Source organism: Eleutherodactylus coqui, chromosome 13, assembly GCF_035609145.1.
Source record: "Eleutherodactylus coqui strain aEleCoq1 chromosome 13, aEleCoq1.hap1, whole genome shotgun sequence".
In the NCBI taxonomy this organism is placed as follows: domain Eukaryota; kingdom Metazoa; phylum Chordata; class Amphibia; order Anura; family Eleutherodactylidae; genus Eleutherodactylus; species Eleutherodactylus coqui.
The window spans coordinates 52,424,585-52,568,763 of record NC_089849.1 but is presented as its reverse complement, the minus strand read 5'-3'; the positions used below and the strand labels follow the sequence as shown (position 1 = coordinate 52,568,763).

The 144,179-nt window shown below is 44.6% G+C and overlaps 2 protein-coding genes across 3 annotated transcripts; one reads left to right on the top strand and one right to left on the bottom strand.

The window, feature by feature from the left end:
• Positions 1-32,827: 32,827 nt before the first annotated feature.
• Positions 32,828-49,362, bottom strand: ACTR5 (actin related protein 5). The gene is made up of 9 exons (XM_066586506.1): positions 48,991-49,362; positions 46,283-46,512; positions 43,818-43,987; positions 41,961-42,178; positions 39,284-39,445; positions 39,101-39,208; positions 38,873-39,012; positions 33,952-34,084; positions 32,828-33,365 (listed from the first exon to the last, which is right to left on the bottom strand). Exons 1-9 carry the CDS (start codon positions 49,342-49,344, stop codon positions 33,111-33,113), a joined length of 1,770 nt encoding a protein of 589 aa, XP_066442603.1. The 5' UTR covers positions 49,345-49,362; the 3' UTR covers positions 32,828-33,110.
• Positions 49,363-59,266: 9,904 nt separating this feature from the next.
• On the top strand, positions 59,267-107,845 carry ARHGAP40 (Rho GTPase activating protein 40). Of its 2 annotated transcripts, none has more exons than XM_066587342.1 (15): positions 59,267-59,310; positions 83,588-83,757; positions 90,827-91,047; positions 91,309-91,390; positions 91,584-91,711; positions 93,836-94,001; positions 94,171-94,262; positions 95,069-95,146; positions 96,327-96,486; positions 98,260-98,342; positions 100,732-100,938; positions 101,908-102,042; positions 103,161-103,321; positions 105,585-105,640; positions 107,239-107,845. In XM_066587342.1, the coding sequence occupies exons 1-15, from the start codon at positions 59,282-59,284 to the stop codon at positions 107,343-107,345; spliced, it is 1,875 nt and encodes a 624-aa protein (XP_066443439.1). In that variant the 5' UTR covers positions 59,267-59,281; the 3' UTR covers positions 107,346-107,845. The 2 variants fall into 2 exon arrangements, with proteins under 2 accessions (XP_066443439.1, XP_066443438.1); XM_066587341.1 differs by lacking the exon at positions 59,267-59,310 and adding an exon at positions 73,762-74,333.
• The last annotated feature ends 36,334 nt before the right edge of the window (positions 107,846-144,179 follow it).

The following is a 144,179-nucleotide window of genomic DNA, read 5'->3' as shown; positions in this document are numbered from 1 at the left end:
GGGGAAGCACTGTGCTATATTGCTCATGTGCAGTTCAGAGTGCTAGAAGTTCCCGTCTGTCTGCCTCAGCAGCTTTCTCTGGCCCTCCAAGTGAGAGAGGTTGGTGCTAGTAAGTTGCAGGAACTGTGAATGGAGCTATAACACTGGCCGGGAGACAAGCTCTATGCATGCTGGGAGTTCTAGGTAAAAGTCTGCTGTTGTGTTTACTGTGGAATTGATGCATATACAGGGCGGTAGGTCGGCGGTTGTGCTGGATGAAAAAAAAGAGTCCAGAGAGGCGGATAAAAGGTACAGGTTGCTGCTAATTGGGCGGACCTCCTAGATTTCAGCATTTGCAGAATTTCCATTCTGTGCCAGTAAGACCCCATTAAGGGTATATTCAAATGTAGCGGAATTGGTACTGAAACTCAGCACCAAAATCCATGTCAAAATCCACATCATTAGTGCAGATTTTGACATGGATCTTCATCAGACTTCACCCTTCTCTACTGCGAATCCACGGCAAAATCCACACGAACTGCTACAGATTTTGACACAGATTCACATCAAAATCCATTGCGTGTGAACGCACACAAAAGGGGTTTTCCAAAAATAATGATGACAGGAAGCAGATAGAGGTGTAAAATAAAGGAAAAAGCCATACTCATCTGTCTAATGGCCTGCCCTGTCCATTGCCACCATTCTGGTCCCCACCACTCCGACCCTGGGAGTGACTACAGCGGTTGCGTGCCGTTCTTCACTGCCACGCCTCAGCAGGTATCTGTGAATGGTACATGACCGCTAAGACCAGTGATTGGTGAGTGGTAACTTAAAGGGGTTGTCTCGTGGCAGCAAGTGGGGTTAAGCACTTCTGTATGTCCATATTAAGGCACTTTGTAATATACATCGTGCATTAAATATGAGCCATACAGAAGTTATTCACTTACCTTCCCTGCGCTGGCGTCCCCGTCTCCATGGCTCCGTCTAACTTCAGCGTCTAATCGCCCGATTAGACGCGCTTGCGCAGAAGGGTCTTCTGCCTTCGGGTCTGTCCGGCAGCAGCGTAGTTCTGGCTGCGCCCCCTTCTACGCGTCATCGCGTAGCTCCGCCCCGTCACGTGTGCCGATTCCAGCCAATCAGGAGGCTGGAATCGGCACACATGACGGGGCGGAGCCACGCGATGACGCGTAGAAGGGGGCGGAGCCAGAACGCTGCTGCTGCCGGACAGACCCGAAGGCAGAAGACCCTTCTGCGCAAGCACGTCTAATCGGGCGATTAGACGCTGAAGTTAGACGGAGCCATGGAGACGGGGACGCCAGCAACGGAACAGGTAAGTGAATAACTTCTGTATGGCTCATATTTAATGCACGATGTATATTACAAAGTGCATTAATATGGCCATACAGAAGTGCTTAACCCCACTTGCTGCCGCGAGACAACCCCTTTAAGCAATAAATGACACGACCGCTATCACTTCTGAGACTGAGTAGACCATCGGCTTTCATTAACAGTAGTACCTTCAGGACCTCGGCGAGGTCTATATTACGGTGCAAGCAGGATCCTGCTGGATTTTATTGTAATTAATAGTTGCAGCAAGTATTAAATTATGGCTTCTAGTAAGTGCTCAGACCAGAAAGAACGCTATGATTAATGATGTATGTAGTCCAAAGCTGGTACATGGTGCTGGGGCTTTTATTGTGAAATTTCATACACACGGCTGTATTCCTACAGATTCCTAATATAGAGACCAGAGAATTGTTTCAAATATCAGTGTATTAGTACATTTTGTATCACTGTCTATAAACTAAAGCAAGACAATTGCAGTTTTACCTATTTGTTTTACCTATAAGGCTTAATGCACATAGACAGATTTTTGCTCCGAGATGCGGAGCTCGGATCCTGCAGCAAATACTGCTAATTGACATGTAATGTGAAATCGCTTTTCCCTGCCCATAAGCGGAAATCAATTGCGATTTTCCGCTCATGGGAGGAAAATTGTAGCATGTTTTATTTTGGTGCAAGCCATGCACGGACGGCTTCTATTGATGTCAATGGAAGCCCCCTGTCCTGCGACCCATCCACAGTGAGCAATGCACAGGGACTGAAGGATCCGCGTCATCACCTAGCGACATTGCGTCACACTCTGTACTGTGCATGTGCACCTGCACGATGGCCGGCATACCCGCAGTACAGAGGCCATCTGCACACAGACAGCAGAGAGGAATTCAATTCTCAAGGTCAAGATGAATTACATCTTAGGATGCTAAAGGAAGCAGCGGAGGTAATTGCTGAGCCACTCGCCATAATCTTTAAAAATTACTGGAGAACAGGAGAAATCCCAGAAGAATGTAAAAGGGCAAATGTTGTCCCTATCTTCACAAAAGGGAAGAAGGTGGATCCAGGAAACTACAGGCCTGTGAGCCTGACTTCTATACCAGGAAAGCTCTTTGAATAAATTATTAAACAGCATGTATGCAAGTACTTGGATAAAAATGGAGTAATTAACCAGATCCAGCATGAGTTTGTAACAAACAAGTCATGAGAGACAAATCTAATTTCCTTCTATGACAGAATCACCGACTGGGTTGATCAGGGAAATGTGGTGGATATGGTATATCTTGACCTTAGTAAAGCATTTGACAAAGTATCTTATACCACCCTTATTGAAAAAATGACCAAATATGGAATTGACAAGGCAACTGTTAGGTGGATTCACAACTGGCTGAGTGATCGTACTCAAAGAGTGGTAATAAGTCCTACATCTGGGCAAGAAAAATGAAAAAAGCACATGTAGAAATGGGAGGAATTGGGCTAAGCAGCACATGTAAAAAAGACTTGGGTATACTAATAGATCATAGACTGAACAAGAGTCAACAATGTGATGCAGAGGCCAAAAAGGCAAAGACAATTCTGGGGTGTATTAAGAGAAGCAAAGAGTCTAGGTCATGTGAGGTAATTATCCCTTAGTTAGCCCTCGTCTGGAATGGTGTGTCCAGTTCTGGGCACCCCACTTTAAAAAAAGACATGGACAAACTGGAGCAAGTTTAGAGAAGAGTTACCAAGATGGTGAGTGGTCTGCAAATCATGTCCTATAGAGAACAGTTAAAGGATCTGGGAATGTTTAGCTTGCAAAAAGAAGGCTAAGAGAAGACTTAATAGCTGTCTACAAATATCTAAAGGGTTGTTACAGTACAGAGGGATCAGACCTATTCTTATTTGCACAAGGAAAGACTGGAAGTAATGGGATGAAACTGAAAGGGAGAACACACAGATTAGATATTGGGAAAAACTTTCTGAGAGTGAGGGTGATCAATGAGTGGAACAGGTTACCATGGGAGGTGGTGAGTTCTCCTTCAATGGAAGTCTTCAAACAAAGGCTGGACAAATATCTGTCTGGGATGATTTAGTAAATCCTGCACTGAGCAGGGGGTTGGACCCGATGACCCTGGAGGTACCTTCCAACTATACTGTTCTATGACCCGTTCGTGTGCATTTGGCCTTAAACTATAAGTGCATACAGACACATATTGTCAAACAAAATCCCCCTAGAAGGGGCTTTCAGAATCAAATTAAACTTTCTCTGTGCGATTGTAACATTGATGTAAGTAAGTGATTACAATATCAGAGGAAAAGGATAATTTATTGCGGAAAAAACTGACCCCTTGAAGGTAGGCTCTAGTACCCTGTTGTACCACCTCTAGCTTGGATACAAGATGTGATATGGGCGGGCATGAAAGCTGTGGTACCTTGTTGTACTGCCTCTAGCTTGGATACAAGATGTGACACGGACAGTCATGGAGGCTTACAGGTTCCGTATGGTGATACATGTTGTATGATGATAAATCTGACGACTGGACAGGCCATGGAAGTGTGGCAATGTTGTGGAGACATTCCTGTGGCACACTTGTTGTGTGCACCTGAGCATTATCCTACTAGAAAATGCCTCTTGGACGCCCTGCAATGTGAGGAACACATGTGGCTGCAGGATGCCTTGAAAATATTGCTACTGGGGTTGATCAACCATCACACCAGCAGTGGGGGCACTGTACAGTTCCACAGAAAAAGCCAGATTGAGGAGCTCACCCCTAGGTCTCCCGACACAAACACGGTCATTGTCAGTGCCCAAACTAAACCTGGATTCATCACTGAAGACATCTCGGTTCCATTCCGCAGCAGTCCAGTTTCGACTTTGAAAACACCACTGCAAACGGAGGCAACGGTAGTTCACTGTCAAAAGCAGTACATGTAATGGGCACCATGAGATCAAATGTCCTTCATCCAAGCACTTCCGAATGATACAGGGACTGTAACAATCATGCCACCTGTCTATGGTTGGCAGACAATTAAACAGTTGGAGTCGTTCATGCTTGTCGGACAATCAGACGATCCTCTCTACTGGTGGTCTGTCAAGGGCGTCCTGAGCCCAGTTGCCTTGAGTGCATGACCTCACGCATCCAGTGGTCCCAACACATCCTAACAGTCTGGTCAGAGAAGTCAAGGTGGTGGACAATCTATCGATACGAACATCCTGCTTCTTGCATTCCAATAATGCGCCCCATCTTAAGCTCTGTTACCTGGGAGAAATGTCTTCTATTGCATTGTAGAGGCATCTAGTGGTCAACAAGCTCTACAAAAACAGAAAAAGAGGTCACTACACACAAGGAGCCTCTAAGAGCCTTTTTATAGGCCAATGGAACCACTTTTAGGGCTTCAGGTGAAAAGATCGTTCATCTAATCACCCCACAACTCTAATCATTTGAGATGTAATGGCATGCTGAGTTTTGCAGCAGAACAACTTCTTCTTGTTCTTGATTTTTTTTGACAGTGTACATGAAAGTAATAATGCAAGTACACTGTTGTGGGTAAAGACCTTGAGACATATATAATCATCTGTTCCTGTTCTCAGGAGGACACCGAGTTTGCAGGCATGAGTTATTGGTTACGATTACCCAGCAGCAGCTACATTTTCCACAATTTACATGGCCACTACTCAGCATTATCATCATGTCTGTATAGCAGCATTTTCTGGAGTTTTCCATAGCCGAAGAATTATTTTGCTAGCATGCATTGACATTTCTCTATGAAAAACCTAGCGATGGTGGTTGAGCACAGACAGGAAGGTCTGCTCAGTGGTTTCCCATCATACAACTTAATTTAAAGCAGTACTGTATTAAAAAGAGCCAGCAGTTTAGGCCACCCCTGTCACATGCCTTCCAACTATCCTGGATCCAGCGGGAGAATCCCTTATTTCTGGTGCTGACCCGCAATCCCAGAAGGGATACCACATGTCCTAATTTCAATTTTATTTGTGTCTTCAGGATGCAATTACAGCTACATACAATGGTGGAGCAAGGAGGTGTCAACTCCCAGCTCCACCATTCAACTTGTCAGCCCATGATGACATCAGTTGTGTTAGAGAGCCATCATAGCAGTGAGAAAAGGCAACCTGTGTTTCCTCGAAAATAAGACCCTGTCTTATATTAATTTTTGTCCCAAAAGAGACGCTATGTCATGCAGCATCACTTCCTTGTTACAGGATTCATAAATCCCGCCTACATGAAGTACTGGATGTAATTGGTTTTTTGACCGCTGCTCAGCCAATCAAAGCAGTGCTGGAAGAATCAATGCAATGGCTGTGATTGGTTTATCCAGCGCTGCATTGATTGGCTCAGCAGCGGTGGAAGAACAAATCAATAGCCATTGCATTGTAGTGGTGGGATTTATGAATTGGCCGAGCTGCAGCCAATCACAGCCATCACATTAGTTCATCCAGCGCTGCATTGATTGGCTGAGCAGTGATCAAAGAACCAATTACAGCCATTGCTTCCTGGAGGTGGGATTTATGAATTCTGTAACCAGGAAGTGATGTTGTACGAGTTGCTGAGGACTGCGGGAAGCACGCCAAACCTCTAGAGAGCAGCGGGACTGACCTGGACCATGCCTCTTAGGTAATGTATTCTTTTTTTATTGTATTATAACCAGGGCCTATTTTTGGGGTATGGCTTATATTTCAAACCTCCTTGAAAATTAGGCTAGGACTTATTTTCGGGGTAGGTCTAATTTTTGGGGAAACAGCCTGACTGCTTAGAGTATGAAGCAAATAGAGCAGCCAGTTCATAACAGGCAAGAAGTGGATATGAGTAGCAAAACCATGCTCAGCTGTGTCCTCTGCATGGTCATCTGGACCAAGAAGGTCAAGGGTCCAAGTGAGCCAGCTGATGGTGTTCACATCGGCTCCTCTGCCGGAAGGAGAACACCCTAAGTTGTCTTCTGAAGCCCTATCAGAACAAGACAGAGCAGTAATGAAGTAGTGTGCAAGTGCCCTTAAAGTAATTTAAACCAATGTATAATTAGGGACAAGGAAATCTAGACCACTGAAAGGTAAGAAGGTGAAGCTCTTGTATTATTTCATGCAACTGGACAGAAAAAACTAGCTCTTGGCATAGTATTAAATAACTGTTCAGCACACAATGTTCAGAGATGTAGACACAACAAAGTCAAGCAGCACATGTAATGATTGCAGTGATAATGATACCTCTAATGACTCACTGTAAACATGTGGAAGTACAGACTCTTGTCTCTTATTCACAGTACACAAATTGAATCAGAAGTTGAAAGAGGCAGAACACATTTACCGGGACGCTGAAAGGGCTTTTATGTAAAGAAAGACTAGGAATTGTACAATGAAAAGTTATGCAATAGAGATGAGCGAACGTACTCGTCCGAGCTTGATGCTCGTTTGAGTATTAGCGTGTTCGAGATGCTCGTTACTGGAGACGAGTACCACGCGATGTTCGAGTTACATTCACTTTCATCTCTGAGACGTTAGCGCGCTTTTCTGGCCAATAGAAAGACAGGGAAGGCATTACAACTTCCCCCTGCGACGTTCAAGACCTATACCACCCCCCTGCAGTGAGTGGCTGGCGAGATCAGGTGTCACCCGAGTATATAAATCGGCCCCTCCCGCGGCTCGCCACAGATGCATTCTGACAGAGATCAGGGACAGTGCTGCTGGTGCCGGAGCTGCTATAGGGAGAGAGTTAGGAGTATTTTAGGCTTCAAGAACCCCAACGGTCCTTCTTAGGGCCACATCTAACCGTGTGCAGTAGTGTGGAGGCTGCTTTTTGCAGTGTTGCACTTTTTTTTTTTTTGTATATCGGCCGTGCAGAGCATTGCGTCCTGCAGTAATTTTACATTGTCCAGGGCCAGTAGTGGTGAGGCAGGGACAGAAGACATATTTAGTGTATATGGGCAGTGGGCCTTTCCAAAAACATTTGGGAAAAAAAATCTATTTGGGCTGCCTGTGACCGTCCTGAGTGTACTGCGTCTCTGCTGGGGGTAGTAGTCCTAATTAATACGCAGCCAGCTAAGTGTTACAGCAGGCTTGTGCAAAATTCTTTCCTGGCTCTGCGTTGGCCGTTACATCTCCGCTGTCATCCTGTCCAGAGGGAAACAGTCTGCAGTAATTTTACATAGTCCAGGGCCAGTAGTTGTGAGGCAGGGACAGTGAAAGAGATATACTGTCTATATAGGCAGTGGGCTTTTCCAAAAAAATTTGGGAAAAAACATTCTATTTGGGCTGCCTGTGACCGTCCTGAGTGTACTGCGTCTCTGCTGGTGGTAGTAGTCCTAATTAATACGCAGCCAGCTAAGTGTTACAGCAGGCTTGTGCAGAATTCTTTCCTGGTTCTGCATTGGCCGTTACATCACCGCTGTCATCCTGTCCAGAGGGAAACAGTCTGCAGTAATTTTACATAGTATAGGGCCAGTAGTGCTGAGGCAGGGACAGTGAAAAAGGTGAAAGACGTATACTGTCTATATAGGCAGTGGGCTTTTCCAAAAAAAAATTGGGACAGAAAAATATATTTGGGCTGCCTGTGACCGTCCTGACTGTACTACGTCTCTGCTGGGGGTGGTAGTCCTAATTAATACGCAGCCAGCTAAGTGTTACAGCAGGCTTGTGCAAAATTCTTTCCTGGCTCTGCGTTGGCGTTCCGTAAGCGAAGTCAGCCTCCAATCACAGGCCAATAAGCGGCACATTTAATTACAGAGTTCTGTTTCTGCACTACTGGTAATACACCATGCTGAGGGGTAAGGGTAGGCCTAGAGGACGTGGACGCGGGCGAGGACGCGGAGGCCCAAGTCAGGGTGTGGGCACAGGCCGAGCTCCTGATCCAGGTGTATCGCAGCCGACTGCTGCGGGATTAGGAGAGAGGCACGTTTCTGGCGTCCCCAGATTAATCTCACAATTAATGGGTCCACGCGGTAGACCTTTATTAGAAAATGAGCAGTGTGAGCAGGTCCTGTCGTGGATGGCAGAAAGTGCATCCAGCAATCTATCGACCACCCAGAGTTCTGCGCTGTCCACTGCTGCAACTCTAAATCCTCTGGCTGCTGCTCCTTCCTCCCAGCCTCCTCACTCCATTACAATGACACATTCTGAGGAGCAGGCAGACTCCCAGGAACTGTTCTCGGGCCCCTGCCCAGAATGGGCAGCAATGGTTCCGAATCCTCTCCCACTGGAGGAGTTTGTCGTGACCGATGCCCAACCTTTGGAAAGTTCCCGGGGTCCGGGGGATGAGGCTGGGGACTTCCGGCAACTGTCTCAAGAGCTTTCAGTGGGTGAGGAGGACGATGACGATGAGACACAGTTGTCTATCACTCAGGTAGTAGTAATTGGAGTAAGTCCGAGGGAGGAGCGCACAGAGGATTCGGAGGAAGAGCAGCAGGACGATGAGGTGACTGACCCCACCTGGTTTGCTAAGCCTACTGAGGACAGGTCTTCAGAGGGGGAGGCAAGTGCAGCAGCAGGGCAGGTTGGAAGAGCCAGTGCGGTGGCCAGGGGTAGAGGCAGGGCCAGACCGAATAATCCACCAACTGTTTCCCAAAGCGCCCCCTCGCGCCATGCCACCCTGCAGAGGCCGAGGTGCTCAAAGGTCTGGCAGTTTTTCACTGAGAGTGCAGACGACTGACGAACAGTGGTGTGCAACCTTTGTCGCGCCAAGATCAGCCGGGGAGCCACCACCACCAGCCTCACCACCACCAGCATGCGCAGACATATGATGGCCAAGCACCCCACAAGGTGGGACGAAGGCCGTTCACCGCCTCCGGTTTGCACCGCTACCTCTCCCCCTGTGCCCCAACCTGCCACTGAGATCCAACCCCCCTCTCAGGACACAGGCACTACCGTCTCCTGGCCTGCATCCACACCCTGACCTCCGCTGTCCTCGGCCCCATCCACCAATGTCTCTCAGCGCAGCGTCCAGCCGTCGCTAGCGCAAGTGTTTGAGCGCAAGCGCAAGTACGCCGCCAGGCACCCGCACGCTCAAGCGTTAAACGTGCACATAGCCAAATTGATCAGCCTGGAGATGCTGCCGTATAGGCTTGTGGAAACGGAGGCTTTCAAAAGCATGATGGCGGTGGCGGCCCCGCGCTACTCGGTTCTCAGTCGCCACTACTTTTCCCAATGTGCCGTCCCAGCCCTGCACGACCACGTCTCCCGCAACAATGTACGTGCCCTCACCAACGCAGTTACTGCCAAGGTCCACTTAACAACGGACACGTGGACAAGCACAGGCGGGCAGGGCCACTATATCTCCCTGACGGCACATTGGGTGAATTTAGTGGAGGCTGGGACAGAGTCAGAGCCTGGGACCGCTCACGTCCTACCCACCCCCAGAATTGCGGGCCCCAGCTCGGTGGTGGTATCTGCGGCGGTGTATGCTTCCTCCACTAAACCACCCTCCTCCTACGCAACCTCTGTCTCGCAATCAAGATGTGTCAGCAGCAGCACGTCGCCAGCAGTCGGTGTCACGCGGCGTGGCAGCACAGCAGTGGGCAAGCGTCAGCAGGCCGTGCTGAAACTACTCAGCTTAGGAGAGAAGAGGCACACGGCCCACGAACTGCTGCAGGGTCTGACAGAGCAGACCGACCGCTGGCTTGCGCCGCTGAGCCTCCAACCGGGCATGGTCGTGTGTGACAACGGCCGTAACCTGGTGGCGGCTCTGCAGCTCGGCAGTCTCACGCACGTGCCATGCCTGGCCCACGTCTTTAATTTGGTGGTTCAGCGCTTTCTGAAAAGCTACCCACGCTTGTCAGACCTGCTCGTAAAGGTGCGCCGGCTCTGCGCACATTTCCGCAAGTCCCACACGGACGCTGCCACCCTGCACACCCTGCAACATCGGTTTAATCTGCCAGTGCACCGACTGCTGTGCGACGTGCCCACACGGTGGAACTCTACGCTCCACATGTTGGCCAGGCTCTATGAGCAGCGTAGAGCTATAGTGGAATACCAACTCCAACATGGGCGGCGCAGTGGGAGTCAGCCTCCTCAATTCTTTACAGAAGAGTGGGCCTGGTTGGCAGACATCTGCCAGGTCCTTGGAAACTTTGAGGAGTCTACCCAGATGGTGAGCGGCGATGCTGCAATCATTAGCGTCACCATTCCTCTGCTATGCCTCTTGAGAAGTTCTCTGCAAAGCATAAAGGCAGACGCTTTGCGCTCGGAAACGGAGGCGGGGGAAGACAGTATGTCGCTGGATAGTCAGAGCACCCTCCTGTCTATATCTCAGCGCGTTGAGGAGGTGGAGGAGCATGAGGAGGAGGGGGAAGAGACAGCTTGGCCCACTGCTGAGGGTACCCATGCTGCTTGCCTGTCATCCTTTCAGCGTGTATGGCCTGAGGAGGAGGAGGAGGAGGAGGACGAGGATTCTGAAAGTGATCTTCCTAGTGAGGACAGCCATGTGTTGCGTACAGGTACCCTGGCACACATGGCTGACTTCATGTTAGGATGCCTTTCTCGTGACCCTCGCGTTACATGCATTCTGGCCACTACGGATTACTGGGTGTACACACTGCTCGACCCACGGTATAAGGAGAACCTTTCCACTCTCATACCCGAAGAGGAAAGGGGTTCGAGAGCTATACCACAGGACCCTGGCGGACAAGCTGATGGTAAAATTCCCATCCGACAGCGCTAGTGGCAGAAGGCGCAGTTCCGAGGGCCAGGTAGCAGGGGAGGCGCGGAGATCAGGCAGCATGTACAGCACAGGCAGGGGAACACTCTCTAAGGCCTTTGACAGCTTTCTGACTCCCCAGCAAGACTGTGTCACCGCTCCCCAGTCAAGGCTGAGTCGGCGGGAGCACTGTAAAAGGATGGTGAGGGAGTACGCAGCCGATCGCACGACCGTCCTCCGTGACACCTCTGCCACCTACAACTACTGGGTGTCGAAGCTGGACACGTGGCCTGAACTCGCGCTCTATGTCCTGGAGGTGCTTGCTTGTCCTGCGGCTAGCGTCTTGTCAGAGAGGGTGTTTAGTGCGGCTGGGGGAATCATCACGCATAAGCGTACCCGCCTGTCAACCGACAGTGCCGACAGGCTTACACTCATCAAGATGAACAAAGCCTGGATTTCCCCAGACTTTTCTTCTCCACCAGCGGACAGCAGCGATACCTAAACAATACGTAGGCTGCACCCGCGGATGGAAGCATCGTTCTCTATCACCATCAAAAGCGGGGACCTTTTAGCGTCATCAATCTGTGTATTATATTCCTCCTCCTCCTCCTGCTCCTCCTCCTGAAACCTCACGTAATCACGCCGAACGGGCAATTTTTCTTAGGCCCACAAGGCTCAGTCATATAATTTTTGTAAACAATTTTTATACGTTTCAATGCTCATTAAAGCGTTGAAACTTGCGCCTGAACCAATTTTTATTTTAACTGGGCTGCCTCTAGGCCTAGTTACAAATTAAGGCACATTAACCAATGCGATTAATGGGTTTCACCTGCCCTCTTGGTTGGGCATGGGCAATTTTTCTGAGGTACATTAGTACTGTTGGTACACCAATTTTTTTGGGCCCTCGCCTACAGTGTAATCCAATTAATTTTTTGCCCACCTGCATTAAAGCTGACGTTACATCAGCTGTGCTGGGCACTGCAATGGGATAAATTTATGTACCGCCGGTGGGTTCCAGGGAGCCACCCATGCTGTCGGTCCACACGGAGTTGTAACTGCATGTGTCCACTTCTAAAGAACCCCAGTCTGACTGGGGCATGCAGTGTGGGCCGAAGCCCACCTGCATTTAACATGACATTACCTCAGCTGTGATGGGCAATGCAATGGGATATATTTATGTACCGCCGGTAGGTTCCAGGGAGCCACCCATGCTGTCGGTCCACACGGAGTTGTAACTGCATGTGTCCACTTCTAAAGAACCCCAGTCTGACTGGGGCATGCAGTGTGGGCCGAAGCCCACCTGCATTAAACATGACATTACCTCAGCTGTGCTGAGCACTGCAATGGGATATATTTATGTACCGCCGGTGGCTTCCTGGCACCCACCCATGCTGTCGGTCCACACGGAGTTGTAACTGCATGTGTCTACTTATAAAGAACCCCAGTCTGACTGGGGCATGCAGTGTGGGCCGAAGCCCACCTGCATTTAGTCTGACGTTAGCTCTGCTGTCCAGGGCACTGCAATGGGATACATTTATGTACAGCCGGTGGGTTCCAGGGAGCCACCCATGCTGTGGGTGCACACGGAATTCCCATTGCGGAGTTGTACCTGCCTGTGACTATTTATAAAAAACCGCGGTCTGACTGGGGCATGCAGACACCTTGACAGAATGAATAGTGTGTGGCACATAGGTTCCCCATTGCTATGCCCACGTGTGCAGCTCCAGATGGAGGTGGCACAGGATTGGATTTCTCATTGCTTCTGTACAGCATTGTGGGCTATCACCCCGCCCCTTTTAAAGAGGGTCGCTGCCTAGCCGTGCCAACCCTCTGCAGTGTGTGCCTGCAGTTCCTCCTCATGGCAGACGCACTTATAAATAGACATGAGGGTGGTGTGGCATGAGGGCAGCTGAAGGCTGCGCAGGGACAATTTTGTGTGCGCTGTAGACACTGGGTCGTGCAGGAAGGGGGGGGGGTGTTGGGCAGCATGTAACCCAGGAGAAGTGGCAGCGGAGTGTCATGCAGGCAGTGATTGTGCTTTGTTGGAGGTAGTGTGGTGCTTAGCTAAGGTATGCATTGCTAATGAGGGCTTTTCAGAAGTAAAAGTTGTTGGGAGGGGGGGGGGGGCACTCTTGCCGCTATTGTGGCTTAATAGTGGGACCTGGGAACTTGAGATGCAGCCCAACATGTAGCCCCTCCCCTGCCCTATCTGTTTCTGTGTCGTTCCCATCACTTTCTTGAATTGCCCAGATTTTCACAAATGGAAACCTTAGCGAGCATCGGCGATATACAAAAATGCTCGGGTCGCCCATTGACTTCAATAGGGTTCGTTACTCGAGCATTGCGAAAATTTCGTCCCGAGTAACGAGCACCCGAGCATTTTGGTGCTCGCTCATCTCTATTATGCAACTTTCGAATATACATATATCTAATATGACAATGTACGTGCTGTTTAACCCCTAAGTGACGACCATATTTTTTGGTTTAAGGACCAAGTGATAGTTATCGTAACATAGTTTGTTAGGCTGAATAAAGACAATGTCCATCCAGTTCAGACTGTTTCAACCCCTAGTTGATCCAGAGAAAGGCAAACCCCCCAAGAGGCAGAAGCCAAATAGCCTATTTGGGGGAAAATTCCTTCCCAACTGCGTAATGGCAGTCAGAATAATCCCTGGATCAACTGTTCCTACCTAAATATAAGACCCGGAACTACAGACCCGCTGGTCACCTAATGTCTATATCCTGTAATATCCTTCTGCTTGAGAAAGACATCTAGTCCCCTCTTAAACTTCTCAATAAATTTTGCCATCACCACGTCCTCAGGCAGAAAGTTCCACGGTCTCACTGCTCTTACAGTAAAGAACCCCCTTCTGTGTTGGTGATAAAAACCTGCTTTCTTCTAAAAGTAGTGGATGCCCTCTTGTTACCCCCACACCCCTTGGTATAAACAGATCATGGGAGAGATCCTTGTATCGTCCCCTCATGTATTTCTACATAGTTATTTGATCACCCTTTAGTAGTCTTTTTTCCAGGGTGAATAATCCCAATTTTGATGCCTCTCTGGGTATTTCAGTCCTCTCATCTCATTTATCAATTTAGTCGCCTTCTTTGAACCCCCTCAAGCACTGCAACATCATTCCTGAGTACCGGTGTCCAGAACTGTACACAGTAGTCCATGTGAGGCCTGACAAGTGCCTTATATAGTGGAAGAATAATGGTCTCTTGCCCCTATACCTCTTTTAATGCACCCCAGGACTCTATTAGCTTTTGCAGCAGCTGACTGACATTAGTTGCTCCAGTTAAGTCTACAGTCCACTAGTACCTCCAGGTCTTTTTCCATATCACTTTTCCCTAGCAGTACCCCATTTAGTGTATATTGGTGAAATCCATTTCTCCTGCCCATGTGCATAACCTTACATTTATCAACATTGACCATCATTTGCCATTTTTTTCTACCCAAGCCCTTAGCTTATCTAGGTCCATTTGCAGCTGTATATTGTCCTTATTTGTATTAATTATCTTGTATAATTTTGTATTGTCTGCAAATATTGATATTTTACTGTGCAGTCCGTCTATCAGGTCATTGATAAATATATTGAACAGAATGGGGCCTATTACTGAGCCCTGTGGAACCCGACTAGCGATGGTGGCCCAATTAGAGTACTAACCATTTATTACCACCCTCTGCTTTCTATCTCTGATCCAGTTCTTTACCCAGATACACACATTTTCACCCAGACCAAGCTGTCTCATTTTATATATTAGCCTATTATGCGGCACGGTGTCAAATGCTTTAGAAAAATCCAGATATACAAGATCAATAGACTCTCCCAGGTCCAGCCTAGAGCTTACTTCATCGTAGAAGCTGATCAGATTGGTCTGACATGATCAACCCCTCATGAACCCATGCTGGTGAGGAGTTATTCCGTTGTTTTTCTTGAGGTATTCTAGGATGCTTTCTCTCAGAAACCCCTTGAATATTTTTTCAATTATTAAAGTGAGACTTACCGGTCTGTAGTTATCAGACTCTCTTCTAGACCCCTTTTAGTATATTGGAACCACATTGGCAATGCACCAATCCAGTGGTACAACACCAGTCTTAATAGTGTCCCTAAACATAAGAAATAGTGGTCTATCTATCACGCCACTTAGTTCCCTTAGAACCTTTGGGTATATTCCATCTGGCCCCGGTGATTTGTTGATTTTAATCCTTTTTAAATGACTCTGCACTACCTCCTGCATTAGGCAAGTAATATTTAGCGGGGGGTATGTTTTATCCCCCGTATCTCGTGTGACATTTCTTTTTCATTCGTGAATACACTTGAGAAAAAAACTATTTAATAGATTTGCCTCCCCCCCCCACACCCCCATCATCTTCTATGGTTTTTCCTGCATTATTTGTTAACATCAAGAATGTCTCCTCTTCTTTTGTTTGAAATCATAAATCAGAAAACTATTGTAATTTAGTCAGTGACCTTGTGAAATCATACCAAGGTATGGGATGCAGCATGTCCTTAGAACTTTATTTTTTGGACTCCCACCTGGACTTCTTCCCAGAAAATCTTGGGGCTGTTAGTGACCATCAACAGATCTCTATGATGGACCGCATGTACCAAGGCTAGTGGAGTCCCAGTATGCCAGCTGACTATTGCTGGACCATGAAGAGAGACATTTCAAAAGCAAAATCTTCCCATCAATCATCATAAAAAACTTTCTAGGTAAACTGTATTTCACATAATGTTGACTTACATAAGTAATAATTTTATAAACCTTGAAATATGTGTCACATAAAACCCTGCCTGATGGAAAAATTCTAACATCATAATTGTATTCAGGATGTGAAATACTACTAGAATCACCAATATATATTCTTGTAGTACAGTATAATTAGTGTTGCTCCTCTTGATCAGCCAGTGAAAATCGAAGGAAAATTGAATTTCTCAAAGACCCCTGCAGAGGTCATCATTCAGCCAATCAGCAGCCAGAATGGGTCTCAGAGATATTGACATGTTGTTGTCACAGGAGGAGGAAGGGATACCAATCTCCCAATATATTGAACAGAATGGGGCCTAGTACTGAGCCCTGTGGCACCCCACTAGCAACGGTGGCCCAATCAGAGTACTAACCATTTACTACCACCCTCTGCTTTCTATCTCTAAACCAGTTCCTTACCCAGATACACACATTTTCGCCCAGTCCGAGTTGCCCCTTTTTTATATTAACCTATTATGCGGCACGGTGTCAAATGCTTTAGAGAAATCCAGATATACAAGATCAATAGACTCTCCCAGGTCTAGCTTAGAACTTAATTCATCAAAGAAGCTGATCAGATTGGTCTGACATGATCGACCCCTCATGAACCCATGCTGATGAGGAGTTATTCCATTGTTCTCCTTGAGGTATTCTAAAATGGCATCTCTCAGAAACCGCTCGAATATTTTTCCAGTTATTGAGAGACTTACCGGCCTGTAGTTACCAGGCTCTCTTTTGGACCCCTTTTTGTAAATTGGAACCACATTGGCAATGCGCTAATCCAATGGTACAACCCCGGTCTTGATAGTGTCCATAAATATATGAAATTGTGGTCTATTACATCACTTAGTTCCCTTAGAACACTTGGGTGTATTCCATCTGGACTCGGCGATTTATCGATTATAATCCTCTTTAACCAGCTCTGCACTTCCTCCTGTGTTAGGTATGCAATATGTAGTTGTTGTTTTTTTTATTTTCCTGCATCTCATGTGACATTTCCTTTTCGTTTGTGAATACACTTGAAAAGAACCTATTTAATAGATTTGCCTTTCCCCCATTCTTCCTGCATTATTTGTTAAAGGGCCAGTGCTCTCAGTGCAAATCTGTTTGCTGTTAATATAGTTGAAGAATAGTTTAGGGTTATTTTTGCTCTCTTTGGCGATCAATCTTTCTGCCTCCTCCTTAGCAATTTTAATCTTTTCTTTCAATATTTTGTTTTTTTCCTGTATGATTTTAGTGCTTCTTCGCTGCCTTCTTGTTTTAATAGTTTAAACGCTTTTTTTTTTGTTTATTGCCCCCCTTATAGTCTTGTCAAGCCACGTTGGTTTCCTTCTACTTGTGGTCCTTTTTTTAAAGGGTATGAGCTGCTCACATGAGGTCATTAGGATGTTTTTGAACTTTTCCCATTTGTTGTCTGTACTGATATTTTTCAGACTGTTGTCCCAATTAATGTTACCGATAGTAGTTCTGAACTGATGAAATTTTGCTTTACTAAAATTTAGTTTTTTCGTCATTCCCTGGTAAGGTTTCTTATTGAATGACAGCTGGAAATTAATTATATTGTGGTCAATATTTCCCAAGTCCCCTTCATCCTGCACCCCCATTATTCGGTCCGGTTTGTTAGTTAGTACTAAGTTCAGAGTGACCCTCCCTCTAGTTGGCTCCCGCACATGTTGTGTAAGGTAGTTATTTTTAATTGTTCTCAAGAACATATCACCCTTGTGAGGTTTGCAGGTCTCATTTTCCCATTTTATATCCAGATAATTAAAGTCCCCCATAATAATTACTTCATTGCGGTTTGACACCTCTTCTATCTGCCTTAATAATAAGATTTCAGTTTCTTCTGTTGCTTTTGGTGGTCTATAGAAAACCCCTATCAGTATTTTGTTATTTTTTTCTCCCTGTATTTATACCCATGGAGATTCCACGTGTTCATCTCCTGCCCCTATATCCTCCTGTAGCTTTGGCATTAAGTAGGATTTAACGTACAAACATACCCCTCCCCCTTTCTGTTCACAACGGTCTCTTCTGAAGAGATTGTAACCCTGTAAATTCACCGCCCAATCGCACTTATCATTAAGCTATGTTTCCGTTATTTCAACTATATGTAGTTTTCAGCAGTCATTCTCGCTTCAAGCTCGCCCACTTTGCCGATCATTTCCTGCATTCGTAGCCATACAGTTTATATGGTTGTTTTTGTTCTTTAAATTCATTTTGCTATTAATGGTAGTATTGGCTGTTCTGTCAATTCTAACTGTACTAAACCCACTCCCTGCTCGACCTCCATTCCCATTACTTGGACCCAGGTTGCTATCTACACTGTCTACCCCCCTGTTTATCTGTTTGCCCTCCCCACAGTCCCTAGTTTGAATACTCCTCCAGCCTTCTAGCCATCTTCTCCCCTAGCACAGCTGCACCCTCCCCATTGAGGTGCAGCCTGTCCCTACGGTAGAGCTTGTAGCCAACAGCAAAGTTAGCCCAGTTCTCCAGGAACCCAAACCCCTCCTTCTTACACCAACTCTGGAGCCACTTGTTTACCTCCCTAAGATCCTGCTGCCTTTCTAGTGTGGCTTTTGGTGCAAGTAGTATTTCCAAGAAAACTACCCTGGAGGTCCTCGACCTAAGCTTGGATCCTAGGTCCCTGAAATCGTTTTTGAGGGCCTTCCATTGACCTCTAATTTGTTCTTTGGTGCCAATGACCGCTGATTCCTCACCAGCCTCTCCCAGTAATCTGTCAATCCGATCCGTGATGTGTTGAACTCGAGTGCCAGGAAGAAAACACACCGTTCAACGTTCCCGGTCTTTATGACAGATTGCCATATCTGTCCCCCTTATAATTAAGTCCCCCACCACTAGGACCTGTCTAGTCTTCCCTGTGCTCCCCGTCCCCATCTCACTGGAGCAGTTATTCCCCTGGCATTCAAAGGGCATGTCGGGCTGCAGCGGTGCTGTCTCTGTAATGGCATCCCCCTCATTTGCCAACTTTGCCAACTTGTTGGGTTGTGCCAGTTCAAGACTATCCTCCCTGATTCTCTTCCCTCTACCCCTTCTTCTATCTGTCACCCAGTGGCTACCTGCTCCCCCTGCTCTTCCATAGTACCATTCTCCCCCGCCTCTACCTCAGCGAGTGCCTGCTCATTGAGCAGCAAACTACTTTCCAGGTTGTCAATGGATCTCGGTGTTGCTAGTCACTCATTTAGATTGTGGCATTGCAGGAGTCATAACTCATTGACATAGCCGTATGAGGGCTTTTTTTTTTGTTTGTGTGTTTTTTTGAGGGGGGGGGGGTGAATAAAAGAAAAATAGGAATTCTGGTTTTAGTTTTTTAAAAAAAATTTACGGCAAAAATATTTTCACTGTCTTGGTAATAGTAACATCTTTGGTATTTTTGGTAATTGCCTTTGGTATTTTATCCAATTGAAACAGGTTTTTGTGGGAAAAAATGAGCATTTTTTTAAAAACTGGATTATGTTTTCTTTAAATTGTTTAAATGTTTAGGCAAAGGGAACAGAAATAAAGAAAAAAATGTTGGAGGTTCCAACAGGGAATCCCTGTTACCCAGGATGGATCCTTCTTCATCACGATGCTGCCATCCTCTTCAGAGGGCTTGTCCGCTTTAGACCTGAAGCTGTAAGGCATAAAAAGGACATCTGTCTACTCAACCAGATCAACCAAAGTCATTGTAGTCATACGGATGTAGCAGCACCAAATACAATACTTGGCGCAATACATTTGTAGCACAGACTGCCGGCCACCTTTTGGGCACTGTAGTCTAATTGCATAGCACAGCTGCTTCCATTCATAGTGAATTAGATTAATAGACTCATTGACAGACTAGCTCGCTGGATTTGTAAATGGGATGACAAATATTTCAGCAGGATCTATCTATATGGTCTGAAGAAGCCTGATATAACCTATATGACAATTTTTTGTATAATGGCCTTTACTGCAAATATGGTAAAATCTACATATTCTGTATGATATCGGTATTAACCTTCTTAGTCGAGAGGAAGGGCAGTCCTCCAGCCGTGGTTGCCCTGAGGTTTCCTCCTTCTAAGTCGAGAGGAAGGGCAGTCCTCCAGCTATGGCTGCCCTGAGGTTTCCTCCTTCTAAGTCGAGAGGAAGGGCAGTCCTCCAGCCATGGTTGCCCTGAGGTTTCCTCCACAGGGAGTTTTTTCTCTCCTGAGTGCTGAAGGATGACTCTTCCTCAGGATTGTTTTATAGCCAAATGGGCCCACTGCATGGGTATTAAAACAGACCCCCTCCTCTACTGTTGCCCCATCCCCTCCACTGTAAGCCTGCCCTTTTCCCTGTTGCCCAACTCCCCTCACCAAAACTTTTGTTGTGGCAAAAAAAAACAAAACACTCATACTCACTGAACCCAGGTCCAGCAGGCTTCCGCTTTTGTCTCAGTCTCGGATCACCTCTGGGTCCAGTAGTCACATGCTCATCTAAGCATGTGACCACTGCAGACAATCACTGGCCTTAATGGGCACTGAGACCGGTGATTGGTCATAGCGGTCACATGCTGTAACAGGCACATGAGTTCTGGACCCAGAAGTGAGTGGAGACCGCAGCAGCAGAGACATGAAATAGGCGAGTGTAACTTTTTATTATTTTGTAACCTCCTCAATGTTTTTAAACTGTAGCCACATATTGAGAAAATGGATACAGTTGAAATTGGTGCTGCTGCCAGGAGGTTGGTGTAGATGCACCATTTGCTCTATGGTTAAAGCAGCTCTGCTCTTCATGAGTCAGGGGTCTGCCTTTTTCCGTGTGATTATAACCTGGCATACATTTCTGAGAATATGCATAGGGGTTCTGGCATGTGCTCAATACATGGAGAGGCATGAGCCACTTCATGTATTTAGTGCACCGTGCATCAGGGGAAATTGTACTGAGTTAAGTGTTGTAAATGCCCTGAAGAGTTTTAGTCCATTGAGACAGAGAGATGGTTCCAGCCAGAGGGGCTATATCAAGTGAACAAGACAGCCAAGAAGTTCCAGAGTAGTAAGCTGCAGAATAAGCTTAGCATTAATGCCCAAGGGTACTAAGTTGCTAAAAGTGCCAACACTACAGCTATCACTTATAACTTGCCAGACTGGAAATTGAGAGCCTACATTTTCAGATGATTTTTCATAATAGAATGCCATATTTGTACATGAGAAATAACACTCTTTCTGGACATTATATGTATCCTGCATTTCCCCATTTTCCCCTCTGCGGGGTGTACATCTGATTCTCCATTTTCTTATGACTGGTGGGAGAAGACTGTGCTGTGTTATGTGTACTGTGTTCTACAACCTGTACACAGAGAACTGCAGAGCTGCTGCTTTCTGTCTGTCTGTTACACATACACAAAAGCAAATGGCAACAATTTTTTAGGGATGAAAAGAGAGTTCGGCTCGTGGACGACCAACCAAAGGGGGGAGTTCTGCTCGTGGACGACCTCCCAAAGGGGGAGTTCTGCTCGTGGACGACCTCCCAAAGGGGGGAGTTCTGCTTGTGGACGACCTCCCAAAGGGGGGAGTTCTGCTCGGGGACGACCTCCCAAAGGGTTCAATCAACAATGCAACATATTACTGTTCGTTATTGACAAAGCTGAGGCAAAATATTAAGGAAAACATGGAGGAAAGCTCTCTAAAGGTGTCATCCTGTTGCATGTCGATGCCCCGTCACACACTGCAGGTGCCAGTATTGCAAAAATGACCACCTTATGCTTTCGCCCAACCTGGCTCTGACTACCATCTGTTCCCCAATCTCAAAAAACACCTAACGCAACAATGGTTTGGGAGTGTTTTGGAAGCAACCAATGTGGCAAATGAGTGGCTTGACCAGCAGTCGGAAGAATTCTATTTGCGGGGACTTCAAAAGCTGCAGGAGAGATGTGGCAAGTGCACTGACATCCTGGGGGAATATGTAGACTAGTGCGACAGCTTCAGCTTCATAGCTCAATTTTTTCTGGGTAAGGTTCAATACTTATCAGCACCCCCTTGTAGCAATTTTGCTAGTTATCCCACTACTTATCATAGAAGCAAAAGTTCTTTAAAAAGTTAGTGTCCATTTAAAGGGCACCTGTTACGTTCCCACAGCATCCTGAACTAAGTTATGGTGCTGTTAGGGGACATAGCAGGGAGCCGGGTGATGGATTTTTTATACTCAGCTGTGATTTACTAGTGTTCCCCTCTGAAGTCCACATGCAACACGAAAATCTGATTCTTTTTCGAGTCCCGTGCGCAGTCTCCTGTACAAGTCTATGGTAGAGCGCACACACGGGACTCGGAAAAGAGTCCGAGTTTCGTGCTGCGTGACGACTTTAGAGGAGGACACTGCTGGATCGTGGGAGAGGGTGAGTATAAGAAATACATAATCCGGCTCCTTGTCTTGTCCCCTAACAGCACCATAACTTCGTTCAGGATACTGTGAGGTCGTGACAGGTCCCCTTTAGGTTTTAGCATGGTTGTCAGCAATAAAGGATCATGGAGTCTAAAAGGGGTCATATTTCCCGTACATGACTAGCAGTTCTGCAGATCACATAGTAGATTCTTTGCAGTAATTTCTGCTACTGTATTACGTATTCCTTGCATGTGAATGGCGATGATCCTGCATTATGTGCATACATATCAGTTAAGCTCCCTTCAAATCAATCAGACCCGTATAGCACCGGAGTCCTCATATGAGAATGAGGGAAACTTATGGACTTTCGAATAAGGCAAAATGGTTTCTAGTGGTGCGTGGGTCCGTACATAGGGCAACGATGGAGCATGCCAAGTTATGCTTGGCTTTGTTCGAAAACTGGCGGCAGAGTAAGACCCTATGTACCTCTATAGGTGCCCTATCATGGCCATGTACATTGTTCCTGACTTAAAATATATTGCATGCTTTTTTTAATTTATTTTTCACCTTGACTTCAAACCTATCCATGCTGTGTGCTATCTATGGAATTTATATCAGACCAAGCCCAGCAGATTAACCTTTAAATCCGTCATGAAAGTTCAGAAAAGCACAACTTTATCTCATCAGTATCCACATCCTGTTGGGCTCTCCCAGATAATGTGCACAAATTAATTATTCACCGTTTTCTCGGAGCTGAAAAGAAAGTTGAAGAGTTTAATGAGATTACAAAGAAGTCTTATTTTCCGAGTTACAGCACCACTCTTGTCCACAGGCCATGTGTGGTATTGCAGCATTGTAGCAGTCAAGTGAATTCAGCCTATGGGCAAGATGGTTTAAAAAAAAAAAAAAATACTAAAGCTGCCCGGGCTGCGAGTAACAGGTTATAGTGTTAGCCACACAGTTTTCAGTGGTCTATCACTTTTACTGATCACTTTAGTGGTTCTGCAAATCTTACTTTTAAAACTTTTCAGGGCTGGACTGGAGATGAAGCTCATGTATATTTATATATGCACACTCCGTCGCCCTCCTCCTCCTTCCAGATGCTAACTGACAGGTCCTTCTGTGTTACTATGTAATCAGCATCTGGGGGGAGGAGGAAAGCGGGGGAATGTGCATATATGAATATGCATGAGCTTCATTGGACTCATTTCCAGCCCTGGAAAGTTTTAAAAGTAAGATCTGCAATACCACTAAACTGAACTGTATAAGTGACAGACGGCTGAAATCAGCATGTCTGTCACTGTACCCGGCTGCTTGCATGCCAGTCAGCGGGAAGGGGGGGGGGGGGGGGGGGGGAACTGTCAGGTTCCTTTAAAAAAAACAAAATCTAGGAAACCTCTGCATTTAAACTTGGTTGCACTTGGAAACTGGCACAATGAGAGGCTTTTTTTTTTCTTTCACTTTCTATAGACTTAGATTGGTTTCACACAGGTGAGAAAATAGCATGATTTTCGCACAATGCTAGAGTGAGTGAAAACGCAGAATTATGAAACCAATGATTTTCAATGATTTCATTCTCATTTGCAATGTTTTCACTCATGTGATATCGCCCATTGCTGACTGCAGCAGTACTGACCCCATTGAAATCAGTGGGAGAACTCTGCGATCATCTGCCGCAGCTGTGACAACTGCAGCAAGGAAAACCCTTCATTGTCAGTGGGGAAATCCCTTGAGCCACAGCTGGGGAAATTCCTTGAGCCGGCCCTGGGGGAGTCCCTTCATCCCCCTGGGGATGGAGGGATTCCCCATAGTGATGTGAGGCTGTTTTCACATGAAAACACCTGACATCCACGGGGCTTTCACATGGTGGGAAGACTGATATTGGGCCGTGAATCACAGCCTGATATCGCCCTCGGTCATGTGAAACTAGCCTATTGCCAAAAACATGTACTACCACTAACAAGTCAAATATGGTCAGCAGCACTCACCAAACCCGATGTAATCGGGAATACCAGAAATAGCGTTGGTGCACGCCTTAAGGAACCAGATCCCCGGGTCCCAAATATAGTTCCACAGATTTGTATGTAGAGTCAGCACTCCAAACAGCGGGATAGTATAATCAATAGATCTTTATTTCAGCTCATGGCAAGAGGCCAGCCGCGACGTTTCGACCCTGATGGTCTTTGTCAAGTCAATGGGGTCCGTTGCACGTTGTTCAGTTCTATCCTAAAACGCAGTCAATTTGGCAATGGGGATTACTCTTCCTTGCTCCCCAAATAGAAAGCGGAACCCTGAGTGCTGATATGAAACCACCCTTAAAAGTCTCCTTACCCATTCCAAGTGGTCTCAATGAGAAGATCCTATACCCTTCACACCCCACATCATAAGCCTCTCAAGCGCCTGGGATCACTTAGTGTATCCTGCACTGAGGTTGGACCCGATGACCCTGGAGGTCACTTCCAACTCTACCATTCTAGGATTCTGATTCTTACCCAACAACCTACTGCACTCTGATGAGGGGTAAAAACCCTGAAACAGTCTGTCTGTGCATGGTCATCTTTTCCTTCTGGAGAAGACTCTGGCTTTGACGTATATTCTCAGTCATTGTTACAAGTCTGGTTAAAAGGTTAGATAAGTAAAGACGGAATGATTGTAAGAAACTACGGCTAACATACATCTTTGTGCAATATACAACGTATCATTGGAAGTGTTGGAGCCGACAGAACTATCCATCTCCTGACACACGGCTCGGAGCACGGAAAATTCCACTGTGGAAACTTTTGATGCTTATTTAGGAAAAAAATGTGACAATATAATAGAAGATAAATAACCTGCTATCAATATTGTGTGAGCAGCGTCAGTAAGGAAATCCTGCATGTGAGTTAGCTCATTATTTATTTACAGCTCATTTCCACATTATTTAGCAATTAGAGGCTGAGTATTATTACATCCTGTTCCTCCGACTTATGGGCATGGCGTCATTGTGACAGAAACACACAGAAGTCATAGAACTGAGATTCAGTTTCTGGAGACGTAAAATGGCCATATACAGAAGATGATCGCCAAACACTAGTTCGGTGGATGACCATCTTCTCCGACCATCTCAACAAACATCTTCAGCTTAGATAGGGCGAGGGAGACAAGCAGAGTAGAACAAAACATCTGCCATTGAGGGACAGGAAGAAGGCCTCCATAGCCAGACACATTAAAGGGGACTTTTACTATTGATTGGCAGGGTCTCCTGTTTGGGATCCCCATCAATCAGTTGGTTTTTGGGCCACAGTCAGTACAGATCATGCTGGAATCAGATAGCACAGTCCGTATTGCAGCAGACCAGGTTGGTACTACAGGCACAGCTGCCATTGAATTTAATGGTAGCTGAACCTCCAGTACCAACCCAGGTAGCTGCAACACTGGCGGAACTATCTGCTTCAGCACTGTCTGAATTGGCAGGGGCCCAACAACCAGCTGATCAACAGGGATTCTGCTGATCAACTATTCGTGACCTAATCTGTGGATAGGTCATTACTAGTAAAAGTCCCAGACAACTCCTTTAACCGAATGTGTATGGGCACCTTAAAGGGATTTTCTGGGACTTTTTGGATTTTTTTTCTCCTCAGGATAGGTCATCAATAGGCTCGGTGAATAATACAGCTGTTTTGCATAGGCAAACAGCTGCATTGTTCTCCATGCTTACAGCTCACGTCCCGCTGTTAACTACCAGCAGGACACAAGCTGAAAGAATCTTACCACTGCTGCCGACTGTGATAACAGCCTGCACCCCTGATAAGAGTTCATCAGAGGAAGGAATTGTACACAAAAACTGCACAATGTCCGTGCATTTAGACGCAACGGTTATAGCTCAAAAGATGGTTTTAAGCGAATTTTGAGCGAGAATCGTTGCGTCTAAATGGGCCTTTAAATTATGCGTTTTTCAAGTCCCAAATACTCCAACAAAAAGACTGTGGGAAGGAGGCCTAAGTTCGCCCTCACACAGTGGATTTTGTGTCGAAGGGAAAAAAATAACGCCCTTTCCTAGAGTGGATTGCACACTGAAAATCCTACTCAAAGCAATGGAAGGCTGAAAATTGTGTTAACCCTTTGCAATCCAATTTTGAATTCAGGGTTTCCTAGGGGGTTTTCTCTTTCTGCCATTATACTATGGCGCCACCTGCTGGCTAGGGCCAGTACTGCGGTATGGGACATGCTGGAGAGGCCCCCAACAACAGAGCGGCCAATAATATACAGTAAGAATACCCTGCCGGACGTCTTCCGACATCAGAAGCTGTACAGCCTTCAATCAGAATGTCTTCAGACGTCGGACAGTGGATTGGAAAGGGTTGAATCTGTGTCAAAATCAATATCAAAGCCTCAGTTGACACCCACCTGCAAAGGCCATGGTCAGAGCTAGCTGTGAACAAACCCCTGTGCATGCTGCATGCAAATAACGGTAGGGAAAGTCATCTGTAATTTTGCATAAGGCAAGGGAAGTATTTAGGAGTCCCAAATGGGCAGCTGATGGGCATTATTAATGGGGTCTGTCATTATGACAAACCTCCTCTCCAACTAATAAGGCATAATAATTGCTTTATGGTAGTCTAGTCTGCAGCAATAAAACACTATAGAACCCTTCTGTAGAAAGGGTGTGATTCAATAGAATGTATATTAGGGGACTGCCATTCTTATGCAATCCCAAATATATTATTGTATGTTCAAAGTGCACTTTGGGGAGAAATACTAAATAAATTCTCAGCAATAAAATAAGCTAAAGCTGCAAATAACCCACATTATTTGCATAACCCGTACATTTACAGCTGTTTTCAGCCAAAATTCTGTTTCCCTTCCCCACTTCCTGTCTACCTTGGTAAGACTTCTACATCATTATGTATGCCTGATGAGACGTAGTTACAGTTTCTCATTGAAATTCATGGTCACCTCTTTTTTAGTGGGTCCCCTATTCTACTGGGTGCAGCACTGTATGGCGACGTCTGACATCGAAATGTAGCATTCGCATAGTGAGCAACCCAGCAACTCAACACCACCTCTGCTGCCATGGTAAGCCCCCTTGACTTTGGGCCACGCCACCACAGACACCCCACCACACTACATGGAAAGCCCACCTTTCCATGTGACAACAGGGGTGTTGAAAACAATGGGAAACACTTGCCAATCCTTGCTGAAAGCCATGTCGGGGGATCACGACTTTACCTTAAAAAATGCCTGGCATCCGTGGGTAAATCGCATGTTGACGACCGCTATATCAGGCCGGGTTTCTCCTCTTGTGGAGGAGAAAAAGAAGAAAGTGAAAGAAAGTACCGTAGTAGGGGAAGACGAAATATAAGAAGGAGGTGAAGAAGGAAAAGGAGAAAAGGAAGAAAAAGATGAAGGAGGAAAAGAGGAGGAGGAGGAGGAGGAGGAGGAAAAGAGGAGGAGGAGGAGGAGGAGGAAAAGAGGAGGAGGAAAAGAGGAGGAGGAGGAGGAGGAAAAGAGGAGGAGGAGGAAAAGAGGAGGAGGAGGAGGAGGAAAAGAGGAGGAGGAGGAGGAGGAAAAGAGGAGGAGGAGGAGGAAAAGAGGAGGAAAAGAGGAGGAGGAGGAGGAGGAGGAGGAGGAAAAGAGGAGGAGGAGGAGGAGGAGGAGGAGGAGGAAAAGAGGAGGAGGAAAAGAGGAGGAGGAGGAGGAAAAGAGGAGGAGGAGGAGGAGGAAAAGAGGAGGAGGAGGAGGAAAAGAGGAGGAAAAGAGGAGGAGGAGGAGGAGGAGGAAATAAGCTTGGTGGCTCAGTGGTTAGCACTATTGCCTTGTAGTGCTGGGGTTCTAGGTTCACGGCTGATTATGGACAACATCTGCATGGAGTTTGTATGTTCATATTTGTTTTTATTCTTCTCCTTGGGAGTAGAGATAAGCATTGTGGTAGCTCAGTAATTTGCATTGCTGGAGTTCTCAAGTCTGACTAAGGGCAACATCTGGATGAGTATTTTGACATTCTCCTTGTGTTTATTCTTGTTGTGGTTCTCATCCATAGTGGAATGGATAAATGTGGTGGCTCACTTGTTAGCAGTGCTAGAGTTGTAGGTGCAAATCTGACCATGGGCAACATGTGGATAAGTTTGTCAAAGTCCACGTCAATGTTATCCTTGATGGGATTTGAACTCAGGATCCGAGCAGTAAAAGACAAGAGTGCTAGCAACAGAAGCCAACTTTAACTCCCACTGATTTCAATCCCAATTCATGATACTTTTTAGAAAACTGAGTTGGGTATTCCTAACCCGAATATTTCATTAATCACTCAACACTACCCACAATCTGTCCAGCAGTTCACTGATACCCTGATCCTGGTCTGGGAGGAGATCCTACAAGACTCCATCCTCCATTTAATCAGGAGCATGCCCAGACATAGTCAGGAGTGCCTACAGACAGATGGGGACATACACACTACCGAGACATTATTTGTTCCCGTGATGGAATTCACACAAATTGGGTTATTTGAAATCCAGCCGTCAGTTGAATGAGGAGTTTGGTTTCCAATGACCATTGATAAGTCATTGTGTTCTCAACGAATTACCAAACTGGTAAATATAGTGAATATTTTCAACTTCAGTCTTTGAGATGGAGATTAGATGTGTGATTTCGGTGTTCCCTTCTTTTTAGCAAAATGTATATGTAAATTGTAAAATGCTATTTACAGATGGACATATGCTTTACAAACGTCAGAATCCTGGTTCACTCTGTAGTGATTGAGCAGGAGCGCTCCCAACAGATGAGTTGTTGTCTTAGGTCTCGTTCACACTAGAGCTTTGGGTTCCATTCCCCTGTTGCATTTTGGCAGCAGGAAAACAAAACCCACTGACCAAACGGAACGCATTGCCTATAATTGGTCCATTTGGTTTTAGGTCTGCTGACAATGCAATGTCATTTTGACAGAAACCAGCGTTGGAAGCTTTGAACAGAATTCCCAACACTGATTTGAACCTACCAGCTCCTCCGCTTATCTCCCTCCATCTCCTAGCTAGGAGAGAGCGGTATTCTGGATGACCACTGATTGGCCACCAATAATTTTCTGCTGGGAGGTGGAAAAGGCTGCATTTAAGGCTCCCATAAAACTGCCCTTTAACCACCACTGTTGGAAATCCTCTTCTGCAATTGTGTTTTTGAGGTTTCTTCTGTCTTTTACAAGTGCTTTAGAGTTGATAAATACTTTTGTGTAAAAAAAAAAGACTAAAAGTGTTACCTTTATTGGTTAACCAGAAAACTTCAAATTGCAAGCTTAGAATAATATCTTTTTAGTAATTAAAATTTGCTTTTTTTTTTAATTACTAATTTTAAAAAATTGTGACTGTTCCCAGTAAGAGAAACAGAGTAATCTTAGCCATTAAAAGGACCCCCCAACAAAAGGACGTGATGCTACAGCAAGCTTTCTTAACGCCACCGTAAGTTTGACAGGAGGAACGCCCCTGTCACACCCCAGCTCCCGATAGGGGCAAGGGACGAAGGTCCTAGCAGCACCGTGGATTTGTGGCAGCGGTGCTGCCTTAGTCTGAGGCTTACTATTGTTCTTAGGAGAACATAAAATGGTGACGTTACTGGTGTAACATGTTAGCATTTAGGTTTGATAATGTCAGCCTAAGCACAATAGTAACCCCCAGCTTAAGCAAACACCGCTGCCAGAAATCGATGCAGATGCTGCTTCGTTCTGCACACCATTAAAGGCATGCCTCCTAGCTGGCGGACGGCTCACCCCTCTGTCCCAGCCACCGCCACACTGATCCGTCCCGCCCGATGCCTGTCAGCTGTGTTCGGCCGGCGGAAGCAGTGGTCCTTCACGACCCCTCGGGGTAAAGCAGAGTTTCTTAGCTTTGCCCTCCTGACATACTGCTGCGCTTGTACACTGCAAGGATGAAGGCCGTCGCTGTCTCCTCCCTGCAGCCGAGCGGCATGCTCCAGCCACATGTGGGATGCGGGGAGCGGCTTCAGAGGTTTCTCATGCAAAGCCGCTTCACGCCACTGTACGCTCCGTCATGGTGACCCTGCTGTTCGCTTCTACACACAGCGGGGTTCCGCCTTCTGCGACGCCAAAGGGAAAGGTGCTTTCAGCAGCGAGGGCGCAGAGGGTACGGAGGTCCAGCCCGCCCTAGATTGCAGCTAAAACAGCCTCCTTACTGGCCTGCCAGGACCTGCAGACAACCCAGTTCTCCAGCCAATCACCCCCGTCAAACTTGACTCCACCACGACTTTCTGGTGCCGTCAAGATACACTAATATCTGCAGCTCCTTACAGGAAATAAGTTCCTTTTTGTGTGTCGGAGGCCAATGCAATCCTAATTTCTCTGTGTTACAGGCAACCTCCAAATTTGAGGTACTTTATAATCAGGAGTGCATTGCCCTCTGACACACAAGAAGGAACTTATCCCTGTAATGTAAGGAGCTGCAAGATCATGTATTTTTGTTAGCCATTAAAAGGTATCATAGCTACAAGATTACTTGGTTTCTGTTGCTGAGAACAATCACATTTCAGATTTCTTTAGAACGCAGTACAGAAATTTTGGGAAATACATGAGCAGAATTGTGTCACATGCGCCCTCTGCTGGTATGTTCTGTTATAGCAACACTAACATCTTCTGGCTTCGAACACTATATGAATAGCCATTCTCCACCCTAGTGAAAACAATAAAAGGAACACAAAGTGCCATGTAATCTGTATTCCAGCCCCGGGGGTTCAAGCAGACCTCAACCCACTGCAGTCACCCCCAGGTTACATCTTTTGTAACTAAGGAACAATCGGAACTGCAAACACTATCCCTATGATTGATTTCATACGATAGTTATGCGAGTGCAGTGCTGGCTCTGCCTTTTATGTGGAGACCAGCATAGCACCATAGGGGAGACTATGTCAGACAGAGACCTCTTTAGCCTCCATCTGATATTTTTTTTTCTCTATCTTTCTGTCTTTTTCACTGGATGTAAAAGCTTACGGCCCAAAATGGCATTCGCCCCTGTGAAATTAGCCTAAGGGTGCTTTCACGTGATGCTTATTTGCCTTAGATTTCAGTGCAGGTCTGCAGCAGATTCCATCCCTTCAATTGTATTCAAATTGAAAGGGGTTGAAATCTGCTTCAGATCTGCACAAAAATCCACAGCAAATCAGCTACTGTCTTTCCCTGAAAATAACACCTAACCTGATAATAAGCCCTACCTTGATTTCCAGGGAAGGCTTGAAATATAAGCCCTCCTCCTAAAATAAGCCATAGCTAAACGATTTGAAAAAAAAAAAACTCACCTAGCCGCTAGCATCCCCCAAAATAGTAGTAATGGCACCTTTAAATCATCCTGCAAAAAACAAGATCTCATAAAGCTTAATTGGTGCAAAAATAAAACATGCTATATGCCTTGGAATGTGGTGATGCAAATACAATTTTTTAAATGTGTTTTTATTTGGAAAAGTAGTAAGACTTATAAATAAATAAATTTGGTATTGCTGTAATCATAATGGCCTGAAGGATAAAGGTAACCATGTACATTAAAAATGGATTACATTTGGCACAGATTATATGTTTCCATCAGCTACCCACCCGCAAATTAACAAAGGTTAGATAATATATCCAAAGTGATACCATTAAAAAAAAAAATTTACTTATCTCACAAAAAACAAAGTCCTTGTACAGCTATGTTGGCAAAAGACAAAAGTGTTACTACGATTCTTGAAATGCAACGATAAAAGGAAAATAAAAAACTGACAGGTCATTAAGGGGCAAAATAGGTCGATCACTGAGGAGTTGTACAGCACGCCCGCTGTCTTGGGGTCATATTCGAGTCCAATCTCTCCCTTACCCCCTATATCTAATCTCTGGCCCGAACATGTCAGCTGCACCTCAAGAACATCGCAAGAATCTGCCCCTTTCTCACTGTGGACACGCTAAAAACGCTCACTGTTGCCCTCATCCACATTATTGCAACTCGTTGCTGATCGGCCTCCCCTGCACCAGACTCTCCCCTCTCCAATCCATCCTGAATGCGGCAGCCAGGCTCATCTTCCTGTCCAGCCGCTACTCGGATGCCTCTGCCCTGTGCCGGTCACTGCACTGGCTGCCCGTTAAATACAGAATTCAATTTAAACTCGCTACCTTCATCCACAAAGCCCTCCACAGCGCAGCGCCACCCTATATTACCTCACTTATCCCAATCCCCCACCCAGGCCGCACCCTCCGCTCACGAAATCAGATTAAGTGCCCTTTTAATTTGAACCTCATTCCTGCCTGCAAGACTTCTCCAGAGCAGCACCGATCCTCTGAAACTGATACCAGGGCAATCTAGGACTCACAAAACTTTAGGCGTGATCTAAAAACGCACCTCTTCAGGGAGGCATACCGCATTCCCTAAAGAGAACCCCCTGTGTACTCTGCCTGATAACATGCTCCCTGACCTACTGACTGCAATCCCTGCTAGCCATCATAAACCGCTCCTGCAGTCATACTGTTTCTGCCGTCACACGGCTAAATGTCTGACCATTGTCTATGTGTATAGCATCGCTCACTCTCCACCTCGCCATACCGTGCACATCTCCAGCCCTTTACCTTCTGTATCCCCCCATTACTTGTAGTATGTAAGCTCGTTGGAGCAGGACCCTCACCCCTATTGTTTCCTTCAACTGATTACTATGTAACCGTGGTTCTGTAACTTTTGTACTTTTGTCTCTCTGTATTCCCCCTGTCTATGTAAGCGCTGCGGAATATGTTGGCACTATACAAATGAAGATTATTATTCTATTTAATCCTTCTATGGACTGATTGGTTAACAGTCTTTCAATGGAATGTGTTTTGCGATAGAGAAGTCAGTCAGGAGACTGATGTGAAGGAGACGACCTCAGTACAGAAATAATAAGGTTTCTGGATGGTTTCAAGTTTTATTACAAAAATATATATAAATAGAAGATCGGACAAACGACCAATATCTACCGGCCTTTCTGTACATTACTTAATGAGCTGTAAGATTAGGACTTGGATTCTGCAATCCAGCCTCTCTGGACAGAAGAGCACATACTAATCTGGTTCCAGCATCTCGCTAGTGCATAGTTCATTCCGCATGGAGTACGGTTCCCCTATGAAGGGGCAGCGCTACTCTGTGGAACACTCTCCGTCTCCTGGCTGTTGGCTGCTGCCGCGCTACGGGAAGCAGGTTTGGGCAGTCGGATGGCTGTGTAGCGGTTGGATGCCACATGCTCTGTTAGGTACTCTCCTCCCATCTCTTCATACTCTTTACGACTTATCCAGCCCTCATCGGTTTCCAGGTTCTGGAGGGCCCATTCAGAGGCACCGTGCCAGGCATCCAGGGCAGGATGAGCGGCCAAAGACACCTGTGGAATTAAATACAATTAAGGTCAAAGTACAATTCATATAATCCAACGTACAATTAAATTAGTACAGAAGAACACCGAAGGCCTCAAGAGACTAAGGGCCCATTTACACTGAATCACTCAAACCACCGTTTGAGTGACAGCTTTGAGTGATCATCTTTGCATAACTCTTAAGTAGCTAATTAGCTACTTAAGAATTATGCAGGCGGAGCAGGATACCACCGCGATTGCTATGAGAACAATGCAGCTGTTTTGCATATGTAAACAGCTGCATTGTTCTCCGCACTTTCAACTGGTGTCTTGCTGAGAACTGCCAGCCGGGTACCGCTGAGAGAATTTTATCAGCGCTGCCACCTGAGATATCAGCCTGCGCCACTGATAAGAGTCATCGCTCATTTCCAGAAAACTAGAAAAGGGCGCTAATGAACAGTGCACAAAAAGTGCATGATGGCCTTGCATTTAGACGCAACGGTTATCGCTCAAAACACGGCTTTTGAGCAAATTTTGAGTGAAAATCGTTGCGTCTAAATGTGCCTTCAAATATGTAAAAGAAAGAAATCACTAAAGAAGAGAACTCGGGACACACATGGAAAGTGGAACCAAAAGGTCTCATCTGCAGCAGGTCCTTCTCCATCCGCGCCTTTATTCCTGGATACATTACGTTGCCGCCTGTCAGGAAGACGTTCTGCACGAGCTCCTGCTGCACCTCTTGTGGGTATCTGAGGAAGACGGAAACGTATTACTAGAGATACAATATATACGCTGCCCCAGAACCTGCCATTATACAGATTAAATACAAGACACTTCAAATCAGAACCAGAACTACAAGACATTCCCATCTAAATATATAAAAAGGAGCGGCAGTCTTCTTGTGTAAGTGGCTCTGAACCCTTTAAAAAAAATGCAAATTTTGGTCTTTTTATTCGTTATCCACAACTTTCTAAAGGCCGCCTGCACACGAGCGGGTCGGATCCGGCAGCGAGAATTCTCGCCGCGGGACCCGACCCCAGAGCCTGCAGGGACGAGCGCGTACTCACCCGCGCCTGGCGGCCCCGGCTCTTTCATGTGCCGACTGCCGCGCAGCCGGCGCATGCGCAGACCGGGGCCGGCGGCCGGATAAGTGCGAGCCCCGCACAAAAATAGGACATGCCGCGGTTTGTTTGCCGCGCGAGATTTCGCGCGGCCAAACTGCGGCCCTCTGCATAGGAGTGCGTATTGTAATGCACTCCTATGCAAACTTTCAGTGGTGGAAATCCCGCGGGAAATACCGCCGCGGGATTTCCGCCCGTGTGCAGGCGGCCATAAAGCTTCGGTGCGGATATTGTGGAGTTTAATTTATTATTTTTTTCTATTAAATACAAATGGCGAAATGCATAAAGAAGTCATTTTCAAATCATTTTCTCCATATTTTTATTTTCTGGTCTTCATTTTATACAGCAGATGCCAATATAATCTTTCATGCTCCGTCAGGGTCGCTACACTCATTGTTAAAGTAACTCCCTCCCCTAGAAGTTGTTATTGGATTCAAATTAAACTTTCTCTGTGTGATTGTAACGCTGATATACGTAAGAGATCACAATAGTAGCCTGTTGTACCCCCTCTGGTTTGGATATAATATGTGATAAGGGTGGACATGGAGGCTCTAATTCCCTGTTGTACCGGCTCTATCTTGGATGCAATATGAAATATGGGTGGACATGGAGGCGTAGCGGTTCCATATGTTATCCAGCAGCATATCATTCCACTTTTGCTGTTTCTGATCTTCTATATCGTGCAAACTCACTGAAGGATGAAGTTGGGGTCCCAGATGGTCTTATACAAGTACTTTGATTGCTATATCTATTGCCAAGACAGGCCATGAAAGGGTGGTAATGTTGTGGGGACATCCCTGTGACCCCCTTGTGTGTGCGGCCGAGCATTATCCTGCTGCCCCTTGGAAGCCACCATGAGAGGAACACATGTGGCTGCAGGATGTCCTGAACATATCGCTGAGCAGTCATTGTGCCTCGTACCACTGCTAGGGGTGACCGACTGTCATATGTGATGATCCCCCCCCCCCCCCCAGACCATCACACCAGCAGGGGGCAGTGTGATGCTCCAGTGCCTAAACTAAATCTGGAGTTGTTGCTGAAGACAACCCAATTCCACGCTGTAGCATCCAGTTTTGCTTTTCACAAATCCACTGCACACAGAGGCAATGGTGGGTGTGAAAGCCAGAAGATGTATTTGGCGCTGTGAGACCAAACGGCCTTCAGCGAAGCGCCAGTAAATGGTTCTGTTAAACACAGTGGCCTGTAATGATGGAACCATCAGTCTCTATATGGTTGACAACAAAATAGTCAACAGACTGTTGGACGATTAGACGATCCTCTCTGCTGGTGGTCTGTCGAGCGCATCTTGAGCCCGGTCGCTTTGTATGCATGTCCTGATGCATCCACTGGCCCAAACACCCCCTCGCTGTCTGGTCAGAACAGCCCAGGTGGCGGGCAATTTGTTGATATGACCATCCAGCTTCTCACAGACCAATAATGCGCCCCTCTCAAACTTTTGTTAACTTGTCAAAATCTTTGTGTCGTAGAGGCGTCTAGTGGTCAACAAGCTCTACACAAACAGAAGAAGAGGTCACTACACACAAGGGGCCTCCGAGAGCTTTTTTTAGAGGCCAAAGGGGGAACCACTTTTAGGGCCTCCGGTGACAAGACCGTTCATCTAATCACCACAGCTGTAATCATTTGCATATCTGCCTGAGATGTAACTGCAAGCCAAGTTTTGCAGCAAAATGACAACTCCTTCTAGGTGCTGGATTGTTTGTTTTGACAGAGTATATAAAAGAATTAGACTGGGTTCACACAGGGTGGATTTGCCGCGGAATTCGGCCGCGGGCGCTAATCTCGGGATTAGCCAGCCATGTGGATGAGATTTCTCAAAAATCTCGTCCACATGGGACAGCCAATCCGCTGTGGTAAGTCCGGCTGGAACTGTGGCGGCCGCAGCAGCGGTTTCAGAATATGCAGCATGTCCATTCTTTTTTTCATTCCGCTGCGGTCGCGCTCTCCTCTATGGGAGCGCCGGTCGCAGCGGAAGAGCGAGCAGCCGGGCCGCTTCAAAGCCGCCGCGGCTTTTTCCGCGGCGGTTCTCCCTGCGGAAATCTCGCGGTTTTGGCTGCGGCCAAACCGCGAGATTTCCGACGAGAATACGCCTTGTGTGAACCCAGGCTTAGACTATTTCAACATTGTATAGAACCAAAACATTAAACAGCTTGACACAAAATAGCCGTAGTAGTATAGCGTTAGGCCTCATGTCCACGGCAAAAGTCATTTTAAAAATCTGCACAGGTCTCCTGCGCCCATAGGGACTCATTGGGCACCCACAGGTAATTAAATACCTGTGGATGTCATTTTTCCTTGCCGTGCGGGTCACACGTGTAGGAAAACACCCACAACATGCTCCATTTTCTGTGGTCCTCCTGCAGGGACGGTTTCCGCTAAGGTCAATGAAAGCCGTCCGATCCGCAAGAAAGCAGGAGATCTTTTTTTTTTTTCTTAAGAAGTGCCGCACGCCGCCGACGCACCTGGACACATCCACCATCCAGAAGAAAAAAAGATCCAACCGCGACGGAGGAGACCTGTGTTGCGTCCGAACAGGTGCGTAGATGTCTTTTTTGGCCTCATGGCTGTGGGCACGACTGGAAACGGCTTTGGGATTCTGCACTGGGAATGATGCATGCCTGCGGGCATGAGGCCTTAAGATAAAAGTTTTTAGGATTGCAGCTTGTGATGTTAGCCTCATGTGAGCACCTGTGGAGCGAGAAGTTTCAGAACACTGTTTTTTCAGCAAACAGAAAAAGTTTTGAGAGACCTCTGCGGTAGAGGAACAAGTGGGTCGTGTTTGTGAAAAGGCTCATGCCAACATTTGTAACTTAGGCACGCAAGAAATACTAAAAAAAAAACGTGTATTTTGGTCATATCAAAAATATCTTGGTTTCTATAAAATGTTAAAGTGTTTATCTCTTTTCCAGTAACCTTGTATAAATACATTGCAATGGTTTATGGCAGTACATTATTGCAAGTGCATGAAAAGTACAACTATGACAACTTTGGCCTTTGTAAGCCGAGCTGATGGGCACGGGGCTAAGGGAGATCCTCTTCTGTTCATCTGAACAAGGGATCACGGTGCTTACAGGGCTACATGGCTGGGACCAATTTATTTCTCTAATCCTAGTCATTAGCATCACCCCTGCTGGCTATTATGTGGGCCAGGCACGTCATAATGTGGAAAGGGGTAAACCCCTTGGTGCTGCAGGCAGATTTAGTAGTGAATTTTGTTTTTCCATCCCTACCTTCGAAGAGCCACATCTTTTTCACTTTTCCATCGACATAGCTCTATGATGCTGTTTTTTGTGGGTTGAGTAGTATTATGAACCCCTTAATGACGCGGCCCCTTCCCCCCCCTTTCGTTTTTTCCTCCCCCCTTTTAAAAAATCATAACTCCTTTATTTATCCATTGACGTCGCTGTATGAGGGCTTGTTTTTGCGGGACGAGTTGTATTTTTCAATGGTGCCATTTACTGTACCATATAATGTTCTGAAAAACTTTTTAAAAATTCTAAGTGGAGTAAAATGAAAAAAAAAACAAAACACATTCCCGCCACCTTTCTTGTTTATACGGCGCACAAACGGCAACAAAAGCAACATGATAACTTTATTTTATGGGTCAGTACGATTGCTACGATACCAAACTTGTATAGGTTTTTTTTTTACTATGCTACTCTTTTATTTTTTCAAAGACATTTAATTTTATTTAAATTATTTTCTGTCTCCCTCTTCTGCCCACAATAACTTTTTTATTTTTCCGTAGACATGGTTCACCAAGGGCTAATTTTTTGTGGGAGTCCTGTAGTTTCCATTAGTACCAATTCGGAATATATTCGACTTTTTGATCGCTTTTTATTGCGTTTTTTTCTGGGAGACAGGGTGACTGAAAAAGTGCATTTCTGGTGTTCTTTATTTATTTATTTTTTTTTACGGACGACGTTCACCATGCGGGGTAAATAATGTGCTACTTTGATAGATCGGACTTTTACGGACGCGGCGATACCAAATATGTATTTTTATTTCACGATTTAGATTTTTTAATTATAGATATGGCTAAAGGGGGGTGGTTTAAACTTTTATTACTTGTTTTAATTACAATTAAAACAGCATTACGTCATACTGCAATTTGACATGCAGCCTATCAAGCCACCCCACGGGGGTGGCTTGATAGGCAGTCTCCTAAGGCAGCCCTGGGGCCTTTCATAAGGTCCCCGGCTGCCATGACACCTGCATGGCTCCCCTGATCTCACAGCGGGTGGTGGGGTGGGGGGTCTTTCTGTCAAACCCCTTAGATGCTGTGGTGATGTACATCTGACGCCTGCTGCATATGTGTGGGAGATGCCTGCAAGTGGTTAACACATGCAGCGATTATCACTAAGCAAAGCTATTTATTTAACTGCCATCTACACTTACCGGTCGAGCATATATTGCATAGTCTCAGCCAGGCCAGCCTGGTCTTCTCCAATTAAAGAAGGCTGAAATAACACTTCAGGAACACGAATCCTCTCTGTGCCCAGATACATCTGATGATATTCTGCAACGTTAAACATCGGCTGGCAAGGGCAAAAAAAAAAAGGTCACCACACAATGGCCTAAAACTTTGTAACTATTCACACATTAAAAAAAAAAAAAAATCAGTACCTGGACATTAGACGTCTTCTCAGGTTCTATCTGCTCCTCCGAGTCAAGAGGTTCCAGTTCAGAGATTCCCTCCATTTCATCCGTTTCTGTCCCCACCGTTTCTGGCGTCTAGTGGTAAGAAAAATGATTACAAATGCAAACTGCACAGAGTGACTCGCTGGACTCTGTATAACAGCGACATACCTGGGGTTTGCCGTCTATTGGATCTCCCAGTATGCGCTGCCTGCCCTGTTCAACGGCGATGCTGAGTTTGTGAATGTAAGACTGAAGCTCCTCTGCAGAGTCCATGTTCAGCTCCATCAATGCTTTGTGGAACTGCTCCACTTGTCCGTCCTCCAGAAGCTCCTGTTCAGCAAAACTACAGTTACAACAGCAATAGCTGGTTCAACCGGGAGTCTCACCTGTTGGAAGTGGCGCCTGTTGCTAGGCAACCACCTGAACTTACGCAAAAAGGTATTCCCATCTTATAAAGTGATGGCATATCAGAATAGCGGCTACACTGATGTAACGTGACAACACTACCTGATTTTTTTAAAGATATTGGCTGCGGCTTGCAGAAGGCTGAGACCGACAAATGGACGTAGTCATAATCCTCTGGACAGGTCATCACAGTTAATGGACGATGTCCCCTGCTTGGAACCCCTGTCCATTAGCTGATCATCAGACCTGCAGTCCAGATGATGTTATAAAATGGACAGGGGAAGAAGTGTGCACGCCGCCTTTACTCGCATTTAAATCAATGGGAGAGCTGTGCGGCTCCTCCACTTCCTGCTTCTCTTAGGGTGAGGACGTCACATCCAGTCCTGACCAGGAGAGAAGCAGGAAGTGCCGTAGCAGCACAGCTCTCCAATTGGACAGCAGGCTGGACGATCAGCTGATGGACTAGAGTCCCGAGCAGTGCACCCCTGTCCAATAACTACTATGTGGCACATACGGCATTATTACTGTCTGGGGACACTGTGTAGGGGTATAGAAAATTAAAGGCAATGGCTGGAAAACCGAGGAGTTAAAGTTGTCTGTCTTTCAAATTCTGCAGACACAAGTTGTGTCCAGGGGAAATCATTATGGTGGTCTGAGCCAGGTAGAGAAGAAAAAGGAAAATGAACGACATCACCAGTGATTACTGGAGGCAACTGCACTGTAATCACTTATATGGTCTGCAGAGCACCTGTGGACTGGTACTGCGAACTAGTATCTACCACTCTGTGGTCACTGTATGGGTGTAACATTTGTCTTTGTATACTTTTTCATTAACGCTGTGGCCTATTATGTGGTCACAGTCTGTGGGTATTATTTGGATCTCATGTATTGTTATTATTGGTAATACGAATCTTTGCAGTAGTTTTTATTCAGTACTTGTATGGTCATATTATTTTGTCGCTATGTCATGTGATCATGGTGTGCAGTATAATTTGGCTTTCATATAGTGTTATTTTTCGTAATGTTAATCTGTATAATGGCCTTTATTCTGTAACAGTAGAATGGTATTATTCCATCACTATCTGGGGTAATATGTGATCATGATATGGCGGTATAATTTGGCCCTTATAAAGTAATATTACTGGTAATGTTGGTATTGATATAGTGCGTATCTTACAGTATGGAGGTACTGTAATTATAGAAGACATGGCGATTGCAGTAAAACTATTACCAGATCATATAGGAAGTTAAATGATAGTATCTGAGTTTTCTCTGATCCTGGTCATTACAGCGGGAGCCCAGCTGCCATCCGCACAGAGCCCTTGCAGTCATTATGTGGGCACAAGACCCATGGCATAAATGTCCGTCATGGAAACTTAAGAGAAGTCAGGCTATGATGCTCATTTATGTCATGGAGGTGTAAAGGGTTAGAAATAGACGGTACCTTAATGTATGCCTCCAGTTGTAACATGTGCATTGTAGAAAATCTGCTGCAGTGAGCTACGCATGCAGCAAAGGCTTCTCCCCTCCTACAATCAACATAGCTGCAGCTGGCAGTTTACTGACCCCTGCCTACATAGGTTTGCCCCACTTGCTGCTGGTTTGGGCCCTGCTACAATATGAGGACACTGTCATTTTTTTCCAGGGCCACTTGGGCTATAATGTATCGCCCTCTAACTTCGGGTCCAAAACTAAATCCAGCTTCAATTTTCAGCACTGTAAAGTTTTTCCACATGCTTTTTCCATGCTTTGCATAAGTAATCATAGAATCATAGAATGGTAGAGTTGGAAGGGACCTCCAGGGTCATCGGGTGCAACCCACTGCTCAGTGCAGGATTCAAAGCCGTTTATGACCACTCTGAGTATCATCACTCCAGTTGTGAATCCACCTAACAGTTGCCTTGTTAATCCCATATTTAGTTATTTTTTCAATAAGGATGGTATAAGATACTTTGTCAAGTGCTTTACTAAAGTCAAGATATTCTATATCTACCACATTTCCCTGATCAACCCAGTTGGTGATTCTGTCATAGAAGGAAATTAGATTCATCTGGCATGACTTGTTTGTTACAAACCCATGCTGGCTCTGGTTAATTACTCCATTTTTATCCAAGTACTTGCATAGATGCTGTTTAATAATTTGTTCAAACATCTTTCCCGGTATAGAAGTCAGGCTCACAGGCCTGTAGTTTCCTGGATCCATCCTCTTCCCTTTTTTTGAAGATAGGATCAACATTTGCCCTTTTCCAATTTTCCAGGACTTCTCCTCCCTCAGTGTCAGGGTATGTACACATGTGGCGGATTTGTTGCAGACTTTCCATAAAAGTAAAACCAGCAGCAAATCAGTACCAAATAGTGCACATTTTGACCTAGATCCACATCAAAATCCCCATTGGATGTGGAAAATTTGCATTAAACGCACAAAGACAGCCTCAGTTACCTGCACATAGAGAAGTCTCTCCAGCCGCTCTTGATCTTGCTGAAGCTTCTCTTCCCTGCGTCGTGCATTGAGTTCCTGCAAACGTCTTAACTGCTGCTGCCTGCGCTCCTGCTTCTCCTCTGAGGGCACAGTGCTGCTCAGGACCTTGGAAGAAAAGGGCAGCTGCATCTTGTGGACGTTTTCCTCATAGTAATCAGGACAGCGCCATTTCTTCAGTTCTATTATGTAAGGACAGGTAGGATACCAAATTCAGTATATTTGCAGGAAGAATGGGTAATTACTACCCGATAATGCTATGTCAATGGTATTTAAATCCTAACTCCTTTAACCCCTTGGGTGGCGGGTTTCCTACCACCCTGTCGTACCCACCAGGGCAGGTTTTTTAAATGGTCTAATCATTGAATTTCAACAAATTTTGCAGTTGCGTTCCAAGAGCCATAACTTTTTCATTTTTCTATTGACCAGGCCATATGAGGGCTTGTTTTTTGCGGGACAAGTTGTACTTTTTGATGGCATCATTTTTGGGTATATATAATGTATTGCAGAACTTTTGTAAAAACATTTGTAGGGAGATTGGAGGAAAAAAATGAAATTCTGCCATTTTGTTTTTTGAATTTCATTTTTACGGCATTCAACATGCAGAATAAATAGTGTGATATAATTATTCTCTGAGTCAGCACCATTCTGGCGATAGCAAGTTTATACAGTTTTTGTATGTTTCAGGGAGGAAAAAAGAAATGGGGAAAAAAGAAAAAAAGGGGCCATGTCATTAAGGGGTTAAATAATGTACCAACTTCCTTCTCTGGGTCATTACGACGCAGGGATACCACATGTGTGATTTCATTTTACATTTTTTACAAAGTAAAGGGAGACAAGTGTTTTTATATTTATTTATTTTTTACTTTTGTTTTTTTTTTTTTTAACTTTTTTTTAAATTTTTGTCCCTTTAGGGGACTTCCACAGGGACCCATCAGGACCCCCTGATCACTTTCTGGAGGTCCGATGGTGACAGCCCTTTACATGCTGCAGTGACAGCCCTTTACATGCTGCAGTCACATAGACTGCAGCATGTAAAGGGTTAACACAGCAGAGATCGGAGGTTTTCTCTGATCTCTGCTGTAAGAGCTGGTACCTATCTGTCCTCTGACAGCCAAGCATCAGCTCTCCCTGCCACAGAGATCATCGGCTTGCTTCTGACAAGCCGATGGTCTCTATGGCAACCTATAAACAAAGCAGGAGACTTAGAAGCAGGAGATTGCCGACATAGCGACGATATCTTCTGCTTCTGTTGTTCAAAGCCCTTACTTTGTTCTCTGTGAGACTGTGCAGGCAGAGCACACTGTCACAGCTTGTGGCATTGTGCTCTGCAGCTCCCATAGTGATACATAGCCCGGAAATCTTCCGGGCTATATCACTATTGGCAGTGGAGCTCGTCCCGGAAAATTTCCAGGCGTGCCACTCAAGGAGTTAAATCTTAAGGTCCCTTTACACTAGACGAATGTCGGGCAAACGATGCCAGACACTTGTCCCTGTGTGTTCTCGCTCCCGTGCTACTGCACCAGAGCGAGTATTGCTGGCTTTCGGACAGAGTGGCTAGCAGGGAACCAGAGTGGCTGGAGGAGATTTCATTACTCGCTCTCTCCTCCACCCCTCTCCAGCCGCCCCAGACCCCTGTTGGCCGCTCTGTCAGACAGCCAGCGATACTCGCTCTTGTGTAACAGCACGGGAGCGAGTATGTGCGGGGACAAGTGTGTCGGGCCTTTAGTCTACAATTTAACTTTACCTTGCGGAGATCCCCCCTCTAATTTCATAGCTAGATTATTTTATCTGGCACGCTGAGGCTATTTACAGTCTTACCTTCCATATAGTCACTGGGCACATAGCAGTGCTCATGTAGAATCTCCTCCATGCGGCTCAGCGTGATAGCAGAGAGGTGTCCTGGGTACTTCAGCTGCAGCAGCCGATGGAGATAAGTCACAGCATGGAAGCCCCCGATATTTATACGCCTGCAGTTCTTACCATCCAGCCTAAATTAACAGAACTTGTAGTAAATCACTCATACTGATTCTCTTAAAGGGATTGTCTCATCACAGAAAACACCTTAGGCCCCCTGCACACGGGCAGAAATTCCACGGTGGGATTTCCCGCAGAACTTCCGCCCGTGCCCGCCTGCTCAGGATTGCATTACACACACACACGGAAAACAAATCGCAGCATGTTCTATTTCTGTATGGGTCTCGCAGAGGTCTGCACAGAAACGTCACTAGTCACGGGCCCGACTCCGCTCTGCACATGCGGCGGCTGGCCGGAAGCCGACGCATAGCAGAGAATAAGATGCCGAGGGAGGATAAGCCGCAGGCATCTGCAGGGGCACAGGACCGCATCCCGCTGCGAGAATTCTCGGATGTCCCACAGGATGCGGGACATCGGCCATCGGATCAGGAGGAGAGTATGGAGTCTTTGGGCGGGGGCGCGGTGACGGACTCAGTTGCGGAGTTCCGCTTGCGGAGCCCGTCATGGCCGTGGGCACTAGGCCTTAGGGTTCTATTACAAGGGAAGAAGTGCCTGACAGTCGTCCCAGGGATGATTGCCTGTATAAGTGACTGAGAACTTCTGAACTAGCGCTGTTTAAACCAGTCAACGATAAGTGAACGAACCGACGATGATTATCGTTTGCCGTTGGCTGCATTTAGATTGAACGATTATCATTCATTTTCGCTTGTTTTAACAATTTTTAACAATATCGTTCCATCTACAAAGGCCTTTAATGCAGTGTGATATGAAGGTGGTTTATTTACACCGTGAATAGCTTTCCAATGGGTTTTGTTGTGTGCAGATAAGTGAACAATAGCGTTAACGGTTAAGAGAAGATAACTTTCTACCCCTTACTATCACAATCAAGATAAAATTTGCTGCCTCTGTAGCCGATTTTGCAAGACAAAGCCAGACATTTTCGATGCAGAATGAATGTAAATATTAGACCCAATGTCCATGGGCGGATCTGATCTGCAGAATGCGTCTCACATGCGATTGTCATGCAAATGTGCTGCCGATTTTTTTTTCTTATTCTTCCTACTGAAACAATGTGCAGTTTTCACGCTTGTGAAAAATCATGTTTGACGATGCAATGTGTTTTTCGAGAAAAATCCATCACTCTCGCAGGGAGAAAAAAAAGCAATAAAGAAAAAAAAAAAAGAAAAAAAAAACACACTTAGGTCCGGATTTGCTGCGTATTCGAACGCTGCATATCTTCCGCTATGGAAAGATCGCAGCGAATACGCGCCATGAGAAGGCACCCTAAGGGAACGGCCACATGTAAACTCTACAGATTTTACGCAGCCCGATTGCCTGCAGGAAGCCCTTCGCGTTTTGCAGTACAAGTAATATGAACGAGATTTCAAGAAATCTCACCCACGTGCTGCGGATTTTAAATTTGCAAGATGTCAAACCCACAACATTTTCACACCATAACCAGCAACTAAATCCGCATGTGGTGCGTTTTCTTGCCACTGCGGATCTGCCTATATCCCTGGGGTACGCCCACACAAGGGGTACATGTTCTCTGCAGAGTTTCCACACACAAAAAAAAGTGCAATATGTAAAGTAGATAAGATTTAAATGAATCTCACCCCCACGCTGCGGAACGCCTGCAGCAGACCGACCTGCGGCGGCGAAGTTAATTCCACAACATGTCAATTTATGCTGCTGATTTTCAGCAGAGAATTCACCTTTTGCAAGAAGCCCGCAGCAGATTTGTCCCGTGCGGCCGTACCCTTCAATGGGGGCTATTCTTACAGAGCATCTACCTTCACTCCGGCTTATAGAGGGGGCCCAGACCTCCAAATCCCCCAAAGAGGGCAGATTACTGGCCCTACATAGAGAATTATAAAAGGGCATTGGTGGTCTTCCTGAGACAAAAGGGGAATCCGAGTTAAGAAGGGCAGCCTAATGGGGCCCCATGGTGCAAAATAACAGAGCAGCCCCGCCGCCAGTTCCAGTCTACCTGCTGACGTCGTCTTTAAAAGGTGCAGTCAGCCTGAGCCGCCCACTAGCAGGCTGCTGCAGCCAACGACAGCGCTCATCATCATTGGCTGCAGCGGCAGATTTATACAGCCTGTAAACAGCATCATAATGGAAACCGGAAGCGGTGGTGGGGGAAGAGGCGAGTATCAGTTGTTTTGTTATTTTATTCCATGGGTGGCCCCTTAGCTGCCATTTCATAACTCAGACAACCCCTTTAAGACATTTATTTATGGTGATGGACCATTATGGGATTTCCGTGCTGTAACTATATAGTCACCTAATCGATGCTTCGGACTCACCTGCCATTTAGGACGGGAAGTATGTGAGTACAGTGGTAGCCGGAGGACACAACAATGGCATTGGTGAGCAAGGCTTCCCGTTTATTGTGATACAGGCTATACAGTCCATCGATGCCAAATGACACTTTGGGGACCCGGTAACACTCAAACAGGAGCTCTGACACCATCTGGCGGACATGGAGCGGAGTGCACGGCGCTTCGGTGAACACAACTGGGTGATCCACGCAGCCCTGTAGGGGGAGACAGACATATTACTGAGAATGCAGAACCATGAGGTGTGTTCACTGACCTATTTTTTTTCTTTCCGCAACCAAAATTATTTTCGCCGCTTTTTAAAATATCTTTTTCACTGGCTTTTTTTTTAAACATTTTTTAGTCTTACAGGAGGTAAAAATCTAAAAAAAAATAGGCTTTTTTTTACTTCTATAGTTTTTTTAAAAATTAGTATATTTACGCTAAAATAAAGTATGGGACCGGGCTCCTCATTTTATTTTGGACATTTTAATATATAGTATATATGGTTTGGTTTACGGGGCGCATATGGCAACGGTTTTGGTTGGCGTCAGCTTTGGGTTATTTTCTTTTTTATGTATATTTTTTTTATTGTATTCTGTAATTTTTTTAAACTTATTTCTGTAAAAAAAAAAATTTTCTATTCATGTCCCCCATGACGTCATATAAGACCTCTGGGGGACATTCACATTTTTTTTTTTGACACTTTTCCCCTGTAGCATCCATAGGAGCCCCAGTTACAGGGAATCATCCCTTGTAGTGATAATAGTCACTGGCAGAGCTGATCAGGGTCTGCTAGGACCCTGCAGCTCTGCTGTGCCAGGGTAACCCAGGGGTCACGTGACCGCTGGCTCGCGTAGTGAAAGAAACACACTTTTTAGTACATAGCACTCACTCAGCTGTGACCAACAGCCGACAACCCGACCTGCTTCTGCTTGATTGCAGCAGCAGAGGCTTTAATCCTGTGCCGTATTTCTGGGATCGGGCAGAATTAAAGCCCAGGACCAAGCGCCGTAAATTTGGTCCTTAAGGGGTTAATTAAAAAAAAAAAAAAACATTTTATTTTTCCATTGTCGCAGCCGTCTGAGGGCTTGTTTTCAGCAGAACGGGTTGCGTTTTATAGTGGCGCTACTTATGGTGGCTGAACCAAGATGACAAGTTATTCCCTATAAACAGGATAACGAAAACCTTGCTGAACGGTGAAGTCCTCAGCCTGCGACCCCCACTGATCCACACCAATCGGCCCCCTGCGACTACATGGCGGAGGGCTGATGACGTCACACTGATCACAGCATGCAAGGGGTTAACAGCAAGGGATCGGTGCGATATTGCTGTTAAGAACATGCGGTTTACCAGCGGACGCAAGACATTTTTCGGATAAAACCGCCTAGCATCGCATCTGTGAAGTCCCGATTGGCACGAGCAAGAGAGGATCCGAATAGTTTCCCATCGATTTCAATAAGAAACCTGGCATGGCACCCGAATGCCCATCACACGGCGTGCGAGAGCCATGCCAGGCAACAAAGGCCCCATTACCCGCAGCAAAAAACGCAGCATATCTTATCTTAGTGCACAAGACGTGTCAATACAGGCTATGGGGATTTAGCATGCGCATCCGCTGTGTACTGCGTATTTTACACATGCGCATAATATGCGGGACACATTCACCCATGTGAGCCCTAGAAGTGCCCTTAGTGTGCAAAATGCAACGCAGAGGGCCTGTGCCCCGCATAGTCTGGCATCCCAGCAACGCCCCCCCCCCCCGATATAAGGGATTACTGCCAGCCCTTTATTATTACGTGCCACAGGCATGTCCTAATAGGTTGAAGACCCTGTGTTGCCACGCCAACTGAACGGCATCTCGCCACGAGGGCAGTTCAGGACCTCCGTACTTTGATTGGGGCATTTCAATGCCGCTGTCAGAATTGATGGCGGCATTTAAAGAGTCAACAGCATAGGCGCCAATTGTGGCTGGAGCCGGCGAATGTCAACGGTCAAAGATGGCCACCGTGCCCGCTCCATACCAACCCCGACACCGGGGGGCGTACGTGTGGGACGAAAAACACTTAAAAAGGAGGGAAATAGGAAGAAAAAAAACCCGCAAATCCTGCCATTTTGGGGGGTCTTATACACTGGAAGACACCAAATTCCCGTTTTTTTGGTTATACTACTTTTAGACAATAACAATATGGCGGTCCTGGTTTTGGGGCGGCGGTGTGAGCGCAGGACGACTTGTGGTTCTACCGGTGACGTGTTCATCATATTTTGTCTGCGCTGGTTACGTAACACCCTTCGCTTCTACAGGATTACAGAAATGGCGTAAGCCTGCCGCAGTCAGCCGCTTCCATAACACCCAGCGAGGCGGTCGGGAAACCGTGTGTGCGTTTCTCATCCTAGCCTAGCGCCGAGTTGGGTTAACAATTGGCCGGACGCACATTTGCGCCATGTGACCCAACCAGCGAGTGTCAGGTGATCGCGACTTCACACCGGAAAAAATATAAGCGTTTGTCGCCGCAGCGGTCCGCCCATCACCCCCAGTGTCGGCGACTTCTCTCAGGTTCTGCGCTACTTTTAATGTCGTGGCGCTATTGGAACAGCGCTTGCAGCTAGTCTATATCATTTAGGTTACGCTTTTTGTATTGAACGGCGCCCAGAATGTGCCTCCCCTCTCAGTACAAGGCAGTATATACAGCCACCTGTGACGTCACCCCCAGTCTCTGGAACACGTGATCACACAGCAGTTCCTGCAGCTCCAGGTTCACCGGCAGGTTCTTATCAAACGGCGTCCGCAGCAGCCACCGTAACGGCTCCAAGCTCGGGATATCGTTGCCCACACGGCTCAGGCTCCGGGGCCCGCCGCGGCTACGGGCTACCACCGAGCGCAGCTGCATTTTGGGCCCGTCTCCTGCCCACCCAGCTCGTAGCTGGAAGGATCCATTGTCCAGCACCAGCACGGCGGGTCCCTCCAGCACCGGCTCGTGGACCGGGTCCGGCACCGCTCGGGCATCCCGAAATGTGAATACATTTGTCGCCGGTCTGGGCGCAGCCATTTTGCAAAGTGTGTCCGTCTCTAAACACGTCCGCGGAGACTCTGAAACAACGTTCCGGGGTAGGAGGGTTCCTAAGGACTCCTGCACAATGGCTATTTTGCGCGCGTTTTCGCAGACAATAGAAGCCGCGGATTTCAGTGGGTTTCCTCACATTCAGGGTTTTTGTGCCCAAATTTCAGTTGGGCAAATAAAAAAAGTGCTTTATTTTTGTGACATTTGCGCACCCAAGTTGATAACAGCGAGGACTAATTAGGCTCAGCAGGCCCGTCAGCGCAAAAATGTACAGTAAGCTGCGCAGAAACACTCGTAAAGGACACGTGAAAGCGCTCCATTCAGGGCACAATCACGTCACTCCCTCGTGAGCGTTTATACGCCTCGGCCACGTGCAGGAGCCCTGAGGCCGGCTTCACACGGACGTATTAACACGCACAATACGCAGAGAATAGAATCCATTGGTTTCAATGGGTTAATTCACATTTCGATGTGTTGTAAACGCATTTTGGTCGTGCCAAAAAAAAATCGAAACATTGTATTTTTCTACGTATTTGCGCACCAAAGGTCACCATAGAAGGCAATGGGGAGTGCGCAGATGCACTGAGATGGGTGGAAAATTGCATAATTCCACCCAAAAAAAGAACACATCTGCAAGTCATTAAACAAACGAGCCATTACCATAGGTGCGTCTTTGTGTCCCGCGCACAAATGAACACGCCCTGCGGGCATAAAACGTACAGTAAAATACGCCGATACTTGCAAAAAAAAAGCCTTTAGCGTGTAATTACGAGCGTTTGCGTATTTGATGGCGCGTGAGCATAGCGTTTTTGCGGAATGAACGATCCTTTTTTGCTCATTCATTGGCGTATCTTACTGTACTTTTTGCGCCCACAAGACACGTTCATTTGCGTACGGCAAACAGACGCACCGTTTGAAATGGTAGTTAGTCTTAATGTGTTCCAAATGTGTTCTTTTTTGAGTGGAATTGCGCCATGTTTCGTGCATCTCCTTGCGTACTGCCCTCGCATTTGCGTACCTCCCATTGACGACTTTGGGGACCTTTTGGTGCGCAAATACGTAGAAAAATAGAACACGTTCTCTTTTTTTTTTTTATGCGGCCACAATGCAAAATACGGAAACGGGTTCTGTTCTCTACATATTGCGCAAATACTCCTGTGTGAAGTCGACCTAAGGCGCGCCTCTGCGTAAAGTCTGTGTTGGAGTAAGGCCAAGTCCTCTTACTTTAAGGATTCAGGACTACGCCAAATGTTTACTTTTTATCTTTTTTTGGTGTTTCTACAGGGAATTAAAAAAATATACAACCGCTCTGAGGCCGTTAATTTTATGTTGCAGGGGCGAACGGCCATTTTTTATTATTGTACTTGGCACAAATACCTAATAATCGTATTTCATAAGTGCAATAATAATTTTTCGTGCTTTTCTAACAACATTTTCCAGTATCGACTTTTGCGATGTAGGGATGCCGGTACAATAAAGTTGCACGCACTCGTACCATGTGATCAATACGAAAATCAAAAACAGTAAAAAGTTGGGACAATAAATGAGGTGACAGAGTGAAGAGTCTGAAGAGGGGGGAAAAGGCCAAGAAAACGTTCATTTCCCTTTTTAAAAATGGCGCCATCATTAAAAGTACGCAGCGCATACGGTGGCTTCTTTTTAGTTCACAATAGAATGTCATAGGGTAGAAGCGTATATATATTCCCGCGTGCTAGGCCGTATTCAGATGGCCGTAGGCGAACCTGCCCTACAATAGGGCGACTATAGACGTGTGAGCCTCTAGCTCCGTATCCCTCTGATTGCATAGAGAGGCGCCTGGGAAATGGATTTTATGTTGGCTTGCTCTAAAGGGAGAATGTCCCCATCCACGTCTGCGCATGCGCCAACCCAGGGCGGTGCGGATACGGGCAGCAAAAGGATGTGTGCAGAAGTGGACAGAATCAAGGAGTCGGCTGCAGACGTGGTCACATGACAATCACATGACCACCATTTTCATTCTTATACACAGGAGAGCACAGGGCCTTCACATAAATGATTGGGGAAGCACTGTGACCCTATAGTGGCCCCTGGAGTGAACCATAATCATTTATGACCGAGTAGTAATTTTTACTAGAAAGTAACCCGTTCCTTTAAGGCCGCTTTCACACAGGCGATAAAATTGTGCTATTCTCTCGCAATGTGACAGTCCTACAAATTACATGTATGTGAAGCCCATGCTTTCCAATGGATTTTTTTTATATTAGTGAGGTTTTGTAGGCTGTTACATTGCGAGAAAAAAAAAAAAAATCGCAGGTTGCTAAATATTGCCGAGATTTGAATGGTTTTGTAGCCCATGTTTCCCTATGGAGCCTTCCTATGTGTTGCATTGCATCGCACAAAAACGTGGTTTTCGTGCGGTCCGATACAACTTTTATAGTAGAAAATCCTACTGGAAAAGCCCTAAAATAACCCCTAGTTACATAAAAAAACCCACAATACATCACCCAAGAGGCGCTGTCCGGCTCTGCAGCACGTCTCCTCTGCAGCTTCGGCAGTCTTGCTTGTAGTTTTCACCCAGCGCTTTTTGGTCAGGGGTTCAAAATCGCCGCTTCCAGGAAGCGCTGGCTCTGATTGGTTTTTGAGTGCCGCGGCTCAGCCAATCAGAGCCAGTGTTCGATGAACCAATCACAGCCATTCAATGCGTTGGCTGTGATTGGTTCATTGAGTGCAGCCCTTTCCTGAACATTCTTCTCATCTCATTTATGACCACAACAAAGATTAACTTTGTTGTGGTCATAAATTAGCTGATAAGAAAGTTGAAGAGATGAGAGGGCAGAGGTTCAAACGACCAAAAATGAGCGATAATGGTTACATGTAAACAAAACCATCCTAAACTTTTCAGCTGAGCGATGATTTAAAAGTGAACTTAAAATCCATCATTCAGCCATAGAGAGATAAAGTAACTTTCAACAGACTGCATGCTGTGTTCTCTGCAGAAGTCAGGAGATTACATTGTATTCTACCAGGAGCCCCAACAAGAATTCAGCTGTTTGCACAGCAGGTCCTGTGATTAGTCGCACAGCAGGGTGTGTGATTAGATGCAGGCTGGGCTCTGCAAACAGCTCCTGGAGACCCATTTACATGCAAATGAAGATGATAAAGTTTTAATGGACATTAGCTGGATTTTATAATTAAAATCTGCCCATGGACTGTGGGCCTTACGGATCCCATAAAAAAAAAACACTTTGCAGGGCAGAGCCTGAAGGGGCAGACTAAAGGCCCATTTACACGAAATCGTTCAGATTCCCGCAATCATTCGTTTCTTGTTCGTCGTTCAGTTTCTGCATGCATTGTCTGTATGAACAGGCAGTCGTTCACTATGGCTGCCCATCTACTGTGAATGGAGGTGGGTGGGCCAGGACGATCTTCACCCACTTCTATTCACTAGCGATGCTTGTCCCTCTGTAAAAGCACAAGTACGATTGTCCACGGGACTAAAAAAAAAAATTATATTTATATATATTCATTCATCGGCTAATTTGAAGCAGACGTGTCACATGACAGATCTCCTTGATGCTAGTGACACCAGTAGTAAAGGGGATGAGATGATACTGGGAGCGCCCCTTCTTTCCCAGGCCCCATAGAAACCATGCGGTCTGGTATGTACGCCGGTACTGTCAGTGTTCCCAGGTTCTGACTGCAGCCGTCGCCTCCTCTTGCGGTCTACCGTGCATTTCCTCACCCATTTGGCACATGATTCATCCAAACTGCGCATTGTCCATTATGCAAATGTGCCTCGGCGAGGAAGAAAAATGACAGTGGGAGATGAGATAGCAGGAAACAGTCTGGCATATTGTAATTCATATACGTGATGTGCAATAATGAAGTGTTTATTACAGAGGTGTATGTATGGTGGCCATCAATTACAGTACAGAGCAGGCCACAACCAGCAATCATGTTCATCTGCGGAGCGCAGGATCTGGATGGGACCGCTCTGAATGATGACACTTCAGTTTGGATGTTTTGCCCTTTTTTGTCTTTTCACACCAATGTGAATCAATTTGCATTGCTTGCTGTATAGACTCCACAATGATGAGGCTTCCGGGCAGATCCAACCACAACTTTTTTCTTAAAGGGGAAATCCAGTAAGAGTGTTCCTTGTCTGGTCCGACTCAGAGATTTTGCATGCTGAAATTGTAACAAACACTTTGCTACAATGTTGTGACAGATCTCCAGAAACAACAATCTCTGGGCCGCAGCACCAAAGTGGTATTTGTGCACTGTTCGGGTCCAATATCATAGACTTCAACAGCATGATCTCACATGTTCAGGGATGGACATAGAGGAGAGTATGTCTTACAGCAAGAGCAATGGCCCATTTGATGGTGCTAGGTCATGTCACCATGCCATTCCCATAACAGGACAATCTGAGGCTTCTACACCCTTCAGCATAGCAGACGTCTGCAGGTTGTGTGCGGAGCGCGCTCTGAAGCTTAGCCCACTCCATACACACAGAGTGTTGACTGTTGTACAGCTACCACCCACCTACAACAGCCAGGATCAGAGATAACTTCAATCACTGCCGTTTAACCACTTAGATCCTGTGAGCAATAGCGGCTGCAGGATCTAAGTGGTTAGACAGAGGGAGCACCCCATCGCCCCCCTGCAACATAATGCATACCTCACGAGCGTGATTGTAACGATATAAGCAGACAGAGTAGCTGAGTACCCGAAACGAGTTAGGGCTGGCTGTTTTTAAAAGAAATAAATACAGAGGAACCAAGTAATATCCTTCTTGCTATATATATATATATTTTTTTTTTTTTTTTGCTTGAAATATTGCACTTTAAGCCCAAGTATTTCTACTTTATTAAGCATAACTATGGCCCCATTCATAGGGATTAGCGAACAGGCAGCACCTTCCTCTTGTCCCACACACGGATAGAAAAAACCCTAGCGGAAGTCACTCCATCCAACTTTTCTCTTATTATTAAGGGTTTCTTCAAACGAGCATTTGCGCAAAAACACTCACCGCAGCACAACACATTTGTGCATCAACGAGGTTGGGTGAGGTACATTTGCACGGTCTGTACTTTTTGCGCACGCAGCGCCAGTTCACACACGCACCCTTTTCGTGGATTAAGAGGCTAATGAGGTCCGTATGTGTTCTTTTCTCCGCATTTTGCGCAGTGTATCATACATTTCCTTGCATATTTGCGCACCTCCCGTTAACTTCTGTGGGGGCCTTAGCTGCCCAAAACGCAGAAAGATAGAGCAGGTCCTACTTTTTTCTGTGTGCGCAAAACGCGTTTGAAAAAAACACCCTCTGAGAACAAACCTATCGAAATCAATAGGTTCCATTCTGTGTTTTGCATGCGCAGATACCCGCCCCGTTGTGTGAATAAGCTCAAGATGGTTATTTGTCTCTGACCTCTTTGTCCTTATGTAGCTGGACTACTCCCCTCTGCATGAGAGACTTCTACCGAATTCTGTTGGAATCCACAGCGCGATAGATAGAATTTTAGTTCTCGCTTTCCAAGTGGTGCTTCACCGTGCGATATTCGGGACATATCTACCTGCGAAATGTACATGCCGCTGTGCGGCTGATGCAAGGTGTTATTGCAATGGTCTGAAGGATCAGATTTCCCAGCTGTGCGAGAAGCCTGAAGCGATATAACCGCAACTGTAGTGCGAAAGAGACATCCCTGTGAGTGATTGCATCCTGATTAGTCGCAGATATGACTATGTGATGGGTGTGATTGTAGTCTTACACCAGAGAGCTCTTGCTGTGCAGAAGGGCAGGGTGACAGTGCTGGGACCAAGCTGCCTGTGCCACCAGCCTCTGCTTTATCTCTTACACCAGAGAGCTCTTACTGTGCAGCAGGGCAGGGTGACAGTGCCGGGACCAAGCTGCCTGTGCCACCAGCCTCTGCTTTATCTCTTACACCAGAGAGCTCTTACTGTGCAGCAGGGCAGGGTGACAGTGCCGGGACCAAGCTGCCTGTGCCACCAGCCTCTGCTTTATCTCTTACACCAGAGAGCTCTTACTGTGCAGCAGGGCAGGGTGACAGTGCCGAGACCAAGCTGCCTGTGCCACCAGGATAGCCTTTGGCTGCCTTCACATCAGAGCCTCCGTTTTATCGCATCGCAACGCATGAACTTGCGATGTTCATGCGATGCGCTTTTAACATTAGAAAATCCTATTGTCTATCGGACGAGAAAATTGCAAGCGTCAGCGATGAGATGCGCAATGTTTTTCCAAGAAAAAGCATTGCTGAGGCTCAGACATCCCATGAGCACATATGCCACATCGCTGCAATTTTCTCCCAACAATATTGCAATCGCCTGTGTGAAGGAGCCTTTAGGCTGCTTTCACACCGCCATTAGGGTCAGTTCAGGGTTTCCTCTTCTGCTCTGTTTTCAGAGGAGAGAAACTAAATTAAAAAAAGGGAAAAAAGCATTTTTTTTCCCCATCGATTTCAATGGGGTTAGAAAAAAACGTTTCTATATTTTGTGCATAAAAAAAGTTTGCAGCATGTTCTATTTTTGTGCGCATTGCGCACCAAGTGTCCCCATAGAAGTCTATGGGGGCGCACCAATGCACACTCAATATGTAGGGAGATGCGCACTTTACGCTATGAAACTGGAAAAAGAAAACATCTGGAACTCATTAGATTAAATGGCCATTTAAATTAGAACGTTTGTCCGCCACGCGAATGAACATGCCCCGTGAGTGCAAAAAGTGCAGTGAAATGTGTTGACACGTGTGAAAAAGCTTTGCTGATTGACTTGAATCGGTAAGTGCATGTGTGAGTTGCCATAGTGCAACACATTTGTGGTGTGAACGAGACGCTTTTGTGCCCATATTGGCACATTTTACTGTACTTTATTGCTAACGCAGGTCTAGTTCACATGGGTGTTGGCCCATCATCACCCCTGATTTAAAATGTGTTTTTGTTTTATTCTGAGATCTCTTTTCATACATACCCCGAAGCTGCAGAACGTAACTGTGCGTCCTATAGCGTTAAGGGGTTAAAGGGAACCGGTCGTCAACTAGAAGCACCATAAACGTGGGGTCCGGGGAGCCTCTTTTGGTTCATTTCTATTCCCTTTTTTGCGTGTGCATTAAAATAGGACCTGCTCTATTTTCTGCACATTTGTGCACCAGAGAGCCGCATAGGAGTCTATGGGAGGTGCGTAAATGCGCATGCAATACACAATGGGATGCATGAAATACAGCGCAAAACTGCAGGGAAAGGAACACATCTGTACCTCATTAGGCAAAATAACCTATTTGGTATCTGTGTGTCCATAAAAGTCCATTTCTATCAAAGTAATGCATTATTAACCCCACATGGTGAACATCGTCAAAAAAAACCACACCAGAATTGCACTTTTTTGGTCACTGCGCCTCCAAGACAAAATATAATAAAAAGCAATCGAAAAGTCATATGTACTCCAAAATGGTACCAATAGAAACTACAGGACGTCCTACAAAAAATGAGCCTTACACAACTAGGTCAACAGAAAAATGAAAAGGTTAGGGTGGTCAGAAGATGGCGGCAGAAAGGAATTTTAAAAAATTGAATTTTTTGGAAAAAAATTAAAGTTGTACAGCCAAAAAAAAACAACAACAAAAAAAACTGTATAAATTTGGTATCGTAGTAATCGTACTGACCCATAGAATAAAGTTATGTCATTTTTGTTGCAGTGTGTCACCCATAGTAAGAAGATGCACCCAAAAATGGCGGAAGTTAGTTTTTTTTTCCACTTTGAATTTTTAAATTTGCATCATGCTCCATTTTCCTGCAGATTCCGCACGGATGGCTTCTATTGACATTGCGGATGGGCCGTAGATTCCACGGGAAAAGCAGGAGTTAAAAAAAAAAAATCTGTACTGCAGATGTCGGCCGGGTGTATTTTCAGGCCTTGTGCTGTAGTGTTACTCCGCACACGGCATGTGACCCCATTATAACCTATGAGGCGATACACATGGACGCTTTTTCACAAGGCCCCATTGTCCGCATCAACAATCTCAGGACATGTCCTACTCCTGTCCATTACACAGGCACAGAAGAGGACATACAATGAATGCACATTGTCCGTGTGCTGTCCGGTGCAAAAAAACCACAAAAAACTAAACCTGCTATGTATGTACGTAGGTGCTACTAGATTTTGCTATAGACTAAAGTAATAAAACAAAAACACTCTGATAAACGCCAGTGAAAACACCACAAAAAACGTGCTAAAATGCTGTGTGAATTCACCCTTAGGCTGCCTGTCCACGGGCGTTTTTGCATTGCGTTCTCTGCGGCGATAATCCGTCCGCGGGGAAGGCAGTGAACGCTCTCCATAGCATTGCTATGGAAAGCACAGCCCCCCTGTCCACGAACAGAGAATCATAGCGAATCTCCGCTCGCCGGCGGCAAATCGCAGCATGCTGCAGATTGCTGCGATTCTCCGTCAGATAGGCTCACAGCGGAGATCCGTTCTCTGGCTCCTGCTCCCGGGCAGCGGCTCCCGCAGAGCAGATCCGCCGCGGGATACCGCAACGCCCGTGGACAGGCAGCCTTAGGCCAGGTGCACACGTGTGTAGTTGAATTGTGTTTTATAAGTGCACGTTACATGCGATCTTGATTCTGCATGTGGGAACCCGCAGCAGAATCTGGCAGTGACGCTGGATGTCGACCCTGCGTACCTTCTCTTTTCTGTATTGTGGATGACCATGAACGCTCGCCGTCAGTCATGTGCAGTACATTTTATTTTTTTCCGCGCTGCCGCTAGGCGATGACATGAGTACCTGCGACCGATCCGCAGTGTCAATTGCAGATGGACTGTGGTTCGGATGGCTTCCATTGACCTCACCCGCAGCGGACACTGCAGACGTGCTGCGGATCCTGCAGGAAAGCAGGAGTTTAAAAGGAAAAACTCCTACTGCACATGTGCGCTGGCGTGCCGGAACACATCCGCTGTGCAGAAGAAAGAAAATCCGGCCAGGATGCAGAAGACCCGCACAGACCCGGAACAGGTAAAATAATGTCCTTGGCCATGGGCAGGGTCAGAGTCAACTGTAGGCTCCTGCCCACGGAATCCGACCTGCCCATGGACATCAGGCCTAAGGCAGGTCAGACCCCGTATGTGGGATTCCTGCAGCAGAGTTCAACCCGGTGCTCGGTCGGTGACCCCAGTTTACCTCTCCGCCGTCTTCTCCTCTGTCGCGAATATGCTGGCCGAAACGCCAGCCGGCACATGAGGACGCCATGTCATCACTATGGTGATGACGCTTGCTGCCGCGACCATTCTGCAATGATGATTGCAGAATGCCCGCGGAACAGACGGCTTCCATTGACTTCAATGAAAGCCATCCGTGCAAAAAGGGAGCATGCTGCGATTTCTTCTGTTCGCAGAAACCGCAATTGGTTTCCACATGTGGAATTGATTTCCCATAGCACGCCATGGGCGGTATTTGCTGCGTATCCGCGGTGCAGACACCCACTGCAGATTCCGCAGCAAATATCCGCCTGTGAGCCGAAGACCTTAACCCAACCATGCAGAGTGCACACAAAACAAGGCATAATCCACTTCTGCATTGCACTTCCGTATTTCATTCTCCATTGTGTGAATATAGCGTCATCCTATAATAAGCCATCAGCAACAAGGAGGAACATATTACATTCAGCTCTGCTACATCTTCTCCAGATTACTTGCACCAGCCGTTTATATACGAAGTGGCAGGATGCTGCATTCATAGCCAGCATGTCGCTACACTGACCGCGCATGAAAAGAGCCATTATTCCTAGGAACAACGTATTGTCCATGGGAGCAGCTGCAGCTGAGAAGAGTCCCACATATAATACTGCTCTCCCTCCCTCCTCCTTGTGGCAGCTGCTGTAATCAGGAGGGAAACAGTCAGCAGCTCCAGAGGCGCGCAGCACACAACTCCTGGATGAGCAGCTTTATGACTACTTGGAGCAGGTACTGTACAGCGCTGTGTTATGTGTGTGTAATACCGCCTCAGTGGCGGGCATCTCATGGGGTTATTAGTTGCAGTCTGTCCTGTTCAGTGGTTCGGAATGCATGATGTTTTTATAATATATGGGCGTTCCACGTTTACGTAAGGAGTTAATAGAGCAATGTTATTAGGGTGCTGCCGTCACCTGTAGGTTTTAAAGCCAAAGCCGAAAATTAATCATGAAGGAGAGAAAGTATAAAAGACAGATGCAACTAAAAACATAAATAAAATAAACCTACTCCTGATTTTAGGCTCATGCCCACGAGTGATGCGGGATACGCCGTGGTGGTACCGCGAATAAAAACAAAAAAGTGCCTGCGAGTGATCGGAATTCTGTGGTCTTTATTAATGATATAGTATTGGAGACCTCCTGCGGCGTAAATTGTGGCATGTTCTATTTTTTAACTTTAGAAAGTCCCATTGCCTTTTCGATAAAAAGAATCGCAAAATATCGCGCGTCTTTATTGCGGTTGGCAGGAATGCGCTGCGAGATTATTCTAAAAAACATCCAGAAATCCCTGGAACAAAAACGTGATTTTGCTGCGATTTCTCTCACAGCCAATTCGCGATCGCCCGTGTGAAACTGGCCTTGTGCTGCTCTATGATGGCCATGTATTTAGTTCCAAGGATGTCATCACGGGTTTTTGGCAAAGTTTTTCCTGGTTACTTATGATAGGATCCAATTTCTTCCATGGCACTAAGTTTGTGGGTCTCAGAGTTTCCTAATCTCCATCTAGTATCCTAATCTACACGGAGCACGATGCTGCATGCTCACTACACGGGCAGAGTGCGATACCGTGAAAATCAGTAGAGTACGGATAAGAACTATGCATAGAAATCAATTGAGTCTCGAAATAATCGAAACCATGCAATGTAGTTCCGGCTGTGGATGCAAAGGCTGACAGAGGTGACTTTTATTAATTTTTTTTCTAATTTTTTTGTGTTTGTGACATTTGCGCGGTTATAAAATTCAGCTCCACATACAGGTGTAACACACATATGCTCATGGCAGTGTATGTAATTATTTCTTCTGCATACAATATGGTCATCTTTTCTTACAGCCGTGTAAACTAACCCTTCTGATGCCAGGGTGCACAGATACGTGAACAATGTATCTGCCCCGTTACCATTAACCCCTTTAATGACGCGGCCCTTTTTTTTTCCATTTTCATTTTTTCCTCCCCTTCCTTGAAAAAATCGTAACTCCTTTATTTATCCATGTATGTTGCTGTATGAGGGCTTGTTTTTTGCGGGACGAGTTGTATTTTTCAATGATGCCATTTAAAGTACCATATAATATACTGAAAAACTTTTTAAAAATTCTAAGTGGAGTAAAATGGAAAAAAAAAACCCTGACATTCCACCATCTTTTAGTGCGTCTTGTTTCTATGGCCACAAACTGCAACAAAAACGACATAACTTTATTCTAATGGTCAATACGATTACTACGATACCAAACTTTTTTTACTATACTACTCTTTTTTTTTCAAAGACATTTAATTTTTTTCAATTATTTTCTGCGGTCATTTTGTGCGCACAATAACTTTTTTATCTTTCCGTCGATGTACTTGAGCAAGGGCTCATTTTTTTGCGGGATGTCCTGTAGTTTCCGTTAGTACTAATTCGGCATACATACGACTTTTCAAAAGGCCCCCGGCAGCTATGACACCTGCACGGCTCCCCCAATCTCACCGCGGGGGGCTGTACGGGTTCGGGGGCTTTAAATGCCACTGTCAGAATTGACAGCGGCATTTAAAGGGTTAATAGCTGCGAATGGCCGATTGCGGCTATTGCCTTCAGGTGTCAGCTGTACTAAATAGCTGACGCCCGCGCTGTATGCAGACAGGTCGCCTCGTGACCTCTCTGCATACATACCCCGACGCTCCAGGACGTAAATGTAAGTCCTGGAGCGGGAAGGGGCTAAAGGGGTTGTCCGATTTAAAGTGCTTTTACACAAAACTATTAGCGTTCAAAAAAAAATCTCTGTATCATTGACATTTGAACAACAATCGTTCAGTGTAAATGCAGATAATGAATGATAATTCATTCGCTTATCGTTCATTTCACGCAAGTGTGAAAATCATCGTTGGCTCACTCGGTTTAAATGCGGATCACTCAGTCATTCTCGATCACTGGTATAGTGAGTGACTGAACAAGCGAACGATTTATCTGCCCGTCATCGCTCGCTTATGTGAAAAGTAAATCAGTCCACGTAAAAGCCCCCTTGGACCACATAAACACGAGCGCCAATAGGAACTCCATCCACCCCTTAAGGACATGGCCTATTTTAGCATTGAGGATGCAACAATTTTCATCTCCACTTTTCAAAAGCCATAACTATTTTATTTTTCCGTCGATACGGCGGTATGAGGGCTTGTTTTTTGCTGTTGAACTGTAGTTTTTATTGGTGTCATTATTTTGGTGCATTTAATGCATTGTAAAACTTTTTTATTAATTTTTTTTTTGAGAGCAGGGAAAGAAAACACATCAAATCAGCCATTGTTTTTTTTTAAATTTACTTTACAGTGTCCATCATACAGCATAAATGACACAATATGTATTTTTTTTCTGCAGGTCGGTACGATTACGACTATACCAAAAATATTTTTTTTTAGGTTCTTCCTTTTTTTTTTTCTCATGCACGGAGCGCTGTGGGGGCTTGTTTTTTTTGCATCACGAGCTGTAGTTTTTATTTGTACTATTTTGGGGTATTTATGGCTTTTTTGATCACCTTCGGGGTTTATTCAGACAACCGTAAATTGGCCACGTATTCACGCCGGCCGATATACGGCGTCTCTCTCTGCAGGGGGGGAGGCTGGAAGAGCCGAGAGCAGTGCTCTGAGCTCTTGTCCCCTCTCTGCCTCCTCTCCACCCCTCGGCACTATTTGCGATGGGGGCGGAGCCAACTCCCAAGACTTAGCCCCACCCCTGTCCCGCCTCCTCGCATTGCAAATGGTGCCAAGGGGCGGAGAGGGGGCGGGAGCTCGATGCACTGCTCCTGGCTCTTCCAGCTTCCTCCCCTTGCAGAGAGAGACGCCGTATATCGGCCGGCGTGAATACTTGGCCGATACATGTTTGTCTAAATAAGCCTTTAGGGCTCCTTTCCACTTGCGATTGCGTTTTTTGTTAACGCGATTGTCAATGGGACTTTCTAATGTTAAAAACGCAACGCAATGCACCAAAAACGCAGTTGCGTTTTTTACAATAGAAAGTCCCATTGACAATCGCGTTAACAAAAAACGCAATCGCAAGTGGAAAGGAGCCCTTAGGGAGGTAAAATGAACACAACGCATTTTTTTACGGCTTTGGCTGCGCAGGATTTATAGCTATGCTTAAATTCTAGTACAGGTCGTTCTGGACACGATGATACCACACATCGTTTTTTTTTAAATGTTTAATTTATTTCTTACAGATAGGGGAAAATGAGCAAAAAGGTTTGTTTTTTTTCACTGTTTAAGCCCTTGAAGAGGACCTTAACCATAGCAGCTATGATAAAGCTGAGGTAAAAATGGTGTGTATATAACTTTAAATGTGTTAATTAAGTGTTCTTTCCATCAAACCTTGCATGGCAAGTCATCATTAGCAATTTAAGTCCCATTTAGACGCAATTTAGCGATCACCTTGCGCTCCAGAGGATGCAGAGAACAAGCGGGGGCCGCTTGTTCTCTGCATCCAGCTGTTCCAAGCTGTCATACAGCCAAGTGCTCCCAGCAGAGGATGCAGAAGACAAGTGTTGTGTCCCCGCTTGTCTTCTGCATCCAGCTATTTTTTTGCTCAGAGCGCCCAGCTGTTATACAGCCAAGCGCTCCATGCTGGGTATAGAGAACAGAGCTGAACTGCACTGTTCTTCATACCCAGTTGTCATCAGGGAGCGGGATACAGCTGAAACAATAGTATCAGCTGTATCCCGCTGTGAATCCCTGATAAGGCTCATCGTCAGCACGCTGAAAGACAATGATGAGCGATGGCTTAACGAAAACTGTATGATGTCAGTGCAGTTACACAAAACGAATCTCGCTCAAAAGACGGCTTTTGAGCAAATTTTGAGCGATAATCATTGTGTCTAAATGGGCCTTTACTCCAATGCAGATGCTGCTATTTGGGAAGTACTGGTGAAAGCCGCTGCAACACCAGTTTAGCTAACTCATCTGGTCACCATCCATGCCCAATCTAGCATACTAAACATCAAGTATGTGGGAGATTATGTTAAGGTCTGATGAGACCGAGGGGGAACTTTTTGGCCATAATTCCGAAAGGTATATTTGGTGCAAAGCCTACACTGCGCATCACCAAAAGATCACCTGCAGTGAAGCACGGTGGAGGCAGCAATATGCTTTGGGGACGTTTTTCTGCTACTGGGACTTTAGTGAAGGTGGAGAGAATGATGAACAGTTCCAAATATCAGTCCATTTTTGCACAAGGCCTGCAGGTCTCTGCTAAAAAGCTGAAGATGAAGAGGAATTTCACTGTTCAGCACAACAACGACCCAAAGCATATCTCCAAATCAGCAAAAGAATGGCTTCTTCAAAAGAATATCAAAGTTTTGGGGTGGCCCAGACCCGAATCCCATGGAATTCAAAGCCGCTGCGTGTTGATTGTATCGCCATTTCCACTGTGGGCTCTCTCCTCTCTATGGGGAAAGATTCCTGCAGTGGATAAACGAGAGACAAGCCACTTCAATGAATGGCTGTGATTGGTTCAGTGAGTGCTGGCTCTGACTGGCTGAGCCACGGGGCTTGAGAACCAATCACAGACAGCCCTTCCTGGAGGCGGGGATTTTGATCCTCCAGTCCAGGAAGGGCTTGCAGAAAGCTAAACACAAGTGTCGGTGGTGAAGAGGAGATGCGTGCCGGAGATGACAGCGCCTCTTAGGTGATGTATTATCTTTGTTTTTTTTATACAGCTCGGGTTTAGTTTAGGGCTCTTACAGCAACTACTGTAAAAGTTGCATTGCACCACACGAAAACTGCATTTTCATGCGATGCAACAAAAAGGAAGACTCCATAGGGAAACATGGGCTATGAAAAAATCGCAAAGCTCCGCTGCATAGAGCATGCCACGATTTTGTAGTCTCGCAATGTTGAGGGCTACAAAACATCGGTAGTGTGGAAGAACTCATAGGAAAGTATGGGCTCCACATACATGCCATATGTAGCACTGTCGCATTCTGACAAAATCGCATGATAAAGTCCCCCGCGTGGAAGCGGCCTAACAGTCTGGTCAGAACGACCCAGGTCATGGGCAATTCGTTGATACGACCATCGAGATTCTCGCATTGTAATAATGTGCTTTTTCTCAGACTTAGCATGCTGCGAACTGCCCCGATTCTCCATGGTCAGCCTATCTATTAGATAGGGCTGACCGGCGAAGATTCGGCAGCGGCTCCCACATCGCCCGTGGACAGCTGGCCTTATGCTTTATATTATGTTAAAATAAAGCGTCCACCTGCGCAGGAAGTCTCCAAGGCCCAGACCCTCCACTCAACACTTTGTCCTTGAATATATTTTGATTATTTGAGGTTTTTGGCAACAGAATGAGGAAATCTACGGAATTAGAACTAACAGGGGGAGTTTGGTTCTAGTTCCTCATTCTTTGCATAGTCACACAGGGATGAGGGCTCGCTGCTGCTCCTACTTATTTTGCTCTTAAAGAACATTTTATACAGAAGCCCCCAATTTTTGTTTGTCAGACTCTATGCAACTTGGGCCATGCTCTACTGGACTCGGTATGCAGGGTGGTATTCTAGGAGTCAGACAAAGCCTAATGCATGGCAGCTGTACATACAGGGCTCATTCACATCGGTATATGTAGATTTTGGCCTCATAACAAACGGTGTATTTATGCCCCCATAATACATATATTCCCTGCGTACTTCGGCCCTTCTGCTATTTTTTTGCTGTAAATACGCAGCATATTTGCATTTGCAAAAAAAACATTGCAGAAGGTCTCATTATTTAGATGCGCAAATACACAGGGTTCCTGCCTATTCACTGCCTATGTTTTTGTGTCTGGCAGGCCACCATGAGCACGATTGCCACTGAACAATTAGTCTATTGCACGCTTGCATTAAAAAAAATTGTCTGTTATGTTCGCAATAAGCAGACTATTCTTTTCCATCCTTATGCAAGTTTTTTTACTTCCATATGCCATCTGGTTTTCACGTCTGCAGAAAAAAAAAAAACTTAAACAAGTCTATTTCTCTCTATGTATGTGCTGGATAAATCAGTAAAATAAACAATAGGAAGCCGTAGCAAGAGGCGGGATGAGTTGGGCTCTGACTCTGTACAGCATACAGAAGAAACAACCGCTGCTATAGCTGTGATAGCAGTTGGCTCAATCCTGCCATACCGGAGGGTAAGACAGCCAGAGACTCCCAAGCTGGATCACAGGGATAGACTATGGCCTCAGTCACATAACCGAGTGCAAGAACCAGATGAGACTAGGATATGCCATGATTTCTCTCACACAGACCATCAGCCTATGTGAAAGGTTACCCGTCTGAAAAGCCTTATTGTTCTTGATGGGTCCAAGTTTGCCCAGATACAAGCTGGGAAAGATCTTGGATGAAAAATTTGGCTGTGTGAATTAGGCCTAAGTCTTCCCTACAGGTGAAGAAAGACTCCTGGATTTTATTGGTCTGAAAGGCTATTTGTCTGGGGACTGACTGTGAGACTGTGGTCCTGTGGGGACTCCTCGGAGGCAGGGTTTCAGAGACAGTGGAACAACCCCCTTAAAAACACTCCTCCTCTGACTCCTTGGTGTTCAGAATGAAGAGTTATCGTATGTTACCTGGAAAGTCAAGATGCGTTTAAATGGAACAATAGTCATTTAATCTAAACACGAGCCAACAACAGCAATGAACAAAAATCATTCACTTCTCATACATCGTTCAGTTTCTGTAGGACTAAAAATCATCATTGACTCATTCACTTGTCGTTTTATTTAAAAACTTCTCATTCAGTGTGCAGCGTCCGAGGAGAGGGCCCCAGCCTAGGAGACAGTGGGGTAAAGTTTGGGCCCTGTCACGGTGGCTCTACCATCTCCCACCTGGAGGGTAACCAGGGACACGTCCAAGGTGCCAAGGGCAGGCTATTAAATAGGTTAACCCACTGGTAGTTTACCTTAGTCCTTTTGTCACTCGTGACGCCACCGTTCCATCCTCTGCTGTGAATCCAGTTGTTAGCAATAAAGAGTCCACACACAGGGGTTTAACTTTCAGAACCAAACCAGGAAAGGTTGGTGAAGCTTGTTTACTTGAAATAACTTTGTACAGTTCAGCAATACACACCAGCAGGAAAACAGTACAAAACACAAAGTGGTGTGACAGGGAGGATTCACGGGTAGGCAGGAGAAACAACAGTCCCGTTATTTGTGGGTTCTGGCAATACTCTTCCTTCTCTCTACCGATCATCACTCACATGTGCAGTGGGTTCGCTGCATGGCGGCTCCTCGTTCTCTCTGTCCTTCCCATCCATCAACACAGAAGTCTGGGTATACTGGGCCCAGGGCCTTCACAAGGCATGCGCTCAGCCTCTTCTATCCTGGTGCTCCTGTTGGGACTGAGTAAAGTCTCTCCTAACTCACTTCTTGCTGGAGTAACTCAAGCACAAGGCTGATGGCAAAAGATCTAAAAGCCCCAAAAGACCACACTCGTGCACCTTGCAAACACATTTATATCACATGACATACAAAAGATACATTTCCAGACAGTAACCCATTCAGTGCTGCAGAAATGCAATACACATCATATTCACACACACAGAAGACACTGACAATACAGTAAGCACAAGACAAATACAGTCACTTATGGAGGGGCCCCGCTCATTCTGGGCCACTACAAGTGTTTCACATAGGGAATGTGAAACGCTGAACTAGAAGAGTATGATTCTTGTTGCACGAGTCAACATTGAACCTGCCAGTCCAAACAGGTTCATGAGCGCAAACGAGCTTGTGATGACGTCACCAGCTCACACCTACAACTGAGAATCGTTCCGTGTAAAATGAGCGTTACTTAGAGATGATGCGCTCAGCTGTGTGCACTTGTGTTACAACCGTAAGGACAGTTTCACATGGATGGAATAGCCCTTCGTGCGAAAAAATCCACACCAAAACCTGCGCCGCTAACTTGCACGTCTAAAGTTGCTGATGCCGCTGGAGACGTTGCACGCAATAGATGTACTGCACATGTGCAATACTTATGGCTTTGTTGCACTTGCAGTCAATCCATTTGTCTCCCTGTAGATTAATGTGGGGAGATGAATGGATGTGACTGCGCATGCGCTGAAACCAGAAATGTGGCGCATGTGCAGTATGTCAAGTATGAGTGGCATTTTCAGTGGCTTTGGGGACATGGAGGAAGCCTGGGCGAGTTGGGCAGTGGAACCATCCATCAGATGGTCTGAGATCCGTTTACATGCTGTGTGGGAATTGCATAATAGTGGATTTTTTTTAATTTTGAGGATTTTAAAAAGAAATGCGGTTTCATTTATCTGTTTTGGGCACATAACATGTAATGAACATCTAGATACATTATACTGACTTCCTTTTAAGGAAGACTAGTGGATGACTAATGGTGATCCTAGTTTATGAAGCAACTAATTATATAGCTGGCATGACTTCTATGAGATAATTGTGTTCTCATGAAAAGCTGACGTGTTCCATGTTAGGGGTCTGTATCTGTGAGTCACATTACTGGCACTGGCATTGTTCATTATCTCCAAGTGAAAACTGGTAACTCGGCAGAATCTCGCCATGGCTCGACTGAGATACTGATTTGCATAGAAAAAAATATATTATTTTCAATCTAGGTCCAAATCGTTCAAGTATCAATGTATTTAAACACCTCTAAGTGGTTATTTGTGACTTTTCAGGTGTTACGGGGCAACTACTTATAGCCGCCATTACAGTTCCTATAGGGATCGTCACAGTCTTCACTACAGTTCTAGCTTTCTGCTCCTTGATCAGGACCATCACTATAGATCAGGTCGCACTTTAAGAATTTGCAAAGGGCAACTTTGCAGTGAAGAGTCAAGGAAATTTGTTTTCAGAACTTTGATCTTTCTGTCTTTATATGCCCGCTGGTTTCCTCCATTGGGGTTTCATGGAGCTCGGCTGCGGCTCTTTAAAAATAATGAGCATGCTGCAGGTTTTAATAGTTTTTCAGCGCATATGGATGAGGCATAAACAAAATTTAATTCCCATGCATTGCTGTAGATTTTTTTTTTTTTGGATTTCTATGCTATATCTGAACAGCATGTGGACATGATCTAAATTCTGCTGCTTTGTAGCTGTCGAATAGCTCTTGAATAACTTCAAAATGTTTAACATTTAAAGGGGTAGCCTCCTATTAGAGAATGACCACAACCTGTCTCACCAGCCTCCGCAATCACGGAAACAGTGTTGCATGGGGCGCTCATCTGTCTCCTGTAAACCCAGTCATGTCTGGCATGCGGTCATTCTCTGAGATGAAAATGGCCCTTTCAGGCTCTGTTCAGATTTCGTTATTGGTTTTGTCCATAGGTCCCATCAGGATGTCCATTCAAAATCCCCCAAAAAAGGGTGTCCAGTGGTGCCTATCCTGGCCATTACTGAAAACTGATGAGATTGTGATCAATACGGCTCTTTTTCAGCAGGTTTCCATTCATTTATGGCACTTTATGCTGGAAAGAATAGCGGAGTCCAACATGCTATACTTTCCAGATCAGAATGCCAAAAATGAACAGGAACCTACGAAAACGGAGACAAATTGGTCTCTATTTCCGCAATTTTCAATAATGGCCATTGGACATTCTCTAGGCAGAACCTCTTTTGGGGATTTTGAATGGACACGCAGACAGGACCCCTGGGCAGAACTGATAAGGAGGTCAGAGAAGAGTCTACGATTAGGGCTACATGGTGACATTTGGTTACTTGTCAGTGGTGGTAGAATTACAATACTACTGCGTTGCAGCAATCAATCCTGCGGGTGACCCGACATTAATAAAAAAAAATAGTCTGAAGATTGCACTCAATCTTGTAATGCCTTAATTTTGCCACCGTTGAAGGGCACTGCTCCACTTAAGGCCACATCCACATCTGCACCGGAGATGACCTGTTCTTGGAGTCGGAATTAACATATATAAATATAATATTGCTATTTCAGAGTTATGTCTTACATTCCAGTAACTGGCAGGATAATTACTTTGCATTCTTGTTTTTAACTAAACATGGCTTGTCTGAAGCTGTAGGAACCTGATGTTTCCATCGCTGACCTCCAAATAGAAATATTGAATGCTGAAGAACTGTGGTGGTTTTTAGTACCACCGACTGGAAAAGAGTTAGTAATGCTTCATGCCAATACAATTTTGGATCCTCTGGTTGTGCTGGATAATGGTACTGCTCCTCAACAACTATGACATGAGGCCCAATGTCTGACACCCCCCCCCCCCCCCCCCCGCCCTTTACTCCACCATAAAATGTATTCTCCCAATTTATCTCAAAGCTGTATTACCAAACAGTCAAAAAGCAAGTCAGACCTATTCTTAAAGTCTATGGACACCTTTCTTTTCTCTCCTATACCCCCTTGATTGCCTGCATTCGCTCCTGGTAAATACGGGCCTGAAACTTATATTTTGTCAAGTGGGTGGTCTCCGCTGCTCAGTGTCACTCAAACATGACGTCAGCCATTGACAGCGGTGGGGACTGCCCAATTGACAGAAAACTAGTGCTGGACTCTTTATGTAATGGGAGCTGTTTGTGCAAACGTGGGGCCCAGAAGCAAAAGAAAAATGGTGTTGGAGTCAGCGAGGACCTGGCTGCAATGGTACGCAACTCAGGACTATAATACATTCTATAATACAACATTAGTGCAAGATGAGTTATGCAACATAAGGGAAAATGTACCAACTCGTTTGTTGCAGGTGGGTGTTCCTTGTGGTGTGTGTGACCCTACGGTTAGCTTAGCTATGGGACCCCGTGGTGACATGTTCTGTCCTAGCTCTTTCTCAATTCACATTATTTGATCCCATTTGCCTTGTCCATTGCTGAAGTATCATATCCTCTTGTGCATGTAGCCTAAAATAAGATCTCTCCTTTTGGAAATCCCCTAAAAAAATGACATTAAAGGTATTTTCCACATTGTACAATCCCCTTGTGTTAAAAAGATTCCCTGATAACCCAGATGGGACCCCTGCAACCAGCTGTGATCTGCGGGCTAACAAGTGTTACATTTCCCTACAGCGCCTCCGGAGGGGAAATTAATCGTCACATTTATTTATTTTTTTAAATCATTGGGCATGCTGTGTCCTTCAGGGCTTCTAGAGGAGGGTCCTAAGTGGGAGTTCCTCCTCTATTAACACAGAATTCCCTAGTAAGATATTTTGAACATGAAGTTTTCCAAACTTGGTTAACTCTTTAATGTTCTACTGTGGCTACCTATGGACAGAGTGTTTTTCTTATATCTGTTAGCACTACACCTATTCTTTATATTCAGTATAGTATACTAGTTACATAAGGATCTCCTTAATGTCAGTTCAACGTAGCGGCTAATTATGGGCCTAACCGTGGGGCACAGCTATATATAGGCATGGAGAGGTATGCGCATCCATTACATGCTGTAGTATACTGGCTATGTGGGTCGAGATGATACACCCATTTATCGGTGTCACTTATAAATGCTGTGGAAGATTGTTACATGCTTTCTCGCACAAATATTTAGGTATCTTGGTGACACATTTGCTCGCTATTTAGTGTCAAACTATTTTCGGGGATGGAGTTGTAACGTTGGAAATTCATCCGTGACGTCTACATGCCAATGACTACCAGGCCAGCTGGCAAAAAACTGCTGCTTGTAGATGACTAGTGCATTTTGTATTTAGTTATGTATTTTGGAGTACATCCAATGTCGTAAGAGATGTTTGGCTGTCTATAAAGATGATCCATACCAGATAGACCATTGATTGACAGTTGCTTAAGTAGACCAGATTGTACAGCCTGAACATCTTCCATCTGCACCAACGGTGACCCATTATCTAGGAGATCATATAGTCAGCATTGTCCATGTATGGAAGTTTTATTCTATCATTTGACCTTTTTGGGTCGAGCGTAAAAATCACCCCAATGTGTTGCCAGTAAGCAGAATGGAGGCAGTAATTATCTCTTGACTTCATTGACCTCAAGCTGCTTTTAGCAAAATGAAATTTTACAAGAACCCACCCTACTGAGCGCAACCCTACAGGCCCTTCCGGATGTGCTTGTCTTCTCCTTCTATGCATACAATTACCAGCAGCTTATTAAAATATAAACCAACTCTATTTGGGCTCAGTGGCCCTTTAAATTGTGATAGGATACAGTTATTAAGATCATGTAAAGCCTTCGGGGCTGAGCTTATAGAGTTTACCCAGCAGCATTTTTCTGCTTCCAACTATGTTGCAAAGTTGTTTGACTGGAGGGTTTCTTTGCCTGCAGACAGTAACTGCATGCTTGCCTTTGACATTTGTGAGAAATCTATATACGAGTGCTTTTGTTTAAAGCCTGAGAGCTTGTCAAGAATTCATAAATACTGGAATTTCTGGAGTCTGTGTTGTAATGTAGATTTACTTGCTCAACAGACAATCAATAATGCTATGGTTTGAGGAAATCTTTGACTGCCAACTACCTTAACGTGTAACTGCTTTCTAAAAAATTTTCGAACATAGGAACATGTCAAAAATTGTTATCGCTGGGAGTCCACCTGCTGAGACTCCCACCAATTTCTAGAAGGAGCTAGCTGAAGCTCTCGTCCAAGTGCTCACTGTTGGCTAGCTGAAGACAGACTGTCGGCGACCTTCCAGTTTCAGGATATACCGTAATTCTGTGCTAAGACTGGTGGTGGTGGTGGGGTATATTACCTTCAGTTAGTCTTGTCTGCTGACTCTCCAGCTGCAGGTGATAGCATTGACCATCTTGGATGGCCAAAAACAGCTTCAGACTGCCTAATACCCACAGTCTATTGAAGGTGTTGGGCTACCAATGCATTATTCAAGATCCCTAGTTGACCAGGGCCGCTCATGTGATCAGTGCTGGCCAATCCAAGAGCAATGCACGGGGTACATTAGGTAGTTAGACAATTGTGATAACCATCAAGGTTAGCTGAAAATGGGAGTTGGAACTGGCGGGTTGGAGGAACAGGAGAGAAGTTCAACTGCAGGTAATATACCCCCTCCCCCTTCAGTCCCATGACAGAATTTTGTCCCAAAATCGGAGGGTTGCTTGAATACAAAGTATATGGTCCCCTCTTCAGCTAGCGTGCAGTAATAGCACTCGGACAAATGCTTCAGCTGGGTTTAAGGCCCTTTTACATGCAAAAATCTTGCCCAGCTGTGCAAACAGCTGCAATGTTCTGCTTAGGGCTGATGGCAGATTACATTGTTATCTGCCGACTCTCGTTGAGATGATAGCGTGTAGTCTATTGAGGGATAAATGTGTTTGCTTTATCTCTCAGTAGCTGAATGATGGATTTTAAGTTCACCTTAACATGTAACGATAATCGCTCACTTTCAGTCATTTGAATGAATTTTGAGCGATAACCGTTTACGTCTAAATGAGCCTTTAGTCTAACAATTGGTGTGGGACTTTTGACAAGTGCCCATGACCCACTTTTAAGTAACCATAGAAATCAGTACACTGTATATCGCAGGCAATAAACACTCATATGGTAAAAAGTAATATACTCAATAGGGTATGCTGAAATAATGTTACATGGGCTAACCATGCCAACAATGCCTATGTTTATAAAACATATATGGGCTAACTGTGTAGTCTTTGGCTTTCTTCGACACCGTAGAATAAAACGACTTCTTCAGGATTGATGGCGCACCCTCCATCTGTACAGAATATGTGCACGTCTACTTCATCATTACACTTGTAGAGAATATCATCAGTAAGGGCAAATGGGCTATTTGTGTCAGAGTCTAGGTCTATCAGAGGATCATCTGGTGGTCCAGTTTAACCTCATGTGGAAATTGGGCTCCACATGGAAGAGAGGCAGTTCAATTGCAAAACTCAAAATATAGTTCTCTCATTCCTCCCATTTACAGTAGCATACATAGAAGAGAGGAGTCCCATAGCAAAGCTATAAATGTATCCCTTATTAAAATGCATCTAGTGTATGGTGTCTGTTTACCCTTCTTCTCTCTATCAATGACCCAGAAGGCATTTTCCAACCCTTTTGTTTTTGAGCAATTCAGTTCCACTGGAGAGGGGATTCTTGAACTGGTTCCAGCCACCCAATGGAAAAGGGGTTTGGAAATAAACATTGCTGGCCCCCCTCTCTATTGTACTCATAGCAATCTCACGGTCTTCCTCTATGATATGTGCACCCTTGCCCCAGGGAAGTAAAGAATAGTATAATCGATGAGCCAATTTCCTCTTCTTTAACTTCCTGGTGGAGTAAAGAAGTCCTACACAGGTTTGGCCCTACGATAGTGAATGAGCCAATTTGAGGCCACTTACGTGAGCAGCCTACTATCTATACTTTTGCTTGCACCCTAAAATCTACCGCACCCTGCATATGCCTTTTCCACATGGATTTAGAACCCCCGCCCTCTGGCATGTAGGTATAGCAAAGGATTACCCGAAATGGATAGGTTGATAAACCAGTATAGCAAGTTATGTACTGCAGAGAAACAACTAGGGACAGACGTTGGCTCGAGAACACTTTCTACTCCGGCTCTTCAGAGCTCCTTCCTACCATGGAGCTTCTATACAAGTTTTATACCAGAGAAATGAGATGGGCTGAGAAGTTTCAACTGGTTTTATAACATTCGCTTTTTCTTGGAATGGACTCTGTGGTGTTCTGCACCTGCTGCTTCCTCTAGAACTAGCAAACTTTGTGAATGGATTCTAGGATGTCGCCGTCTCCCAGTGTAGACTTTTTCAGGCGGGCAGAAGATGTCTCACTGTTTCCCATTACCCGGATACCAAGACCCCAAATTCTTCTTTCTAGACACTTGTTTCCTCTGTCAAACAGGTAAGCTGTGCAGCCATATTGCAAATGTTATCAGTGTTTTCATATATTCTTATTTTGCATCGTGTATACCATATGTATACAGTGTGATCTGTATAGTGGCGATGTCAACGATTTGCAGCAATATAGGTAGAGCTGTAAAGGATGACACCTTATTTCATGGCATTTTAGTAACTGCTGGAGGCCAATCTGAATTGGCTCGTAATGAGTGACAAATTGGTATCCCTTTAAGGGTGGTCTCGTGCACAGGTTTTTGGGGTAGTTTTTGGTGCAGTTTTTTAAACCATAGTTAGAAGTGAATCCAGCAGAAAGGAGATGTAGAAGCCCTTTTTTATATTACGACTCAAAAAATGCCGGCACACCCTAGGCTTCCTCCAGTGTCTCAAGTCCATGCACATGAATCCATCACAAGATCTTTTGGGTTGCAACTGCTTTATGGTTTTGACATTTTGGCAAATCACTTGTTGGGTTACATTCACACTGCGCTTGGAACACTGTTCATGAGTCTTAATCTGGATGGCCAATAATGGCATCAAATCAGAGCCCTGGGCAGCTCTATGCCTGATAGCCTTAAAACTGTGAACTAGGCTGTAGGCTTTGGTCTCATTTTAGTAAGTTTCCATTGGATTCCGGGGGATAGAATAGTACAGTTGACTATGATCTTCTGTTACATCTTAGTTCTCCATTTTACTAACAGTAACCTCTGGAGTGTTCCAATTTCTGACTAGATGCTGATTTTGGCCATACAGATGGAGGCCTGGTTCAGAATCCCTGACCAGGGTCTCAAGTTGTGTGTGATTGTAGCCTTAGGTTTCCAGCATGCTAGTGAATTTGGTGCCATATGATGTATATTTTAGTCCATGGACAGCACACAGCGCCATTATATGGCTATCGGTATGAAAAAACTCATTGCATATCCTATTCTTGTCCTTATCCTGGATGAGAAATAGGATATGCTAATGAATTTCGATGTGCTGACTGTCTGTAAATGGGGCAGCACACAGACCGCTATCTGTGTGCTGTCCAATGCGAATTGCGCCCAAACTTCTTGGGGAACAACTTGCACACTTGACGTGTGTCGGAGACCTTGGGGTGGGTTTACGTGGGACAACTATCACTGGAAATGGTCGCTATGGTGGGATGTTAGTGTACGAACAACTGACAGCGAGCTTGTTGTTCGCGGTCACTGAAGCGCACTCCTCCTTGCAAAGTTGATTAGCGAGTTGTTGAAAGACAAACAACAACTTGTTTACACCAGACGATAATTATTCAACCAGTGACCTGAAATGAAACGACTAGTGAAGGAATTATTGCCCGTCATCCTGTTGGAGGCGGCGTGGAGGCGACGTGCACACGGAACAATTGTCACTCGCATTCGCTCGATTGAGTGATTATTCGGATGATGGGTCTAAGAGTGGCTTTACACGGAAAAACCTAGTCCTGTTTGTTCCATCATGCATGTGAGCTTGTTCTGTAGACTCTGGTGAGCTGAAGGGATAAGAAGCATGTCAAGCAACTGTTAAGGGCTCATACAGGTGTATTCCGTTTTTTACTTCGTGCAATACACAGTGTTTTTATGGATCAAAACTGTGCAAATTCCCTGCTTTTTGCATTTCTTTTGCGTGCAACCAATTGGCCATTTCAATGGACGAGAGCATTGGTGTTCATTTTTCTACGTGTGCAAAAAGTGCAGTAAAAACACTGTTGTACGCAACAGCTGATGCGCAAAAACGCACAGCAAATACGCTTGTGTGACACAGGCCTAAGAACGGTATATGGCCCCCTGGATTTCAAACTGCTAAGCCCAACTTGCCTAACTGAAACACATTTGTGACGTCACAGCTGTTTGACTGACGAACCCCATGTGTGATGACAGCATATGTTACTTGACTGAAATATTTGTGATGTCACAGCTGTGTTGTTTTTTTTGTTTGTTTTTATGAACATCCATGACTATGTCTGGCCCCAATGCACTGAGGATAGGTCATTAATAGGGTTTACCCAGACAACCCCTTTAGTGAAACGTTGGTTTACAATGGTGCATCCATTCCACAATCCTCTTTGTTACAGGACAGACCAATTAATGGATACTCTCTTAATTCACAGCGGGATAAAGCCGATACTGTTGTTTCAGCTGTATCCCGCTCTCTGAACACAGGCTGGCTATGAAGAAAACAGCCATCCAGCTGCGTTCTTCATACTCTGCTCGGAGCGCTCGGCTGTATAACAGCCGGGCTCTCTGAGCAGAGAACAGCTGGATGCAGAAGACAACCGGGGACACCCTGCTTGTCTTCTGCATACCCTACTCGGAGCGCTTGGCTTTATAACAGCTGGGCGTTCCGAGCGGGGAACAGCTGGATGCAGAAGACGAGCTTGGCGCACAAGGTGATCGCTCAACGTTTTGAGCAATCACCTTGCTCTGTAAATGGACACAAGGATTATTGCTCAAAAGACATCTATTGAGCGGTAATCATTGTGTCTAAATGGGCCTTTAGTATCCTTTTTAGTTGACAAGAAAGTAACAGATCTTGAGTTTGTCTTTTTACAACCGTTTTTGTTTAGTTTTTTTGGTTTTTTTTTTCTATTGGTGTGTTTTTGTCTTTTTTATGGGGGGGGGGGTTATTTTTTTTATTTTTCTTCACACACGATTTAAGCAGACAGAAAAAATGAACTAAGGCCGCATGCACACTGATGAATTTTTGCTGCGGAATCCATGGCGGACATCCGCACTGTGGATTTGCAGCAAATACCGTCCATAGCATGCTATGGAAAATTTGATTCTTCCTGAACATGAGCAGAAATCAATCGAGATTTCCAATTGCAGAGAAAAAAATCACAGCATGCTCCAATTTTTTATTTTTTGCGCGCGGATTCTGCATGGACGGCATCCATTGAAGTCAATTAAAACCATCCGGCTCGTCTGTAATTAATATTGCGCACAGGTCACAGATTCCACGTCCTCTTCTAACGTCGGCACAGGAAAAACTGACCTTTGTAAAAAAAAAAAAAAAAAAAAATCTCTACTGCGCATGTCTGCCAGTGGCTCGCCGCGACATTTTCAGTAAAGAAAAAAGAGAAAATACACGTACGCAGGGTCGCCGGCCATTGTCAGAGCCAAAATCCGCTGCAGGAATCCGGCTCTGCCAGATGCAGGTGGCCTAACCCAGTGCGGTTTTATTCAGTGATACATTTGCAGTGAAGTCGATCAGATCACTTAACATTTTTTTGCATTTCTAATGTGCGAGTGTTACCAGTGTCCTCTGGTTTTCACACTAATCAAAAACAAACAGAAGGTGAACAAATCGATGTAATTTAGAACTCCCACTGGATTCAGTGGGTGCATGAAAGAAAGCGGAGCACTGACACATGCCATGTGAGTTGAATCCGCTTTTTTAATGAATATTGACTTGAATTGGCAATTCTGGTCTTTTTAAATGTTTAATACACAGACCATCAGATCATGGAAAAAGGAGATCACACATCGACTTTAATGGGTCTGAGTTATGTACGTTTCAAACTCTGACATTAAAATCAGTCCTTCCTACCCCTTGGGTTTAAAAAAAAAATAAAAAAAATTGTACCTTAGCAACATAGTACAAAAAAGAACACTCCTAATATTTGCATCCCATTTTGATGGTAAATTTGCCCACCCATGGACCTTTTAGTCGGATGCATAAACATGGTGTGACTTGGCCAGAGCAAGCAGATGTTCCTCAAGACACGGAGTTTCATCACCCTGTAACTCGCTGTGCTCAGAACTGGGTCAGCGAGGACTGTGACACAACAAAGAAGTCGTCGACAATGCTAACTAGTTCCTCATGATGCACACAGAGCTGTTATTCATACCCGTGACATCCAAGTTTACTTTTAGCTCTTTGATTATCGACCCAGAAACTGAATCGCCTTATTACTAATCTAGAAACCGTCACTGAGAGATGCTGGAGAAGGACGTGACAAAGACCCATATTGTGTGCCCTAAACATTCTGTGCTTCCTGGATCTTAAGCATGTGCCGACCATAACTTACATCTCAAGCCCTCGCCTTTCACAATTATGCCAGAGGCTCTGTTGAGGGCCCCTGCCGTAGATCCGATACAAATTGGCGTAGCATGCTGTGTGGTTTTATCCAGTAAAATCCCACTGGGCATGCTGGAGACGAAATGTGCACCATTACAGTCAAAGAGGTCCACTAACGCGATTCTGGTCTGGCATTTGCCACATGCAGTATTTACGCTTTTTTTTAAATGTTCGACTCCAAGGATGCAAATAAGGGAGATGGAACAATACCTCTGCAGCGCCACCTATTGGAAGGCAGCATTCCTGCAAGTCAATATTAGACTCTTTATACAAGCCTTGTAACAATGACTGGGCTTTCAATTTCTAGTCATTGTTAGAAGGCTTGTATAAAGAGTCTAACTTGCAGGAATGCTGCCTTCCAATAGGTGGCACTGCAGAGGTATTGCTCCATCTCCCTTATTTGCATATTACCCAGAGGAACATTAATAGCCTTAAGACTCCCTCACCTTCTAGGTGCTCTCCCTAAGGAGAAAAGATAGCGTTCCTGACTCCGAGGATGGAAACGAACAATGGTAATTCACCATGTTGGTCTCTTCGACCAGCTACAATCTGACTTCTGATCCCAGCGCTCTACTGAAACTGAATTAACTAAAAGCCACTAATGATCTACTAACAGCCAAAGCCTGACAACATTAGCCTTTGCTACTTCTTCTTAGCCTGCTCTCTGTCTTTTGACAATGTCAACTACTCCTTCCTGTAAGAAATTCTCTCAACTTTTGGCTTAAGAAAACCTCAATAGTTGCAAAAGGTCAGTTGTCCTATTGCACAGTGACCTCCTGGGGCAACCTGACTGGGCTGCTGGTAGTGCCTGATGCTGCCGCTAGTAAGGAGGACACTAGTAAAACTAGAGAAGAATCAGTCAAGAAGGATGAAAAGGGAGGAACTGTCTGTGGCCACCCTTTTTGGGTGACATTCCCTTTTTGGGGTTGTCCTTCTGTTGTCCCTTTGGTGCTCCTATTGTCACTATCATTTGCACCAAAGCAGGTGAAACTGATACACAATCGCATATGCTTCCTAACTGGACAGATGATATCTCTAAAGCTTAAGGCTGCCTGTCCGCGGGCGTTTTTGCATTGCGTTCCTCGCGGCGATAATCCAACCGCGGGGAACACAGTGCACGCTTTCCATAGCGTTGCTATGGAAAGCGCAGCCCCCCCCTTTCCACAAGTGGAGAATCATAGCGATTCTCCGCTTGCGGCGGCAAATTGCAGCATGCGACGAATTGCCGTAATTCTCCGCGGTGAGCCTATCTGTCAGGCTCACTGCGGAGATCAGTCAGCTGGCTCCTGCTCCCTGGCGGCGGAAATCCGCCGCGGAATACCGCAATGCCCGTGGACAGGCAGCCTAAGTGACTTGGCCATAGGCATCACAGTATAACCCTCTGTTCACACAGTGGGATCTGCCGTGGAATTTTCCATGCAGATTCCATTTGTTAAACCTTGGCAGAAATCTGTGGCTCTTCTGTCGCAGTTTTTACCATGGATCCTCATGCAGATTTAGGCCTGTGACTGAGCAAAACCTGCATGTGGGATACTGACGCGTTTCCTTGTGAAGAAGTCACAGGTCCCTTCTTGATGGTGATCTGCATGGAAACCCGTAGGATTTTGTCCATTGACGGGTCTATGGGAGACGTGGGAGCGTCTACGTAGCGTTATTTTACACACTAGTGACTAATCTTGGGGATTCCGTGACAGCTGCTGATCCCCAGATGGTAACTAACGGGGCTTTTCATCTCACTTGTAAAACTGACACTGCTTTGGTGTCCATTTTATAAGGTTCCTGTTTTATTTCCGTTATATTTGGAGTACCGAATAGCTCAGTCAACTACATCCGGGGCTTCCGTTTTTCAACGCTATTTCCAGCAGCTGCGAAGGATCCTCCCCCAAATGTATCACACCGTGTGTACAACACCCCCCGTGGTCGTATGAATCTGATATTTCATAGTGTTCCTTGAGTCTTCAGAGCAATGTAGTTAACATTGTGTTTGTCTAGAGTTGGAAAACAATCCAACCACATTGTACTAGTATTCTATGCAGAAATCCAGATAATTTCAAAGGGTTCACTTACTTTTCTTTTAGCCGTATTACTTTTTTATTGATTTTTAGCTTTTTCTCTGTAACCTGTGTAGAGTATCTGTTGTTCATATGACTATTTGGTTCGTGGCAGAATACACGTTCTTGTGGCAAGACTTGTGGAAGGGAAATCCCCGGTGACCTAATGGCATTTCCTCCTTCTTAATTATGAGGAAGCCTGGGCTTCCTTATTTGTTTGCTATGGTGTGCTGTGATTGGTGGAGGTCGGGAACTGGAAGTAGCTCCACGCACATGTGGTATTGTACTCTGATCTTCTCTAGTTTGGGATTTGCACTAATAACACCTCCACTACTTCTTATCCTGTAACAAAACTTCCTTTCACCAGTCTCCTGCTTTGATAGCCTAAATCTGGTGGGTAATCAAGAAGTAAGGAACCAATGGAAGTGAGTATGCCTGCAGGATATGATTACACAGTTTGTTTATAGGCTGTTACTATGGAGACGCACAGATCAGCATAAGAGCTGTAAGCCCTCAAGTGGTAGAGGCCCATTTAGACACAACGATAATCGCGCAAAAGATGTCGCTCAGGTGATTTTTTTTGAGCGATCATCATTGTGTCATTTACAGCGCAAGATGATCCCTCAAGATGAGCGATCACCTTGCACTGCCAGCGGAGGATGCAGAAGACAAGCGGGGTGTCCCCTCTTGTCTTCTGCATACAGCTGTTCCCCCGCTCCGAGCGCCTGGCTGTTATAAAGCCCAGCGCTCAGAGCGGAGGATGCAGAAGACAAGTGTGGTGTCCCCGCTTGTCTTCTGCATCCAGATGTTTTCTGCATGGAGCGCCTGGCTGTTATAAAGCTGAGCGCTCCGTGCCGGATATGGAGAACAGAGCTGGACCACTTTGTTCTTCATACCCAGCTGTCATCAGGGTGCGGGATACAGCTGAAACAATAGTATCAGCTGTATCCTGCTGTGAATCCCTGATAAGGCTCATCGTTGTCTTTCAGCACGTTTAAAGGCAATGATGAGCGATGGCTGAACAAAACCTGCATGATGTAAGTGCAGTTATACACAATGATTATCACTCAAAAGATGGCTTTTGAGCGATGATCGTTGTCTAAATGGGCCTTAAGAGATTTTGTAATTAAGATGTTATGAAAAAAATGGTTGCCAAGTTGGACGTACCCATAACCGTAGACAGACTTGACTTCCATTTAGTATCACTGTGAATAAATAAGTCATTCAAACTGCAAAATCAATGATCGTTATTTTCGTGTTTTTTGAATAATCGCTTCAACAACCAGAAATTACTGTGAAGTTTATAGAAATGACTTTGTATATGGCAGGCTTTACTGGAGTTGAATGTGAAAAGGACTGAGCTGTAATACAAGACACAGCCTAAAGAAAAGAGTGTTATGTAGATGAGAAATTGTAATTGTATCCTATTTATGTAAAAGCCTGATCATGGGTAACTTCATAAGAATTTCTAAGTAGAAAAGTTAACTTTTTTTTTTTTTTTGAAGGAGAGACACTTTGTTGTCTCCATAAACATGCATACGTGGATTGGCCACGCATATATGTTTATTATAGAAGATGGAGGGGAATGAACCACTACCAGACACGGCTTATCTCCCTAGAGAACAAAGGATCCAGCATGTTTGAAAATATCCTGTGCCTCCTTTCCGACAATACCCAATAGCTGTGTGCGTGGGAGAGGGTCAGTAGGTAAAGGCCCATTTAGACACAACGAATATAATAATTATCACTCAGAAGCCATCTTTTGAGCAATTAATTGTTGGGTGTAAAGGTGCCCATCTTTCACTTTTCTGCCGAACGATTGATTTCAGTTCAGCATGAAATCCATCTTTCGGCAGAACAGATGATAAGATGGACCGCATGCTGTGCTCTGCCTGGGTACAGCGGATTACAGCTGATAACATTGTATCAGCTGTCAGCCCCGTGGCAGAACAAAGGGTGGTGTGTTCTCTGAATACAGATCCCGGCGGCTCACACGTTACTAATTGGTACTAATAGGCATTAGTACCAAGTAGCAGTTTATGCAAAAGCGATCTCTCAAAAGTAATCTTTTGAGTGATCATCTTTGTGTCTAAATGCATCTTAAGCGCAACCTTCAATAAGACTTTATTGTTTTTGAAGACCATAGAAGGCGTCTTCACATTTGTATTGAATGAGCTGGTGCAAACCTACAAACGACACCTAGGTGGGGAATGTTGTGGTAGGGGGTAGACCCCCAGCGGAATGGAAAGTTCAGACAATTGCTGAAAGCCATCTTCGGTACAACCTGACCTCCTAGAGGATTTGTGGTGTGGACACAGTCTTCCAGGCCCCAACAAGAATCTACTAGGTGTTCTGCAACTGCTCATGTGTTAAAGGGTAATTACGCACTAAGTGTGAGAAAAATCACCAAGCGTATGATACCCCTCAAAGTAATTGTAACCATTAAGTTTCTATTGTGAGAGGTGAAAAAACAAATTCTTGTTTTACTACAAAAGTGTCTGAGCGATGCTGTCAGGGCGCTATACACCCTGCTGGAATGTTATGGTGGCCCATCTGCCACAAAAGAAGAAACCAGTATTACAAATAACACAGGACAGCTGGTAAAGGGTCTCTAATCTAGATATTGCATTGCTGCTATATAGCATAACTATAAAGCCGGGCTCACACAAAAGATGCGGAATCCAGCAGTGTCCTCTGCTGCCATCCCCGTGCACCTTCTCTTTCTGTACTGCGGGTGCTTGCCGCCGGTCATGCGTAGTACAGATATTTTTATTTATTTTTTAAGATTTGTTTTTCTCGCATGGAATGTCAGTTGTAGATGGGCTGCGTGTCGGACGGCCTCCATTGACTACAATGACGTCTGTCCGTGTGGAGTCCGCAGCATGCTGTTTGCTGTGGATCCTCCATGTGGACGCCAATCGCGGATTCCGCAAATCAAATTTGCCTGTGTGAGACCAGCCTAACTTTGTTAATGCAGTGGACATTCAAATAAAAATGAGCTAGCCTTACATTTGTAGCTAAATCTACTCTGCACAGCTAAATATATATGTAAGGGAGAACCTCTCCATCCATACACATTAGCACCGTGCATTTGTGTGCTATCTCTGACTTCTGTCCTTGTCTCCCACAGCCTGCAGACTTGCCAGTACAACATGAACCAGCCCCAAACCGGCTCCTGCTGCCGGAAAAACCTTGACCCTCTTTCAATGAACGACTTTTGGTTAGAGGTTGAAAATATCAAACAGATGCAGGGGTCTGATGGGGAGGAAAGCAGTTCATCTGAGCCCAGCTCCCCAGAAGGTAAGTGACCTTCAGCCCAATCTAGCTTTACAGGGCTCTCTATTGAGTTATTTGTGAGCTGGAATTAAACTACAGAAAATCTTTAAAAAAACTTTCCAAACTTTCCTAGACTCCTGTCTAACACATTTAGGCCTTAGTCAGACGGGCGTTTTTTGCCGCGATTTGCGGATCGCATGACGGATGCGCATCCGCAAATCGCGTGACCGGTGCGCGCAAGTCGCCCGCAAATCGCCCGAAAATCTGCTCCTAGCCGCGTTTCATTAGAAACGGGCCGGAACTGTCCAGCGCATTGCACTCCATGGAGACGGCAATACAGCCGTCTCCATTGAAAGCAATGCGCTGCGGGCGAGCCCGGGATGAATTGTCGGTAAGGGCTTAAATATATAAGCCCTTACCTGCAATCCATCCTAAAATGTGTTAAAATAAAAAAAAATTGCATTCTCACCTTCTGCCTGCAGCTCCGGGCAGCCGTCCTGCAGTGGGTGTGAAGGGGGTGTGAGTCAGACCTGCCCCCTGATTGGCTCAGCGCTGAGCCAATCAGAGGCATGCCTCACTCACACCCATTCATGAATGGATGTGAGTCAGACCTGCCCCTGATTGGCTCAGCGCTGAGAGGCAGCAGTCACTCACCCATTCATGAATTCATGAATGGGTGTGTGAGTGAAACCGGCCTCTGATTGGTCAGGCTGTGACCAATCAGAGCAGATCATTCAGCAGGCGGGGATTTTAAAGCCCCGCCGGCTGAATAGTGCCGAGAAGCAGTTCAGGAGAACTGACAGCGGCCGCGGCTGGACTCCGGCTGCAGCGGAAAGGTGAGTATACAATTTTTTTTTATTTTAACACATTTTAGCATGAATTGCAGGGAAGGGTTTATATATTTAACCCCTTCCCGACAATTAACCCCGCGCACGCCGGCAGCCCATTGCTTTCAATGGAGCGGCTGTATTGCCGCTCCATTGAATTCAATGGGCAAACATCGTTCTTCTCTTCCACAGCTGTTACAGCTGTGGCAGAGAAGAATGATTTGTCTTCTATATGTTCTCAATGGGGTCGGCGCTGCTGCCGCCGGCCCCATTGAGCGCATATACAGAAGCGAACAGGAATCGCAGATCGCAGATAGGTGCGATCTGCGATTTTTTGTTCTATAATTTTTCGGACGAGCGCATAAAAAGCGCTCATGTGTCCGATACCATTGCGAAGCAATGGTTTTAAAAAATCGCCGGACGCATGCGCATGCGCAAATCGCGGCAAAAAACGCCCGTCTGACTAAGCCCTTACATAGTTTTCCAACTTTGATCTGATTTCATATTTGCTACATTACTGGTCAGATTTGTTTTCCGATGTCTGGGAAAACTGGGTTTAAACTTTTAAAATGTAATGACCTGTCATAGTGACATGATAGAATTACTGATTGTTGGGTCTGGAAGCTGAAATCCCTGACAATTGCTAAATAAAGGGTCAGAAGCGCCCAATCAAGGACTCTGCTGCTTTGGCTGTGATTGTCCAGAGGTGTGTGCGCTCATAGACTTCATATTTGGCATGTTCATTGCTCTGAGGAGGGACCACTAATGCCAATGAACAAAAGTTCTCATCTGAGCACTGTTTGCTTTTTTTTTTATGATTGGAGTTCTCAGCCCTTGGACTCCCATTGATCAATACTTCCAATTATGTCACTGTGAAATGTAGAAGATTTGTAAAAGTTTACTGATACTTTAACCTCTTGTAATAGTTATAAATGTAAGTTTTTACGCAGTTGTCTTTGAAACGGTGACATGGGTTGTTAGTAGAGATGAGCGAACCTACTCGGCCACGCTCCTTTTTCGCCCGAGCACCGCAATTTTTGGAGTACTTCCGTACTCGGGTGAAAAGATTCGGGGGGCGCCGTGGGTGAGCGGGGGGTTGCAGAGGGGAGTGGGGGGGGGGGGGGGGAGAGTTAGAGAGAGAGAGCGCTCCCCCCTGTTCCCCACTGCTAACCCCCGCTCCACCACGCCATCCCCCGCTCCCCGGCGCCCCCCGAAACTTTGCACCCGAGTAGCCAGGTACTCGAAAAAAGCGATGCTCGATCGAGTAATTACTCGAAACTAGTACGTTCGCTCATCTCTAGTTGTTAGCAACTTAATGCAAAAGGAAAACTCAGGAACTTGTACAGTATTTAGTAGCCATTGTTCGCTTTTACTGGCCAATATATTCTTTAATGTCGACATCCTAAATTTGCGCACTTTTGTGATTTATAATAGACAGCTCTACGTGGACCTTATTGTAATCACTAATAATTTCAAAAGGGTTGTTGATTCGGGGATTATTCTGATTGCCAGATTGGAGTCAGGAAGGTTTTTTGGTTTTTTTTTTTGGTTTTTTTTTTTCCCCTTAAATGGGGAAAGTTGGCCCCTACGTCACTTTTTTTTTTTGTCTCCTTAAGGATCAACATTGGGGGAGTAATGGGCTAAACTGGGCTAAACTGGATGGACATATGTCTTTTTTTCAGCCTTGCATGCTATGTTACTAAGTACCACTCAGTTATCCGCAAATTATAATGTTGGTTAAAGGCGTTGTCCAGGATTAGGAAAAACATGGCTGCTTTCTTCCAAAAACTGTGTCCCCCACCTGTGCACAGGTTGTGTATGGCATTGCAACTGAGCCCTACTCCCTTTAATGCTGCTGAGCTGCAATGTCAGACACAACTCTGTGACAGGCATGGTGCTGTTTTTGGAGGTAAGTGGCCATGTTTTTCTAATCCTGGACAACCCCCTTCCAATATTTCCCGTTAGGGAATATGAATGCTTTAGAGCAGAGTCTCCTACTCATTGACTGTTCCCTATTAGCCATAGAACCACTAATATTGGACAATTGTCAGAACATAACCGGTCACTTGAAATGTAATATCTGCTGGGCAGCAGGGATGTCTGAAGTCCACCGAACAGTCAGCTGATTGCTAGGCCGGCTTCAATTTAAATTGGCTTGTTTTTGTGAGACCTGCCCCTATGAAACCCTGTAAGCAGCAACTCTTGTACATTTTATAAGTTATTTTTGCATCTCCTACATGTTTAACAACGAATATCTTTAAAAGACGGTCACCATACTTACAGATTTTATAAACCGCCGCAATTCTGCATTATTACCCTTGGCACGCCAACTGCTCTACATGTAACGCAAATGGAAAAAGTTTAGTACCGTGTTAGCCAGTATAGCAAAATGTGATTGTTCTCAGTAAGAGAAACCAAGTAATCTTGCAGATATGATACCTTTTAAGAAAGAGGATTGTTTGAGACCTGGACTGTGGAAAAACAGATTAAAGATAAAGGAACATATGTTAATATGTGGGGACCCCATAGGGAAGTAGATTGAGATGGGGCACATGTTGTGGTAAGTGGTAACCGTCTTTACTTGGCAGCAGAATCTGCGTTGCAGTCTCTAACTTGACACAATTTCAGAACCCTGCAACACTATTTCAATACTTGGCAGTGCTGACTCTCTAGAACTTGGCAACACTGTCTCAGCTTATCAGCTCTTGCGAGATGAAGTTACAGTCTCTATGGACACACGCACATGCACACGCACACACGCGCGCGCGACAGCTCACATTGTTATGCAATCTCAGTCTCTATGATAGGCTTCTTTTCCCAGGAAGCAGGTCAACGACCGGAGCTCACTCAGCTTGACGGTCCAACTTACCTGCCATTCCCAGGCTCTAAGGCTTCTTCGCAGCACACACCTTTTGGCTGCACCCAACCTCTCCTCAATGGGCTCCAGGGCTTCTTTCATGGCTCATGACTCAGACCGCACCCAAACTTGCACAAACCTTGTACTTGCTTGCGTACTCCACTACTGCGGCAACAACAGAATCTCATTTGTGTGCCACACCTGACTGTTTGTACCAAACACAGGCACTAAACTGCAGGGTGAGACGTAGCCTCCTATCTGACAATCGGAGGTATATGCCCGGCACAGTGACAGATTGTTAACTTTCAAAATGGCCACCATGACTGCGATAGAGACCCTCACACAATGTCCACAGGGGCCACAGCAGTGACTGTTGCAATAAACTAACTGCACAGTAACAGTTGTACAATAATCATCAGTTGATACAGCATTTTTCTTGAAGGGAATATGTCATCAGAAAATGGCCTACATAAATTTTTGTGTTTTTAAACATTTTTTAAGAATTTTTGGTGATTGTTTTTTTTTCTTCAACTTTTGATCACAATCTGTATTAAAAAAATTAAAAATCTTAAAATCCTGCATTTGTCACACTGAGCACAGAGCCTAAAACTAGTCTGTCACTTCCTGATCTGTAGAGAAAGCTTTGCAGCCGTCATCTCACTAACATCACAGGCAGGATTACACAGAGAGGTAACGCCTATATGTAGATAATGCAGGATTCACCATAGATATAAGCTGTGACTACCTCCTCCCCCCTCCCTGTGCAGGTCACAGAACATGTCTAGAACAGTCTCCCATACAAGTCAATCGGTCCCCTCCTGTCCATTCTGTGAATGGCCCATGAAGCTGCTGTAAATCCTATCATAGGGCATCGTGTGGTGCAGAAAGGAGTCGTAAGTGGAGATGAGTGAGTATACTCGCTAAGGCACATTACTCGAGCGAGTAGTGCCTTAGCCGAGTATCTCCCCGCTCGTCTCTAAAGATTCGGGGGTGGGGGAGAGCGGAGAGGAACGGAGGGGAGATCTCGCTCTCCCTCTCTCCTCCCCACCGCAACTCACCTGTCACCCGCGCCGGCCCCCGACTCTTTAGAGACAAGCAGGGAGATACTCGGCTAAGGCACTACTCGCTCGAGTAAAGTGCCTTAGCGAGTATACTCGCTCATCTCTAGTCCTAAGCTCTCACTCACGACCTGAAGGTTGTGGGTTCAATCCCTGCATGGGTTCGAGGTAGACTCAGCCTTCCATCTTTCCAAGGTCGATAAAATGAATACCGGCAGAGATTTCAGTATGACCTGAAAGCTCTGTGGAATAAGTTGGCGCTATACAAATAACAAGTCCCTCCCCTTCCAAATGCTGTTAAATGTAGCTCAGGCAAGGTGGCTGCCCCCATAGTCATATATAGAAAATAGAATGGAAAAAAACCTATAATAAGAAAATAAAAACAAATTAGAAAAATGGAATTTTCATATCTGGTGTTAATTAGTACATTTTTTTTTTTTTTTTTGTAATCTAGTCCCTTTAATAAACTTCGGCATTCTATGTCCTTTCTCAAAATACACACTAGCAATTCTAGCAACCCCCTAACTACACACCATTAGCATTTTCATCTCCTGATAAATATTAATACTGTTTAAATATACTGAGTAATCGTTGCCCATGTTCAACTGGGAATTTGTGGATAGAATTTTTTTTTTTTTCGTGTTCTGTTTATTAATTTGCCACGTATGGAACTAATGTGGAAGTGGAATCACTATGCAGGCATGTACTGTATCTAATATTGTAGGAGGTACAGATTATTTAGCTATCATTGCATTCTTATGCTAATCAGCAAGCTGTTATGTGGTCAAATCAGCAAGCTGTTATCTGGTCAGATCAGCAGTCTAGTTTCTCAACACCTGGAATGATAGCGGCAGCCAATCCCTGCTTATGACAGACACCTTTAAATTTAGTGTTGGTATCTTTTACCTGCAGCTCTTTACCTCCGGGTAAGTTAGCCGATATATACATTGCTGAGTGAGTCACAAATTCATTCAGGGAAGGAATGTGAAGACTACGTGCAACAATGCCAAGAATTGCATGACTTTTATGCAAAAAGTCCTAAAATTGGCCAGATCCCTTTTTTTTTTTTTTTTTTTTTTTTTTTTTTTTTTTTGCCTGCAGCGCACCATTAATCCACAAGGTGTCTCTAGCTGCAATGTTTTTTTTTTTCTTTTTTTATGTCCCCTTTTATCTATGGTATGATTACTTTACGTTTTATTATTACCTAGTGTTAATGAATATGGGTTTAAAATTTTGTACAAACTACTCAATAATGTTTTTACAGTGTATTAAAAGGGCTGACCTCAAGTGGACAGTAATTTTTCTAAATGCCGTAAGAGTTTTATAACAAAAGTTAAAGACTTCCTGGAACTTCAGTTTTGTGAATGCTATGACGTAAAGGTCACACCTTACATTGCATCTACACTGACCTGAATTGTGCAAGATGAGGGCGGTATGGCATTGTGGGTGTACTAATCAGAAACTGAGCAGGAAGATGGGTTTGCCACTGTAAATCATCCTTCCATCAGAAATACATTACTGATATACCAAAGATCTGGTTCTTAAAATGGATCAGCATTGTAACAGACATTGCCATACTGTATATTGAGGTGGCCAGGTACAGTGCACAGACCAGAAGAGTCATAACTTTGGATACAGTTGTGAAGACCATCATCCAACTCATCAGAGCTGACACCGCTGCTGATCATACTTCATGGGGACATATCCTGGGTCCAGTTGTGATTTGCTGAGGGTCCAGCTCCTGGTCAATTACTAGAATAAGCTAGCTGAAGTGCTCATTCAATATGATAAGAACCATGGAATACTAGTGACCTGTTTCAAGCCTAGAAACTGAAGTATGAGCAGGAGCCAGGCTTTCTAGGCTCGAAACGGGTCGCTAGCGTTCTATGATTTTTTATCATCTGTTCCTGAACTTGTTGTCTTAACCAATATGGAATAAAAGTCATGTTTTATTTTTCAAGTGCTGAAAGATCTTTGTCTTTTTCTATATCTCTAATTGCAGCGAGATTCATTTAAGAGTATTTGAGTCTGAGGAGTTTTTCATGCACCCTCTTACTAAAGTACAGTTGTGTAGACTTTACTTACTATATGTATATTGCCGTACCAGTCAGGCGCATAGAAACCAATAGCCCTATTTCTGGGGAAAAAATGGCAAATAATGTTTTCTAATCTCAGACATCTGATCATGTTGATTACAGTCTAAGTGGCAATAAATCGATTCTCTTCCATGAGGCAAATATCTGGAGTTTTAACAACCCCCAAAAATGTCAGTAACCCAATGGAGGAAATTTGTGCTCGCACTACAGCATGCATTGACCGATTTGTGACAAAGGTGTCCTACCTTGTTTTAGATGGAGAAGCAGAAGCTGATTGGCTGCAAGACACCGGTCTCTCCCCTCTTATTGGAGACCAGAGCCCTACAGAAGACAATGTCATAATTTTATCGACCCTCACACGAACACAGACCGCAGCGGTACAGCGCCGCCTCGACAGCTATAGCCAGTCCCTTCGGAAACGTTCCAAACAGCCGGCGCGTGATGTCAGGGATGTGTTCAACAGAGTTAGCAAGACTGTAAGTATCCTGAACCACTGTATCTATCTTATAGCCCTTGTATTAATGATGCAAACTAATGCACAGTGTGCATCGGGAAGTCAAAGAAGCTGATGCGGCCATCTTTGTTTGTCCTGGCCCAGAGCGTGGCTTTAACTATACAGTATGTATGTGATTTTTATATAGAACATATATGCCATTAGTCGTCATGTAGAAATATGTTGAATTTGTTCTTTTAATACTTTTTTCTACCTTCAATTTAATCTCCTTATTCTTCTACAGAACATTGTTGTGGAGGCGAATGGAACGGATGAAAGAAACGGAACAGAACACACAAATGGTTTCCCGGAGAACATAGTACAACGTAAGGGAGCCGCTTTATTAATCCCTATATTCTAGATGCTTTACAGCAAGTAGAGCAATGAGCATAGGGAATTGTATAGGAGAGAGGCTACTGGATGTATGTGTTATCATGGGGTTATTAAAGGTGCATTTTACTCCACCTTTGATAGAAGATGGATTTTGTTGACTTGTCTCCTTCCTCTTCTACTTTCAAGCTCTTTCCAGCCTACGTAGAGGCTCTGAAGGATCCAATGTCTACAACATGGATGTAGCTTATTCAGAGCAAGCAGAACTGGGCCATAATGAAAATTGCAAAAACACATGGCAACCCGAGTCTCTACCTGTAAGTATCTTAAAGGGTACTTGTCGCTGGTATGGGCTCTCCCACACATCTGTACAATGCCTGCAAAGAAATGTTATGTGACCCTGTACAACTTTGGATTACATTCATGCGTTATTTTGCACCAAGGCATGCTCCAGGCTTTGTGTGCCTTTATTTAATAGGCAAAGCATCTGTGATCCCCACACTTCCATTCTCCACTCCTTTTAAAAGGGGTTGTCAGGTTATAGAACACCATTGCCTCTATAGCTCCAACTATGTTAAAACAACACAAAAAGCAGTATTTACCCCTCCTCTGGGATCCAGCGCTGTACCCCCACTATCCTCTCCATGTTTGTGGTGGAAAACTATGTCACTGGAAGTCACCTGATCACTGTATCCAATCAGAGGCTGCAGTGTCACTGCCCGTTCTCCTGGCATCAGCGCTCACATCCTGGGCACCACAATGCCAGGAGTTGAGATTTGTGATGCTTCTGCAGTCAGGTGACATTCTCTTCCACCACAAACACCAGGACGATGGCGAGGCTACAGCACTGGATCATCTTGGCAGTGAATGGTTAAGTGCTACTTCTTTTAAAACAGTTAGTCATAGGCACAATGGAGTCCAGAAACCAGACAATTCCTTTAAATTGCAACAATTTTTGTCAATTGGCTCTTAGAGAAGTCCTTAACACAAAAGTCCACATACTTTTTCAACCTGCATTGTGGATGGTTACTCGAAGTGCTCAATAAAAGATATGAACAGTACAAAGGTTTGTTGTGACTTAAGAGGCAAATCAGACCACAATGTATTAACAAGCAATGCAGAAATCCAGGTAATTTCAAGGGGTTCACTTTTTTTTTGTAGCTGTATATGGGGATTTTGTTTTTCAGTCCCTTTGCACTTAGGGCCCTTCTACACAGGACGACTGCTGGGCGCAGAAGTGCCGGACAACCGCCCCAGTGCCAATCGCTCCTTTGCTCTTACACAAGAGTGATCATTGTTCAGTGAACGGAGGTGGAGCAGGCTAGAGATCGTTCCACCCCTCCTGCCTCCATTCCCAGTAAACAGGCAGTCATTCATAAATGAACAACTGCCTGTTCACACCGACCGATCTTTTGATTTTTATGCTTGCATGATCTGAATGATGAACAAATTATTGCTGATCGTTCAAATCATGCAAGCATTTACACTGAATGATTGATTCATTCCGATTCACGTGATCCAGGGGGAATCTGAACAATAATCGTTCGGTGTAAAAGGCCCCTTGAGATTGCAGTTTAGTAAGATCAATTAATTAGAGAGTGAAATTGCTATTGGACTGGCTTAAAGGGGCATGTACCTTTTTAACAGATTCCACTTTAACAATCAATTAAAATGGACTTTCCATACTCGCTGTCTGCATGTAATCTAATGTCTAAATTTACATGGTAACATGATATTGTCTGAATGCTTGGACATGCTGAGACAATGTGTTATAGGAACTTGGGGCAAACTGAAATGTTACTAGTCTGATTATTGTGAAAGCCTTCTGTCCGCTTCACTGGATGCATACGAGGCGCTAATAGTCGGGGTGAGGGAGTGGTTTGATCCCTAACCAAAGCACATTACAGTCTGATTATACAGGGTGGTGCAAAACTTTAAATCTGATTTCTTCCTTCATGAATTGACATCCAATAGCCAGAATAACATGAAAAGATAGAAGAGCACTATGTTTTTACCCTCTTAATGACATAGGATGTACAGTTTTATGTCCCGTACGTTTGGGGTTTGTATGGAGGGGGATTGGGTAACCGATCCTACTCCATATAATGCAGGTGCCAGTTGTTTCTCACGTTTGACTCCCGCTGGCAGCAGCTGGGATTGGGGTAAGTGCTGATTGCAGCTGTTAACCCTGTGAATGCCACTGTTAGTTCTGTGCAGAATTGGCCTACCGACTTGACACCTGCCAAATCGCCAACATCAACTGGGGAAGTGCATGAACTACCCCTCCTCATCAGGGTTACTTGCCGACTGGAAGACGGTAAAGACCATTGACATGAGAATTCAGTTATCACTAGTGGGAATTTATAGTAGTAGTAAAGATTTTCTTCACTTCATGCCCACGACCTTATGACGTGTCTTACTCTTGCTTCTTATGCCTCCAGCATTTTCAGATACAGAAGGGAAGACTTGGTGTCACGCGGGTTTCCGACTTGTCTTCTCTTGACATGAAGCAGGTGCCTGCACTCGCTCTCATAGAACTGACTGCACTTTGTGATGTTTTAGAATTGGATCTAAAGAGGAATAAACCACCCAAGCGTAGGCATACAGGTTAGTATGTACCCATACCGCCATCGCTTGGGCATCCATATCATTATTAATATACTAGTACAATAGTGTATAGCCTACATGCCTAGTAGATTGGTTTTAATACATTTCATGATGATCTATAGACTAGCTCCACAGCTCTTCCTAGTTTTGTATGGTTTTTGTCTCTTAGAGAGTCGATTATTTGGAGTATCTCTCACCGCTCTTCTGGAACAAGATCGAAAGCTGATTACCAACACACAAGTCCCACTCCTCTTACAGGCGGTAAGGACCAAGCTCTGCCATTTATCTTCTATGCAAGTTGTCTCTAATGTGTTCTATAAACAATTCTCTTATTAGTCTGCACAGTAGTCCTTCTTATTAGAGCTGCAGTAAGTTTCCCAGAGCTGCTCTTCCTTCTGTAATTTGTCACCCAAAAGAAACCGAAGTTAGTCGAATTGTAAAGGTCCGTTTACATGCAATGATTATCACTCGAAATTCGTTCAAATGATGGCAAATGAGCAATTATCGTTGCGGCCATTATGTGCTTTTCGCCTGAAGGATGATGATAAGGTGAGCTTAAAATCCATTGTTCAGCAACAGAGAGATAAACTATATCTCAATAGACTGCATGCTGTGTTCTCTGTGGGAACCGGGAGATTACATTGTATTCTGGTGGTAGCCCCATCAAAAACAATGCAGCTGTGTGCAGAGCCCAACCCACATGCTGGGCTCTGCAAACAGCTTCTGGAGGCCCTCTTACATGCACATAAGGATGATAAAGTGTTAATGGACATTAGTGTCTATTAACACTTTACGCAAAATGATCACTAAAGCTTTTAATCGTATCTTTGCATGTAAATAGGCCTTAACTCTTTCCACCCAGCCTAGACACAAGTATAGCCACTCTTGGCTTCTCTCCGCTTTGCTCTCTCTCTGTATGTCAGCATTGAGTTTATTAGACCAACTGTGCCTCTTTTGAATAGTGCACTTCACTAGAATGGAAATTGGCATTGGGTTGCATGTATAAATCTGTAGTACTGGTATGTGACTATTGAATAGATCATAATTAAGATTTATATATTCTGCAGATTCTGAACTGTCTAGAAAAGAATGGTCTGGAGATTCAGGGTATTTTAAGAATCTGCGGCTCTCACGCTCGAATGAAGGTAATTAAGATTCCTGGTGCTAGGTGTTGTACCAAATCTGTTCAGTATATTCCAAGATCTCAGTAGCCCCATTCACCTGGGATTGTGGCATGAAGTCTGGTGGCTGGGGCGCCACTGTAAAGGGTAAACTAAACCTGCGCTATGCTCCCTTCATTCTCAGAATCGGCGGTCAGAATTTCACCAACCATAGAGCGATGGCGATATTTAATCACTTATTTAGGTGGGACTAATCTTTAAAACTATCCATGGTAGTATCCATTATTTTCTACCAAACTAATGTCCGAGTGTACTGTGTTATTAAAGAAAAATGGGACTGACCAATACAGTGGGTCCCAACGGCCTTACAATGGGGTCAGTCGAAGCCTCTGTCATGGTTTACAATGAAATCACTAAAAATGGGAGAAATCAATAAAAAAAAAATCACAGAAGTACGAGGGCAGGTAAAAGCACCACTTCACAGCAGCATTTAGAATAGAGAAATGGATTAGATTACACAGGTTCAAAATAGTGATGAACAGCCACTCCCACACCTATCACATGTCCCTGTACTAACTAAAGAAATCATCAAAAGAAGGGACAAATCTACTCAAAAATCACAAAGGACGGCCATACTTACAGATCTCCTGATGCAGGAGCGCATGGACTGGTACAAATAGTACTTTGCAGCAGCATACAGAAGGCAAAATACTATACTGAGACTACACAGTTGTAAATTACTGATGAATAACACACCTACTGTGCACTGTGTGATTTACTTGTAAGTTGCAGGGCAGATGGTCTGATTTAATAGTAATGGTGTCACTAATTATAAGCCTGCATGGTGCACCACACATCAGTAGGACTGGCACCTTATACAAGCCTTATCTATGTACAAGTGTAATACTAAGCGGCTCCATCAATGTATGGTAGGTGTGTCTGAGGGGTTGTTCATCAGCATTTTGCCTGTGTAATATCCTCCATACAGCATTTTGCCTATCTTGCTAGAAATTGCTGCTGGTACCTGCCCTAGTATCTCTGCATCCGTAAGTATGTGAATTTCCATTGCTATACTTGACATCAAAGCTTCAAACATGGCCTCAAATGCATATGAGAAAAGAACTGCTTCAAATTTACTTCCTGTGAGCATATAAGTGAAAGATTGCTGTCCCATTTCCTAATATGTTGTGTTATTCCCTTGCAGTCCCTGCAGCAGCGTCTGGAGAGAAACTTCTATGCTGGTCTCTTCTCTTGGGATGAAGTTAATCCACATGATGCCGCTGGCCTTCTGAAGCTTTTCCTCCGAGAGCTGCCTGCCCCACTGCTTACTGCAGAATATCTACCTGCCTTCACTGCTGTCCAGAGTGAGTACTACTGCAGCCATGTGTACATAAAGATGGCTTACTTTGCTGAAATGGCAACAGGCAACAGCTAGAAACAGCCAGGTCCTCTCTTTATTTGGCCAGTGAAATAAGTTTTTTAATGACTTAGAGTAGCTTCATCCAAAACTAAAACTTCAGTTGTTTTCGTAGAGGTAGCTCTCCTGCAGTAAGGGACTCCCCTAAAGGGTGTACTATGCTTAGCAATGGAGCACCAAGATGGCCGCTCCAAGCAGAACTGGGCATGCTCCCCCGGAACTTTTCTAGTGAGATGATGTCAGCATTATGAAAGGTTTTGGAGCTGCACCACAATGCAGATACTGTTAGCGAGTGGAGTTGTTGCTGGGGAGGGGCAACCGCCTACAGAGGACCAGAGAGGAAAAGGCAGCAGGAGTCGGGGCTTCTAGATGTGATAGGGGCTGTTTTGAGTTACTGCTGTACAGCCTGAGTGATCGCTGGGATCCAAGGAGAAGAGCCGTCTGGAGGACAGAGTATGGGACTGTGTAGTAGAACAACAGACCATGACCAAAGAGGACACAGAGGAGTTTAACAAGTTGTAAGTGAGGCTGGCATCAGTAAAAACCGCTAATTGTGCATGCCAGGATGACCGTTAAACAGGCTTATTTTGTAGGACTTGGTCTTTACTGGTCCTCGCGGACTGTGATAGTGTCACAAGGATGGAAGCCTACTGGATAGAGATGCATCAGCGGGAGCTCTAATGCTATGAGGGAAATGTATTAAGACCGTTATTTTAAGTGGCAGTCTTAATAGCATTTTCCCCAATGCACTATGTACCTAATGCATGAAGAGATGCATGCCCCTTCATGTATTGGATACATCATGGCGGCTCCATGCGCCTGCATAAAATTGGAAGCCAGGTCCAACCTGGTGTACATTTCTGGTATAGTTTACATCTCGTCAAACAGGCTTTACGTAACAAATATAGCTTTTTTTCACCCGTTCTCAGCTATCGGGATCTAGCGATGTTGCCCCACCCTCCACCCACTGATTGCCGTGGAAGATGACGTCAAGCAGAAGTCACCTTACCACTGTTGCCCATCGGAGGCTGCACTGTCTCTATTCTCAACTCCTGGCATCATGGTGCCCAGGATGTGAGCACTGATGCCAGGAGAATGAGCGGTGATGCTGACTGTCACCTCACTTCCACTGACCTGATTCACAGCAATCACCAGATGGACGGCAGGGCAACATCGCTGGATCCCCGCAGCTGAGGACAGGTAAGCTCTGTTAATTTAAGCCATTTAACTAGAGATGAGCGAGCGTACTCGCTAAGGCAGACTACTCGAGCGAGTAGTGACTTATTCGAGTACATGCCCACTTGTCTCTTAAGATTCGGGTGCCGGCGGGGGAGAGCAGTGAGTTGCGGGAGTGAGCAGGGGGGAGCGGGGGGGGGGAGAGAGTGATAGAGAAATCTTACATCCTACAGCCAACAGCATTTCTCTCGACATTTGATCTTTTTGTGTTACTTTATGACCAGCGTGGACAAGTTACTGCGGGATGTTAGTAGAAGACTTGTACTTATACGATGCTGGAGGTTCTGCATATAAACTATTATGTAATGACGATGAAACCTGGGATCGTCCTCATTGTGCAACAGGAACGGGTTTATCTTGTATACCTTCCTTTTATCATCTTTGCTGGTTTCATCATGTTTTCTGTGATAATTTTACTTTATTGTATAATGAAGAAACTGAACACTTTTACAAAAAAAATTTTTATTGAATATTTTTCAAACAGAAATCACTGATTTAAAGCAAAGACTTCAAGCTCTGAACCTACTAATCTTGGTCCTTCCAGAGGCAAATCGCAGCACCTTGAAGGTAGTCTTACTTGATTGTAGTCTGTCTGTTCAGTCAGCGTTACCCTTCAACACCCCCACCCCCTGCAAAGTGATTGTGGAATGCTAATGGGCTAGCATGATAGCCAGTAGAGATGAGCGAGTATACTCGGTATGGTCAATTGCTTGAGCGAGCATTGCCTTTAGCGAGTACTTGCCCGCTCGAGACAGAAGGTTCGGGTGCCGGCGCTGGGGAGCGGTGAGTAGCGGCAGTCAGCAGGGGGGAGTGGGGGGGAGAGAGGGAGAGAGAGATCGCCCCTCTCTCCCCTGCAGCTCCCTGCCTGCCGCCGGCACACGAACCTTTCATCTCGAGCGAGCAGGTACTCGCTAAAGGCAATGCTCGCTCGAGCAATTGGGTCTAGCGAGTATACTCGCTCATCTCTATTAGCCAGTGAAAACTCCTAGGGCTGCCGTGCATAGATGCCTATGATGCTCTGCCTGTGGCAGGGATTCATAGACCTTTAAAAAGCACTATGTACTGCAATACTGACGTTTTTAGAGTCCAAGCGATTACATAGTTGCAAGTTCAAGTCTTCTGTGAGGACTAAATAAAAATGTACATTAAAAAGGCTTACTAAAGTTTTTTTAAACATTAAATATCTTTAATGCAAATTTTTTTTACTTAATTTTTTTTAAACCATTAAGAAAAAAACCCCACAAATTTGGTATCACCATGTTCATAAAAGTCAGAACTATTACAATATCACAATATTTATCCTACACAGTGAGCATTGTAAAAAAAAATGCATTTTTTTGCTACTGCAGCTTCCCCCCAAATTGAAATAAATGAAATAAAAATGTATGTACCCCCAAAAATGGTGGTAATAAAAACTACATCTCAGCATGCAAAAAGGGAGCCCTCATACAGCCCAATCAACAAAGAAATAAAAAAAAAAGCTATGGACATCAGAGTATGGCGACAAAAAGCCCTTTTTGTTTAAAAAAACAACTTTATTTCTTACAAAAAAATAAGCATTTGTTCTCACTGCAATCATATTGCCCTACAGAACAAAGTTCACATGTCATTTTTACTGCACCATAAACTCCCTAAATCTAACCCCCCCCCCCACTTCACCCCACTTATATTTTTTAATATACCACATAAAATACTGAAAAGTATAGAAGTTAGAAGAAACAAATATTACCGTATATACTCGAGTATAAGCTGAGGTACCAAGTTTTACCCCAAAAGCAATGGGCTGCGTGCAGGGATTTTCGGGGAAGGGCTTTAAATATAAGGCCTTCCCTGAAAATCATCCCTAACGTGTGTAAAAAAAAATAAATAAATACTCACCTCTCCGCCACTGTTTGGGCTCAAGCGCGCCCAGCTGCTCGATCCTCTGGCAGTGAAGTTCTTTCAGCAGGCGGGGATTTTAAATCCCCCCTTGCTGAAAGGGCTGTATCTGATTTGGCTGAGTGCTCAGCCAATCACAGTCATCGCTCATCCATTCATTGAATGACAGCTGAGCGCTGCCTGTGATTAGTCACAGCGCCCAGCCAATCACAGGCAGCGCTGGGTCATTCATTGAATTCAAGCACTCAGCCAATCAGATACAGCCCTTTCAGCAAGCGGGAATTTAAAATCCCCGCCTACTGAAAGAACTTCATTGCACTGCCGGAGAACCAAGCGGCTGGACGTGCCTGAGCCCAAACAGTGGTGGAGAGGTGAGTATATTTATTTTTTTACACAGGTTAGGGATGATTTTCAGGGAAGGGCTTATATTTAAAGCCCTTCCCCCCCAAAATCACTGCACGCAGCCCATTGCTTTCAATGGGGCCGTCGACAGCAGCGGTGGCCCCATTGAAAGAAATGGTGCACGGACCGGAGTATAAGCCAAGGGGGGCTTTTTCAGCATAAAAAGTGTGCTGAAAAAGTCGGCTTATACTTGAGTAGAAATGGTAACTCCTTTCCACAAAAAACAAGCCCTCATACAGCTATGTTGATAGAAAACTAAAAGTTATGGCTCTCTCCAGTCTTGAAGAGGTTAAAGTCAATGAATGATATTTTTGGTGTACAATGCATTGCACCCATTCATTAGAGTGGTGTTTGGTTATAGCGGCTCGGACCCACTTCAATAAGCTGTAATATCAGCCACAAGCACATGGACAGATGTCCTGCAACCATGTCCATTTCTAACATCAGACATCCCCTTTAAAAGGCATCCATACATAGAGTATACTAAACCTCAAAAAAACTGGACTGTATCTCTTCATGTATTAAACTTCTCTGTCCTATTTAATATTTGGCACCCCATTCATATGTGCACTTCTAATTGAAGGCTACATCCTGTTCATCTCATGTACCTGAGATGATACTGCTGTATGTCACTTGTCTTTTTATGACCATAATGACTTATTCCCCTGGCTTGTAGGCTTTGCTGGAATTTCTCCGTAAAGTGGCTTCTTATGAAAAACGTAACCTTATGTCGTTATGGAACATTGCCACCATCATGGCACCTAACCTTTTCCTTTATCGAGGGAGCGGTGGTAAAAGCCAAGAAGGTGGAGAGAAACATCAGGCGGAAGGGGTGGCTGGCCTGGTCATGGCCATGGTGCATTACCAAGATCTGTTGTGGACGGTGAGTTCCTTTTTTTTTCGTTTTTTGAACACATACTGCCATTTTGGTATGACGGGTTAGAAGTATAATATGGACTTGTCTCTAAATCATGTTTATCAAGCTCAAAAACACTATGAACACCTGACCCCCTCATGTTACAGGTATGTCTAGCAAACTGGTCGGCCAATTGTCTAATGGATATGGCGGCTTCCTTACACTTCCCCGATGACAGATATCTCGGGAAAGAAGAATCAGGCTTTTGGATTTTAACATGTTTCATCCTTTTGTTCTCAGAGGAGATAAGCCACCACCAGAGGGGTCTGACAGCAACTTGCTCATCTCTTCCCATTGAGAATACATGCACGCTCAGCCGAGCCAAACGTGCATGTGTGTGGAGGAGTCGGGAGGAATAGCTGTTGACCAATTTAAGCATTTGTCTAGCAGCTGTCTGAAGTGTTTGCCCAACTTTACCGTTATATGGGGCAGGGGTATTGGTTGGGCAAAGAGTTCCTGTTTCCTAGGGGACCTCTGAGGATGAGAGCCCCGGGACCAAAACAGAACTAGTCAGTATTATTTAGCATTGTATGGTGGTGGTTTCTGGGTACTGTAATATAGTATTTTTTGTGGGTGTTACATGGCAGTATTATACGTGGTACTTAAGGAAGTATTATTTGTGCACTATGTTGTAGTATTATATAGTCTATATATGACAATATTGTCTTGGAGGTATTATGTCTTGGGCTGAAATTCTGAGGAAAAATGGCAAATAGGGGCTACTTATTGCCCATGGACCCATTTTCTATAAAACAAGCCCAGATAAGAGTTGGCAACTACTCAGAATCCAATTCCCATAGAATGCGGAAAGTGGCTGTACGGGTTTAAATATATTTAGGTTGAAAGTGATTTTATGTTTCTGCCTGACTCTGATTGATTTTAGTGTTTGCGGTTTCATTATTTAATGCATGGACTTTATTATTATTTCTTCTTTAGGTTCCCACCTTCTTGCTGTCCCAGGTCCGCAAGCTAAATGAGAGCAGCAGTAAGAGATTCAATGAACGACGGCTACTCAATTTCCTTCGCAAAATGAACATTGACAAGGAAAGGCCAGAGAAGAATCACACGGAGGTGTGTAGATGTCCAGAGGGCTTTACAAGGGCACATGGCACGGTTTCGGTTTTTATTGCATTTTTTAAATATGATGGCCAACATAATAGCATGGCAGGACTGCCTATAACAATGTTTTATATTTAGCTTTATATGTTGCTTACACGATTGCTATTCCTGCACGCAGCAAACGCCACATTCCTATGTGATCATCATTTCAACTTCCGCCAATATTTTCAAATAGCTCAAATTCCCGGGGGGCGAAATCTGGCAATTTGGTTTGGATTTCTTAGAGTATTTGTGAGATTTGACACATTGTATGCATTTACAGTACAAGCATTGTGGATGGGACTTTAGAAATTTCATCCATATGCCGCAGGCAAAACCTGCATGAATTGACCTGGGCATCTTCAGTGTAGATTCCACCTTTCCAAATGACTGGGTGAAATCTTTTTGAAAATTGCGCAAATTTTGCACTGTGGATAGCTTTTCTGAAATCTCCTTGACAAGGCGTGAAGATTCTCTGCAATGAATCTGCAGCATCTTCAAAAAACTTCTACTGATTCTAAATTCGCAGAATGCCGATTTCTGCTGCGGAAGACAAGCCTTGCAATGCAAGGGTTAAACTCCACAACAGATCTGCTTCAAAAAACCACCACCAAATCTGCATCATTTAGCTACAGATTTGGCGCTGCGGTTTTCCATTGCAGAAAGTCTATGAAAGATACGGCCTGTATGAAGCTAAAGCTGGCCTAATGGTCTTTTTACAGGGAATGAGCTGTTGGGCAAGCAATGGCACAACAGCTCATCCCAGTGGTGCTCGCTCCTGCGCTGTTACACAGGAGCGGGTATCGTTGGCATCGCTCACAGCGCTGCTGGAATGGAGACTGAGCGGGCCGGGGCATTTATATGGGATGTTATCATTCAGATTGTAGTAGGAGTGCTGCAATCTGAATGATATTCGTCCCGTATAAAAGGACCAGAAGGGTGCAGAGTTACCCTTAGAGGGGCATTTTCTGCTGGCTTCATTCCCGTGAATGTCGGCTTGTATCATTCAGTAAAGCATAGAACTGAACAAATTTTACTTTGAACTTCACAAATTAAAATAAAATCACTATTTCCTCCTTTCTTATTTGCAGCCCTGTAAACAGGTAAAGATTCGGGCATCCATGTTTGTGAAGGACTCTCTGGCTATTCAACTGAATGAAGGCACGCAAGCAGCGGATGTCTTAAAGAAATTCCAGGAGCATGTGAACCAGCGGAACTGGCAAATGGTCAGCACCATGGGCCTTATCAAATGGTACAGATCTTTAATATACAGCTTCAGAAATAACCTTTTATTTTAAGATTAAACATAGGTATTCTAGGCATTTACTATTGATGACCTATCCTCGGAATAGCTAATCAATAGTTGATCGGCTGGGGTCTGCCGCTTGAGATCCCTGCTAATCAGTTGATTGGGTGTTTGCTGACTGCTATACAATACACTGACTTCCTGACTCCAATCTGGTAATCAGAATAATCCCCAGATCTCCAACCCTTCTGAAGTAATCTGTGACAATTAATGTAATATAATGCTCAAGAAAGGCGTCCAGGCCCCTCTTGTACTCTTTTATTGAATTTCCTATCGCCACGTCCTCAGGCAGAGAGTTCCATAGTCTCACTGCTCTTACAGTAAAGAACCCCCTTCTATGTTTGTGTAGAAACCTTTTTTCCTCTAGACGTAGAGGGCGCCCCCTTGTTACAGTCGTGGGTATAAGTAGATAATGGTAGAGGATGTCCCCTGACATATTTATACAGTTATTAGGTCGCCCCTCAGCTGTCTTTTTTTTTTTTTTTTTTTTCTAAACTAAATAATCCCAATTTTGGTAACCTCTCTGGGTATTGTAGTCCACCCATTCCATTTATTACTTTAGTTGCCCGCCTTTATACCTGCTCAGGCTCTGATATATCCTTCACGAGTACCGGTGCACAAAACTGTCCACAATATTCCATGTGTGGTCTGACCAGTGACTTGTAAAGAGGAAGAACAATGTTCTCGTCATGTACCCCTAGACCTCTTTAGATGCACCTCATTATTCTATTTTCCTTGGCAGCAGCTGCCTGACACTGGTTGCTCCAGTTAACTAAAATCCCCAAGTCCTTTTTTTTGTCAGTGTTACCCAAGTGGTTTCCCATTTAGTGTGTAATGGTGACATGTATTTCCTCTGTCCATGTGCAGAACCTTACATTTAGCAGTGTTATTAGTAATTAGCCACTTTTCTGCCCTCAACTTATCCAGATCCTCTTGCAACTGTATACTGTTCCTACACACTGGAATGACCTTTTGTCGGAGAATAAATGTAGACAGAGACAATCTTTGAGTACCATGGGTCCCTAGGAACAGCTAGGGCCCGTATCAAACTTTTACTTAGAAAACTTGGAAGCAATTATTACAAGGCAGTACGCTTAAAGTCTTTTATAGTGCAGGCAAGACAAAAGATTTGAGATCAGGGAGGAAACTCAGGATGACACTGGTCCTGCAGTCTGCGTTATCTGCCAGGAACCGCTCCTGGTGGGGAACACTCCGGAGGAGGAAAGGGGTAGGGTCACTTCACAGACACTCTGAAAAAAAAATAGAAATGGTGTTCCTCTACACGGTGATCCTGGCTCGGGACGGCCACATAAGAAAATTAGACAGTAAAAGACTTGCTTAGTACCTCTGCACTGGCCTTGTCTTAAAGAATTACTTACAAAAGCTTTCTCATGTTTGGGGCTCACTCAACTTACATCCAGAATTCACACATCACAGGAAATCTCGCCTCCGCTTCCATCTTCACCACAAGGAAGCTGAAGGTGCTTCCATGTGGCTCTGTGTTAGGTGGCAGTCTGGTAGCAGACAAGATGGAACTCCTTTTCTGCTCCCAGTCACTCCTATTTATACCTTCTCTCACACCACATAACTTGACAAACTTGATACATTTACATGCAGGCTTGGATTTCATTAAACGTTAACCTCTCAAACGCTGCAGCTGTGCAACACACATACTGGAAATGTCAAGCCTGGCTTGCACAGTGCATCTACATCAGACAAACATGTGACATTTATGGGGGGGACCAGGTTATTCTGTGTGTCAATATTGTAATGGCCCAGCACATCAAAGTTCTCATATCGCGCCATTAAAACAAGGCAAGGGTCAACAGCTAGACACTCGACCTGAAGGAGGTTTTCAATCAGTCTTGAAATGAGTAGCACCTTTAACAATACAGACTACCTCCGGCATTGGCGGCACCCACAATATACCTGATTGGCTTTTCACCAAATGTGTGGAAAACAAAGAGTCCAGTTCTGCTTGAGATGATTCCCTCCAGCTTAGTAGTATAGCATCAGAGGAGAACTGATCCTATAGAGTTCCATTGGAACAGGCTGTGTCCGGTTGCAAGAGCAGGGCATAATGATAAATACATGCACTTTTTTTCCGGTCATAATTTTCCATGCATAGCAAACTAACCTGCACTGGCTCATCATGATCAAGTATTTCATTATTACCTGCCCTTCTGAATTAACTGTTCTCCTCTTTCAGTAACAGTTCCTTTGTGTCTTCTAACCTGGAACTTTATGAAGTTGGAGGAAATATTGGTAAGCATTTATTAACTTCTCTCAAATTTAAAGAGACTATCACTTACCCGTAGGCCCAGAGGCGTAACTTGAAGCTCCTGGGCCCCAATGCAAAACCTGGAACGGGGCCCCCAACTATAATGCTTTATTCATAGTACTGGGTTCCCTATATGGAGAAGAGAGGCCTTATGGGCCCCCCAAGGCTCCTGGGCCCGGGTACAACCGCATCCCCTGCATCCTCTATAGTTACGCCCCTGTGTAGGCCTATAAGCTAAGCCTATGGGCTTAAAGCAGGTAAAGGGATATAAGTCTTCTACTTGCTTACCTTCCCTGTCCTTCCCCGAGTGTCCGTGCTGGAAGCCGCCACTCAGTGCATTGAGCAGCACTGATAAGTAGTCCGTATAAAGTTAAACAGGCAGACTACTTGGCAGCGCCGCTATGTGCCCTGACATTGGAATAAGGACTGGAGGAAGTAAGTATAACGATTAGTGGAGGGAGAAAAAGTAATTAAACCTTTTGAATGTGATAACCTGTAGATACCTCTTTTTGAAGCAGAGATTTACTTTAAAGGAATTTTTTAAGCAAATACATTTGCTGACCTCTCCCCAGGATAGGTCATCAATAGTTGATCAGCTGGGGTCTGCCGCTAATCGGCTATTCGGATGCCTGCTGTCAGCTATGCAATACACAGTGGAACGGAGTGCTTGTGATTGCAGGCACAGCTTTCATTAAAAGCAATTACCAGCGCCCGCCACTAGGAGGGGTTCTGCTCTGTTCTTCTGTGTATTGCAGTGCTGACACCAGGTATCTGAATATCTGATTGGTTGGAGTCCTGAATGGCAAACCTTAGCCGATCAACTAATAGATGACCTATCCTTGGGATTGGTCATTGATAGTATTTGAGTGGAAACCCCCTTTTTAAAAGTGACTTTACACAGAGCATATCTGCTGCAGGCTTTTTGTGCAGAAGACCCACAACAAATGCACTGCAAATCCTTATTGGCCAAATCCGGGTTTTTGTTGAAGTACCTAAAAATTTCAACGGTTGAATTCTGGAATGCGTTAGACAAATTAGCCATTTCAACCCGGTAAAATATGCCGCTGCATGCGCAAAAAAGCCTTGTTCAGTGTGCAGATATGTTGTGCTGAAGCACACGCCATTGCGCATACGCTCGTGTGAAGGAACTCTCACTGTGGATTTTGATGCAGAATTGCAGGAAGGTTTAAGCCATTTTCAATTCTGCATCAGAATCCACAGGTAGTCCTGCAGGCTATGGTATGGAATTTATCTCGAGCTGCGATGTGTCTTGCAGGCTAATTCTGCTCATGTGAAAGGCCCCAAAGGGTTTATGTGGGTTTGGCTTATTTCAGCAATGGGAGATAAGTGGTGACAGGGTTGTCTTGCCCCTCCTTATCTATTAGCTTCTTTAGCTCAGATAAGGTTTGTTAAGTTCTTGTTCCCAATGACTGACAACCTTGGGAGTCTATCAGATCCTTATGTACCCTATAGTGTCAGCCGATTGCCTCCATATAGGCAGGATCTGCTAACTACAATGTAATGTCTATGGCCAGCTTTAGGTAATAGCAAGTTGTAATGCTATCTGATATGTCTTACCTAGGTGAACACTGCCTGGATCCGGATACCTATTTATTGGACTTGTACAATGCCAATCCTAATGCAGAATGGGTGATTAAACCAAGACCTCCTTCCACACCTACTGTATAGGGGCCTCTTACTGCTTTGCAAACGGTCATGATATTGCAGAGCCCTGGAGATTTGGAGCCCCACTTGGAGACCTGGAGTCTAATCTAGCTGGGCTCTACATACTAGGAGCAATACATTGATGTGTATTGTATAATCGTCGGATCCTGCCTTTTATATCGAGAATATCAAGTGACGGACACTTTTGTCACTGCCCCACGACAAACATTTGGCTGGGAGAATTCATTCTTAACTCTACAATGTGAATGGTTAATCAGGATCTCCGGAGTGATGAAGCTGCACTTTTTCAGCACCAGAGGGCACTTTTCCTCCCTGTCGTATTTTGTACACCGTTTTTGTGCGATTCGGCATTGCACGATGCTGTCTGTTGATTCTACATGTCGATGCTGAGCTAGTCTCTGTTCTTTTTTTTACGTCAAGTTTTGTTACATCTGTATATAATATACAATAATTAAAACATGAATTTAATGAACGTTTATTAAAAAAAAGATTTGTGTTCACAAGTGTTTTTTTTTGTTTGTTTTTTTAAATGCACATTCCCTCTTTTCTATGAATTCACAATGATTGGTGAGAGGCCACCGGGTTCTAGTTCATTAGGACCGGCAGCTGTAGGAGACTCTGAAGAATGGCTGTAATTATGTAATCAGCGCTGAGCCTGTAGTGCTGGGGAACAAAACCATGTAATGGGGTGCATTAAAGATGATGGGGGGGGGGTCACCAGATACAAGAATTAACCCTTTTTCAGATCTCCTGATTTTATATTTTGTCCCATCTGTGTGCTTCCAGCCGCAGGATTCCTACAGTAACCTTGCTCTGCTACCCTTCCCATGACATAGGGCTACGGGCATGTGAATATGCTGAAAAGGGAAATAATAGCTGGCCAGCTGCTACAGAATGACGAAGCGCAGACTTTTAACGAAAGATGGCAGCTTGTTTTCCTATCTGCTTGAGCAATATATCCATTATCACCTTTTTATGGTATTTTGACGTGTTATATTTGTAAGGCTTTGTTCTCACTCACACACACTTTTTGAATTGTGCTTTTTTTTCCATAGAAAACCATTGTTAAAAAATGTTGCTGGCTTTTAAAAAAAAATTTGTCTTAAAACAAAATGACACCCAAATGACGTAGCCGTGGGCATGAGCCCTTATATAGGCTACAAAAGAAGAAAGAGGGGCAGGATGCAGACCATTATATTACATAGAGGGGGGGGGGGGGGGCATAGGGGAAACTTTTATATATGCTACAGAAGGAAGAGAAGGGAGAGGAGGACATGGTGGAAACCTTTATATATGTTACAGGAGGGAGAGGGGGACATGATGGAAACCTTTATATATGTTATAGGAGGAGAGAAGGGAGAGGAGGACATGATGGAAACCTTTATATATGTTACAGGAGGAGAGAAGGGAGAGGGGGACATGATGGAAACCTTTATGTATGTTATAGGAGGAGAGAAGGGAGAGGGGGACATGATGGAAACCTTTATATATGTTATAGGAGGAGAGAAGGGAGAGGGGGACATGATGGAAACCTTTATATATGTTATAGGAGGAGAGAAGGGAGAGGGGGACATGATGGAAACCTTTATATATGTTACAGAAGGGAGAGGGGGACATGATGGAAACCTTTATATATGTTACAGAAGGGAGAGGGGGACATGATGGAAACCTTTATATATGTTACAGGAGGAGAGAAGGGAGAGAGGGAGGACAAGATGGAAACCTTTATATATGTTACAGGAGGAGAGAAGGGAGAGGGGGAGGACATGATGGAATCCTTTATATATGTTACAGGAGGAGAGAAGGGAGAGGGGGACATGATGGAAACCTTTATATATGTTACAGGAGGAGAGAAGGGAGAGGGGGACATGATGGAAACCTTTATATATGTTACAGGAGGAGAGAAGGGAGATGGGGACATGATGGAAACCTTTATATATGTTACAGGAGGAGAGAAGGGAGAGGGGGACATGATGGAAACCTTTATATATGTTACAGGAGGAGAGAAGGGAGAGAGGGAGGACAAGATGGAAACCTTTATATATATATATATTACAGGAGGAGAGAAGGGAGAGCGGGAGGACATGATGGAAACCTTTATATATGTTACAGGAGGAGGGAAGGGAGAGGGGGACATGATGGAAACCTTTATATATGTTACAGGAGGAGAGAAGGGAGAGAGAGAGGACAAGATGGAAACCTTTATATATGTTACACAGGGGTTATTAGGAAGATAAACACTAGAACAAGGGGGTACAATCTGGGATTAGTTAGGCAAAATATCAGAAGCAATGTCAGGAAATATTTAATGAACGTTTCATAGATGCTTGGAATAAAATTTCAGCAGACATAGTTGGAAAAACAGCAAAAAATGAATTCAAGCTGCCCGTTATCAGCCGCTACATATCCTAAGAGAGAGAGAGAGAGAGAGATAAGACAAGGGCAGACTAGATGGAACGTGGGCTTTCCCTGCTGTCAGTTTTCTGTATTTCTATACCATTGCACATTCATACTATTCTTCATTTTTTCATTCACATTGCACAATACGTCCCCTGTTATTAGCATGCAGCACGTTGACTGACTCCGTTGCTCACTTTCTGCCATCCATTTTGAATGAATGCTGATGTCGGACATTTTGTCCCCTGTAATGTCAGCAGCACTTGTCACTTGGCGTCATGCTCCCTCCCTCCAAACTCCATCGTGCGTTATGACCAGAGGGTTTTCAAAACATTGCTGAGATTGTCTGTCGTGCTCAGTGCCTTGATTAGCTTCTCTGCTTCCAAGCCATTCAGCCATGGAAATGATGCCTCCGTTATCAGCAAAGTGCAGGCCTCACCGTTGCCAAGCAACCGGGATTGGTCCAAGGCTGAACCTATCCGAAATAGCTGCAACCTCCCCAAAAATAGCTTAGCCTTTCACAAGAAGTAGAGATTTATCATAATGACTGGGGGCTCGGAGATATGAAACTGGGGATATTCTTCCATATTTAGGGGGTGTGTGGCTCTGCGCCGATTAGAGGACTCTGCACGTAGTAGACTGCCTGAAAGCAATATCGTACACTAAAACCCGTTGGCTTTTTTCCCCCCTTCTGAGATGCATAGTATTAACTCTTTAGATGCCCTTTCTACACTCATGTCTTCCTTATAACCAGGGACATCACGAAGCTCTAGTGGCTGGATGCTAAAGCTTTCCTTGTCTCCTAACCAGCAATCTCTCTCATATGTATGTGATAACATCCGTCTGTACCGAATCTATAGATTCCATACTCATTACTTATTCTTCACTGTTCTTCTATGCGTCATTGGGGTCTTTAGGTACCTCAGAAATAGGGGCTTCCCGACCCACATCGCAAGCCTCTCACCCAGCCAGTATCCTACTGCACACTGATGAGGGGCAATCACCCCGAAACTTTCTGTCTGTTCATGATTATCTTTTCCTTCTGGAGAAGACTCTGGCTTTGGCTTATATTCCCAGTCATTGTTAGAAGGTTTGTTAAATGATCTTTAAGAATGCTATCTTCCAATAGGTGGCGCTGCAGAGGTATTCTTCCATCTTCTACATGCATAAATTTCCCAGAGGAGCATGCATGGCCTTGTAAGTCTCATCCCACCTACTAGGTGTTCTCCCTAAGGAGAAACTATACTCTCTTTGGCCCACATCATAGGCTTCTTACCCAGCAAGCAACCTCCTGTGCATTGCTGCAGGGCAAAAAAAAAAAAACAGTCTGTCTGTCTTACATGGCTATCTTTTTCTCCAGGAGAAGAATCTGGCTTTGGCTTATGTTTAAAGTCATTGTTACAAGGCTTGTTAAAAGATCAGACATTGACTTGCAGGAATGTCCCCTAATAGGTGGGGCTGTAGAAATATTGTTCCATCTTCCCATTTGAAGACTCATTGGTCACATAAATATATACCGTGTTTCCCCGAAAATAAGACCGTGTCTTATATTAATTTTTGTTCAAAAAGGTTTAACTTTTTTCCATGTATAGCTGCCTGGACACTATTTAAATTGACTTTTTTAAATTAACTGTTAGCAGGGCTTAATTTTGAAGTAGGGCTTATATTTCAAGCATCCTCAAAAAGCCTGAAAAATCATTTTGCATCCTCAAAAATTTTGGAAAATCATGCTATGTCTTATTTTCAGGGTATGTCTTATTTTCGGGGAAACAGGGTAGTTAAGAACAGGAAAATTTGTTTATCACAAACTATATAGAAGGAGGTTTTCTACAATCGTCCCCTTAACTCGAAATATTAAAACACTCAAAAAGAACACAAGGCGGATATAATTAATGCTCAAATTACAATAGTTGAGGCACCTGCACACTGGTGAGAGAGATATCGGCCCGTGATTCACAGCCCAAAATCGCCCTCGCAATCCGTGGGAAACCCCTGGATGTGAGGGGTTTTCATGTGAAAACAGCCTTGCATCACTGCGGGGAGTCCCTTAATCCCATGGCTTTCAATGGGGAGGCAGCAGTGCTGACCCCATTGAAAGCAATGGAAGAACATTGCGATCTCCTGCCACTGCTGTGAAAGCAGCGGCAGAGGATTTCTTCATCACCGCACGGAGTCCCCTCGTCACTAAATACCCTGCTGCTGCTGGCACAGTGTTCAGTGATGAGGGGACTCCCCGCGGGGATGAAGGAATCCCCTGCCCCTGCTGTCACAGCAGAGACAGAAGATCACAATATTCTGTCATTGCCTTCAATGGGACCAGCGCTGCTGCTGCCGCTGGCTCCATTGGCATCAAAGTGAAACCCCTGGTTGAAGGAATCCCCTGCTGCAGCTGCTGTCACAGTGATCAATGATGAGGGGTCTCCCCGCAGGGATGAAGGAATCCCCTGCCACTCTATCACAGTGGTTGGTCAGTGATGAGGAGACTCCTCGTGGGGATGAAGGAATTTCCTGCCACTGCTGTCACAGTGTTCAGTGATGAGGGGACTCCTGGTGGGTATGAAGGAATCCTCTGCTGCTGTCATCAGCAGCGGGAGAGGATTGTGATGTCCTCCCATTGTTCTCAATTGGGCTGGCGCTACTGCCGCCGGCCCAATTGGAAACAATGGGCGATATCGCAAAAAGAATGGGCATGCTGCGATTTGGTTTTCATGCAACATCGTGAAAACATCGCGAATGAGAATGAAACCATTTAAATTCCTTGGTTTCATAATAAAGTGATTGCACACATACACAGCCGCCATACAGATCAGCGCCGGTTTGTGCAGTGTAAACTCTGATCACTCCGTGTTTCACATAGGAATGTGAACCATTTAACAAGAAGTGAGTAAGAACTGCGCGATTCTCAACAGGTTGCATGAGTGAGAATGAGCTGGTGATGACATCATCAGCTCATTCCTTCAGGTAAATGAGAATCGGGCACTTCTCATTATGTCTAAAAAGAGCTTTAGGCTACCTACACATGGGTGAGCGCCATATTGGACTGTGAACCACGGCCCGACATCGCGCTCGCCAATGTGCGATTTACCTACAGATGCAGGATGTTTTTCATTAAAAACGCCTTTCATCACTTCATGTAAAGTAGCGATCCTAGCATTTACATGCTGATGCGAGGCACTTTTCATCACTACTGTGAAGTAGCGAACCTCAGGCGCGGCTTTCAGACGTGTTAGACGATCGGCAAGTGTTTCCCATGGTTTTCAATGGGAAACCTTGCATCGCACTCACATGTATATCGCATGCCGTGTGACTAGAGATGAGCGAGTATACTCGCTAAGGGCAATTGCTCGAGCGAGCATTGCCCATAGTGAGTACCTGCCTGCTCGAGACAAAAGGTTCGGGTGCCGGCGCGGGGGAGCGGTGAGTAGCGGCAGTCAGCAGGGGGGAGCGGGGGGAAGAGAGGGAGATCTCCCCTCCGTTCCTCCCCGCTCTCCCCCGCAGCTCCCTGCCCGCCGCGGCACCTGAACCTTTTGTCTCGAGCGGGCAGGTACTCGCTAAGGGCAATGCTCGCTTGAGCAATTGCCCTTAGTGAGTATACTCGCTCATCACTACATGTGACGTGTTTTCCTGTCCCATTGAAAACGGTCCGAGTAACGAGAAAATTTAGGACATGCCCCTATTTTTTCATCGCTCATGTGTAAGACTCCATTCAAAAGAATGGAGTATATATTCGTGCTAGATTTGTGTGTCTCGCCTGATTTTCTTGGCCGTGTGAAAGCGGTCTTAGAAGTAACCATACATAAAAGGACTGTATTCATGACAACGTCTCAGTATAAGACCCTCTTAAGACTGGGCTCCAAGTATATAGGTATAGAGTTCGGAAAAAAAACAGACAGAACATCCCTTGTCCCAAAAACAGGTTATTCTAGAACCCCACAAGTTCCAGGCAACATTGAATTAATATGATTTGCTGAACAAACTTTATGCAGTCTTCAGTCTCCTCAGTGTCAGTATTGTGAGGGGTGGTACCAGCCTTTATGTGAGGGGCTTCACTTCACTCTACCTCTATTCTGTGCCCCCGTAGCTTGCAATAATGGCAGCTCCCCCCCGCTTCTCTCACTCTGATTGCGCATAAGTATAGAAAATTGTTCCATTACATGGAAAATTGCAGCTTTGAAATCTGTAAAGAAAGTGGAGCAAAGAGCAGAGGGGGGTGGGAGTAAGCGGGCCGGGAGTAAAGACGACTACTATTGTAGGATTGTCTTAGTAGTAAATTATAGGGGGATCTGATAATTATCTCTGTAGCACATTGAATATGCAGAATCGGCTTGTGCAGCATACATAGTGAATGTGGTTAGCAGCTCTACAGTGCAGGATGGGAAGCCTAAAGCCATGCTCTCCATAGTGATCCTTTGTTCTCTAGTTCTGTCTCTTCCTAGGAAATTTGCAATCATGTGTCAGTTATAGTTTTGCTGTCATCTTATTTGTGGCAGCGGGTTCTTTTTCCCCCCTTTGGGCACTGGGATGTATTAGAAATGTGGATGGTTTAAAGGGATTATCTGTAGAGATGAGCGAGTATACTCGCTAAGGCACATTACTCGAGCGAGTAGTGCCTTAGCCGAGTATCTCCCCGCTTGTCTCTAAAGATTCGGGGGGCGGGGAGTGGCGGGGGAGAGTGGGGATGAACGGAGGGGAGATCTTTCTCTCCCTTTCTCCCCCCCGATCCCCGCCGCAACTCACCTGTCAGCCGTGCCGGCCCCCGAATCTTTAGAGACGAGCGGGGAGATACTCAGCTAAGGCACTACTCGCTCGAGTAATGTGCCTTAGTGAGTATACTCGCTCATCTCTAATTATCTGGGTGCATGCAATTTTAAAACAATGGATCCAAACGTATTTAAAACAATAAAAGCAGCGGTGCTCACCTATTCGTTCCCCTGTTGATCCAGCGCTGCAGCTCCTGTTATTTTTGTGGTCTTTATGTATGAATAGCTACCATGTGACTGCTGCAGCCTATCAGAGGGCGCAGTGGTCACATGCCGTTCTCCTGGCATCATGGCTTCCAGCATTAGCAGGCATCTGATTGGCTTCAGCAGTCATGTGATAGCCATTGATAAACAAAGACCAGGAGAACCACAGGACCCGCAGAGCTGGATCAACAGGGGAACGAACGGGTGCTTCTATTGTTTTAGCACACTTGGATACATTTTTAAAAAATTGTCCACACCAGGATAATCTCTAAGACCAATGGATCATGAAACAAGGAGCAGAATTGCAGAGATGAGCAAGTCCTGGATATGAGAGCGGTTATTGGAGTAGCCTACTGGCAGGTGTAGTGACCCAGATTTAGTGGAGCTCCTCCATAATGTTATATGTCTGTCTCGTTGCCATTGTGTTGTCAATGTCTTATGTGTATTATGCATTTGAGCTATGTGCATTGCACCTCTGCAACACTGAATGGGTTAATGTCTGGGTTATGTCAGGAAAATGTATCATGTTGTGTGTCATGTGACTGTGTTTTATATATGTGTTTGCAAGGTAGAATGCAAGTCATTCTATGCAAGTCACTGTGCAGTCGAGCAGAAGTCTGGGAGTCAGCAAGAGAGAGACAGTCTAGTCTGCAAGTGAGTGAACCCCACAGACACAGATTGGTCTGTGTGTGGACAGAATAGAGCAAGCAGAGTGATTCCCTTCTGCTTGGCCTGGGACCAGTCTTACAAGAATATGCCAGTGATACCACTAAGCACTGAGTGAGAGTAAAGAACCGCTGCTTGAAAGAGAAGGGCACCAGAAGCGTGAGTATTGACCGGTAGAGAGTTGGAAAGAAAAAGATCGTTGCTGGGAGCGAGATCACGCAGATAACCAGGACTGTGGATTGTCCGGAATACTCCGAGAATCCTCTCTGTCACATCACCTTCTCCTGTTGTAAAGGGGACTTTGCTAAAGTTATAGTAAACGAACACGACTGACCGTTCTCAATTTTATCCAGAACATTTTCCCTGTCTGTGGACTACTTTATTCTACCATCAAGATTTACTGCAGAGGAAGGAACGGTGGTGTCACAAGTGACAAGAAGATTACAGGTAACCTCCAGTTACTTTTCCCTGTGATCTCCCCCAGCAGTAACTTGGTCGGGTCCTAAGCTACTCCCAGGGGAGGAGACGGTAGAGCCACCCGTGGCAAGGTCTTTATCTATCCCGCCATCTCCTCGGCTATAGGCCTGCTCCTCAGACGCTGCACAGGGGCTGGCTTACAAATTCTAGCCTGGATGACAGGCACCCAGAACTGGCCCATGAGCAGTGGCCTATCCGTATCTTGTTTATCTCTGCCTTCCATAACATAAATACAACATCAAAACCTCAGTGCATAAATATGGCAACAGATCCAAGCTCATAACATAAATACAGCACCAGAAACATACAGTACTGTGAGCAATTGCAAAAAAAATGCTACAGCCCATCACTCTGGCTATCAGACACAGACGGAGAATAAACATTTTGTATTTAAGTGACTCACAGGTCTCTGATTTGAGTCCTCCTTTTCTTCTTCATCCGCCATGACGACTTCTCCTAGTCACGACTCGCCTTTGTAGACTTTGGCATCCAGATGTCTTCTGCTCCTTGCTTTTGCAGCACATCGCCATGCTGTGCCCTTGAAAAAAAAGTCACATATAGTTCCTCATGAATAAGGCTGCTTTTTAATGAGCATATTTTCACTTCGTGATTGATTCATGTTTTGCAGACCGTAATACATAATTTTTACTGATGTTTTTTTAAAAACACAGCATCACCTATTTTTTCCTTTTTGTCACCATATTACTATTATTTTCTATTAGGCAAATATGGATCAGATGTGGTTTCAATTGAAAGGGTGAAGTATGCTATGGATCATCACCAAAATCCACATCATAATGCACACCATTAGTGCAGATTTTCGGTGCGGATCTTCTACCACAACATGTGCATATACCCTAAAAGGAGCAGAGGGGCAAGCCTCAAAATGTGTTTTGCCCACACCCCCACAAGGGAATAATGGCCCTTCCATTGCCTCCCACAAAGTGATAGTGGCTCCACAGAGGAATTATAACCCTTCGCTGCCCCCTACAATGTAACTATGCCTCATCTGTGCTCCTCCCCCCACACAAATTGGGCTCCCTTTGAGATCCCATCACTAATTTAAGCCCCTTCCGTATCCCTCTCTCCATCCTCATAACTGTAGGCCCCCCAGAAACTTGCCTTCTTTATTATAAAGCAGTTCCGGCCAAGTGGAGCAAGTGCTTCAAGTACTTAGTGCTGCCCAGGTGTTTCTTCCATCAATATTGCAATGGAAATAGTCAAGTGGGTGGACCTCAAAGGGGTTGTGTCAGGATTTAAAATTATCCAGTATCCACAAGATGTTGGGGTGTTATTGCTGCGATCTATGCCAATCTCAAGAACGGGAGTCATGAAGGTCCCAGAGTGAATGCAGTGGCAGGTAAGTATATATATCATTCATTTCAGTTGGACTGCCTGAGATAGCTGCTGTTCCATTCATAATGGGGAACATGAGACCCCATTCTCATGATTTGTGGGAGGTTCCAGCAGTCAGACCCTCACTGATCAGAAAATTATCTCCTATCTTGTTGACTGAGGATAGTTTTAAATCTTGGCATTAGCCCTTTAAGAATAGAGTTAGAATTTTGACTGGGAGAGAAGTGGTATAAGAGAAGTGTTTAGGAAAACCTGTCACATTGAAATGTGGAATAATCTGCAGGCACCATGTTATAGAGCAGATCGATATATAGTTTTATGAGCAAAGATTCAATATAATGGACTTTATTCATTTAAATCCCAGTGGGAGATTCTAATCAGCGATTGACAGTCTTTCCAAAGATAACTGTCAATCACTGATAAGACCGCCCACTGGACTCTTTAGTATAGAATCAGCAGGGAATTAAATGAATAAAATGCAAACTATATAGTATTGTGGGGAAATGTTCAGTATAGCTTGTATTTTATTCATTTAATTCCCTGCTCATTCTACACTTAGGAGTCCAGTGGGCGGTCCTATCAGTGGCTCATGGCTAGGAAGAATGTCAATTACTAATAAGACCGCCCACTGGACTCTTTAGTATAGAATCAGCAGGGAATTAAATTAATAAAATGCAATTTATATAGTTTTGTGGGGAAATGTTCAGTATAGCTTGTATTTTATTCACTTCATTCCCTTCTCATTCTACACTTAAGAGTCCAGTGGGCGGTCCTATCAGTGTCTAAGACCGCCCACTGGACTTTTAAGTTTAAAAAAAAAGGAGATTTAACTGAAAAAATTACAAGCTATACTGAATCTTTCCCCATAAAATGAAATATTAATCTGCTGAAGTCCTCCTGCTCTATAACCTGCTGACCAGACACCATGTTCAATGTGACAGGTTCTCTTCAAGATAGATTAACGATGAGGTAAGAACCCAATTATTTGTGTATGTAAGTCTGCCTTCACATCTTGCAGACCCGACATAAAATACTGCTAGAAATAACACTTTTTCCCACAGTAAAGTGCCGGGCAGCTGAGCGGAAACCAAACGGACCCCATTATAGTCAATAGGGTCCATTCGGCGCTGTTCGGTTCCATCATAAGACAGATCCGTTCTAACAGGGGATTCCCCTTCCCTGTTCCTCGAATGGACATTGCACATATGTTGAGTTTGCATGGTGTTCAAACACTATCCATAGCAATGTCTGTCCATGAAATACATTGTGCTAAGCTCACATCTCCCCCTCTTCCTGCAGGAGGGTCTCTGTGCGGTAGGAGATAACACCTCAACAATGCCCGGGACGCCTGTGATATGTGTAAATCCCCCAGTGCTGTCAGATAAGAGCATCCCAGCATCATACAGGGCCAAGACTAGAGCCCAGCGAGGATCCTGTCATCTGAATGTGTCTATTACAGTTTGTGACATAAAACACACTGTACAATATATCTCCACCTGGCTCTGCCTACAATACATGGTTTATTCCAATACTCTATCTACATGGATACTGCAAGTATATACTACAGTACGAGCTATGTAAGAAGTGTTGTGTGCTTTATACTGATGTTGATTTTAAATTAACGCTTGTAGCTACCCAGTTTTACTGTGATTAAACAAGAATTAAATGAAATTCCCCTGTATCAGCAGTCAGTCGGGGGGGGGGGGGGGGGCAGGGGCAGTTGCACCCAAATCTCAAAACCTGAAAATGTTCCCTCTACCCATGAGGAAACAAACACAATAAAAGATGTTGGGGACTGGCGTATTGCTAGAGTCTTAAAAGATCAGGGGCATGAGCCTTAAGACATATATCAAGCCCCCCCCCAAAAAAAACATATATATAGAGTTATGACCATTACATTGCTGCTGTTACCCTAAAGACCCATTTAGACACAATGATTATCGCTCAAAAGATGTGGCTCCAGCAACTTTTGAGCAATAATCTTTGTGTCATTTACAGCCCAAGATGAGCGATCACCTTGCGCTGCCAGCAGAGGATGCAGAAGACAAGTAGGGTGTCCCCGCTTGCCTTCTGCATCCAGCTTTTTACTGCATGGAGCGCCCAGCTGTTATACAGCCGAGCGCTCAGTGCCGGGTATGGAGAACAGAGCTGGACCGCTCTGTTCTTCATACCCCGCCTGTCATCAGGGAGCGGGATACAGCTGAAACAATAGTATCAGCTGTATCCCGCTGTGAATGCCTGATAAGGCTCATTGTTGTCTTTCAGCACACTGAAAGACAACGATGACCGACGGCTAAACGAAAACCGCACGATGTCAGTGCAGTTACACACAACGGTTATCGCTCAAAAGACGGCTTTTGAGCGAATTTTGAGCAATAATCGTTGTGTCTAAATGGGCCTTAAGACCAAACATCACTACCATATAGTATTGAAATATTCCCATACTGTTACTGCACAAAACACAATGTACACAGGACAATATTACCAATAATATTACTATACATAGCCCAAATATTATTGTCTCACCATGACCACTACTATTACCACTACATGCTGACTGAATAATATCACCATAGTGCTACTGAACAAAAACCACTATACAAAGACCGATATTACCAATAATAGCACTATAACAGGGCCAGATTAGTACCACATCATTACCACTACCATTATCACTGCATAGTGACTGAATTATATTACCATAATGTTACTAAATTAAAACCACTATACAAAGACCAGTATTACCATCATACCGTGCCCATATAGTGCAATATAGTGGTAGATACCAGTTCTACGGATGTGTTCTGTAGACCATGTAAGTGATTACAGTACCATTATAACTGGTGATCACGGGAGATGTTCACTTTTCACATGTTTTCTATCTGGCCCAGACCACCAAGGTGACATCTTTGGCTCCTCACTTTTCCAGCACCCTAACATTTTCCCTCCCAACTAAGCACAGTTGACACCTTAGTAATACTACACCCCACTAAGTGTAGATGTCACCTTAACAATAGCGCCTCAAACTCAATATAGGGCCCCCTTAGTGTCCCCACTAAGCAAAGATGTCCCCTTAGTAATAATGTCTACCACTCGGTATAGTGCTCCCCACTTAGTATGGTGCCTCTTGTTATTAGTGCCCCCCCTCAATATAGTGACCCGTAGTGCCCCCCACTAAGTATAGATGATATCTTAGTGATATTGTCCCCTACTTAGTATAGTGCCCCTTGGTAACAGTACCCACACTAGGCATAGTGCCCCTCAGTAATAGTGCCCCACACTCATAATAGTGCCCATTAGTAACACTGCACCCCACTTAGTATAGTGATCCTTACTAATAGTGGTGGTCACTCAAATGATTCAGGGCACCAGGCAAAATATGGGGCTTAAGACTTGAATGTCTGATGCTAGCAACACCCTTTTTTAGCTTAGATTGCCCCCTCTGTGTAATTCTTTTTGGCATCCCCAATCATAAAGAAAAAAAACTATATAAACTACAGACAGAAACAGTCTGCCTATATTCTGCTTGTGCAGAAAGCAGCAGGATAGCAACATATCCCCAGCAGAACAGTTTAATGAATAAATACTGTACTGGAACCAAGCTTATAATAACATAAATACGGCAGCAGAACAGCTCAGTACATACATATAGCATCAGAACCAAGCTCAGTGCGTAAATACAGTACTATAACCAAGCTCAATATATACATACACCATGTGCCAACCTCACTACATAGATACATTACTAGAACCAAGCTCATAACATAAATGCAGCACAAACAAATCTCAGTACATAGATACAGTACCAGAACCAAACTCAAAACATAAATAAAGTAGCAGAACTAAGCAATTGTGTTGTGAGTGGGGGAGGTGAGGGAACTAATGCCTCTAAACATTACAGAAGAGGAGAAAGAGCCAAGAGGAGAATGATTCATGTAGCCCCACAAAACACTGATGCATGGAGGTAGCAAATCATCTGGCCAGGCAGGCTTAAGGGAGCGATCGTCCCCAACCTACATCCATCAGGTTCTCCTCCTACAAGCTGGGTCACAAGTAGTTAAGGCGAATCGTGACTCTGTTCCAGGCTTTATATTGGGCTGCAGTAGCTTCAGGTTACCCCTCTGGGTCTAGTTGATTAAATAATCAGATGTAGGCAGGATCTCTATATATAGAGCAGTTTAAGTAGGGGTATAGCTGTAGTGGCTGCAGAGGGTATGTTTGCACCCCGGTTCTGGAGCCTTAGGTGACCCATAAGATCTTTCTTCCCCATATAAGAAGACCAGTACTATAAATGACTCATTATATTTGAGGGCCCTGTGACAGACTTTGCATTAAGGCCAGCAGCATCAACATACGCCTCTGGTTACAGTCACAGTAAAGTAAAATTCTCAATTCTCCATTATGGGGTTATTTTCATAGTTATAAGAGTGATTAGATTGAAGGAAAAATAATACGAGCTTCATCATGAACATGGTGCTGGGATTCACCAGTGTCAAAAACAGTGACACTTTAACTCAACTTATTGTAAGCCGAAGACAGTATGACCCTTCTCTTAATAATGTAGAGGTGTAGCTGGATTCCAGGGACGAGCACTATGAATCCTTTCCAAACCACTGTCTGACGTCTGAAGACATTGTGATTGAAGGCTGTACAGCTCCAATGTTGGAAGACGTCCGTCGGGGTTCTCTTACTGTATATTGCCAGCCTCTCTGCTGTCGGAGCCTATCCAACGTGTCACCTCATGCAGTACTGGCTTTAGCCAGCATATAACGCCATTGTATACCAGCAGGAAAAGAGTAAGCCCCCTAGGAATACCAGGATACAAATTGGATTGGAAAGGGTTAAGTCTTTCTATCATAGGGTGCATTTATTCTCAGGTGTTGCCGTTCCAGTGATTATTGCTCCTGTGCTTTCACAAAGGAATGATGATCGCTCATTAAATGGAGGCCGAGTGTGCCGGAGATCTCTTCCGGCCACCTACCTCCATTCAGAATGAACAGACAGTCATTCATAGTTGAACAAATGCCTATTTAAGAGTACTTTTTAAGAGTTGCTTGAGTAATCGCTCCAAAGAGTGATTACGGGTGACTGTCGGCCTATGTGAACACGGAAACCCAACGAGGCAAGTGAGCGGGAATCGCTCACTCATTCTAGTCACCCGCTGTTCAGCTCACTTAAAAGCCAAGCGACTGTCAGCCCTTTTGAAGAGGCAGTCATTCATCTATAACCGACTGCCTGTTTATTTTGAATTGAGGCGGGCGGCCAGTAGAGATCTCTTGCATGGTTTGCCTTCATTAAGTGAATGATCATCCCTCTTGTGTGAAAGCACCTTTAAGCACCCAACAGTCATCCAGTGTAATAGCGCCCTAAACAGGCCAATATATTTGGTATACTGATAATTAAATATTTAATTATCGTAATGTGACAGTTTATTAGAAAATTTCATCAGAAGTATTACATTACACGTTGTCATCAACCTGCCAATAATTCAGCCAGTCAGATCAATAATCCAAAGGTGCTGATGTAGTCCAGTGTAGCTTAAAAATATGTCAGGTGGTACTAAAAATAATTGTCATTAATATTATTATAGCAGCAATTGTAGCCTTTAGCAATAATCATCCTAGATTGTACCGCGGGGAACAATGCAAAACTGTAATTGCTATCATCTAATGAATATGACTACTATGTTGTATTGTACATAGCATGTGACAGATCAGATAGTATGTGATACATTAGATCAGATCACATGACATTACAGCAGATAAGATCCATCGACTGAACTAAATCTAGCTGTCAGGAATTCTAATAATTTTTGCGGGCTTTCTTAGACAAGCATTTGGGGAAAAGGGAAACAAGTTTCTGTCAATAACTAAAGAGAATTACCTTACCCAACTTGTATAGGACCCAAGTAGAGATGGCCATTTTGGACTTAAAATTAACCAATAGACCTGATAGAATAATAGGGGTGCAGGTTGGGGGGGCACCTGGGAAATAGGGACCATAATATAATACATTTCCACTTGCCTTTTAATTGGGAGGTTTATCAGGGAGCTACAAAAATACGAAACTTTTGGAAGGCAAAGTTCGATCAGCTTAGTGATGCCTTTAACCTTATTGACTGGGACAATGTCCTTAAAAATAAGAGTACAAATAATAAATAAGAGATTTTTAAAACTATCTTAAATACTCAGTTTTTTGAGAGGTTCATACCTTACAGGAATAAATAGGAGAAAACCAATGTGGCTCAATAAAGATGTAAAGAGGACAATAACCAACCAAAAGAGGGCCTTTAAACTACTAAAACAAGAAGGCAGTGAAGAAGCACTAAAAACCTATAAAGAAAAATGTAAAAAGTAAATAAAAGCAGCAAACGTGGAGACGGAAAGTCTTATTGTCAAGGAGAATAAAGCAAACCCTGAACTGTTTTTAAGCTATATAAGTAGTAAAAAGGTTAAAACAGAAAGTGTTGGCCCTTTAAAAAGTAATGAGGGAAGACCACTCCAGTGGAACACTATTGAGTCCTTAATAGAGATGAGCGAGCACGCTCGGATACAGTAGTTACTCGAGTGAGCATCGCTCTTCTTGAGTAACTGCTTACTGGTGGATTTTCCACAGAATTTCTCCCGCTAGAGAAAGATAACACAATCCTATGCAGACGGACGTGATTTGTACGTGTGAAAACACACGCGGAAAACAAATCACAGCATGTTCTATTTCTGTGCGGGTCTCACAGAGGTCCGCACAGAAATGTCAGTGGTGACGGGCCGGCTCCTCTCACACACACAGCGTAGAGAAAAGACGCCGGAAGTGGGTGAGCCGCAGGGCTGTGCAGGGTCACTGCTCCGCATGCCGCTGTGGGAATTCTCACAGCGGGATCCAACCCGGCTGTCTGCAAGTGGCCATAAGGAGATGTAATTCCTCAATTAAAGCCTATAGAAAAAAAACAAAAAAATTCTGCAAGACGTCCGTAGAATGCATTCCACAGGTAAAAACGCAAAAACAAAAACACTAATTAAGGCCTCATGTCCACGGGCCGCATGGTTTCCCTGTGCAGAATCCTGCAGCGGATTCTACCCGGCCCGCAGACATAAGGCCAGAAAATACAATAAACTCACCTGTGCGGATGCCACGGGGCTCTCCTCTGTGCAGGCTGGATCTTTTTTCTTCTGCACGGTGGATGCGCTCGGGATGCCGGCGGCGTACCGCGCACATACGCTGTGCAGCCTTTTTTTTTTCTTAAACTCCTGCTTTCCTGTGGTCCGTGGTACGGACGCAGTGACAGCTGCATCTGTGCCGCGGATCCAGACGGCTTCCATTGGCTTCAATGGAAGCTGCGGGAGCCGTCCTTGCGGGAAAACTGCATAAAAATTGCGAATGCTGCGTTTGTTTTTCCACGCGGGCGATCCACACGCCGGAAATAAATGACATCTGCAGGTATTTAATTACTTGCGAGTGCCCAATGATTCCCTATGGGCGCGAATCGAACGCACAGGAGACCCGTGCAGATTTTGTACATCCATTTATGCCGTGGACATGAGGCCTAACAAAATCCACACCTGCGCTGCATCTTGCGGATAATTCCGTCCCGTATGGAAGGTCCCTAACATTACTCACTTTCATTCCTAAGTTTGCAATTAGGTGTTGTATATTTTTGTAACTCCTTCTGCTTCATCGTATCCTGCATCTGCATTGTAACACCATTACCCGTGACAGTTGCTCAACCCTTTGCATGATTGCAAAGTCTGACAATTACTGTATCACCAGGTATATTGCCAATGACACCATACGAAAATTCCTTGGCCAATATTAAGTGTCTGACAATGACACAATTAGCAGTGCAATAAACTACCAAGATAGCAGCAGCAATCTTCACGGTTTGCACTGCTCATTTTACCTCCAGGCATCCATGATGAAATGTATGGCCGATGGCTGTGAAAGCCTAAGGCTTGATCCTTCTTCTAGATGGGTGGGGGCAGACTCATAATAAAGGTATGTACTTTGCTTAAGGGGAAAGCAGGAACACATCCTCAAGACAAGCAACACGAAGCTGGTTGTTTCTTCTAATTACATGACTGCTACAGATGGTTAAAATAGTTGTAATTGTAAAAGGGTGATGATTAACTTTTTGAAAAATTTTTTGATTTCACAATTTTTTTCCCCGTAAAATATGGAAAATGAAAGCAACCGTCTGATTGGTTGTTAAAAATAAGAATGTGATTTTTTTTCCTCCACTTTGGAAATCCCAGAGTACATGTCTCATCTGCTCTGACCGTCCTTCTGTTCCATTCTGTTGTCCCTGGACTGATTTTTTTCCACCCTAGGGCTATGAAACACTCAGCAGGAAAAGCCAAATTCATTACCCTATTGATGTGTGTAACCATTGCTATGCCGGAGGATGGCTCATCCAGTGTGGGAAGGACAGGGTTAATTTATCTCGCCGCCGTTGACAGAAGGGGGATAATTAGAGTCATTATCTGCTTCTGATTTTAGGCTCTATTTGGTGGATGAGAGCGGCACAAATGCAGTTCCTGCCTTCTTCTAATTTATCATCCATTTCACTGCTCAGTTCCCCTCACTCCTCCCTCCGCGCTCCCCCTCCTCTCATGTCCGTCTCTCTCCCACCCACCGCCAATCATCTTCTCAACGGGGAGCTTTGAAAATAGCAGCTTGCCTATTTAAAAATAAAATGAAAATTTAATGCCAACAAAATGCCACACACATTTTCAGATGGAGTGTGAAAAGAGGAGGGGGTATGCCTGAAGCTATCTGTGTACAATCTAGAATTCCCTCCTTGTAAACACAAATGACTTCTGTCACTTTCTGCTCCGTCACCTTAGGGCATCGGCAGGTAGAGGAAGTGACATAATGTACAACTGTTTAGAAAATTACTTTTCCAAATGTCTATCTTGTGTCTATAGCCGTGCTCTGATTATAGCATACCATCACCCGGGACTTCATAGTACACGTAAATCATCTAAAATTACCAACACAGGTTTATACACTATCTTACCAAAAATAATTGGACACCTGAGCAAGAATCAAAAGCAGTATTTATTGACGTATGTTAATATTTACTGGAGCCTCATTTGACCCTAATGATATCAGATACTCTCCGTGGCATACTTTCTACTAACATCGGAAACACTTCAGCTATTGTTTCCCTCCATTCATCCTGCAAATGTCTAGTGAGTAGAGATGAGTGCGCATGATGGGTGAGGGCAGTTACTCGAGAGCGCAATGCTATTTTTAAGTAACTGCATGCTCGTCAGAGAAAATTCAGGGGGGGGCGTGGGGGTGAGCAGGGTGGGAGAGAGAGAGAGATCTCACTCTCCCCCCCCCCCCCCCCGCAGCCCCCCAAATTTTCTCAAACGAGCATACAGTTACTCGAAAATAGCATTGCGCTCTCGAGTAACTGCCCTTACCGAGTATGCTCGCTCATCTCTACTAGTGAGTTCTCTCAAAGCAGATGGATGCTGTTCATATTTCCTGACCTGATGTTCCAGTTCGTCTCAAAGATGATCAGTAGGGTTTAAGTCGAGACTCTGTGCAGCCAGTCTAATCATAGAACATCCATATCCTCGACCAATGTAAAACAGCATTGGATTTGTGACAAGGCACGTTGTCTTGTTGGAAGTATGGCCGACCATTCCCAGAGTATTTCCACATTGGCAGCAGCACATTATTGTCTAGAATGAGAAGGTACACCTCTGTGTCACTACAACCAACAGACAAAGACCATGCCACGTAAAATATCCCCAGCAATAGCGGGACCTTCACCATACGTAACTGTTTGCACAACACAATCAAGCAAGAGACATTCCCCAGTATCCTCCACACCCAGGTACATCCAACTGATTAGAAGATGCAGTAGCATAGTTCATCCCTCCATAGAACATTCTTCCACTGCTCAACTGTCCAATGATGACACTCCATGCACCATTGTAGATGGGCCGATGCATTGCGCTTCATGATTGATGCAGCAGCATAACCCGTATATCCAATAGCATGGAGTTCCCAGCACAAACTATGGCTGACATCTCCAAGGGTCTACATCTTGTGTAGCATGGTTTAGGACATGCTAATGAGACACAATCCATTCTCCTGATAGGGGTGTCCAAATACTTCTGGTAGGATAGTGCAAATTCAAAAGGATTGTTGACTTTAGTGATCAAGTTTAAATAGATGCAGATCCCATAAAATTATAACCCATAAAAGATGGTCATTACAACAATGAGTACCTTAAAAGGCAACTAGGGTTCCTGAGATAAGCTATGCCTTATTATCTTAAGGCCCATTTACACGCAAAAACAATCTTTCAAACGATTGAAAGATTGACAGCTTTAGTGATCGTTTTGCATAAAGTGTTAATGGACACTAATGTCCATTAGCACTTTATCAGCTTCATTTGCATGTAAAAGAGCCTCCAGGAGCTGTTTGCAGAGCACAGCATGTGGTCTGAGCTCTGCACACAACTCCATTGTTCTTGCACAGGCTTTCGGCAAAATACAATGTAATCTCCCATGCATGTGCATAACACAGCGTGCGGTCCCTGTTATCTCTCTCTGGTTGAATGATGGATTTTAAATTCGCCTTAAAATCATCGTTCAGCTGAAGAGTGAAAGATGGCAGTATTTACATGCAATGATTATCGCTGATATGCCATCCTTTGAAATAATTTTGAGCGATAATTGTTGCGTGTAAATGGGCCTTTAGACTCAACCTCATCTGTCAGTATTGTGGCTTCTTGGCTAATACACATCCCCAGAGAGGGCTAGAATATTGGTGTGTCCCATTCACTAGACTTCTTCGAAGCTAGAAGTACTTGCTGAGAAGGCTCACCAAGCAGTAGGTGGACTTCATTTTTATACACTACATGTGATGTGCCTCCTAAGCCTTTTATTTAGGAATATGGACATTGTTCCCACTAAAGGTTGCCATACACACCAAATGAGATCGGACCATGTAAAGTATATAATTATGTCCCATCTTTCCATGATAGTAGATAGATGTTAGAGAAAAGGAAGGCCGGGCAATTGGATTTCAGCATGTCCGAGTGTTTTGTTCTCAAGGGGAATAAGCGACAGCTAGAGAAATTTGGCAGCACGTATTCCCCTCTCTCTTCTGAGGGTATAAGCGCACAAGACAGCACGGTGGCTGAATGGTTAGCACTGTTGCCTTGGAGCTCTAGAGTCCTGTATTCAAATCCGAACAAGGGCAACATCTGCATGGAGTTTGTATGTTGTCCTCGGGTTTCATTGAGTTTCCTCCTACATACCAAAAACATACTGATTGGTGAGTTTAGATTGTGAGTACCCACGGTGACAGGTCCCAATATAAGTGATGACAATTTGTGTATAACACTACAGAATATATATATGCACTATAAAAATAAGTAAAATAGATAACAATAAATAAGGTTGAGCCAAGTCTGCATGTCGGGTGGGTTTGAAAAAGGTATATGTAGCTTTTAGCCAAAACTGCTTTCTAAGATGAATGGAAAATTTAAATCGACTCTTGGGTTTTCAGACAACATTCGGTCATGGTGGATATTACCTGCACTTGTTCCTCTCTGCCATCCAAGATGGCTAATGCAGTCTTCAGACTACCTAATCCTTATAGTGTATTGGTAGTGTTAGACTACTAATTCGGTACAATTGCTCTGCAGCTGCCAAGAGCTGCTCACATTATAAGCACTGCCCAATAAAAAAGCACTGAGATTAGCTAGATAGAAGATGTCAATGGCTGAAAAATTGAGCCAGATGGCAGAGAACACATACAAGTTATATACATCTGGCCCTAGGACAGAATGTTGTCCAGAAACTAAGGGGTTGCTTTAAGCCAGGTGCAGCGTCCCGTAGGGTGACCCCGGACACATGGCATATGCTGAGGAGCTGGGAGGGCAAGATGCTGGCTTGTCACGGTGGCACTCACCACGTTCCCTCCCGTTGGGACGCATGCTGCCAAGGCCAGGGCAGCGCTGGGCCTCTTCCGGACGCCCCCGGCATGGGGATGCCCAATAAACAGTAGAACAAGTTTGGAGTTTGTCACAGGTGATAACAACGCCCCCCCCCCCCCCCCCCCGCGCGCATGCACATCGGTGGGTAAATAAAAATACCACAGACAGGAGTATAGTACTTCAGGTCCCCAGGAATGGTCAGGGCCTGTAAAACCTTTACTTGAATAAACACTCCAACGATACAAGTCATAAATAGACAGTACTCCAAATGCAGGTAGAATTGGAAATATTTACAGACAAACTTGAAGATGCGTACCTGCACACAGCGATCCCAGACTTCAGGACGCTTGGGCGTGAACAATTGAGTAGAAGAGTACCTCTGCACTGGGCCTTATGTAAGAAAAGCTTAGGACTAGCTCACACTTTCTCTCTCTCTCCCTGTGGGCTCACTTACTGATCTTGCTGATCCTTGCGTTCGGGAAATCTCTCCTTCTCACTGAAGGTGCTCTCATGTGCCTCTGTGCTTTTTCTGTTATCATATTTATGCGGTAACCTTTAGATAATTGAAAAACTTTAGACTAGTGAAGTTCCACAATCTTAATAAAGTCCAGGGCCCATGGTTGACTTAAGGTTCCTTTACAAAGATTGTCACCTCAACAGCGACTGTCGCTCATGTGCTTTTTATGAATGGAGGCAGAGCGGCTGGGGATCATTCTGGCCATCCACTCCATGCACAGTAAGCAGTCGCTTAAAGATTGGGCAACTCCTGTTTACATGGCCTGACAGTCGCTCGGTTTTTAGTTCTGCTAAAAACCAAGCGACTCCCAAAAATGAGTGATTTGTTGCTCAGTGCCCAGTTGGTGGCCATTGCTATATTGGGTGACTAGCTCCAGAATGAGCTGTTTCCAGCAATAACTTGGGTAATAATTGCCCAGTGTAAGGGCGAGCACCCACTGGCGTTTGCGTTTTCCGCGGGAAAAAACGCAGCGTTTTCGCTGCGTTTCCCGCGATTTTTCCGCGCGTTTTTCGCGGCTTTTCCATTAATTTCCATTGACTTTCATGGGTGCATTAGGAGAAAAATAAGGACACATATGCAACTGACAGTTCCTATGTTAAAAACGCAAACGCAACGCAAAAAAAACGCCAGTGGACAGGAACACATGTTATCTCTATGCCTGTGCAGGAAAAACGCAAAACGCAAAACGCAGGTAAAAAAACGCCAGTGGGTGCTCGCTCTAAGGGTACATTTAATCCACCCCTGGAAGTGATTTGAAGCTCATGTGTCTTCCCGATGTTCCTGATAAAGTCCTTATTCTAAAAAGAAAAGTAAAAAAGAAATTCCATATATTTTTCCCGACATCCATTTTTTTATGGACAAATCTTCCAAAGTCATAAATGGTTTTAAAATATCCAATTGTTTATGCAGTAGAAGACGTTGATGAATATGGAAATAATTCTGGCTGGACACTTTGTCTTGAGAATGCCCGAATCATTCCAGACACTTGCAATACACACTTATCACAAACTGCCACATCTAGGAGATCTCTCCAGAAATTCTATTAATATAATATGATAATGTCCCTCAGCTCCAGCATTTATCAAAGCCGATGGAACAATATTAACTTCCTGTAACCGACCTTCAACCATCACTTGTGCAATAGATTTAAAGAACCCTTCCACCCGATATCATACTTGGTGCAGATTGCACATTATCATTCAATTTCTGAACTAAGATCTGAGTTCCTCTGCTATGAGGGCCACCACTGTAGATGGATATTCTAGGCACCTACATGAGCCATCACTTCAGCCATAGGAAAGACTTAGCTCGGGATCAGCAAGCCCGTTGCTTGTGTATAATTTCCCTTCAGGGTTTTAGATTTGTTATAATTTTTATCGAAGCCATATCACAGTTTTATCCTCTATCTCATCCATAGACCCCAGCACATTTGGGAGGCAGCGAGCAGCGGGACAGAGGTGAAATCATCAATCTGTTATCAACTCTGACACAGAAAACGAGGCAATTATGTTCTAGTGTCCCAAGGGGAGTGCTGGCGGAGAGCAGATAAACTGCTGGCTTTGTAGGGAAGGCAAAGGGACAATGAGGAGATGAAAGGTAGATGAAAAATGGTTAATATGGAGAATAGTTATAGTACATGCAGAGTAGGGTACAGCAGAAGACAAGGACATGTATTAGCTGAGTTCTTGTAGAAAATAGTATGCAAGTTACTAGGCAAGGGAAGAAAAGACGTCAAGTTGCTTAGCCCTAATCCTTGGTGATGCTCTATGCAAGATAAAAGTCTTTGTGGGAATGGATTTAGGAGTCATCTACATTTATCTGATCTGTCCCAGTTTGACTTCTTTGTTCTGTTGGGTTAAGTGGTCACAGACATGGAGGTAAATGACTATGGACCGATGCAGAAGACCTACTTCTTTTTGGCCAATTGATATGGGTTCCATAGTCTGAAAATTAAACATATTTGGGTTGTTACTTTTTTTAGATTGAAGAGGGAGAAAGGAAGGGAGTGGAGCAAATCCAAAGAGGTGTGAAAGGGTTGAGTCCCAGGTGTATGACAGGACTCAAACAGCCTTGAGCAGGGTTATAGAAAGTAGGTGGTGGAGATGTGCCAGCCAGGTAAACCCACCAATGGTGGGTGGAATAAATATGGGGAAACAAAGTTAGTTTTTTTGGCGGCACTCTCTAATGAAAGTCGTGAGATAATAGGAAGGGACCAGACGTCTTTTTGGAGCGCTATGGCATTACAGGATATAGACATTAAATAACCAGAGGGGCTGCTGATTTGGGGCTTGGAGTTAGGCAGGAACTTTCAAATCTTGATCCAGGGATTACTCTGACTGTCATTTAGGAGTCGAGAAGGAATTTTTTCCCCAAAAATGGGGTAAATTGGCTTCTGCCTCATTTTTTTTGCCTTCCTCTGGACCAATCGGGGAGTGGACACAGTCTAAACTGGATGGACATTTGTTTTCTTTCAGCCTAGCATACTGTTACTGTGTCTCAGAACTCTCATTGGAGAGTTGCGTCAAGGTACCAGTTTTTTTTCTAGATTGAAGCTGGCCTGATAATCAGTTGATCACCATTGGTCTGTCTGCAAAAACACCTCACAATCATCCATTGTTGCCAGGTGAAGCTGTAGACTTTCATACTTGACTTTTAACTCTTTCCAATCCACTGTCTGACGTCTTAAGACATTATGATTTAAGGCTGTACAGCTCCGATGTTGGAAGACGTCTATCGGGGTTCTCTTACTGTATATTGCCAGCCTCTCTGCTGTTGGAGCCTATCCAACGTGTCACCCCATGCAGTACTGGCTTTAGCCAGCATATAGCACTGTTGTATAACGGCAGAAAAAGAGTAAGCCCCCTAGGAAAACCAGGATACAAATTGGATTGGAAAGGGTTAATACATGAAAGGGCCAGGGCAGCCTAAGCAAGATCCATTTTCGGTCAATGGCTGTCTCCTTTGGCTAATTGATGGATTCTGGAATATGGGAAACCTCTCTTTGATGTCTGTATGCCTAATAAGGCATTTAGAAAGGGGTCTTCATGTACTGAATGCAATGTAAAAATTGAAGGCGCACCCCAAGTAGAGGTGATACACTGTGTTACGCCTAGTGCAGGGCCTGAGGGGGCTACTCTATGACTTTCATTTCATGCACCTGTATGGATTTTGTCCCAAATGTTCCTTGAACTGTGTAGTTTGTACTAAAATTGGAAGACTTTTCCATTAGAAGACTCTTATCTTGCCTGTATAAAAAAAAAAATCGGAGATTGAAAACGTATCATATTATTTGTATGCAGAGGAATAATAAATAACCATTGGGTCCCATAGTAAAAATTGTAATGGGGTCCCACTCCACAATGATCACCTTTGATAGAAAGTTCAGAAAATGAAAAGCTTATAAGTATTTAGGTCTCTCATAGGGATAACGCACAAACTGATGTCGCAGTACATGGGTAATGTACATAGTGCTGTGTACACCCAGCCAGGGCTTCCTGGTGCTTTCATGCAGGCTGCTGCCCCCACATGCTGTGGGACTTTGTGGTTATTCTCATCTGACGAGACAACTTGGGACACCTTGTACCGTATAGAAGTCATGCCGGGTTATTGTCAAGCTGAAGCGGACTGCAGAGAGCTATTGTGCTTACCCAGACAAGGCAACTGTTCCCACTTCTCTAACTCAGGTGGATTGTTGACTACTGACATCAGCATTCTCATAAAGGTTTCCACATGTGTCTTAGTGTCTGTCAGTAATCTAGGAGAGCGGCTGTTTCTTTCTGATTACTTATAAACATCTAGTCACAGGGACTGGCTCTAGCCAGCAGCTCATTGCTAGTTTTACATGTAAGAGCTAGTGTTTGTTCTCATTTCAGTGTAGATATATATTCACTATCTTACCAAAAGTCATTGGACGCCTGATCAAGAATCAAAAGTAGTATCTATTACCATATTGCAACACTTAGTGGAGCCTCCTCTGACCCTAATGACATCGGATACTCTCCCTGGTATACTTTCTGCTAACGTCTGAAACACTTAAGCTGGTATTTCCCTCCATTCATCCTGTAAACATCTTGCAAGTTCTCTAGAAGATGAATGCTGTTCATATTTCCTGACCTGACGTTCCAGTTCTTCCCAAAGATGTTCAGTAGGGTTCACGTTGGGACTCTGTGCAGCCAGTCCAATCGTGGAACATCCATATCCTCAAACCAACATAAAACAACTTGGATTTGTGACGAGGCGCGTTGTCTTGTTGGAAGTATTGCTGACCATTCCCAGAGTATTGTTACATTGTCAGCAGCACATTACTGTCTAGAATATCAAGGTACACCTCCGTGGTCATGGTTCTTGCCACTACAACCAATGGACAGAGACCATGCCACGTAACACATCCCCAGAATGTAATTGAACCTTCGCTGTACTTAACTGTTGGCACAACATACTCCGGCAAGAGGCGTTCCCCAGGCTCCTCCACACCCAGGTATGTCCATCTGATTTGAAGACAGAGTGGCGTGAGTTGGTACTCCGTAGAACGTTCTTCCATTGCTCAAATGCCCAATGATGATGCTCCTTGCCATTGTAGATGGGCCAATGCAATGTGCTTCGTGATGGATGGCTTGTGTGCAGCGACATAACCTGATTTTCCAATAGCTTGCAGTTCCCATCACAAACTATGGCTGACACCTCCAAGGGTCTGCATCTTATTCAGAATGGTTTAGGACACATGGCATGCTATTAAAGGGGTTGTCTCGCGGCAGCAAGTGGGGTTCAGCACTTCTGTATGGCCATATTAATGCACTTTGTAATATACATCGTGCATTAATTATGAGCCATACAGAAGTTATTCACTTACCTGCTCCGTTGCTAGCGTCCCCGTCGCCATGTATCCGTCTACGTTCGCTGTCTTCTGGCGTTTTTAGACGCGCTTGCGCTGTGCGGTCTTCTGCCTGGTGAATGGGGCCGCTCGTGCCGGAGAGCTGGTCATCGTATCTCCGCCCCATCACGTGTGCCGATTCCAGCCAATTAGGAGGCTGGAATCGGCAATGGACCGCACAGAGCCCACGGTGCACCATGGGAGAAGACCCGCGGTGCATCGTGGGTGAAGATCCGGCGGCCATCTTGGTGAAGGAAGAAGTAGGAAGAAAGAAGAAGTCGCAGAGCGGGGATTCGGGTAAGTAATATATATATATATTTTTTAACACATCCCTTGGGTTTGTCCTGCGCCGAACGGGGGGCCTATGGAAAAAAAAACAAAAAACGTTTCGGCGCGAGACAACCCCTTTAAGATACAATCCATTCTACTGATAGGAGTGTCCAAATACCTTTGGTAGGATAGAGTATATAGATCACCAGGAATAACTCCATATTGAGCATAGGTTTGTTTGTATGTGAAATGCATGACTTATAGGGTTCAAAAAAAGGCAAAGCAACTGCTTATGAAGCTACAGACCAACATGACTAATATGGAAAGAGTTAATACTAGTTTACATTGCCATAATAAACAGATAGTAATGGCTGCTAATGAAAAGTCCATTTACCTTTAATGAGCTGGCAGTGGAGCAATAAACATCATTAACGGAGACTGGGGAAGGCTTTTAAGACATCATTTCTACTGTCTGGGGAAAAGGCTTCTTCCTCTCGCATTCCTACCCGCTTTCTGTACAGTTTTTTATGCGTTAAACTGTCTGTTTTGTGCTCGCCGTATTATCCTACTGATTTTTATATGGTTTATTATTTATTTTATTTTACTCGTTTTTATGTCATATACATATTCTGCTGTGCTGTAAATCACTAGTCTAAGTACAGGTATTAGGCCTCATGTCCACGGGGAAAATCAGGCCCGCTCCGGATTCTCCATGGAGAATCTGCAGCGGGTCCCTCCTGCCCCGCGGACATGAGGGCTGAAAATAAGAATAAATAAGAATAAACGTACCTCCCGCCCGCTCCGGATCTTCCCTTCGCCGTGGCGTCATTTTCTCTGCGTCGCGGCCGGATCTTCTTTCTTTGGGCCGGCGGATGCGCAGGATGACGTCGGTGACGTGCACCGCGCATGCACCATCCCGAAGAAAAAAGATCCGGCCGTGACGGAGAGAAGATGAAGCCGCGGTGAAGGGAAGAACCAGAGCGGGTGAGTAAATTCCTATTTTAGGTCTCCCGCGGATCCGGACGGCTTCCATAGGCTTCAATAGAAGCCCGCAGGAGCTGTCCCCGCGGGAGACCCACACGAAAATGCAGCATGGTCCAGATTTTTTCATGCTCCATTTTTTTTAAAATCACTTTTATTGACCATCCGCGGGTATTTATCTACCCGAGGGTGGTCAATGCATCCCTATGGGATGCGGATCCGCGGGCAGGAGAAGAGTTAAAATCCGCTGCGGATTTTAATTCTTCTTTTGCCCGTGGACATGAGGCCTTAGTATGTTTTTGGATCGGGAGGGGTATCATCTCTACTTAGGGAGAGCACCTAGAAGGTAAGTTAGGAGACTTATAAGGCCATGCAAGCTCCTCTGGGAAATATATGCAAATAAGGAAGATGGAGCAATACCTCTGCAGCGCTACCTATTGGATGCCAGCATTTCTATAAATCAATGTCCGATCCTTCATATAGGTCTTTAGAACAATGATTGGGAATTGAAAACCAAGCCAGAATCCACACACAGACAGCTGTTTCGGGTGTTCGCCCCTCATCAGTGTGCAGTAGGATTCTGGCTTGGCTAGTGAGAGGCCTATGATGTGGGTCAGAAGGGATATCATTTCTCCTTAATTGCTAATCACTGTTATAAAGACCTGTGTAAAGGATCGAACATTGATTTGTATGAATGCTTCCATCCAATAGGCGGCTCTGCAGAGGTATTTTTCCATCTTCCTTATTTGCATATATTTCCCAGAGGAGCATGCATGGTCTTGTAAGTCTCCTTACTCACCTTCTAGGTGCTCTCCTTAAGGAGTGATGATATCCCTCCCGACCCATGTCATAGGCCTCTCACTAGCCAAGCCAGAATCCTACTACACACTGATGAGGGGCAAAAACCCCGAAACAGCTGTCTGTGTATGGATTCTGGCTCCATTTTAAATTCTCAATCATTGTTATAAAGACCTGTATAAAGGGTCGGACATTGATTTGCAGGAATGCTGCCATCTGATAGGTGGCGCTGCAGAGGTATTGCTCTATCTTTCTTATTTGCATATGTTTTTGGAGTGTGGGAGGAAAACCATGCAAAAAAATGGGAGAACATACAAACTCCATATAGATGTTGCTTTTGTTTAGATTGCTTCCATCTTCCACTACATGTTTAAAATTGTGCACAGTTTTAGATTGGGTACACTGCACTCTATAGAGAGAGTAATGGCTCATGAACACGGATGTATTATGTCTCCAGCTTCTACTGACCCATAATAGGCTGCTGATAAAAGTGCTTAATACAGTTTCATACCAAGGTGTTTTCTATGAAATACTTGCGTGAGACAAGAGTATATCAGAAGTGCAGGAGCATACTTAGTTGGTGTAGGAGCAGTTGTGTAGACTCTGAGACTACCTGGTGTCGTCCCATGAGCCACAAGATCTTGATGAGACTGTAAGGGAAAATGTTTGGACCAAAACTGGCCAAATAGAAAGAGAGCCAGCTTTGTTTTTCCAGACCAGCGGGATAATTGGACAGTGAGAAGAATCTACGGAAATCATGGTGGAGGAACACTGCTGACCATAAACTAGCCTGGGTCAGTCAAAATGAGTACTCCCACACAACATATTGTAAGTGAGGCTAGCCTCAATCTGACAATAAGGGTGCACAGCGAGAAAAAGGTTAAAGACAGTGTGTTATCAGGCCTGCTTTAGGAGATAGGGCTTATATTGCGGACACAAACATTGTGCAAGCTTCTGGTGCTCTATGTTATGAACTGTGTTATATAAAGGGTCATTATATGTGAATATTAGCTTTTCTAAGAGACTATATTACAGTGATAGCCCCTAAGGGGAAGCTGTGTCACCATCCCAGGTATTCTATAACCAGACATTGTGTGAAACAGTGCTGATAATAGTTTTCCCTGAAAATAAGACATACCCTAAAAATAAGACATAGCATGATTTTCCAGAATTTTTGAGGATGCAAAATGATTTTTCAGGCTTTTTGAGGATGCTTGAAATATAAGCCCTACTCCAAAATTAAACCCTGCTAACAGTTAATTTAAAAAGTCAATTTAAATAGTGTCCAGGCAGCTATACATGTAAAAAACTTAAACCTTTTTGAACAAAAATTAATATAAGACACTGTCTTATTTTCGGAGAAACACAGTATCTTTCTTCTAGAATTAGGTTTCATTGCTTAATCATTATTGCTATATTAATTTTCTTTATTTCCATTTCTGTATCTGTCAATAAATATTGTAAAGTTTGGTTACTCGTATCCAAACTTTACTGCTGCATCGTATCTTGAATCCTGCGTAGCACCACCACCCATGACAAGTGCATGTGAGAAAAAAATGTCTTTGTTCTGCTGCCGTTCTGTCTCCAGTTACATTTAGTGCACTATATGGATTTCACGCAACTTTTAGTATTGCGCCTCAAGATGGAGCACAGGTAAGGGTCCTACGGATAGCCCTTTTGTCTAAAGAGAATGTCTGGACTCCGGCTGGTCCGAGACCCAGGTCTGCCACCTATCTCAGGTAGGCCCTCCGCTGAGAGCTAGGTTCTCCAGGTCCAGAGATCCAGTGAACCCTGGCCTGGCCATTAGAGACTAGTCCAACCGTGATTGTGTAGTCACAGGTACTATAATTGCACACCTATATTTTGCATCTAAATAGTCCTGACATTGCCCTCAGAGCAGTTTCTTAGTCCATTTTATATTAACCCTTTCTAATCCACATTCTGACGTCTGAAGACATTATGATTTAAGGCTGTACAGCTCCGATGTTGGAAGACGTCCGTCGAGGTCCTCTTACTGTATATTGCCAGCCTCTCTGCTGTCGGAGCCTATCCAATGTGTCACCTCATGCAGTACTGGCTTTAGCCAGCATATAGTGCCGTTGTATAACAGCAGAAAAAGAGTAAGGCCCCTAGGAAAACCAGGATACAAATTGGATTGGAAAGGGTTAAGCCTATAGTAGACTAATACCACTCATTATAGTACGGTATATAGAAAGCCAGATCAATTATAATATAAATGAAGAGAGGGTTAAAAACTATAAAAGTTCTATATTTCACTGGTTCATTCCAAATAATTAATCAGTGTATCTAGAAACAGATGATGCTCAGAAAGACGTCTACAAAAAGTACTGTGCGTATGAGAACGGATCTGCCAATTAGAGCCATGATTTTGATGGACAGGCATTGACAGAACATGACCATTTGCTGGATTTGAGTTGAACTCTTCTGACTGTAGGAAAGTCTAGTGATTTCCATCTCTGTAGAAGGAATCCTGGACCCAAACCAATTATTTCTATGTATTTAATTTATATTCAGGTAAACACATCTGTTCTTATTCCAGTGTACAGGTTGGTATCTATAATTACAAATGATAGAGAATAAAACAGAGGAGTATTGGCCACACTGCCCAATACTCAAGTTCTATTCTACATTTATATGACTAAAAGGCCTCATATACATGACTATGAGCATTTCAGCCCATAAAACCAGTCCGAGTAAGAAACCGTATTGTAATCTGTATTACAGCATGCATAATAATTCCAAATAGGGTGAAGTATCACTGAGAAGTTCCCCAGAAGGCAGTCATGTTTGGCGAAAACCTGGTCCAATATAGGCTATTCAATGGCTTGTAAGGAGGTGGAGGGAGCGTTCCTCGCTCTCCCTGCTGAAGTGACAGAGCAGCCACCGTTGCTCTAATGACCTAATTTAAGGGGCTTCTGATAGGTGTGCCCATATAAGGTTGAATGGCTGTTTGCATCACCTCTCAGAGCTTTGTGTGGCGCAGAGTCCTAAGGCAGCAGAAATGCAGTTCTAAGCTCTCGCTCACGACTTGAATCTCCACAGGGTTCAGGTAGCCAGCTCAAGGTGGACTCAGCCTTCCATCCTTTCGAGGTCGGTAAAATGAGTACCCAGCTTGGTGGGGGGTAATAAATAAATTACTTGAAAGCGCTGCAGAATAAATTAATTTTATACAAATAATGACTTTTTTTTTATTACCTTGCAAGGTCCTTCCAGAAAGAGTCACATGTCCCTCTCAGGTCCTGTATGAAGAGACATGTTCTGACCTGCAAGGACCTGGAGACCTTTGTGATTGGCCAGTTAGTGAGGGAGGTCTCAGAATGTTTAGGGCTGCTTTGGAGTACTAAAAGGAATGGTTGATGCTGCAGTGAGAGACAGCAAAGCGGAGTCCATTAAAGAGGCAAAGGCTGTTTGAGCAGGGAGCCCATGAGTGGCCATATCCCCATGCTGGGGAGTGGCCACAGCAGCCGCACTTGAAGTGAAGAGGCTGTGCAACTAGATAGGCAGCAAAAATGGTGAAATCCCTATGCAAGAGAGTGGCCAGGAGAGTGAGAATGCAAGACCCATTAGCACGTGGGAGGAGAGGGAGACTCCCTTGCTGAATGCTGAGAGACAGCGGTGGTGTAAAAGTCTGCGCGGAGTTCGCTGCATAGAAGAAGAGGACTGATGCGACAAAGTAAGTCACAATGAGCCTTGTGATGGTGAGCACTCTCTTTAGTAAGAGAATGAGAGACTGTGAGATATGCCAGGGACCACCGTGGGCAGGTTGGCAGGCACCTCGATAAGAGCCATTTAAGAGGGTCGTGACAGCTGGTGCTTGGCGTGCGCATGTGAACAGGGACACCAGTAGATATGGAGAAGTTGAGAGACAACTTGCTGAAATTGATGCTGAAAATAAATGCGAAAAGCCAGTGACCGGATGATAAGTGCCCTTGTACGCAGGACTGAAGCCAAGAGCAACTAGAGAACTGAGGGACCATTGAGATGAGAGTGCTGCGGTCAATATACTGATGAGAAATGTATCCATTCAGGCAATAAGCGCAGTGTATGGGACTGTGCAGAGTGGGCGTTAGACCCGCATATCCATTTTTAGAGTGTATTAAAACCTGCGGTACCCAGGATGCTGCCGTAGTAGTTAGGGATAGTTGGCGGTTAACTGCTTACAGAAAATTTTCGGATAGGTCTGGGTTATTGCTAGATGGACTTTATTACGGTATATTATGTAGCATAATGAGCCTTGTGTGGTGCAGAGTGTAAGCTCTCACCTACAACCTGAAGGTTGCAAGTTCAATCCCTGTGTGATTCAGGTAGCAGGCTCAAGGTTGACTCAGCCTTCCATCCTTCCGAGGGTGGTAAAATGAGAACCCAGCTTGGTGGGGGGTAATAAGTAATAATTACCTGAAAGTGCTGTGGAATAAGTTGGCACCATACAAATACCAAGATTTATATTTTTACTTAAGTAATGATCCCCTCTGTGAAGTGCTTAGCTGTGAGTAAAATTGTCTGTTAATAAAGTTTATTTTGTTGCAACAGATCGCCTCCGTCTGTCACCAACATGCCACCACACAATATCCTGTCTGTAAATCGTTACAGAAAAATGCTGAAATTTCAGTATACTAGTGTATTTTATACAACAGCATACAGTACATATCCACATTGAAGTTCATTAGCCATTGGTGTTCATAAAAGTGCCAAGGCCTCATAGCAAAGATCAAATATGGCCCCCATTGGGGTGCTTGGTTTATGCGTCTAGGGAAAAAAATTTTTACTACTTGCTTCCACTTCCAAACCCTTTTCATAACCCAAGTGTAAAGGGAGATCACCTTATACTCTGCTTTAAAGCACATTGACTGACATACAAATGTTTGCACGTTCCTTTAAATAGGCCAGTGGTTAACTGAAATATATGTAAATTATCAATGTTATGCTGTGTACATAATGTTTTTGTATTGCAAGTCACCTGGTCAGTGGATGACAATATTTGGTGGCACCGCTTAGCTGTGTTGCTGTAGCCGACAGCTGGAGTGATAGTCTTCTTGGCTGTCAGTTGCAGTGGGAGGTACAGACATCAGCACACATGCAGGAGGAGCCTGAAGCTGACCAAGAGGAGTGCATGGTGATGCCTGTGTCCTGCACCATCACACTGTTGGAATAAGCAGTTACTGTAGGAGGATATACAAGTGAGAAGTTTGGCACCTATAGAAAGAGTGCAGATAGTCCACGTGCGGTGCCTAATTGAGTTGTGGTTGGCAGTTAGACCTGAGTCATGTCGACCTGAGAGGTACCAGTGACTTGAGAGCTGGTGATGACTTGGTCATAGGAAATAGCATTGGTGGACTGGAGGTTGGTGTGGCTTTCCCTCTGAAAATATGGCAGTGGGCTTGAGGTCAGAAGGCATCATGTGCAGCCTGATGAGGCATCCAGAGATTCACCTGGTGAGCTTGAGTGTATCTCTAGAAGGACGCTGTTTGGTTGCTTTGCTGAGCAAAGCCTGGAAGGTTGTCACTGGGCCAGGTGGTGAGCTAAAGGGCCAAGACCAACCATGGCTGGCCCCCTCTATTCCAAAGTGCCCCATAGCAGCTGCATGATCTGCCACTATGGTATATATAGGCCTCTAGCATTAGCACTGAATTTGGATGGTATGAAAGGCCTTGGTCAGAAGAGGGGCCTTGACCAGGATCTTTGGTGGGCTTACTGGGAGGGAGGTCACAGGGGTCTCTGCACAGGCAATTTTAGCAGCACCCACCGCTATTAAATACCACTTGAAAAAGGCACAGTCACATAGGTGTCTTGGAATTAGATGGTGAGTCGAGACACAACCCTTACAACAACTTTAATTACACTATCCATTCAGTCAGTACAGCAGTCTTTCACTTCATCTTTTAGAAGCCTTCTCCCTTCTGCTCTACTTACTGTGTCACAGTCCCTCACTTCCATCCCTGTGTGGAACTATTATACCATGGGCCGCCCTATTTTAGCTGGTAACACCCTTTTCCTGCATCCCCGTACAACAGAGCTCCACCTTTACCAGCATGACTTTCAATTTCTTAAAGACACAGTATCACAAAATGAACTTTATAACCTACAATAAATACTGTTGTACAATAAACAAATAAAAACCGTTTACAGGTTTATGGATGCTAATATGAACGTGTGCATGAGGCCCTTTTGGAAAAAAGTTTTCTTCCAATCACGACTGGGTAACGAGTGATGCAAATGATCCATATAAATGCAGTACAGTTAAAAGAGGTTGGTTCAGAAATCTTAATATAATCCCCCTCCATTCCCCTTCCCATAACTGAACTTGGTAAAAATATATATTTTTTCAACCTTTATTATTTAAATTGTAATATTTGCACTTGGCTTTGTTATATATTTGGAGGGGGCGGGGGACAATTTTTAATGGACTAACCTGATGCGTCAATTTATAATAAATTGTTGTTTGTTTTTTTTGTACTACATAAAGAAACGGAAACATTTTCCAGCTACGAAGGGGTTAATTACAGCAAAAATAGCAGTGGTTTGAGTATCCTTGTTTCTCACCTCATCTATGGGATCATTGATCGCATTTAACGCACGGCTGCTCAAGTAGATAACGGAGTCCTTCGCTGGGACAAAAGGAAACAATATAAGACAGCGAGGTAATTACATGTCACCCCCTTCCCCCAAGGAGAAGAGAAAAAACTCCACACTTGATCTATGCTCAGTTCAATATACTAGCTACTCTGACAAATAAAATCAGCTTTATGCGTGTGAGGAAGCTATACTAGCCATAGATAAGAGGCATATATATATATATATATATATACACACATATGTCCATAGGTAAGAGTTAGAGAGGAGCGAGTATTGTCCTTAGCGAGTACCTGCCCGCTCGTGAGAAAAGATTCGGGTACCGGCGGGGGTGAGCAGGAAGGAGCAGGAAGGGGGGGAGAGGGGGATATTCCCCCCCCTTTCCCCCCCGCTCTCCCCTGCCGCTCCCCGCCCCCCACCGGCACCCAAATCTTTTCTCACGAGAGGGCAGGTACTCGCTAAGATCAATGCTCGCTCATCTCTAGTAAGAGTCACTGCAATGGAGAAGTGCAAAGTAAAAATGCAGGTGCAATAGTGATACACAGAATGTGTTGAGTTAGACTACCCACTACCATTTTTTCCCCACAGCAATTTCGCTGCTTTTTTTTTTCTAGATGTCTATGGGACTTTCTAATGTTAAAATCGCAACGCAGAAAAAACGCAATTTAGCTGTAAATTACAGGTTTTTTTGCGTTGCGATTTTAACATTAGAAAGTCCCATAGACATCTGGACAAAAAAACGCTGTGAAATTGCTGCGGGAAAAAAATCGGTAGTGGGTAGTCACCCAAAAATGGAAGTTTGATACCTGGTTCTGGTGGTTGAAGGCCGTTATATGGACGAGAGATTGTATAATGTCATATTTCCAGAATGTCTATCTATTCAACTCGAAGCCAAAGCACTTAAATACAGAGGTGTAACAACAGGGGTTACATGGCAATGATCAAGCTGGGCATTTACATATTTTGTATGGGAGGAGGGGAAGAGCTTCTATTA

Coding starts and splice junctions, on each gene's coding strand:
- ARHGAP40 (XM_066587341.1), top strand. CDS start 74,200: ATGGATTCTAGGATGTCGCCGTCTCCCAGTGTAGACTTTTTCAGGCGG. Junction 83,758..90,826: donor TGAGCCCAGCTCCCCAGAAG/GTAAGTGACCTT, acceptor ACCTTGTTTTAG/ATGGAGAAGCAGAAGCTGAT. Junction 95,147..96,326: donor GCTCTCACGCTCGAATGAAG/GTAATTAAGATT, acceptor ATTCCCTTGCAG/TCCCTGCAGCAGCGTCTGGA.
- ACTR5 (XM_066586506.1), bottom strand. CDS start 49,344: ATGGCTGCGCCCAGACCGGCGACAAATGTATTCACATTTCGGGATGCC. Junction 46,513..48,990: donor GACTGGGGGTGACGTCACAG/GTGGCTGTATAT, acceptor CTCCCCCTACAG/GGCTGCGTGGATCACCCAGT. Junction 34,085..38,872: donor ATGCAATATATGCTCGACCG/GTAAGTGTAGAT, acceptor CGTCTTCCTCAG/ATACCCACAAGAGGTGCAGC.